The 139,837-nt window shown below is 31.0% G+C and overlaps 19 protein-coding genes across 37 annotated transcripts; 5 read left to right on the top strand and 14 right to left on the bottom strand.

Moving 5' to 3' along the window:
- The first annotated feature begins 3,101 nt into the window (after positions 1-3,101).
- On the top strand, positions 3,102-9,991 carry LOC113853927 (ATP-dependent 6-phosphofructokinase 3). Of its 2 annotated transcripts, XR_003502709.1 has the most exons (14): positions 3,177-3,374; positions 3,512-3,558; positions 3,647-3,686; positions 4,714-4,776; positions 4,861-4,998; positions 5,385-5,543; positions 5,637-5,690; positions 5,853-5,921; positions 6,028-6,157; positions 6,521-6,786; positions 7,346-7,391; positions 7,509-7,663; positions 7,863-8,095; positions 9,534-9,991. XR_003502709.1 is itself a non-coding variant. In XM_027484647.1 (13 exons), exons 1-13 carry the CDS (start codon positions 3,273-3,275, stop codon positions 8,001-8,003), a joined length of 1,410 nt encoding a protein of 469 aa, XP_027340448.1. In that variant the 5' UTR covers positions 3,102-3,272; the 3' UTR covers positions 8,004-8,246. The 2 variants fall into 2 exon arrangements, 1 of the variants encoding a protein (XP_027340448.1); XM_027484647.1 differs by lacking the exon at positions 9,534-9,991 and having other exon boundaries at positions 3,102-3,374; positions 7,863-8,246.
- On the bottom strand, positions 9,278-20,387 carry LOC113853926. 4 transcript variants are annotated; one of them, XM_027484643.1, is made up of 22 exons: positions 19,479-20,387; positions 18,718-18,833; positions 18,342-18,550; positions 17,371-17,490; positions 16,896-17,024; positions 16,684-16,809; positions 15,928-15,980; positions 15,737-15,836; positions 15,528-15,645; positions 15,202-15,411; positions 14,770-15,100; positions 14,079-14,172; positions 13,760-13,868; positions 13,074-13,345; positions 12,844-12,971; positions 12,470-12,704; positions 11,066-11,254; positions 10,693-10,982; positions 10,435-10,615; positions 10,122-10,364; positions 9,840-9,925; positions 9,278-9,711 (listed from the first exon to the last, which is right to left on the bottom strand). In XM_027484643.1, the coding sequence occupies exons 1-22, from the start codon at positions 20,318-20,320 to the stop codon at positions 9,564-9,566; spliced, it is 4,329 nt and encodes a 1,442-aa protein (XP_027340444.1). In that variant the 5' UTR covers positions 20,321-20,387; the 3' UTR covers positions 9,278-9,563. The 4 variants fall into 4 exon arrangements, with proteins under 4 accessions (XP_027340444.1, XP_027340445.1, XP_027340446.1 ...); XM_027484645.1 differs by having other exon boundaries at positions 9,352-9,711; positions 10,435-10,603; positions 10,699-10,982; XM_027484646.1 differs by having other exon boundaries at positions 9,352-9,711; positions 10,435-10,589; positions 10,730-10,982.
- A 2,865-nt stretch (positions 20,388-23,252) lies between these two features.
- Positions 23,253-25,675, bottom strand: LOC113855772 (inositol oxygenase 2-like). The gene is made up of 11 exons (XM_027487405.1): positions 25,645-25,675; positions 25,412-25,550; positions 24,996-25,077; positions 24,688-24,892; positions 24,412-24,471; positions 24,235-24,287; positions 24,027-24,149; positions 23,744-23,813; positions 23,556-23,634; positions 23,384-23,465; positions 23,253-23,279 (listed from the first exon to the last, which is right to left on the bottom strand). The coding sequence occupies exons 1-11, from the start codon at positions 25,673-25,675 to the stop codon at positions 23,253-23,255; spliced, it is 951 nt and encodes a 316-aa protein (XP_027343206.1).
- A 1,550-nt stretch (positions 25,676-27,225) lies between these two features.
- On the bottom strand, positions 27,226-29,701 carry LOC113854167 (inositol oxygenase 2-like). 2 transcript variants are annotated; one of them, XM_027485052.1, is made up of 11 exons: positions 29,580-29,701; positions 29,346-29,484; positions 29,150-29,231; positions 28,831-29,035; positions 28,507-28,566; positions 28,337-28,389; positions 28,130-28,252; positions 27,957-28,026; positions 27,770-27,848; positions 27,596-27,677; positions 27,226-27,492 (listed from the first exon to the last, which is right to left on the bottom strand). In XM_027485052.1, the coding sequence occupies exons 1-11, from the start codon at positions 29,608-29,610 to the stop codon at positions 27,466-27,468; spliced, it is 951 nt and encodes a 316-aa protein (XP_027340853.1). In that variant the 5' UTR covers positions 29,611-29,701; the 3' UTR covers positions 27,226-27,465. The 2 variants fall into 2 exon arrangements, with proteins under 2 accessions (XP_027340853.1, XP_027340852.1); XM_027485051.1 differs by having other exon boundaries at positions 27,268-27,492; positions 27,596-27,848; positions 29,580-29,665.
- A 16,657-nt stretch (positions 29,702-46,358) lies between these two features.
- On the top strand, positions 46,359-48,629 carry LOC113854488 (zinc finger CCCH domain-containing protein 20-like). The gene has a single exon (XM_027485497.1). It carries the CDS (start codon positions 46,400-46,402, stop codon positions 47,528-47,530), a length of 1,131 nt encoding a protein of 376 aa, XP_027341298.1. The 5' UTR covers positions 46,359-46,399; the 3' UTR covers positions 47,531-48,629.
- Positions 48,630-55,390: 6,761 nt separating this feature from the next.
- LOC113856105 (transcription factor RAX2-like) lies at positions 55,391-56,818 on the top strand. The gene is made up of 3 exons (XM_027487781.1): positions 55,391-55,526; positions 55,638-55,767; positions 56,025-56,818. Exons 1-3 carry the CDS (start codon positions 55,391-55,393, stop codon positions 56,521-56,523), a joined length of 765 nt encoding a protein of 254 aa, XP_027343582.1. The 3' UTR covers positions 56,524-56,818.
- A 5,359-nt stretch (positions 56,819-62,177) lies between these two features.
- On the bottom strand, positions 62,178-69,386 carry LOC113854770 (vacuolar protein sorting-associated protein 32 homolog 2). 3 transcript variants are annotated; one of them, XM_027485980.1, is made up of 8 exons: positions 69,260-69,378; positions 68,981-69,152; positions 68,234-68,333; positions 64,054-64,139; positions 63,356-63,447; positions 63,032-63,146; positions 62,691-62,886; positions 62,276-62,426 (listed from the first exon to the last, which is right to left on the bottom strand). In XM_027485980.1, exons 2-7 carry the CDS (start codon positions 69,050-69,052, stop codon positions 62,695-62,697), a joined length of 657 nt encoding a protein of 218 aa, XP_027341781.1. In that variant the 5' UTR covers positions 69,053-69,152; positions 69,260-69,378; the 3' UTR covers positions 62,276-62,426; positions 62,691-62,694. The 3 variants fall into 3 exon arrangements, with proteins under 3 accessions (XP_027341780.1, XP_027341781.1, XP_027341782.1); XM_027485981.1 differs by having other exon boundaries at positions 62,313-62,436; XM_027485979.1 differs by having other exon boundaries at positions 62,178-62,886; positions 69,260-69,386.
- Positions 69,387-75,715: 6,329 nt separating this feature from the next.
- LOC113854484 (asparagine--tRNA ligase, cytoplasmic 1) lies at positions 75,716-78,595 on the top strand. Of its 3 annotated transcripts, XM_027485493.1 has the most exons (7): positions 75,827-76,448; positions 76,551-76,706; positions 76,872-77,141; positions 77,382-77,638; positions 77,721-77,850; positions 77,973-78,031; positions 78,125-78,595. In XM_027485493.1, exons 1-7 carry the CDS (start codon positions 75,966-75,968, stop codon positions 78,306-78,308), a joined length of 1,539 nt encoding a protein of 512 aa, XP_027341294.1. In that variant the 5' UTR covers positions 75,827-75,965; the 3' UTR covers positions 78,309-78,595. The 3 variants fall into 3 exon arrangements, with proteins under 3 accessions (XP_027341293.1, XP_027341292.1, XP_027341294.1); XM_027485492.1 differs by having other exon boundaries at positions 75,716-76,448; positions 76,551-77,141; XM_027485491.1 differs by having other exon boundaries at positions 75,826-76,448; positions 76,551-77,141; positions 77,382-77,667; positions 77,711-77,850; positions 78,125-78,441.
- Positions 78,596-82,025: 3,430 nt separating this feature from the next.
- On the bottom strand, positions 82,026-84,518 carry LOC113856083. 2 transcript variants are annotated; one of them, XR_003502859.1, is made up of 8 exons: positions 84,333-84,518; positions 84,169-84,230; positions 83,955-84,038; positions 83,370-83,424; positions 82,991-83,126; positions 82,738-82,811; positions 82,576-82,626; positions 82,409-82,496 (listed from the first exon to the last, which is right to left on the bottom strand). XR_003502859.1 is itself a non-coding variant. In XM_027487726.1 (7 exons), the coding sequence occupies exons 1-7, from the start codon at positions 84,424-84,426 to the stop codon at positions 82,397-82,399; spliced, it is 582 nt and encodes a 193-aa protein (XP_027343527.1). In that variant the 5' UTR covers positions 84,427-84,518; the 3' UTR covers positions 82,026-82,396. The 2 variants fall into 2 exon arrangements, 1 of the variants encoding a protein (XP_027343527.1); XM_027487726.1 differs by lacking the exon at positions 82,738-82,811 and having other exon boundaries at positions 82,026-82,496.
- A 1,083-nt stretch (positions 84,519-85,601) lies between these two features.
- Positions 85,602-88,416, bottom strand: LOC113856102 (60S ribosomal protein L31). Of its 3 annotated transcripts, XM_027487778.1 has the most exons (4): positions 88,277-88,416; positions 88,096-88,191; positions 87,214-87,458; positions 86,261-86,706 (listed from the first exon to the last, which is right to left on the bottom strand). In XM_027487778.1, exons 2-4 carry the CDS (start codon positions 88,176-88,178, stop codon positions 86,699-86,701), a joined length of 336 nt encoding a protein of 111 aa, XP_027343579.1. In that variant the 5' UTR covers positions 88,179-88,191; positions 88,277-88,416; the 3' UTR covers positions 86,261-86,698. The 3 variants fall into 3 exon arrangements, with proteins under 3 accessions (XP_027343577.1, XP_027343578.1, XP_027343579.1); XM_027487776.1 differs by having other exon boundaries at positions 85,602-87,458; XM_027487777.1 differs by having other exon boundaries at positions 85,602-87,458; positions 88,308-88,349.
- Positions 88,417-90,019: 1,603 nt separating this feature from the next.
- LOC113856100 (zinc protease PQQL-like) lies at positions 90,020-100,195 on the bottom strand. Of its 5 annotated transcripts, none has more exons than XM_027487771.1 (21): positions 99,850-100,195; positions 99,523-99,769; positions 99,317-99,442; positions 99,037-99,174; positions 98,803-98,937; positions 98,437-98,694; positions 98,186-98,323; positions 98,007-98,076; positions 97,686-97,899; positions 96,732-96,837; positions 94,330-94,563; positions 92,902-93,066; positions 92,648-92,797; positions 92,479-92,570; positions 92,083-92,164; positions 91,857-91,940; positions 91,653-91,769; positions 91,460-91,570; positions 91,140-91,220; positions 90,565-90,759; positions 90,020-90,479 (listed from the first exon to the last, which is right to left on the bottom strand). In XM_027487771.1, exons 1-21 carry the CDS (start codon positions 100,056-100,058, stop codon positions 90,372-90,374), a joined length of 3,060 nt encoding a protein of 1,019 aa, XP_027343572.1. In that variant the 5' UTR covers positions 100,059-100,195; the 3' UTR covers positions 90,020-90,371. The 5 variants fall into 5 exon arrangements, with proteins under 5 accessions (XP_027343572.1, XP_027343571.1, XP_027343574.1 ...); XM_027487772.1 differs by having other exon boundaries at positions 90,100-90,479; positions 91,460-91,566; positions 91,649-91,769; positions 99,850-100,143; XM_027487774.1 differs by having other exon boundaries at positions 90,100-90,479; positions 91,460-91,566; positions 91,649-91,769; positions 99,523-99,764; positions 99,850-99,987.
- Positions 100,196-103,112: 2,917 nt separating this feature from the next.
- LOC113855141 (F-box/LRR-repeat protein At4g29420) lies at positions 103,113-105,294 on the bottom strand. Its single transcript, XM_027486642.1, has 2 exons — positions 104,735-105,294; positions 103,113-104,653 (listed from the first exon to the last, which is right to left on the bottom strand). The coding sequence occupies exons 1-2, from the start codon at positions 105,192-105,194 to the stop codon at positions 103,755-103,757; spliced, it is 1,359 nt and encodes a 452-aa protein (XP_027342443.1). The 5' UTR covers positions 105,195-105,294; the 3' UTR covers positions 103,113-103,754.
- A 95-nt stretch (positions 105,295-105,389) lies between these two features.
- LOC113855771 (40S ribosomal protein S15a-5-like) lies at positions 105,390-106,362 on the top strand. The gene is made up of 3 exons (XM_027487404.1): positions 105,390-105,519; positions 105,959-106,120; positions 106,262-106,362. The coding sequence occupies exons 1-3, from the start codon at positions 105,390-105,392 to the stop codon at positions 106,360-106,362; spliced, it is 393 nt and encodes a 130-aa protein (XP_027343205.1).
- A 2,155-nt stretch (positions 106,363-108,517) lies between these two features.
- On the bottom strand, positions 108,518-111,123 carry LOC113854893 (probable caffeoyl-CoA O-methyltransferase At4g26220). The gene is made up of 5 exons (XM_027486208.1): positions 110,970-111,123; positions 110,749-110,828; positions 109,819-109,963; positions 109,576-109,707; positions 108,518-109,106 (listed from the first exon to the last, which is right to left on the bottom strand). The coding sequence occupies exons 1-5, from the start codon at positions 111,012-111,014 to the stop codon at positions 108,816-108,818; spliced, it is 693 nt and encodes a 230-aa protein (XP_027342009.1). The 5' UTR covers positions 111,015-111,123; the 3' UTR covers positions 108,518-108,815.
- A 2,314-nt stretch (positions 111,124-113,437) lies between these two features.
- On the bottom strand, positions 113,438-116,174 carry LOC113855770. Its single transcript, XM_027487403.1, has 7 exons — positions 116,140-116,174; positions 115,548-115,680; positions 115,208-115,311; positions 114,795-114,966; positions 114,582-114,719; positions 114,164-114,335; positions 113,438-114,075 (listed from the first exon to the last, which is right to left on the bottom strand). The coding sequence occupies exons 1-7, from the start codon at positions 116,172-116,174 to the stop codon at positions 113,438-113,440; spliced, it is 1,392 nt and encodes a 463-aa protein (XP_027343204.1).
- Positions 116,175-117,101: 927 nt separating this feature from the next.
- Positions 117,102-119,362, bottom strand: LOC113854674 (probable caffeoyl-CoA O-methyltransferase At4g26220). Its single transcript, XM_027485821.1, has 5 exons — positions 119,294-119,362; positions 119,106-119,185; positions 118,567-118,711; positions 118,334-118,465; positions 117,102-117,392 (listed from the first exon to the last, which is right to left on the bottom strand). The coding sequence occupies exons 1-5, from the start codon at positions 119,360-119,362 to the stop codon at positions 117,102-117,104; spliced, it is 717 nt and encodes a 238-aa protein (XP_027341622.1).
- Positions 118,595-127,528, bottom strand: LOC113854675. 2 transcript variants are annotated; one of them, XM_027485822.1, is made up of 3 exons: positions 127,397-127,528; positions 126,423-126,633; positions 118,595-120,957 (listed from the first exon to the last, which is right to left on the bottom strand). In XM_027485822.1, the coding sequence occupies exons 2-3, from the start codon at positions 126,602-126,604 to the stop codon at positions 120,771-120,773; spliced, it is 369 nt and encodes a 122-aa protein (XP_027341623.1). In that variant the 5' UTR covers positions 126,605-126,633; positions 127,397-127,528; the 3' UTR covers positions 118,595-120,770. The 2 variants fall into 2 exon arrangements, with proteins under 2 accessions (XP_027341623.1, XP_027341624.1); XM_027485823.1 differs by having other exon boundaries at positions 127,410-127,519.
- A 1,794-nt stretch (positions 127,529-129,322) lies between these two features.
- On the bottom strand, positions 129,323-132,305 carry LOC113854676. Of its 2 annotated transcripts, none has more exons than XM_027485824.1 (3): positions 132,168-132,305; positions 131,247-131,457; positions 129,323-129,810 (listed from the first exon to the last, which is right to left on the bottom strand). In XM_027485824.1, the coding sequence occupies exons 2-3, from the start codon at positions 131,426-131,428 to the stop codon at positions 129,624-129,626; spliced, it is 369 nt and encodes a 122-aa protein (XP_027341625.1). In that variant the 5' UTR covers positions 131,429-131,457; positions 132,168-132,305; the 3' UTR covers positions 129,323-129,623. The 2 variants fall into 2 exon arrangements, with proteins under 2 accessions (XP_027341625.1, XP_027341626.1); XM_027485825.1 differs by having other exon boundaries at positions 129,353-129,810; positions 132,181-132,275.
- Positions 132,306-137,648: 5,343 nt separating this feature from the next.
- On the bottom strand, positions 137,649-139,246 carry LOC113855769 (1-aminocyclopropane-1-carboxylate synthase 7-like). Its single transcript, XM_027487401.1, has 3 exons — positions 139,076-139,246; positions 138,689-138,978; positions 137,649-138,504 (listed from the first exon to the last, which is right to left on the bottom strand). Exons 1-3 carry the CDS (start codon positions 139,244-139,246, stop codon positions 137,649-137,651), a joined length of 1,317 nt encoding a protein of 438 aa, XP_027343202.1.
- Between the last annotated feature and the right edge of the window lie 591 nt (positions 139,247-139,837).

Genomic DNA, 139,837 nt, shown 5'->3' with positions numbered 1-139,837 from the left:
AGTTAAAAAAATAAAGTATTTTAATAATTGATTAGTGCAATAATCGATCATACAAAATAAATTTTGATTTTAAAACAACATGAATTATAAAAAGGGTATGAAATTATATATAATAGTTAATTTTGTAGTTGAATTAATTAGTAGTTAAGGATAGAATAGAAATATTAACTTTAAAAAAATACCATTTAGTTATAAATTTCAAAGATTTATTTATATTATTACATAAGTTATTTTCTTTATAATTTTTTTAGAATTCAAATTAAAGTAAATAATTTTGAACTATTTTTCATATTATCACAAATGATAATTCAATCCAATACTAAGTAATGAATTTTTGGTAAATTTATTGAGCAATTTATAAGATAGAAGCAAGTAATACTGTCCTCGTGAATGGCAAATTTTGGTGGCACAAGGAATATATTTTTTAACATATTTTTTAATTAAAATTATTTAAAATGATAAAATTACATAAATTTCATTATTTTGTAATCTAAATTAATAAATTTTTATATTTTTAATAAAAATATATTTAAAAAATATGCTTAAAAATATAATGTTAACTTTTCTTAAAAACGTGTTGAAGAGATTATTTTACTCATTGCTCTTACATGCGTTCATAAATCAACTGTCTCGGTGTGATCCAAAGTTTGATTAGTTCAACTCCTTCCGCGAATGTGAACCTGCTTCTGAGCTTCTGGCGTTATGTGGTGTACCCTTGCAGTTGCAGGCTTTTTCTTCTTTACTCTCTCTCAAAGTCTCAACCATGAGATTACTGTTTTTTTTCTCGACTTTATGAGGTCGTCATCAAGTTCATGTGATCAGTGATTTTGTCCTGTCAAATCATGCCTTTTTAGTTTTTCTTTAATATAAATGTGTATAAACAAATAATTAATTAACTTTTTTGAATAATCTTTATCTTTTAAACACTTATAACATAAATTTAATTTTAAAATTTACTAAAATATGTTTATAAATGTCACATTATTTTCATTAGCTTTTCTTAAAAGTCTTTGACATCGATATTAAAGAAGCTCTTAAAGAATGATAAACATACTCATAACTGTAGGCAAGTAATATGAGTATTTGTCATGCAGACAATTATTTCTTTGGAAAAACATAATTAAGTGTGTTTCTAATATAATTTTTTATTTTACCATTTATTATAAATTATCATAGTATTGAAAGTTATTAACTTTTGCAATAATTATTATAAATATATCTGTTGTGTTTCATAAATTTTATTTATTTTAAATATTATATGTATCTGATAATTTTTGTATTGTTTTGATATGAAATAGAAATTCATTTTTATTACATCATAATGTTTTTTAATGAATGATTACACAATAATAAAAAAACATTTCACATATACGTATATATTATTCATGTAATAAATACTTAAGTAGATTGATTATTTTAAAGTATATAAATAAATTTGAATATTATTTATAATATTTTTAAATTTCATAAAAATTAAAATTAATAAATTATATCATATGACGTTAATATTTTTTTTTTATATTTTAATTTCTCAAATGCCTACAAGTATTTGTGAATATTCACCACTCGTATAAATACTGGATACATGAAACGCATTAATTACTCACACTTGTCTTGCCTCAATATTATCCGTACAGTTTATTTTACAGTAGAGACTATGTCTCTTTTTTTCAAAAGAACTTTAAGCCAAATATAATTTTTGAAAAGTTTAAAAACTTAAAATTATATTTCTTTAATGAAATAAAAGTTACAAAAAGTTTTGATAGATGTTAACATGAGAAGGTTCTAGCCTCCACAAATATTTTAAAATTTCTGAACAATTTGAATTATTCTCTTAAATTTCTTTGTTTAAACACTGGGGTGAAGAAAATTTTAAAAATCTGGGTAAGCTCAAATTGTACGGTTGCTATTTAAATATTTAAGAGTAAAAAACAGAATTACTAACAAAAATAAAGTTAAAATTAGTAAATATTTATAACAAAACAATTAAATATACCCGCGTATGTAATTATTTTCTATCTAACTAAATAATTACATACACAAAAATTAATATATTTAAATGTATAGCAAAATTTTAAATTGTTATAATTTCATTAAATTCTTATTGTTTTAGAATTATAAATTAACTATTTAAAGCTAATATCATTAAACTTTTATTAAATATTATTATTGTTTAATTTTAATGTATTATTCAAAGATCTTTATTGTTTGTTATTTGTTATATATATAGATACATTTTAATTAAATTCATATTATTCTATGAAAAATTTTAGATCTTATACAAATAGTTCATATAATATATCATTAATTTCAGTCTTTCTCTTCTCGTATTTTATTTATTTATTTTTGTTTGTTTTGCAAGTTAAAATAACATCCCTTTTCCTATTTAATTTTAAAATTGGTCCAAGAAACATGTATAAATGCACCCCTTTTCAGAATGATGTTCTCTAAGTCAAATTTTATGTAGCCTCTCTCCAATAAAATATTATCAATCAATTAATATTTAAATTATTTAAAATGAAAAAACAAGTAATCATCATCACAAGTGTACAATTAAGTAATTTACACGTATGACCAACCATCCAGCTGCAGGAGAGCATCTAAACTCTTGTTTACATAACATCCTGATATCGTTACGAAACATATATCGTATTTTTTTTTATGATTTAAAATACATTAAAAGTTAATTTTGAAAAATTACATAAAGTTCTAACAAAAAGATAGCTTTATCATTATGTTAGTTACTAAAAATACAAGATAAAATAATATTATCTAATGTAACGAAATAAAAAAATAAGGTTAAAAAAGATAAAGTCGATATGATTATCATTAAAGTTTCGTATCGTTTGGATGCTGGAAATAGTTTGTATATTTGTGAAAACACCTTCTCAGAAACGCCATTGTGGACTAATATATACTTTGTTATACTTCTACAGTGTGTCAAAGTCAAAGTCAAAGGGTTGAGCGTCAAATCAAAAACAGCAGTGCCACTTGTTTTGATTTTATTTATTATCTATTTTCAACCGCAAAAAGAAAACTTACTATTTATTCAAAAGAGAAGAAGGCCCGAGCGTCGCATTGGGTTCGGTAACACTCTCTGTTTCCTATCTATCTGTGATCATTAGTAACACTCTCTGTTTACTATAAATAAGACCCTTTTCTTGTCCGTTCATTACACCATTGAATGCGATACTTTTATGCATTCTCTTCTTCGTTCAAATCACAATCTCTTTCTCTCTTTCTCTATCTCAGTTCAACGTTAGAAGGTTGCGATGGGTTCCTCACCAAATTCAAAGCCTAAGATCGTAAGAGGCACCGCTGGTTATGTGTTGGAGGATGTTCCACACATGTCCGATTACATTCCTGACCTTCCAGTACGTCGTCGTTTTCCTCTGTTTTCCTTTCTCTTACGACCTGTTAAAACATGCTTCTTCTCCGCCAAGCTATAGCTATACTCTTCTCTATATTTCTCAGTTGTCGTTACTGATGTATCATTTTTTGTGTTTCGCAGACTTATTCTAATCCTTTGCAGGACAATCCTGCTTACTCTGTTGTCAAGTAAGTTTCATACATATATATACGTATCTCCTTTCTCTTCTTCTTCCAATTTATTATTCATAATTTAAATTTTCTTGCCACTTCTCAGGCAATATTTCGTGCACGTCGATGATAGTGTTCCGCTGAAGGTTAGATTTTGCTTTATTTTGCGTATGATTAGATGAACTTTCCTCGATTTTATACATTGTTTATCAAAGAGCGTTGAAAGTATTAACAATTAACTGAGATTAAACATGACACATGCTGCAGAAATCGAATTTATCCTGTCAGGTTAATCTTGTATTATTCTCATCCTAATACGTTATAGGTTAATATTTGAGGCTTATAATTGAAACTACTCTATGAATTTTATACTAAAAAAATATATTTTAATCTTTTATAAATATTGTATTATGTTTTGGTTTTTAGTAGGTAAGAAAAGGTTTACATGATAAGAATTTACGTGTAATAAAAAAATTATAAGGACTAAAATATAATTTTTATAATGATCATTCATGAATGAATGTTATTATAAAAATAACATTATATATTGTAATTTTGAATAAGTATAAATTAAATGTATTTTTTTTAATAAATCCACGTAAATAATTCTTAACGGTGTGAAAATATCATGTTACAATAGAGATAAAAGTGATAAATACTAATACAGCACTTCGTAATACGCTAATTATAGAGATTAACTATGTCTTATATTTAACCTAAGATTTATAACTTATGTCGTTAAGAGTAAACCTCAACATACATCACGAATTTTCTAAGTCTGTATGGACTACGATGGATCAAAATTAACGAAAAGGAACAACAAATAACCACTTGGGGAGGTTTAAATTGAAGGTTTTTGGTGGTGTACTCTTAAACTTGAAATAGCATTAAATACTCTCTCTTCTTAATTATCATTCTTTTAAAAATTAAATGGTATTTACACTTTTTTCAAATAAATCACTAGTTTCACCTCGGTCATGATTGTGATTACAAACTTGATCAAAAGCTCTTTAAACGTAATTTCCTGAAGTACGGTACAAGTTAAAACACTGGTCCAAGAGTTTCTAATGAAAAGGTTATTGTAAAAGTTGCTGAAATGTTGATTACAACTTAGACACAAATGCGTTAATTTATGTCATTGATTTCCTTTTTCTTTTTAAAATTTGCTAACAGATTATTGCTAATAAAGATAGTCCAAGAGGGGTACATTTTCGGCGTGCTGGACCTCGTCAAAAGGTTATTACGTTTCCATGTGTGTGGATTTATCTGTTTAGGTAACTTGTATTTATGAATTATGACCGTATAAAATTGGATATTCAGGTGTATTTCGAATCAGATGATGTTCAGGCTGCCATTGTGACATGTGGCGGTCTATGCCCTGGCCTCAACACCGTGATTAGAGAACTTGTATGTGCGTTATATCACATGTATGGCGTGAAGAAAGTTTTGGGAATCAATGTAAGGGGATGCCACGAAGTTCACTTACAATTTTAGTTGTTTTCAAATTAAGTGCATGTTTAGGTTCATTTTTTATGATTATATATCTATGTCTACCTCACCACTGTTAGTTTCAGTTTTACATTGAAGTGATTTTAAAGTATGTTCAAAAACAATTCCAAACATGCTATAACTCATTTTCTCTTGTAGTTTGGGTTTGGTGCAAGGGTGGAAAGAAAATGAATGTAAAACAATGCAAAACACTAATCAAGGAAAATAATATGAATATAAAACAATGAAATTGCAAATTAAAATGCAACCTTGTAATCTAGCAGAGCAAATATCTAGTATTGCTAAGCAGTTTATTTTTATTTAGTTTCATTAACTTTGAAAAATGTGATTTGAAGGGAGGATATAAGGGTTTCTATGCTCACAATACAATCGCTCTAACTCCTAAAAACGTGAATGATATACATAAGCGTGGGGGAACTATTCTTGGTTCATCACGAGGGGGCCACGACACCACTAAGATAGTTGACAGTATTCAAGATCGGGGCATTAATCAGGTCTGTATTTCTTTCTATTGATTAAAACAGATAGATATAAATATTATTTCACTTGTATGTAGGACATCAATCTAATAACTCAATCAATTTCAGGTTTATATAATTGGAGGAGATGGAACTCAGAGGGGTGCAGCTAAGATTTTTGAGGTATACATAATTTTGATAATGAGAATATTAATTTAGAACTTCGGGTTTAGGAATATAACTGAGCTTCCTAGACACATACTTCAATGTTGATATTTGACATGTGTGAACTTAATTTCATCAAATTAGCAATTTATTGACAATAGATCCTGATTATCTATGCAGGAAATTAGAAGGCGTGGCATCAAAGTTGCAGTTATAGGAATTCCCAAAACCATAGATAACGACATCCAGGTACGTTTTTTACCCTTTCATATTCCATGTCGTGCAACTCTTTTATTTATATCTTCAGCATCATTAACTTGTAAAATGGTTTTCTATGTTGTCTCTGGCTTCACAGGTTATTGATAAGTCCTTTGGCTTTGACACAGCTGTTGAGGAGGCTCAGCGTGCTATAAATGCAGCACATGTTGAAGCTGAAAGTGGTGAAAATGGCATTGGTGTTGTCAAGCTGATGGGCCGGTACAGTGGTAAGTTTCTTGAATGCCTGTAATGCCTCCACTCATCAGCTTAAAGCGTGTTTGGTTACAAGTTTGAATAAGCATGGATTCACATTTACTTCAACTCTACTAATTATAGTTTCTGCAATTAATCTGAGTTTAACAGTTTTTTCATGGTGTTTTCAAACACACACTTAATCATTATATTAGCATCTTACAAAACCTTTCTGGTTTTAGTAAAATGAGAATCATTCTGTCATTTAACAATTATCATTTGTAAATTGTTAAGAAATAAACCAATATGCAAATGTTACGTTAATAAATTATTTTCTTGTTGTAGTTATCAAGCCTAAATTTCCATTAAATATGCCTTATTTTGTATGCATGGTGCAGGGTTTATTGCAATGTATGCCACACTGGCCAGTAGGGATGTGGACTGTTGCTTAATTCCAGAGTCACCCTTTTACCTTGAAGGTCCAGGTGGGCTTTTTGAGTTTGCAGAGAAGAGACTAAAAGAAAATGGCCACATGGTTATTGTGATTGCTGAAGGGGCAGGACAAGAACTTGTTTCTGAGAGCATCCAATCTATGCAAATGCAGGATGCTTCCGGAAACAAACTTCTTCAAGATGTCGGGCTATGGATATCCCAAAAGATAAAGGTGTGGCTTGTTATTTATTCTGTTTTTGCTCGATATTTCAATGTGATTTTGTCCCCTATTATCCTCTGGATTTCTTTCTTGAATTTAGATTGAGATTTGACTTGCCTGCTACCTTGCAGCCATGTCCATCTAGGCTATGATTACTGGCTAATCTGTGTGGTCCATTACCTACAATCCCTACACACTAGTTTGCATATTTGAAAAAGAAAGTTCAGTGTCCGTTTGATGAATTTGAAAATGTTTTCCGTTGTTGTTGGTTTCCGATTGATTATTTCTATATGGAACCTTGCCAAAAGTTGTTCTAAACCATTCCCATTTGCACTTCTTTTATGAGAATCTCAGAATCGGTGGCAGTCTTGGAAGGATCATTTTATAAGTAGCTTGTGGTGGACACGTTTCCGTACTGAATGATATATTTTAGAAGTGCTCATAAACTGTAGTGTGACAAAATGTGCTTTATTTTCCATAGATAATTATTTCATAATTGAAGAAATTATGTATGAAGATATTTTCTACAGCTAATGTCCAGCATTTTGACTCTTGCCTTTGAATCTTGCAGGAATATTTCAAACAGAAGAAAATGACCATAAATCTCAAATATATAGGTTTGTAAAGATTAAAAACTATTTATTTGTACGTGTGTGCATGTGCGATTATATTTATGTATGTATACTGAAAGGATGAAGTATTAAGCATTGCCTTTTCTTTTTTCTCTTTGACAGATCCAACATATATGATCCGAGCTGTTCCAAGCAATGCTTCTGACAACGTGTACTGCACACTTCTTGCTCAAAGTGCTGTTCATGGAGCAATGGCAGGTTACACTGGCTTTACAAGTGGGCTTGTCAATGGAAGACAAACATACATACCCTTTTATGTAAGTTCGTTGATCATGTTTGATATTTGTTGGTTCTGCTTCTGCAGGATAGATAGGATATACTTATTAAAACTTTGTGAATTTAAACTTAAAATCAGTTTTCTAGTTATGATAAGATGAATTAATTTTTAATTTTAAGTTGGCCTACAAGGATTTGTAGTCTGTCATGCTTAACTCTCTCGGGTGTTGGGTTGTGCAGAAAATCACTGAGGGACAGAACAAAGTAATCATAACTGATAGAATGTGGGCTAGGCTTTTATCTTCAACAAATCAGCCCAGCTTTTCGATTGGTAAGAGTTGCATTGAAGAAAAGAAGGAAGAAGAAGCAACCGGGCAGTAGGAAGGGCCTTGTTTGGTTAAGAAAGTTGGGAGCATTTTTTCCTGTACTTTTGTACATGCTATTGCCATCATTCTACCTTAATATCTTGCCTTGTAAGTAGTATAACGATTGGGTTGCCTTTTTTCCCTTCCACGTCCATAAAATGGCCGTGGAGTACTGGGATGCTCAGTCTTACATGAGGAAAATATTTTATTATTCTTTTATTATGTTTTGAAATTATTTGAAAGAATTCTGATTTATCTGCCCACGAATTCTCGTTTCAAATTCTCATTCATGACTCGCCTGGTGGTGTGGTACGGTTCAACTTCAAGTTTACATATAACATGCTCTATTAAGATGGTTAGACAAATGAAGCATACCAATGTTGACAATGATGAAATATCCGAAGTTGAAAAACCATGCATTCTCTGGTCAAGAAGCGCGTTTCCCCAGTGGAAAATGTCGGAAAGTAATTAAATTATTGAGCCTCCCATCACCCCATGTTCAACATTCGACTGCTGAACATGATTTATCAACTGGTAAACTTGCTGAAAAGCGAAAAATAATTACAAGATGCACTGTATAAGTGCGATTTCTAGAAATGGGAAAACATATACCGTGACCAATTGTACTACCCTTCTTTTTCCTAGTGAAATTTATCAAACCAACTTCTAAAAGAATTCATTGCACGTTCATTATACCTCCTTCGTGATAATCTACAAAATCATAATTTAGTTTGATTCAATTTTTACTCAAAAACTTATCAACCTAAAAATAACATGTGAATTAACTCAGTTTAGTTTAAATATAAAAACTAAATCAAATCAATACTTTGCAATTAAAATTTTCAATTTTTATCTATTATTAAATTATTTTTTTCAAAAAATTATTTATTATTATATGGCTTTTAATCTAATTTTAAATTTAGATTGAGTAATAGTTTAAAAATCAAAATAAGATTGTAAAAATAGAATAATAGAGAAAAATATTAATTAAAAGAATAAAATTATGAAAAATGATAAATTATTTATAGAAAAAACATTCAGTTAAAAAATTGAAAATTAATAGAAATGATTCATCATATATTATTACAATAAACATATATATATACACACACATTATAAGTGTGGTTTAGTACAGTTTAGCTTTAACAATGAAAATAAAAAATTGAATCGAACTACAATATAAAGTATAATTGTTATAGTCTTCAGTTTAATTAATTTTTATTTTTTTCAGATTGGTTTGAACGGTTTGAAGAGAGTTTTGTTGTATATCATGTCATGAGATAATAAAGAGACCAAGAAATTTTACCAGTAGTATACTTGATATATTCACAGATCCGGCAGCCTTTACAAAAGGAATGAAGCCTAAAAAAATTTACATTATCAAGAGTACAACTATAGTGACTGATGAACATCAAGCAGAAATTATATAATCACCCACTCCACACGGCACATTTTAAAGAACCTTTCCTAATTCTACAATTTACACAATGCCACTCAATGTGACTGCTCTCACCCATTTAAGCTTTACACTTCAATGAATATACAGAAAGCAAAATATAGAGACTAGTTAAAATGTTCAAGAATTCCAGAAGACGTTAGTGTCACTGCTATACAATGAGGGATCTTGTATTTCCTGGTTAGCCACATGACAATCAACAAGACGCGCTTGAATAATTTTGCAGAGGGCCAGACCAGAAGGAAGCATCCACCATTCACTTTCATCCCTGCATTGGCCCAGCATAACATATCCGTATAGAGAAAGTAGTCAAACAGTGACAACACATAAATCTTTGGCATCAATTTTCATTATCTGCTACGATTATTACTATGGTAGATAGTAAAAGCTACTTACATACTAAAATTCCAGGATTGAAAGTTGGAAAGCTTGTTATGTGAATGAGCTGTATAATGTATAAATCCACAAAAGAAGGCAACTACCTGTTTCAAGAGGCATTTTTTACTGTTAAAGGTTAAAGCAAATACTTGAGAACTTATTTCACACCCCTTGAAAAAAAAATGAAATACAAAGAAAACAAGGTACTCCATACTAGAAGTACGCATTCAGTAATAGGACACTGGTAACTACTCATATTAAAAGCTAGTTAAAAGCAACTACAGCTTTAGCACAACTTACAACATTGACTAGGGACGTCAAATTCCACAAAGCATACAGACGAGCAAGCCCAGCTGATCTCCTAGGTCCTTGACTAAACAAAGCATTGATTCCAGATGGAAATGGAAATAGTACACCAAGAGGAAGGACAAATAAAACTAAGAAGAAGCTCAGCAGTGACAGGGAATACATCTGAAGCAAGGTAAGCAATACTAAGATAAAATCTCCCAGGAGTAGTATGGAGATAACCAGACCAACTAGATCCTGCAATAATAAGAGAGTAAGAAAAATGTTCAAGGATGACATGCAGTTGACATGTGAGATATTTTAATACCTGATGACCAACGGGCTTTGTATTATAAATAATAAAAGCAATGGGATAATATACAGTTTTCTTCTCTTTAAGTGTTCTTAGGCTCTTGGCATGCAATATCCCACCAGACATCCTTCTAGGCATCATCAGGTGTTCATTGCCAGTCGCATGATGCACTGGGTTTCTGAAACTTAAAAGTAAACTGCACATAACAATACATAGTAAGTTAATTTTAAATTCATAAAATTATCAACAAAACAGATAATAATTTAACTTTACCATGACTGCTTTTCAGCTATTCTTGAATCATCATAACCTTCCCTTGATGAAGACACACTTTCATTCTCAATAGCATGCACCACAAGTCCAAATTGGCAATATCCAGAAGCTGTGGGCTGAAACCATGCAAGATCAACACGTACACCATATGTAGCCAACTTAGGGTTTGCATACACATCAAGCCAGCTGATAACAGGACCAAAAGTTATTTTTAGATGTCCGCGGCGAACTAAGCGTAGCTGAGCATTAAGACCGGCCACCAATCGGTACCATATAGTTGGTGGAACAGACTGCAGAGCATGCAAACATAATAATCAGTTAACAAAATAAATGTGGGATTTCACAAAGAGGATAAATTTTGAGTTGAGCAAACCTGACTCATGATGCTAGTAAGAATATTATCACTATGAAGAGAGAAAGGACTCATGTAACTTCCGTCTCCCCCAAAAATTATAGACATGGGAAATCTTTGATGAAGACGAGGGGGCAGATCAGGTCTTTTCTCATCCCCACCAAGAAAGAAGTCCAAATATGCCAGCATCAGATCAGATGTCGCAGCTACCTGTATCATGATAGAGTGACTAGTCATTGAATGATTCTAGCAAATGATAATCCCTACATTTGCCAGGGTGAGAATAAAGCAAAAACAACAGAAGAATCAAAATGTTTCACGTTAAAACTAACCAGAATACAGGTTTAGAAGAGAAATTAAGTGTTAGATCACCCACTCCCACAAAGCATTGTATTAAGAAACTTGAAACTAACTCACTCCTAAAAATTAGCTTATAGGAGGAGGATTACCTTAACCCTTATAAAGAGTATTCTCGCTCAATTTCTAACTAATGTAGGATATCTTAACACATTGTTTGGATCCTTACAAGGTACGAAACTTGACTCACATATTGGAAATATGGGATTTTAGTGTGGAGTTTATAAGACTTTAGACCCTTCAACTACAACAACTAACTTTTGTATGGAGTTTATAAGACTTTGGACCCTTCAACTACAACAACTAACTTTTATAGTATGGTTCTTCCAAGGTTTTATCAATTAGTATTAGTGTCTTCCATCATGTTTCTCAGCTACAAACAAGTGGCACAAAGGTGTGTTGGCATTGGAGTGTTCACCCAAAACTAGTTAAAGGGCCAGTATACAACCAACTTGCGTGGGCGCTAGGATTGCCTAAAGTAATAGAATGTTAGAATCCAATTGCAAAACATGAGATTCTAACGGGTATAAAGCCCAGGACTCTTCAGCTAACTTTTGTGGTGTAGTTCCCCTAAAGTTCTTATCAAGAGGTATTAACAATAGTTAGAATCATTACTTGGTTAGAGAAAGGAAGCAGACCCCCAAGTTAGTTTGAACTGTATAAATAGCAGGAGGAAAATGATAGTGATGAGTCTTTATTTTAGAGTCAGATTTGAGAGGGAAAGCCTTGGTCTATTGAATGCCTGAAAGAGTGTTGTGCTAGCCTATCACATATCTGCATTCCCTCATCTCAGATATTTCATTGATACAAGTCTAGAGATGATGTTTTCTGTCTATGAACTCTGCACTTCTTTACTATATTCTGATCCAGTTCTATCACTAGGTCACTGAGGTATCAAGGAAACTATGTTTAGCTTATTACAGATATTTTAATTAGATAAAACATTGTAAATTAGGTTCAATCAGGACATTAATGAATGAGTTGAGGCATAAATTTAGTACACCACAACAGTCCTTATAGGAGTAAAGAGAAGTAGAGAACAAATTCATAAAATTAAAGCTGAAGTACCTTCAGCCCTTCGTAAAGAGCTCGTGAACGGCAAGAACGCAAGCATGCATGGTCATACTCTGATCGAACAAATTCTCGAAGTTTCTGTAATTTCTTTCTCCGACACCTTTGCAGCCATGACCAGGCAAGGGGATACGCAATGACACAAAGGATACTGTATATAGACCCTTCCCACCAGTGATAAGTAGCTAAACTATTAATCTCATCCACAAATCTATTGAAGGCATCTTCATATCTGCAAAATGAAATGATTTGCTTATTAGTTAAATTAAAAGGTCAATGTTAATGCATAACATGAACTAAAAGCATGTGCTAACCAAATATCTTCGACACTAAATGAGGATTAGATATCTTTCATAGAAAGAGAAGCATACACAATATCTTTTACTTGCTCTGGAGGACAATGAGGAAGATGCCACGGTTCACTGAATGTATTTGGGCCCTGGAAATACAACCTGTGCACATGACTCTGAGATTCCTCACTTCTATTGGTTTCCATAATCTGAAAGATTACAGAAATACACAGTTAAATTTGATTGAAAATGTCGAGTTCCAAAGGTGATGAGTAATCATGAAATTCATTGGCAATAAGTTGGTTTTGGACCTCATTCAGTGATTCCAGAAAAGGGAAAGAGTGGTTCAGTCGAGTGTCATTTCGAGCAGGCACAACAGCAGGTAATTCATCCCCAGCTACATATTTCATTCGTGCTACACTGAGAACTAGAGCAAGCAGGATAAGAAGACCTAAGAGAAGAAGACCAAAAAGCCATGGTCCACCAAAAGTGTATACCAACTCTTCAAAAGTTGTATGACAGTTTGGCATGTGATATCTATCAGATATGCACTTGTATGGACAAGGAGTCTCTGCCACACCACCTTTTGAAAAAGAAATTGGAAATATAATCAATTAAAACTTACACAATAAATATTATCATACTAAAATAACCTCACTGGCTAAAGGTTTGAAAGACTGAGATTATCAAGAGAACTTCCAAGCAAGGGGTGCATTTGAGTAAGTAACTTAATTAAGTGTTTATTCAATAAGCTCTTATTAGCACATGAGGCCTTATGACATAGATTTGATTGTGAAACTTATTGAAAAGAACTTATTTTAATAAACTATACTAAAAAACTTATTGACATAAGCTAAAAATAACTTATAGGAGCCATAAGCTACTTTCATTAACTGTACATAAACTATTTCAAATGGCCCTTAAATGCACAAACATAAATAACTTAGCCTTTATTCTTCCCTTCAAGTGTGAAGGAAATTTAAGATATTAAAAATACCTCGTACAAAAGTATATATGGCCCGATGTGGAAGCTCATAAGGAGGACAATCATGACAAAGATCTCTATCAGACCCGCTGACATTTTTGTAAGTACCAACAGGGCATTCCTGCAACGAAGTCAAAGAAGCTGAGAAGTTGATCTTCAAAATTTCATCTCGATTATAAAAACACGAAATAACATTATATTGGCAAAATAATGTGATAGAAAAATATCACAAAGAACTGAAGTTCATGATGTCAAGCCACCTAATCCTCTCAATCTCATTCTAACTACACTAATAATTACTGAAAATTGTTAAGGATGATTGTTCATCTACCTCACAAAAGATACCATAAAGTCCTCTGGGACAAGCAGTTCCACTAATAGATCCATTCTTTCCCGGAAGACCCTGACCTCCACCAAATCCTCCTCTGAAATCAGAAGCAAAAATCTCAACCAAAATGATCCAGGTAGATGACATTTTATGCACTCATGTTAAACTCTTTGTTTGGGATACAAAATCAACAATTGCTGCAAGTCAATTTAAGGAGCAATTGCACACAACAAGACAATTATATAATTAAAGATTTCCAATCCCAACCCACCTCACCAAAAAAAAATAAAAATAAACTTTAAAAAACAAGTAATTTGTTACACTATCAATCTGCTACTTGCAAATCCTGATGAAATAGGAGAGCATGAGTTCAGGGCTCTATTTTATTTCCAGGTTTCCCCTGTGTAACATATTCATGTATGCATCAATTTATCTAGAAAGAGTAACGTTAATACTGGTCTCCAGTTGTTGAGACCTGTTGACTTTATCCAAGAAGCCATAAGCCACAATCCAAAGCAACTCATATCTAATACCCATACCCATCAATGTCATCCCAACATTGATTCAGTAGTCATGAACATGCTTATAACTCAGAATCAAACAATCCATGAACTGGGACAATCAAACAATTCTTTATTGACAGATGCATAAACTAAAGGCAGTAGATCATTGTTATATTTTGCTATATACTAACCCAGTAATAATGCTTCCATTGACACTCGCTAAAGGGACATATTCATCTCCAACTGGAATATTAGACCAATGAAAGTGAACCCTTCCACCACCTCCACCCCCACCACCACTAGGACTTCCTTGTCCTCCAGCAGTTGATATTATAGAAGAGTCACCAAGTGCCAACGTCCGAACAAACAAAAGAACAGTTCCACCAGAGCCACCACCAGGACCGATGCTTGAAGAAATCCCACCATCCTTCCCTCTAGTGTCATCTCCAAAGCTTTCTCCATCAGCTCTAAGTGAGCCAGCCAAAGTCAAACTTGACAATGAGTGCTCCAATGAACCCATCACTGTCAAAGTAAAGATAATAATTATATAAAATAGCCTTTTGCACTTATCAGTGTTGAGTAATATTTATTCAGCCAGAACTAAATTTTAATTAAGATCTTACCAATGATGCCACCACCTGCAGTTGCACCAGCTAGGCTATTATTTCCGCTGCCACTACCAAGTTCACATGGCAAATCAGCATCCCCATATGAGCTACCACCTTCAACGAAATTTCCATTGTAATATCCATCCCCACCATATCCTCCATGTCCGCCTCCACCACCAATACCATTTTCAAAATACCTTCCTCTACCCAACCCACCAGTACAGCCTGCAAATGGTTCAAATAGCAATAACAATTTAATAAACCATAATTAAGACATTGCAAGCCTCAAGTGATTTGTGAAAGTCTGTAGGGAGCAGAGTATTTGGAGGAAATGATAATACCTAGCCCAGACACACTGATTACTCCAGAATAAGAGACATCTACATTTCCAATCCAGTGGAAGTGCACAACAGAGCCAATTATGGAGCCGTCAATAATAACAACTTCAACCCGACATATCTGCAGTAGCAGCCCAAGACAACTATCATTCACGATACAAAAGAGATCTGACCAACATAAGCATTTAACTTTGATTGGGCTAAAGAAAAACCTGCAGGGTGAAAGCCAATGAAGAATTCACATTACAATCTTCAGGCGGATGAAGCATTTCCACAGGGCAATGTTCAACTTCACAGTAGAGTTTTGGTGTCCTACCATTTTACATAATATAATGAAAAGGAAATATTAAACTATATAAAGAGATGCCCCAAAGTTTTCTTATTATGCATTACATGAACTTACATATCATCACCAGCAGCCTCTAAAGGACCTCTTAGAACAGATCCAGGCCCAACCTTTACATTTGGAAGATGATAGTTAATGAGTTAATACAGAAATAACAAAACAGGTAAACAGTTTAAAGCAATTTTAAGAATTTCAAAATTCCAAGTCACATAAATATACAAGGAACGAGACGACAATATGTAAGTTATCAATAATTTTTGCATGTGAGAAAGGCAGAAATTCAAATCTTTCTTTACTACATATATATTTCCATTATAAACCTCCAATCCATCAAGTTTATAAACCATTTCTGACACATGAAACCACAATCCATTGCTTAAAAATTCCTAATTTTTCAGCTGCCAACCTAAATTCATAATACCAAATTTCACAATAAATGGTACTTTTAATGTTACCAAAGGTTTCATACAAGAACTTCCATCAAAGTGAACCACATGACTATCCTTGCTTACATATCAAGTGTGCATAAATATCATATAACGTAGGGAAAGATGAAGATTCTTTGATAGTAATACCAAACTTCACAATAAATGGTACTTTTAATATTACCAAAGGCTTCCTACAAGAACTTCCATCAAAGTGAACCACGTGACTATCCTCGCTTACATATCAAGTGTACATAAATATCATATCAACATAGGGAAAGATGAAAGATGAACATTCTTTGATAGTCATTTAATTGGTTCTAGAGAAACAGTAAAGCATATAATATAATTATAAACAGCAATATAAAAATATGTGACTTTGACTTACACTGATACCATAAAATAATGACAAAATCAGATGTTGTGCTTCAATCAAATTTCCAGGTCCAGACAAGTTCAAATAACCTTGCCCATGAACTCCCAAATTTGCATTAGAATGAATAATAGATGAATCCTGATCACCGCCATATGGTTAAGCATGTCAGAGCAAGGAATACAAATTAAAGTTCAGGTGTAAAATGAGAAAAATACGATAACAACCTTGAGAACTACTAAGTTGCTAGCTTCAAGTAAGGATGTGGCAACAATTGAATCACCATTACCATCTATAAGCATCTTGGAATTCAACATCAGGTGGATCTTGACAGACATACGAAGAGCTCCATATATCTAATTTTAAAAACAAAAAGAAGGGTAAAAGATCATGAAAGGAAGACAATATTAGTCTCTTAAAATAAGCAACTCGTACAAATACTAAAGCATGGTTTTTTAGATTGTTTCAGTTTGTAGGATAAAGCTTTTCATAAAATTTGGAAAAGGGTGAGAAACACAAGGTAAACCAAATATCAACAGTTTTTAGTTTACATCAAGCTAGTAAAAAAATGGAAGAAAGCAGCGTGTGAAAGTAACCGAATCAACAACATTAGCCCTACCCCACTAGCTGAAGCCAGCTCCATGACGCTATTGAGTTTGATAAGAAAATAAAAAAAAAAAAAAGCCTTATAGTTCTACTTGCCTTGATTACAGAGTCACTCATCAGAAGCTCTTCTGCCATTAACTCAAACACTGATGAACCATAATGAGCAAGCCCAAAGCTTAGAGCGGCACCAAAAGTCAAACGAATTAGTCCACCAACCTGCAAGTTAATGAAATGGTATTTTGGCCATCCTTCAAATCCAATAGTAATGAAACAAAAGATAACATTACAAACCACAATAGATATTCCTCCAAATGAAGCAACCTAAAGTTCCTTTAAAAGCTCTAATAGTAACTAAATATATCAAATTTGCTTTGCCTATTGTCTATCAATTCCTGGTAATTTTTTGACAGAAAACTGGTAGTAAGATTGGAAGAAAGAATGATTTAATTGCAGTTGAACCCTAATTCCCAAATCTGACCCAATGTGGAACAAACCTAGGAATAGAGCAAGAATGGTTACAATAGGTTGCTGGATGCTTCAAGTGTTCTAGCTCACTCCCCAATTCATATAATTAAATACTGATACAAGGCACAATCCCTATCCTATATTTAGTCTTCTAGAAACTTCACCATCTGCTGCTACTCCTAATATACTAACTTTCTGTCTGTTAGTTAGATAGCTAGTTTTGAACTGAAAGTCTTTAAGTTTGTGATCCCCTATAACTGCTCTATGCCTCCTCTCATAGACCCTCCTAATAGGAGGTCTATTCCTATCATTATTTCAAAACATATTTCCCTGACAGAGAAGTTATAAAAACAACATGCCAAGCAAAAAGGGCAATATGTGTAGTCATCCAAATCAAGTAACTTAAAACTTTACTTTTAAGGTTCCAACAGTAACTATTATTCGCCAGATCTTCTGAATATGCATATAAAGTGTTTTCTCTTGTCTTATTTATATTACTCCTCACTTTTATCTTCTCTCAAAAAAAATCTTCTTTCTTTTTCCCAGTGTTAATACATTATTCCATTTCAAATAAGGGGCAAGAAAATATGTATTTAAATCACCTGAACACGGCTCCAATATAAAGGGAACAGTGCCTTGGCCTGATTCTGGACATAAACATTTGTCCAAAGAGGCACTTTAGGAAACTCCAACAGGAGTGTATCAGTTTGAGTAGACAAGTTATGATTGCAAATGGTAAGACTTCGAGGAACAGCATCATAATATGTCCCTGCAGCACCAGCATTGCCAGAACATCCAAGACTAATTCCTCCTGCAATCAACAGAACAAACTTTATGTAGGTTCCTGTATGTACTTATTTTCCTTAAATAATTTAACGTTATTATAAGAATTTTGTTCTTTAACATTTTAAAGTGAAGTGAAAGTAAAACGGAGATCAAGAATATTGCATCTTTAAAACAATAATCATCATATCACACCATGAATGAAGAATTTTGTATTGTCATGTCTGCTAAAGACCTCAATTGAAACTCTTCCTCCTCCACCCCCAGCAAACCCACCACCTCCAGTGGCACTGATTGTGCCAGTTCCAGTCCTACAAACAAAAGACATGATTAGTTGCTAACAAATTTATTAGACCAAGCAATCTGAAAATAGTGAGTGTAATAGTGAATAATTGAAGTTCATGAAAGGGACGCAATGTTTATCCAGTTTCTGCATATTGGAGACTACTCAATTGCACGGAAGTAATATGAAACAGAATGAACCAATCTTATTTACATGCACTTCAGCAAAAGCAAGTAGCATTTACAATAGCATATTAAAAGGTCATGAACTAACAGTGATACTGACCATTAACAACATCAGCACCTTTTTTCCATTAAGTGGGTTCAGCTTCATGGGTCAATGAACACCAAAATATTCTATCATAAATCATGCTTATAGACAAACCACTGACCTGTAGATCCTTCCTAACAGTATTGCCGAAGTTTTTCTAAGAATCCCTAGACATAGGTTACCCTGCATATGCTCTACTCCCCTAATTGGGAGATTTAACAAATCTGCTCCACACACACCCATTTTTCAACAACACATGCTGTCCCTAACTTTCTCTCTAATGCATTCATCTCTAATTCTACATTGATACTTACTACGAAGCACAATAATTGGGGGGCAAATCACCATAAAACTTAATTAACAAATGCAATATTAAGATTCAAAAGAAGACAAGATACATTACATTCTATGAGCTTTAATATAAATGCTGCCACCAGAACCCCCTCCACCCTTGATCCCACCATCACCTCCATTAGCCAAAAGATCCCCAGAGACCTCAATCGAATCAACAATATCAAACCTAATTCTACCACCTCCTTCCCCACCATATTTCTCATCTTTACTTGTGGTCCCTCCCTTACTCCCATAACTCCACGGCTTATCCAACGACGACCAAGAATACGCATCCCCACCCCAAACATCATCTGGAAGCTTAGTATTGTCAGAGACACACGTGGCACCTCTTCCACCGTGCCCTCCACCAGCACCCTGCGTACCCGACGGCGTCCCACTCGTCTGAGCCGGAGGCGCACCGGCCAACCCGGTCACATTTATCACCGACCCATCCAACAAACTCGCATTCTTAGACGCCACCAACACCGTTCCCGCAGTTAAGACCGCACCACTCTGCAAAGTGAATTCCCCACTCACGTTTATATAAATCACGCAACCCAACAAGGGGCAACTCAAATTGACACCAGCAAGTATGTGCAGGCTTCCGTTCCCTTCTATGGACACGTCGCTGCTGAAAACCAAGCTCGAATTGAGATCGCAGGAAGTGGCCAGAGAGCCAGTTCCGTTGAGTCCCTCTTCGCAGGAAAAGGACGGCGGGTGAGGCAACGGCGGCGGCGGCGGCGGCGACGGAGGTGTGTAATCTCCGTAGAGCGAATCAAAATTGGAATCGATGATGGAGAATCCATGGTGTGAGTTTGAAGCAACAGAGAAAGTAAAGTATAACAGTATGAAAAGTGTGGTTAGGTATGGGATGAATATTAATGAATAGGGTTTGTGAAGAGTGTGAGCCATTAAAAAGAAGCCAAACTCATCACAGATACAGAGAGGTATGTGTGAAGATTGGGAAGGGAATAGGGTTTTGGGTTGGGGAAATTGGTGAAATGGAACGAGGATTGGGAAAACTTAGAGCAGAAGAAAAATAAAAATTATCAGAAAAAATGACTTAAAAAAAAAGGTATATAAAGGAAAATTAGAAGAGGTAGTTAAGTTAGCGCAGAAAAGCAACAACACAGTGAGTCGCACAGAAAGAGACGAAGGAAAGAGAGGGTGAACAGGTGGCTTGGGTGCGGTGAGCGATACGCACGTGTGCAGGCACGTGCACTTCCATTCTTTCTTCACTTCTTCCGTTCACATTCCCCTTTTCAGTGTTGACTCCCATCTTCTTTCATACGTTGTCAGTTCTTGACATCTGTGAGAATAGTATTTGCCTATTAAAATCTTTTTTAATTCAAAATATGGTTTTTACGAGTCAATTTTTATTTCTCTTATTTTCTCTTCAGCTTTAATTTTATTTTATTTTTCTTTTGTATTATTTTCTTCCCAATTAAATATAGAGTTTTCTTTTTCAACTTAAGCGTAAAAAATATATGACTGGAACGTTGAATAGATTTCATCATTTAATAATAATACAGTTTTTTTAATGTAAATTATTATTAGGTGAAAATTAAATTATTTTAAGATTAATTCTTATTAAAATTATATTTTTTATAAAAGATATTGTTAACAAAATTAATCATTAAATTATATAATGTTAGTATATTAATCATAATATATCATTTTTTTAAGTATAAATGTATCTTAAAAAATATACTATACACTAAATTAAAATTATCTAACAAAGTGTTAATTAGTTTTAAAATTATATACTTTTTACAATTTTAATTTATTTATATATGACTTTTAATTCAATTTTTATATTAATAAAATTAAAATTTATATAAATTTATTAAATAAAATAATATTTACAAAAATTATTCTTAAAATACCTTAATTTTTATGTATTATTGTATTCATAATTCGATCCATGTATTGAACAAACTTTTATTTCGTTATTTTTTTCCACGTTACTTTTGATGGATCTATTATGTTTATAAAAATATTTGTTACAATTTTTAATATAATTTTTATTAACATTGTATTAATATTTATTTTATAATTTTAACTTATATATAAAAATTATTTTAATATTTGAGTATTTTATTTGTGGTCCCTTTAATTTTGTTACTTCATAATTTTTTATAATTTTTCATTTTATTTCAGTACCTTCTACTAATATAATCTATTTAGATATTATTATCTGCTAATATTTTATTAAACTAGGTCAACATCAGAAACTAAAATAATTTTTTTATAAAAATATAAAAAATCAAAAGAATTAAAGCTAAATACAACCGTTCAATATATGGGAATTAATTCCGTATTTAAATCTATAATTTTTTTCTCCAAATCTCATCCTCTTGAATTAATATTTAAGCTAAAAAATAATTATAGCCAGAAAATATAATAATATATGTTGTTAAGTTAAAATTATTAAATAAAAACTCAAATTTACTTCATTTAATAAATTCATTTAATAATAATAGATATATAAAAATTATGTTATGAATTGTATTGCTACACGTAATCGACTTTTTAATTAAATTCATTCATCCAACCACTCACAGGTGACAAACTGTCTAGTTGCAATAAATATATCCCTCGTTTCTTACTAGGTTTAGGGTTTACAATAAAAGATTTTTACTATTCTAAAAAAATTAACATGCATTTCAATATTTTAATAAAAATAATAATAAACAGTAATTTTATATTAAAATATCATAATATTCAGTATTATTAAAATATTAAACTTTATATTTTTTTCTAATTTTTAATAAAAAATTTAGTATATATAGTTTAAATGTTTTTCAATGCATATAAAAAAATTGTTTACAAGTAATTATTTTTATTTGATTTCTCGAACGTTGAGAATGAGAATCGATCATGAAACACTGATGATTCTGGATTCATTACACGTAACTCCATCTTCACTCTTCTCTTGCACGACTTTTCTTATTTTTATTTTTTTTCCTTATATCAATGCAACAAACCGACAAAAGCCTTTGCTGCAAAATCGTAGATTATTCAACGTCTTATTTTGTCTTCAAGTTCTATCACAAACTGCAAATGAGATTCCGCGTTGAACAATCTTATTTTTCAAATTTCTTTCACTTTATCTACATTGTTTGATTTCTCCATTACAAATTTGTCTACATTGGTGTTGCAAATGTTCTTTAAACTAAACAAATATTTAATGCCAAAATTTGTAAAATATGTTTTCTATATATATATTTTAGTTTGGATATCAGTGGCATAAATAACGCGTAAATTGTTCTTTTTAATTAACCATATTTGTTAATTAGATGTAACTTATAGGATAAGGGAAAATATAAGTAACTCTTCTTGTTATAAAATTATTAACTTTGGAAATTAATTATCCTCTAATTTGTATATTTTAATTTAATATATTTTCCTAAGTTTCAATTAGAGTAATTGTCCAGATTTTTTTACGTGGGATTTAAAAATATTATATACCAAAATATGAGATTTTAGGAAGGATTATAAAAATATGAGGATGCAAACAAAATTATCATTAATAATTTTTTATTCCTTATAACTTAAAACTATTTTTGAATTTCATAAAATTAACTAATTTTATACAAAACTAGTCAACGACTTTTTTAAAAATTAATTAGTTTTATATAAAAATGACCAATAACGATTTTTGAATTCTCAGAAATAAAAAATTGTCAATTGATTTTTCTTGCATTCTTATATTTCTATATTTTTTCTCTAAAATTCCATAGTTCGGTATATTACATTTTCAAATCTCATAAAATAAAATAACCTAATTTGGCCTTTAGTTTTTCATTTCTGGACTCAACCACATCTCCTCAGATCATGCGGTTCACCATTTAAGCTTCGCTGGGAAATACTGCAAATGGCCCAAGAAAAATAAGAACTTCACATAGAAAAACAATAGGAAAAAAAATAGAAAAATTGACGAATTCTTCGAAATCATCCGAATTTTACTCTCACCTTCTCAATGAGTGAAAGATAGTATGGCTTAACTTCTTCAACATCAATTAAAACTTTGCTCTTGCTGTAGAGATCATATTTGCTGTACAAAATCGAATATTAATGTTATGTAAGCAACAATAGAAGACGTGTACAAATAAACCAATCTACATAAGTTAAAATAGAAACATACTTGAATATTTTGAGCCACTTCAAATTCTCAATATCTTCTTCATTCATCAAGTGAGTATATGCACCTTCCTTGTGTAAAGCTGCAGATTAAATTATATGTTGCTGTCATTATATTTTATGGACATTGAAGGCCTACTTACAGCACAAGTTTATATATATGTAAGGATAACTGATCATAAAAATGCTTACGATAGAAAGAGTGGTATCTAATAATGAACAATCCTGGTGATGGCAAAGTAGTACCATTTTGCTTAGCAACCTGCACAGTCGAGTCAGCCATGTATTAGACCTTAAATTTAACAGAGTGCTAAAAACTAATATTATTTGTGACACTATATTATTGTTTCCATCTTCTACTTATTTTTTATCTTTTCTATGTACACGTGTCTCAGAAATATACCTACCCTGCGAAAGGATACCTAAAGATGTTCACTTCTAGTAGGAAATCAAACATTTTTCAATATAGACTCACCAAATACATGTAATCATCATGTCCCCATGACATCACTGCGTTGTCTAGTCCACATCCTTCAGTGTAGATCCCATTTTTAGTGTTATAAGCAAGACATTTGAAATCTGGGTTGTCCTTGAAATACTACAGCAGGAATGAAATTTTAGTTAGTTAATAATTTACGAATAAAAAAGTGTCATTACTAGGTACGTTAGAAATAATTAATTACCTTATGGTGAACATTTGATTCATCAAAAGCGCAGCCTAGAGGAAATGTATCTCCTGCAAATATCCCATAAACTATTCAGTTAAAATGTTGGAATCAAAGTGTTAAATACAAAAACAAATTGAAAGTACGTTGGAAAAAGAAATCTTATTTGGACAAGGATTAAGGAACAGTTCTCACCAACAACTGCCCATTGAGGAAGTTCACCAAAGCTAGGAAGGAGAAGAATCTTTCCAAGATCTAAAACAAGCCAAAAATTACACGTTGATGTACAACTGGTGCTATATTTTCATATGTAGTGTGACCCAAATCCAAGAAGGCAGGGGTTACCCTATACTGGGTCAAATGACAATAAGGATGATTATGCCTTTAAATTTTAAATTGACCCTTTGGCCAACCACTGTAGCATATATTGAAAGAATGTCCTAAAAATAAGCAAATTCAAAGCGTATGTACCATGGATAAGAGCGGTCAAATGTAGCCAATCTTCATTAGGATAGTCTTTTCTGATGGCCTCAGCTGATTGCAACAAATGTTGAATTTGAGGTTCATCCAAATCAGGATCGCTATCATCCACCACTTCATTAAGTAGCTCACAACATTCCCATATACCCATTTCTCCTTTGTCTAATTTCATATATTCCTCCCTCATTCTCTTGACCTACATTAGCGTTTAGCATATTGGATTTCGGTCAAAGTTACATTTCCTTCCTATGAAATCGCCAAGTAAGTAGACATATTTGGTGAAAATAAACTTTTCTTACAAAGTCATACGTCTGGTTGATGTGTTGCAGCCTATAAAATTCCTCCACACCCTTTTGCCTCTCGCTTTCTTCAGCATAATTTCTGCCAAATATTTTCCACTGCCCCACATTGGTTTCATTAATATATACATATGCGACACATTAAATAAACAGATTTTTTTCAATGTAAGAGTGAGATAAACAATCATTTATCATTAGATCTTATCATACATGGTAAAAATTAAACTTTTTTAATCTTGATCATTTATATACAATTGTATGATTTGAATTTACTTGTCTTACCCTTCCATTAAAAAAAAATCTTCTCACCAGTATATTTCCTGCATACGTATATATCATATAAACTATAACGGCTAAAAACCTGAGCAGTCTTGGATTCATAAAAATGAACAGAAAATATGAAATGGAATTGAAACCTGAAGGAGTGGCCAAATGCATTCATTTCTGGGGCCTTAAATTCATCCTCTGACATCAGCTTTGGCAGGGGAAATTCAACTTCCAACACAAGCTCATTGGTTTCTTCAGCATGCACGTTTTTTCCTTCAAAATGTGAGCCTGAAAGCATGTAAGGTGACCCTAGTTATAATGAGACTTGTGTGGTAGACTAGGAACCAAATTAAAATAAAGACAAAAAGAAAACAAATCACACCAAGATCAGGTTGTTCAATGACTGTGATCATTTTCTGTTACACTGAGATAATGTAACAAGAGGAGCAAAGAACAAAGGAGAAGCAGAACAAAAGTGAAAGGGAAAGAAATAACTAAGAAATGGACGTGGCATCCAACTTTGATGAGAGGGTATATAATAATGTCCCATGAAAAGTCATTGCCGGGGAATTTGGATTTTTGGAGTCCTAAGCTGGAAAAATCACTTGTGGTCTTCCAAGGATCTTCCAAACATAGGAAACGACTTTTTTACCTCTTTTTACCCAACAAAATTGTTACTTTGCTACACAACTTGGCTATATTATATGCTAGCACCGATCAATTCGCATTTTCTGTTGTTCTTATACGGTGTTGCTTTTAGGTTTAGTTATGACAAAAATTTAAAAAATATTAATTTAAAACTGATATATAACTATATAACAAGTAGTTATGAACCATTTGAATGTCATTCCATTAAAGGTCTTTCATTAAAATTATTATATGGTCTTTCATTTTTATGAAGTTTTAATTTTATTATTTTATTGAATTCATCTACATGTTTCTTAACATTTTGTATTCTCATTTTTTAAAATTTAATCCTTTTTTTTTACATTTTTAGTTATTTTTAATTTTAAAAAAATTTCAATAAAAATACCATAATTTTAATAAACTAATTTTAATTTTAATTTATATATATAGTTATTAAATATAAAAATATATAAATTAATATAATACCATTTTATTTTATTTTTGTTTAAAATTATTCTTGCACATTCCAAAAAGATAACATTAAAATAATTTTAATTCAATATTTTTATATTTCATTAAAATAATTTTTGTTTAATAAATAATATTAACAAAAAATAATTCCAAAAAATGCCCTCACACTACTTTACTTGTAACAATGCGATTATTAATAACAATATTTAAACAGCTAGGAAACAAATAATCCCTTTATAATAATTTAGAATATATATTTTTAATTAATTTCATCCCTTAAAAAATGAATTTGTTGGGTAATAATCAAACTCTTTAATAAAATACTCTTTTAGAATTATCAATAAGTCCCATCATTTTCAATTACGAAAAATAATCACACGTTAATATTTTTATGGAAGTATCCTAATAATATCGCTGTATTTAAAAATATTGTTTCCTACGCTTGTATGGTAATTAAATGTGCATCATTAAAATATTTTAGCGAGGAAATTTTCTTTAAGTTGTGTGGTTACAAAAATTAAATGATTATTTCATTTCTTATTTATTTGATCAATTGATACAGTGTAGAATTAATGATTGCCGAATCAGTAGTTTTAAGCACAAACGACAACAAAACACTCAACCTTTAATACAATGTAGAATTAAAAATAAAAAATAAAAACAAGAGTCAATAAGTAATTTAAATGCAAATTAAATTAAAGTTTCATGTATTATTATAACCATTAGGATTCCAAGATAAGTTGCAGAACTACCCATTACTGGATGTTTGTATTTGTTTGATCAGTGAATGTATTCATTACCTTTGTATTTATTTATTGTTCAACGATGAAGAATGTGATGCAAATAAGAGGCTCACTTGGACATGGGAAGAATGGCGAATCACATGAAATCATTTATTTATTTATTTATTTAATGGATATAAAATTAATTATTTGTGGAATTCAAATGAGTACATCAATGCGTTATGATATAATGAATTGTAATCTGAATTCGTGTATAAAAAAAAGAAGGAAAATGCTCTGATTTCAAATAATTCTGAATAAATAGAAACCAATCTCCCCGAGCTCTTGACCTCGATCCCAATCCCTTACATTACTCATATGATTCACCATCTAAGCTTTGCTGGGAAATACTGCAAACGGCCAAAAAGAAAGTAAGAAACCCACATAGAAAAACAATGAAAAATATAATAAAATGAACAAAAATACACAAAATCGTCCAAATTTGACTCTCACCTTCTCAATGAGTGAAAGATAGTATGGCTTAACTTCTTCGACATCAACTAGAACTTTGCTCTTGCTGTATAGATCATATTTGCTGCACAAATTGTATAATAGGTAATGTAAGCATCTATAAAAGATGTATACAAATAAAAAAAAAAATCTACAGAAGTTAAAATAAAAGCATACTTAAAAATTCTGAGCCACTTCAAATTCTCAATATCCTCTTCATTCATCAAGTGAGTATATGCACCTTCCTTGTGTAAAGCTGTAAAATAAATGTTGCAGTCATTATAATGCCTGGTCACATAATGCCTACTTATAGAACAAGTTCATATATAAGGAAAATTGGATAACTTAAAATGAAAATGCTTACGATAGAAAGAGTGATATCTGATAATGAATAATCCCGCTGATGGCAAAGTGGTGCCATTTTCCTTAGCAACCTGCAGTTTTGAGTGGACCATGTTTTAGATCTTAAATAAAGGCTATATAATAATATATAAAAAAAAATTCAAACGTGTGATGAACTATTATATGTAGACTCACCATACACATGTAATCATCATGTCCCCATGACATCACTACATTGTCTAGTCCACATTCTTCAGTGTAGATACCATTTTTAGTGTTATAAGCAGGATTTTTGTAATCTGGGTTGTCCTTGAAATACTGCAGCAGGGATGAAATTTAGGTCAGTTGATACTATAGGATTAAAAAATAGTGTCATTAAGTTTCTTAGAAGAAATTAATTACCTTATGATGAATATTTGATTCATCAAAAGCACAACCTACAGGAAATGTATCTCCTGAAAATTTCCCATAAACCATTCAGTTAAAATGTTGGATTCAAATTTAAATAAAAGAATAAATTGAAAGTTGGAAAAACAATCTTATAGACATAAGGTTTAAGGAACAATTCTCACCTACAACAGCCCATTGAGGAAGAGCACCAAAGCTGGGGAGGAGAAGAATCTTTCCAAGATCTGAAACAAACCCAATAATCATAGGTTATTATTGGTTGAAAATATCGCTGACTCTTTTAATATACAACTGGCACAACATTTTCATATATGATATATGATGGGACCCAAAAATCCGAGTGGGCAGGGGTAACCATACCAGGTCAAATGAGGATAAGAATGATTATGCTTTTAAGTTTTAAATTGGCATTTTGGTCAAGCAATTTAGCATATACAGAAAGAATATTCTAAAAATTAAATATATTCAAAAAGAATATTTCCATGTACCATGGATGAGAGCAGTCAAATGCAGCCAATCTTCATTAGGATAGTCTTTTCTAATGGCCTCAGCTGATTGCAACAAATGCTGAATCTGAGGTTCGTCCAAATCAGGATCGCTTTCATCCACCACTTCATTCAGCAGCTCACAACATTCCCACATGCCCATTTCTGCTTTGTCCAATTTCATGTATTCCTCCCTCATTCTCTTAACCTGCATTAGCATATAGCAAATTGAATTTTGGTCAGCATTATATTATTTTCCTATGAAATTGCCACACAAATAGACAATAGACACACATATTTGATGAAAATATACTTTTCTTACAAAATCATATGTCTGGTTGATGTGTTGCCGCCTATAAGTTTCCTCTACACCTTTTTGCCTTTCGCTTTCAGCATCATAATTTCTGCCAAATATTTGGCCCATGTCAGTTTCATTAGAAAAAAAAAAAAAGAACACTTCAATGTCAATAAGCTATTAAAAAAACTGAAGAGCATAGAATATGAAATGAAATTGCTACCTGAAGGATTGACCAAATGAATTAATTTCCGGGGCCTTAAATCCGTCCTCTGACATCTGCTTTGGTAGCGGAAATCCACCATCCAACAGAAGCTCATTGGTTTCTTCAGCATGCACATTTTTCCCATCAAATTGAGAGCCTGAAAAGCATGTAATGTGACCTTAATTATGATGAGACTTTTGTGCTAGACTAAAAGCAATATATAATTAAAACAAAAGGAAAAACCAATCATACATAGGTCAGGTTGCTCAATGACAATGGTCATTTTCTCTTGCACTGAAACAATAACAACAGAAGAGCAAAGAACCAATGGAGGAGCAGAACAAAAGAGAAAGCAAAAGAAATCACTTTGAAATGGATGTGGCAGCCAACTCTAAATTTGGGTTTATATAATCCCAACAAAAGTCCTTCCCGGAGAATTTGGAAGCTTGGAGTCCTCAACAGAAAAAAACTTATTGTGGTCTCAAAATATAAAAACTATGCTATCCGAGGAACTTTCCAAACATAGTAAACAATCGTTACTTCGATTTTGCCAATTAGGATTTTACTTTACGACAACTTGGCCTTATTATATCAACCGCCACCGTTTAGTTCGATTTTTCATTTGTTTTTATCTGTCGTGTTTTTTACGCATTAGTTACGACAAAATTTAAAGGGTAAGACTACTTCTACCAAAAGGTGAAACAATAATCTAAAATGGTAAAAGTTCTTATTGCCAATTGCCTGAAGCTGGTTGACAATGAATTACAATTTAATAATTAAGAATAAAATATATGCATGTACAAACGCATTTTTTCATTTATGCAAAAATAACTACAAATATATTAAAATATTAATTTATAACTATGATTCTATATTTGTTGTTTATTTTTTTCTAGTTGAACTTTAAATAATAAATTGTATTAATCTCTGTTTTTAGAATTGAAGATAAATAGTTAATAATTGTAAAATTTTATTAAAAAAATAAATATTTATTATATTTTTATAATTTTAATACAATAATTTTAAATTTTTTATAAAAAATTATTTATAAATACTTAAATTCAACTCTAAAGATCAAAATTAATAAAATATTTAAATAATTTTAATAATAAATGATGTTAACAGCATAAATTTAATATATTTTTTATTATTGCATAAATTCATATAATTTTTTGCTTAATTTCATTTATTATGGTATAACATAGTTAATTAGAAGAACATATTGCTAATATTTATATGCTACAAAATTGAAGTTGAGGCGCAGGGGTCGAAAACAAAATATGTAGGTGATTGAGGGGGGTATATGAAATAATAATAATTTAAAAAGAAATAGATAAGCGTGAGTCAGCATTACGTGTGAAAGATATCTTGTAGTTGTTTACAGTCGAACTCGGGATTTGGGGACGCTATCTTCTATCTGACGAGGCATCTACTCATAACCGAGTAATCTGACTTTCAATTTCATTTTACAAACTTTTATTTTCCCTTTCTTTAATAAAGCTTTCTTTCTTTGCCCCATTCATTTAATTATTAATTTTAAAAATTCCTATATTTATTTAAATCTAAATCTGTTTACGTCTTCTGTTGATTATTTCAAATAAAATATATAAAATTATAAAAACACATACATTTTTGTTTAAATTGTAAATATTCTCAATAAATTATAATTTTATTTTAAAAAAAAAATTAGTAGGTTAAATTTATTTTTCTTAACAATTTTTTTTCAAACGTAAAATTTAAAATTGAGATCTTACTTAAAGAGGATAATAAATAAGTATTCTTTAAACTAATCGCTGGTTTGACTAAAAATACATAACACAAAACTTTGATTCTTTAGAGTAAAAACTGTATACAAAAACAAAAAAAAGTTAAACCTGTAGAAAAATATCTCATTTTTCCCAATTAAGATGATTATAAAATTGAATGTTGATAAAGGATTAAAAAATTTAAAACTAAAATATCGATATGATATAGGAATTTTCTTCGTTTAGATCATTTTCATTCTTTTAATAATTTCGTTAATTGTTTGAAATATTAAGCATATTTAAATTTTTAAGTATGTTAAATATTTTTATTTTTTATTATTTTTTCATCGTGTGAGTATGTGCAATAGTGTGATCTATCTTGTAGTTTAAATTTAAGTCTTAATTTTAATAGCTTATTTTTATCACATCATGTCACATTTAATAAAAAATAATTTTTAAATGTTTTATTTATATTTAAAAAACTCTTGCAATGTACGTGCGATTAGTAAGAGTTACTAGTCATAAAACTATGTAAATTAATTAAAATATCCATGTCATCCACAAGTTTTTTATATTTAATTATTATTATTAATACTCTCTAAAATTTTAAGCTTCGTTACTATATTATTGTATACGTGAAAATAATAAAAGAATTACTAATACTTTTTTGTACGACTAATATTTATTTCGGTGAATATATTATTAATTTTATAAGTTATTTAAATAAAAATTTGTTTATTAAACAAATAAATATGCAATAATCAATTATATTTTTTAAAACAAAAGGTAATTCTAAATAAATTTTAACAGAAATCATATTTTGAAGTTTATAGATTTTGAGACAGAAAAAATAAAAAGAATAACAAATTTAATAAATAAAATGATAGGAAAAAGATAAAACTTAATAAGTATTCAGAGAAAAATTTTAAAAAAAGTAATAAAATAATAATAATTTTGAGAATCTAAAAAAATATTAATAATATAAATAAGAATTCCATCAACTATTTCCTAGTGACAAAATCAGAATTTACATGACAAAATTTTTAAACAACTATTTTTATATATAATATAAATTAATTTAAAAGTCACATTTATTGTACATTTTAATTAATTAATAATATAAAAATCGTTATGCAATACATCAAAATTAATGTCTTATAGTATAATAGTTCGTGTACATAAATTTTAAATTTTACAAACATTTTGTTTAATTTAGTATACCATTAATAAGGGTGTAAGGGGATACAATACTCTCTCCCTTATCACCCTTATCTCTGCCCTGTCAAACACCTCAAAGGGGAGTTGCCAAGCTTTTGCTCAATGAGTTTTAGAATATTAGCAGTTCAGCATAAAGAAGTAAGCAATATAAGTAAAGTGCTTTATGGATAGACTAACTTGTCGGCAGAGGTTGCTCATGCCTAGTGCCCACAGTAAAGAAGAAGAAGAAGATGATGAAGATTAGATATTTCAAGAGATGGATATTCCCTTTTATAGATGGTGTAACAAAAGTGGTTTGCACTTCACTGTTCTTTATTTAGGCTCCTAACTTAGATTGTTTATTAATTTTATTTACTTTGACTTTTATACTATCTCTTAACAATTTTATTTATTTAATTTATAGAACATGTCATAAACCATATTTTGTTAGAAGATACTAATATAAAAAAGGATGACTTAAAAGTTCCTTAAAGGACCGTGTTGCTTAATTGCTGCATTGAATGCTCATCAAACAAGGTAGTTGTGTTACTAACTTGGGACTCACTGCTCCAAGAGATATTTCCTCTTTGTCTGAATTTCTTATAATCAAAATCTCTGTTATTGATGCACTTTCAACTCATGTCTTTTTTCTCTAATCTTGGTATATTGGCTAAATAGCATGTCTGAAACCTTGAAAACAAATTTTACTATGTATGACTTCAGATTTACATCTGCCAACAACTAACATTATTTATCAGATAATTGAATGAAAGAAATTAGACAAGTTGGCAGACAAGTCAAGACTTTGGGGACGGTGTGGCAAGTGATGATAGAGTATGATATATTTATAAATTAGCTCACTGTCATCGCATAACTCTTGCTCATGGCTCTACGTGATATTCTTCATTTTTTAATTCTTGATTTCTTTTATCTCACCCTCTGCTCCTGAACATCTTTGTCACGGTTCTTGTTTCTAGCTTTGTAATATATATTTTTATGCAGTATTTGAAATAGTTTGAAAAAATAATTAAAAAGTGAGCCAAGTGGGAACATTTTTCTATATATGATTTTTTTTTTTCAAAATTCAAAAAATATGAAATTTTTTACAAAATTATAGAATATGATTTTTTTTTAAATCGTAGTTAACGAATGCCAAAAACTGTCACCCGCGACTTTTTATGTACATTTTAAATATTTAGTTATTTTTTAAGAATAGTCATTAGCAATTTTTATTTTTTTATTTTTTAATATTATTTTTAAAAATCGTCATTGACAACTTTTAAAATTTTATCAATTTTTTACTTTTTTATTTCTGAATTTTTGTTTGGCAATTTTTAAACTCTATATTTTTGTAATTTTACAAAAAAAATCTCATATTTTTTAAATTAAAAAAAACAATATAAAAAAAAAAGTAGCCAAAGTGCCCACCAAAAAAGTAGGTGACATGTTTCACGTTGCTATATGTAGTCTTACACATTTAATTTTTGGTTCCTTGTTTTCGTTGTCACAATTCAATATATGCTAAACATATGAAACATTTATTAAGGACACAGATTCACGTATGTCTTCCCTTCAATTGTTGGAAAACTCTTCACTTTTTTTTTAATATTAAAAATAATTAAAGGAAAACTCCCATTCATGTGTGATTAATTTATTCGATGAATGTTGTTTTATATACGTGAGCTTCTAAATTTATGTTAATTTTGTTTTAAAATGTTCACCAATACCAAATATTTAATTAATTTTCAATAGGATTGAAAATATACACGAGGGTGGACAAATACAACCTCTCATGTTGAAAAAATATATATAAATAAGAATGATTTTTTTTATAATTTTGAATCTACTAATTTTTTTTTAAACATAAATATTTTACTAAAAACATTTAGAGTATAAAAAATACTTTAATCTATTTCAACTCTAAAAAAAAATGATGAACCTATTAAATTTAAACTTAATTATATTTAAACTTGTTAGAATCATGTTCTTTATTTTTGTAATTTAAAATAAGTAAATTCATATTTACTTATATATTTAAACCAACTAAGATTAGGCCCAAACTTATCTTAAAAGCATATATATATCTTTTTCTTTTCATTTTTTTCGAAGTTTCTTAGCTCTTAGACATCTTACTCACTTTACTTCACATAATAACTTTAGCAAAAACAACGGAAGATATACTACTTGATAAATGAATATTCTACTTTTATTTTTCTAATTTTCCTTTTCCTTTACCTTTCCGCAAAACATATATAGCGTAAATTTTGAAACTTTATTTGAATTTAATATTTATATAGTTATCACCGTATCGTAAAATTGGTATTTATTATTATTTTTATGAAATTGTCCCATTGGTCTAGGGTTCTACATCTGCCCATGATAACAGAAGGTATTACTAATAGATGTGTAAACGTTTATTTTAAAATTTGGTAGAATTTACTTTAAAATAATTGGTTATAGAATAATTAATTTTTTATGAAAATAAAGATTTGGTAGAATTTACTTTAAAAGTGAGGGAGAAAAATTGATTTGATTTAGTTAATAGAGTAAAATTACTTTTATAATATAAATAAATAAAACATAATTTGTGAGTCTTATGCTTAGAATCAATTTAGTCCAATTAAAAAAATTGAAAAGGTGTCATTTTCAAAAACCTATTCTACTTTCCTCAAAATTGATCTTGGAAACTACATTTTTTTACCAAACACGGTAACAAAAGGCTAGAATAGACTTTATTCTAACTGCCTTCACTGATATTTCGGACGGTTGCCAAACACTAGATCAAGAGAAAAACTCTAAATGAAAGACTCTCAATATACATTGAATAAAAAGATTGTATATCATTTTGCTAAAGAAAAAAAAACTGTTATGAAAATTACAAAAAGAGTGTGCTATGTAACTGTCAATTTGAAATACCCAATCTTTAATCTATTTTGGATTCGGCAACTGTCTTAAATTATATGTATGTAGTTGAAGATGAAGACGAAATTAATCACAAATTGGTGCCAACCTTGCCAAAATAAGCATTTGGTTTCTCTTGTAAATTTTTGTACCAATTAATTGTGCTTGCTAAAATTTAGCAACGAGGCCCTATAACCAAAATTATGAATGTGGGCTTGAAAAGGTCAATAAAGCCACCCTATCCTTATAAGGCAAAACCTTCTTCTTGATGCTCATTGCTCTCTTCATCTCTCCCACTATGCTCTGTTTCCATTTTTTTTTATCTTTTTAGAGAATTTGGCAATTACGGGCCTCATGTTGCTCTGGCCCAGCCCATTACCCATTATGTTAATGGGACAACCGCATCACCGATTTGAAATTTAAAAAATAAAAAAGAACTCTCTGAAATTCAGTTTTCCCTTTTATTATCTAAATTGAATCATAATCAAATAGTGGTACTATATTTGCCCTGAGAAAAAAACCCACAACTTTAAAGGTAAGATATTACTTTTTTTCTAGACTGCAAAATTCACGTGCGAAATGAAATTTTATTTGAGGTAAATATATCAAGAACATGATAAATCAACTGGGTTAATAAAGTACTTTTTTCTTTACACAAACTCTTATTTTTACATTCGCAAATCTCATTTTGTTGTTGTGGCTGACGATACATGGATAGTGTATGGTGATATAGAGTTTGGGCAAACAGCCCCTAATGAATATAGTACATTGATTAGAACCGTTGGCGTGCTTTGTTAATAGGGCATAACACTGGATAAGAACGGGTCATGTGAGATGATGATAATATACACTGCTCTCTTGTCTTCCACTTTTTCTTTTCAACCTTAGGCCCACGTGAGACTCTACCTACTAATTTCTTAGAATAACTAAACATGTCTGCATTGTGGGGGTAATCACCCCTTTCCACATTTCACATTCATTCTTTTTACTTACTTTTTTTTCCTCTAACACTGTTCAAAAATATTCTTCTATAGTTTCTCTTTCAACACAGTAAATGCACAAATTAATTCTTATAAATAATAAAATATCTTTTTGTATTAAACTAAATTTTAGAGACTATGTCACTTTCATAGTTCAATTTGGATATTTATATAATTTTCACTCAATTATCAAATCAAATAATGACATCTAAATAATTTTTCTTATAACATCAATCCAAAGTAGTGCAATCGAATTCAAAAATACATAGGAGATTTGTGAATTGTTTCTTATAAAAAGAGAAAAAAAAGGGAGACCCGTAAGTTTGATATAAATATATTTAGCAGTGGCATTCTAAAGATTTTTATATTTTTTGAAATAATAATTATGTTTATTTTGATTGTTTATAAATAATAATTACCAGTACAGAATGATGTTTTTGTCTAAATAAAATTATATTTTTAATTAAATTATCTTGAAAACACAATATTAAACCCAAAATTTTCAGGCTCCCAACTCGAATAAGTTGAACACCAAAATCATCAAACCCGATATATAAAGATGAAATAGAGCCACCGATACAGTCTCAATTGCAATCATAAGTGTAGCACTGTAGATGCATTCACTTCTTGGTTGTCCTTCTTTTAGGAATGGCTAATTACTAATATTATCATTTTAATATATGAGTTTGGTTTTTAATATTTGGATAAGTTAACTAATATAATAGTTATTAACATTTTTTATTATCCAAATTAATTAATTAATTAATTATTATTTTTGTGGGATAAATTAGTCCCTTGTTACATGATTCATGTTTAACTTACAAATTACATATTTGAACCATTCATTATTTGGGATAGCATATTTAAATTTCATTATATAAAATAATTTCTAAAGAATCTTAATATTTTTTTAATAAACAAATTAGTTTTCTAAAAAAATTTACTGCTGATTCATTAATTTTTAAACATTGAAATATATTTTAGAAATTAAACTAAGAAATTTTAAAAAAATTATTTTATGTATATTATATTTTGATTGAGCATATAAATACTAAATTTTTATCGTCTAATGAAAATACTAAACATTATAATTTAAGCATAAGAGAGTCTCATAACTTGTGCATAATAGTTCAATACATTTCATAGAAACTTATTTAAATTTATAAAAAAAACACACATTATTAAGTTCTATAATTAAGTTTGTCATATATTTGTGTATAATAAATATATTGCACAAAAGAGCTTATCAACGCAAACTTAAATATTCAGAAAATAAAGTTAATAGCATGTATAATTTGTTTTGAAAAATAATATTATAATTCACTAGTGCATATATAGAAAAAAAATAGATATACGTTAACAATGCTTTTTCATGCTGAATTGAACTATTCATTGATTAATCGAAAAGGTCAAAATATAAATATTTATATATAATTTAAGTTAATAAATTAACTATTTATTTTGTATTGTACTTGACTCTGTTTTGGCTGAATGAGTTTGAGGTCCACGAGATCTTCCAAATCCCGCGAATGTTGACAGCCCCACAAGTGGTGACAAGTTCCTTTCATGTTAGTGCACCGTATTATCTCCCACCAAGGGGACCAAAGGAAATTAATTGGTTCATACACTGAAAATATCTTCTAAATATTAACCTAAATAATTCATTTTTTAATTATTTATTACACTTTTTTAATTTTAATATAATAAATATTTCTTAAATGTATATAAATATATAATTAAATTTATTATCATTAACTAAATTAATTAAATCTCTCAATCCTGTTATTAACAAATCTTATTTGTAGAAGAAAACAATTACCTTATTGATTACGTTTTTAAAAGTTAAGTTGTTAAAAAATCAAATTCATAAATTCATCGGTTATAATAATAATAATAACTCAAGTATAAAGATAGATAATATTTAATTTGTAAATAAATTCCTATTTTCTAATTATCATATTGTTTTACATTTATTGTAATAGTTTGATAAATCTAATTTTATTTTTAAACACGGTTTAAATATGCTGAAATAATAAGCTAAAAAATGGAAGAAGAGAGGATTAAATCTGTTTTCTGATTTTTTAAATAAATTTTAAATTTAGTGTAAAGTAAATATGAAGTATAGACACAGAAAAATGAAGCACAAATATTTATACCGGTTGATATCAGAGGGATAAATATAATTATATGGAACATTACATGATAAAATGTGTGAATTTAAAATTATGAAAATCAAAATAAATATTTAAAAAATCAAATTAACTCGTATTTATATTAACATATAGAACTATTAATTCAAACTATCACCTGGGGGTTAATCACACTTTGTTTTTTTTTTTGGATATAGGGTTGATTACATTTTTGAAGATAGGAGTGAAAAATATTTAATATTTTTAAAATCTAAACGAAAATCCACATATTAAAAGTATTATTTAGAAAAGTATAAAAAAAAAAGTTTATGAAGCATTGAATAATTAAATAAATATCAATATAGTTATTTTTTATTTTGAAATGTTTTAAATAGCAAGCACTGTATATGTGTATACTTATCTATTTCAAAAAATTTTAAAATATAGTTAAGTATTAAAATAAGAAATTTGAAGTATCACTTGACCAAATGAAGTTGAATATAACTATGTAGTTGTTTTAAATAAAAAATTAATAAGGGAACGTATATTTATCAGTTTAGAACACAAACACTCTAAAAATAATTAGATATTTCAATAATACTCTCACACTTCAAATATATAAACATATGAACATTTTTTTATATATGAATTTTTTTTTAAAATATGAATTTTTTTATAAAATTACAGAAATATAATTTTTTTAAAAATTGCAGGCAACTTTTGATATACTTTTTAAATATTTAATTATTTTTAAAAAATTACTTTTAATTTTTTAATATTTCTTTTAAAAAATGTCATTAGCAACTTTTAAAACTTTATTTTTTAAATTTTTTTATCTCTGAATATTTGTACTGTACAAAAAATTACCATTAGTGATTTTTAAATTTCATATTCTCATAATTTTACAAAAAAAATCTTATTTTTTATATTTTAAAAAATATAAATTATATAAAAAAAAAGTAGCCTATAAACACACAATTAAATTTATTTTTTCAATAAATTTGTGAATAGCATGTGTCCTTTAGAACTCCGAAGATCGCTCTTTCCTTGCATATTATTTATGTTTTGTCAATTATTCCTACTTTAATTGATAATACTTTTTATTAGGAAAAATAATATAATTTTTTTTACAAATCAACCTTTTATAAAAATTCTAAATATATTATAATTATTATTTTAAAATAAATAAAATTTTCACTTTTAAAACACATATTTTAATTTTAATTACTTTTATATATATATATATATATATATATATTTTAATATTTCATTCCTCGTACTCAAGAGGCCCCACAGGCTTGGTGTAGACAAATTTAGTTGTCACTTCACCGCGTAATGGAATCATTTCAAAGCTTCGCTTTCAGTCATTCCAAACTCTTCCAAGTTTGAGAAGTCCATTGTCCTTCGTTCCTTATGCGTTGAATTGATTATGCACTGTGCAGAGAAAAGAGGCCCTTTCTATCAGATTGAATTATGCTGAATGATTATTATCAAACTTAAAGCTGCCAAACCTAACAAATTCAAAGATCACTAACGTTTTTACAATCTAATTAAGATATCATTAATTAATTACAACATCGCACCAAACATTGTATTTAAGTATTTATTCCATACATTTTCGAAAACTCTTTTAAATGTCAAAATGTCATTCGACATAAAGCATATAGCAGTGGAGATATTTCTCCCAAACTTATATTTTAGTAGGTTAAAAGTTTTAATCTAAATCATGATTAGAAAAAGCACTGGCTACACATGTATATAAATCGACGTCACACAAATTAAAATGTTAAGAATTTTATTTTTTTGTTTTATCTCTCTAAATAATTTTTTATTGCTGTTTAGGTTTTAAAAGAAAAATATTATGATCTTTGTCGGATCAAATATAAGATAACATTCTTGCGCAATAATGCTTTTAAAACAATATTATTTAATCAATCGTATATTATAAGTCTGAGCTGTGATTTTGTTAATACGTGAATACCTTATTTTGTAATTTTTTCATTATAATGCATGATTTCACACTTGTTTAGCACTGATTTCGATATATACATTTTAAAATTTCTCAATTTATCAATCACTTAACTTTTTTTCAAGTTAATTTATATTTATTTATTCCTCAAATATCAACTTCAATCGTGTTATTAATTTTTATTAATATTTGTATTTTTTTCAAAAAAATTATTTTTCTCCTAATAAAACTACATATATCTTTCCTATTTGTCTAGTAATTTTAAAGAAATTAATTTAATTTTTTATTTAAAAGCAGTTTAATAAATAATATTTTAATCAATTTATATTTTTAAAAACAATTTTAATTTGATAGTAATTAAGTTACATAAAGCATGAACCAGTTGGTCCTATTCAATTTTTCATTTCTCTCCGTGCCTTGAAATGTGTGTGTAAAAAATTCACCTACCTAATTTGATACACCTAAACCTTGTCATGTCGCAAATTAAATGCACTGTGTTTATACCTTCCACAGTGGGTAAGCAAACAGTGCCCAAATTAATGCTACTACTTCGTAGCATTTGTTTTCGGTGAAGATAAGCATAAAATAAACAACTAAACTAACCAAGGGCATGTGAACCTACGCTTGAACCTAAAACACAATTAAATATTTTCTAGACTCATAATTCATATTTAATTCCACCTTCGCGTGACAATATTATAATGCTCAGAAGATAAGATCATTGTGCAATATGATTCCTGTAGTGTCTTTGAATTTATTAAGCGATGGAAAGAAAAATTAATATGATCGATTTAAGTAAATTCTTATTTTACTTTTTAAGATTAAAAATATTCACCACTTTAATTTTTTATTTATAAAATTATTATTTTATCAAGTATAATGCATTTTAATCTTTAATATCAATTAAGTAAATAATATTTTTCAAAAATTAAAACATTGACCGCAAATTAATTTGACAATAGCTAGCGGTTAATGTTTTGATTCATTTTTACTTCTAATTCTTTCATAAAAATATTGATCACTTTAATTTTTATTTATAAAATTATTATTTTATCAAGTATAATGCATTTTAATCTTTAATATCAATTAAGTAAATGATGTTTTCCAAAAATTAACTAAAATGAAAATTTTGTAATCATACAATGTAAAATATTTGACAACAATTTTAAGAAAGAGTGAGAACTGACTCGATTTGTTTATATTATATTATATTATACTGTATATATACTTAATTTGACGTATATAAAATAAACTACTTGTTTATTTTAAAAGATTAGAATAAAAATCTTAACGTGTTTGTTTATTATCTTTATTTCTTTTTAATTTGCATGAACTTAGTTCTATTTTTTAAAAAAACATCTTGAACATCTTGAACTTAGTTCTGTTGGAAAATAATCCCCCAGCTTTCTGGATTCATATATGGTTTGGTTCCATGCATGGGTGGCATTTTGTCACTCATATCAATATATTTTGTAGCATCACGTTTTCCTTTCTCTATTTGAATTTGATTATTACAGGATCTCTGATATGAAGGAGGGGAATTTTGAATAATGATTATCTGCAAGCTTCTTATTCACCTTCGAACATTATTATGGGCCATGATTTTCATTCCTGATATCATGTTGAGAAAAAAATTATCCATTAATTTCTGCGGAGCGAGATGTTTATTTTAAATAAATCATATTTTAATTTCTCATGGTTTCATATTTTGTCGAAGCATCTTTTTAGGAGGGTAACGGTGATTTTCTTAATTTTAGTAGCAATTTCAAACTTTTTTAACCGCAGTAATAACATAAATCTTTATATTATTATTTAATTATAAATTTATTTTCTTATAATTAATTTAAAAACTACATCTAATGTGTATTTTAATTAATTGATAATATAAACATAGTTATATTAGTGTATTAAACAAAAATATAATCGAAAAAATTGATAAAGTCTTGATTTTTTAAATGATAATTTTTTTGAAATAAAGAGAAAATGGTAGTTATTCGGTGGAGACGATGATGTGAAGCCAATAATATATTATCGCCTCATCGGATTATCTTGCTTACATTTATCAAAATCTCTACTCACTTAGGCGTTAAAATATTTAATGTACAAAAACATTTTCCATCGCATTTCAAAAGCATGTCAACTACGAAATTCGAGGTCAACCTACACAACATTAACGAATATAAGATATGTTATTGTAAATATACGTTGTTTTAATGAAAAGAATTAGAAAAAATGTTATTACAAGTTTTTAATTATAATGGTCACTGTAAATGATTTATTAATCAATTGCTGACACTATCTAAAGAAGTTTAGGAGCGACGTATTTTAGGGAATTAAATTTCTGACAAACTCTTGTGAACAAATAAAAAACCACAAGTGAATCTACGAGAGATTATTAAAGAGAACTCATCTAAGATATGTCCAACCTTATCAGTGAAGGCAAGTGTGAATAAAGAATTGTTATTATTATTATTTATTAGTGCAGTATGATAATTGATACTGGAACTATGCTTTTTATGTCGACGACGATAATATCAAGGCGGTCAAATGAGATTTTTTTTATATAAAAGAAAAAGCTATTAAAAAAAAAGAAAAAGAAAGGTTGATAGAGTTGGCAATAGAAACAGTAAATCATGCGAATCTCGAGAGCGATAAAGAAGAAGGTGACGCGTGGTAATAGTATGGAAAAATGGTGGGAGTGTGAGGAAAAGGACAGGGCACACGTGTTTGGTCAAAGGAGGACGCGTGGATAGGGGATGTATCCGTACATCTGTCGCTATCAAAATTTTAGTTCATCGTACGGAGACCATGTATTTTGTCGGAGAGTGGAGGGCCTCCATGTCCATGTCCTTCGCAAAGCCTATCTGTCCCTCCCTTCCCACCTCCTCACGTGACCCCCTTCCCTTCTACTTTCAGGATAACATCTCCAACCAACCGAGTCTTAAATTTTTATACGTATTCTGAGAGTATATAACAAATAAAACGAGGTAGCAGGAAGGGTGAAAACGTTGCCAGTGTTTAAAGTAATTGGGCAAAGCATTTGGTGCTTAGCCTCCCCTGCACTCTTCACTACTCATTCTTCCTTGGTCCCTTTTTCACATGCCTAAGGCTATTGCGATTGCACCAACCCAAACACACCATGCTTCTCTTCGATATGACATCAATCATTATTCGTAACCAAAAGAGAATGACAAAGGAATAAAGTTGCGTCTCCAGATGGAACAACCAACCAACAGTGCAGTGTGCAATGGATAAACCCCTAAAATGGAAACTTTTTCTTTTTATTTTTCTACTCTCCAACATTTCTGTACATAAAAGATATGATTTGGCTACTAGTTCATGATTTTGATATATTGCATCCAAGATCCCGACTACACACAATGGATTCTTTTAAGACACCAATCCACATTAATTGCAATTTTAGAATTATGAATAACTGTGATCATTTCCCCCCAATGCTGCTTGTGTTGTGTGAGATTGGGTTATCTTTGAAACACTCGTGGAACTAATTCATGATTTGTATGCTTAACGGAACAGAGATAAACAGGGTTGGATTATGAGCAGATAATCTGGACAAGAACTCGACCTTGGAATGTAGTTTTCTTAAACGACTTTCGGAGGCCTTGGTAAATTAAAATCAACAACTCCAAAAGATGATAAAAAAAAGTAACATAGAACTTATGCATTGGGATTAACAATGAATACATCATTAGCAGTCCTAATCAGGGGCGGACCTACCTGTGTGCACTTCTAAACAATATTTTTATTATTATCAGCTTTAATTATTTTTTTCCTATAATTTATTCTTATTTAAACATTTAAACCTTAAAAGTTTAATTTATATACATGTTTTTTGCTTTCGTTAATTTATAATTTCCATAATTTCCTTATTATTATTATTATTATTGATATTATTAAACCAAGTCCCCTCTCAATCAATTCTCAAACCGTCAAACAGATAAATGTAAATTTGCTGATTCTCACGAATTATATCAATTTACATTCTGTTGAATTAGTTTGTGCTGAACAAACCCAGCCTGATACATTACAATTTCACACTTGGTTCCAATAAATATCTGGTTATCATCTGAATCGTCTATTTTTTTTTTTCTTCTGAAAATCATCAACCGAAACATCTCTGTCATCACAGTTTGATGCTTTACCAAAATGGTGGCTTTACTGGTTTAAGTCTGAGCGCGACATCTTACAATCTAAACAACGATTTGTCATGAGGTACAAAGATATTAAGCTCCAATTAAAATACAAGTTCTTTCCTCGGATATATTTTTCCTAAATGAACTTCAATTTAGAAATTATGAAATTATTTTACTGCATCAAGTAATTACTGTCAGTTAAAATAAGTTAATAATTTAATATTTTTTAATATTATTTTCTGATTAACGTTGCTTTTTGTACTACAATAATCTCACGACTGATAATTAGATATTTATTTTCTTTGAGACATGCATACAAAATATCAAAATAAAAGTGTCACTCTTATAAAAATTGAGACATAGTTTTATTTTCTTATATTCAGTTTAGAGACTTTATTAATATTTCACCTTCCAAATGGATATAGCCAAACACACAAGAAAATTTACACACACACACAAGGGAAGAAATTTGTAGCCGTGCATTACACGTGCATCCTGGGATTTTGGATGAATGGTGAGTGGTGTGTTAACAAGGGTTTCAATTAATTTATCTTATAGAAACCGTCATTTGATAGGAAGGTTTCTTGCAGAATTTCCAATAAAATATATATAACAAGAAAGTTTTTGTGTAATAAATGATTTTGAGAACTATTTTAAATAAAATACTTACTAATTTTACATTTTTTTAAATATCTTGTATGTATGAGCACTTTTAATTTAAGAAAAAAGCAACATTTTAGAAAACATTAATTTTAAGATAAAAATGTTTAAAATGTAAATTATATATAAAATTTTGTAATTATCATTAAAATAAAAATGAAAGTAAATTTTTTTAATAGTTATCATTCTTCAATGTTTTTTTAAAAGAGGTAAAATAGTTTGCTACTTAGTGATGTTCTTTACTTCTTAAACGTTTGGAATTGTAATATGAATTGGTGATAAAATAATTGAGAAGTAATATAATAAATTGATTTTACCTACTACAGTTAAATATCAGACCTTGTTGATGGTCAATAGTGATGATGTTAAATGTCCGTGTAGTCGATTACAAGAAGAACCATCACGAGACAGAGACAAAAATAAATAAGTACTAATATCTATCCTAATGATAATAAAGACAAAATGGACGATGGTGCGGTAAATTGAAACGATAAGATCGATAAGGTAAGGGGCTAAAATGACCATTCACATGAAACTCGCCTATTGGATTGGACTTTATATCATATGCCCATCATGCAACAAGATACGGACGTTGAAATAATTCCCATTGTATTTCGAATGAAATATTTTATGAGATTTTGATAAATTAGAAAAACTCATAATTTCTCATTTATAATTTTCATGAATAGTTATTGATGGAGGTTTTGAAAGATGATTATAACAGAGAGGTAGTGTATGAAGAAAGCGGAAATGAGCGTAAATAAAAGAATTCCAAGTCTGATGATAGCATGCTTTACTTTCATTAATAAGATGGGTTTTGTTATTCAGAAAATGAACTACTGTGTTGGGATAAAAATAGTAGATAAAAACAAAACAATGCAGAGTTATTATTTTAATTTGTTTGAAGAAATAATCTGAGAGTATTGAAGGGAGATTATGTATTTATGTTTATGACTGCAATCTCTGTAGCGTATCATACGCTCCACCGCTTTCGGAAGACCAGGGGCGTTCAAAAATAAAAAGCGGTCATTATGAGCACGTGACAACCCAATCTATGGCTTCACCACGTACCAGGTGTTGACGTACGTGGCAAACCAGCACACAAACTGTGAGCCTGTCACCACAGCTCCAAAGACGAGCGCGGTGAGGGAAAAAACTCCCCCACTAACTTTAACCGCAATGGAGTTGGAGTTCATTCATTTAAAAGCCAACCATGGTAAGGGAAAACCAAACCATGGTTAAGGCCCTGTAGTGAGGCACTTTATAAAGGGACACTAACCATGCCCGAATAGGTGTAAACATCCAATGCAAATAAAACCAAAACACCCATCAACACCATGATGTTGGGGGAGACCCACCGCGCAAACCCAACCATACACGTGCCACCGTGGCCAATCCTCCATGATTCCACGCCGGAGATCTTTTCCCCTTACACAGCAAATGCTGATTACTCTCCCTACACTTTGCAAGAAGCACTCACTGCTCTCCAGCACTATGTTCCCGCCAGCGACACCGATGCTGAGTCTGACTCCGAGGTTCCTAACCTGGAACCGGACGTTCCGGTTGACGCCTATTCCTGTGACCATTTCCGCATGTTCGAGTTTAAGGTTCGAAGGTGCGCACGTGGCAGGTCGCATGACTGGACCGAGTGTCCCTACGCTCACCCCGGCGAAAAGGCTCGCCGCCGTGACCCGAGGAAGTACCACTACTCCGGCACGGCGTGTCCCGATTTTCGCAAGGGGAATTGCAAAAAGGGTGATGCGTGTGAGTTCGCGCATGGGGTTTTCGAGTGCTGGCTTCATCCCGCCCGTTACCGTACTCAGCCTTGCAAGGACGGCACCAGTTGCCGCCGCCGGGTTTGTTTCTTCGCTCACACGCCTGACCAACTCAGGGTTCTGCCTCAGCAGAGTCCACGGAGTGCCAATTCTGCTGATTCTTATGATGGGTCTCCTCTGAGACACGTGGTTGAGTCGTCTTGTTCGAAGACGCTTCCTTATGTGTCTTCTCCTGGTTCGATTTCCCCGCCGATGAGTCCGCCGGCGGAGTCGCCTCCGATGTCGCCGATGACTCGTCGGTCTTTGGGTTCGGGGTGTGTGAATGTGAATGAGATGGTGGCTTCTCTGCGGAATTTGCAGCTGGGTAAGGTGAAGTCGTTACCTTCTTCATGGAACGTGCCTATGGGGTCTCCTGGGTTCGGATCTCCAAGAGGACCCGTAATCCGACCCGGATTCTGTAGCCTGCCCACGACTCCAACGCAGGCACCGGGTCGTGGTGGGGTCAACTATTTTGACTTGTGGGATCAGAGTTGTGAGGAGGAGCCTGTGATGGAGAGGGTGGAGTCTGGGAGGGGCATAAGGGCGAGGATGTTTGAGAAGTTGAGCAAGGAGAACTCTTTGGATATGTCGGGTTCAGGTTCACTATCTGGAGCTCCGGATGTTGGGTGGGTTTCGGATCTTGTGAACCGTTAATTTCATTTTCTCATTATCTCTTGATGCCATTTTGTTTCACTTGCCTGGTTTCTGCTCCCTCAGTGTGTATAGAATGAGAAGGAAGCAGGGAGGAGAAGAATAGTACGAGATTTATTTTGGAAGAAGCGTCAACTTTTATTTCTGTAAATATATTCTCAAGCTATGGGTGAAGTTAAGTGAAAGACTATAATCTTTTTTTGGGGGTATTTTCTTGGAAAATCAAGACGGACCAAGAATTGATTTACATGATCTTAAGTTTAGGTAGTGGATGATGAACTATGTTATTCCCATGTGTTAACCGTGTTTGTTATCACTCAACTTACTAATCTCTTCTCATTCATGTACATATTTGAAATATCTGATATGCTATGTAGGATTCGTAAGTTCAAACCCTTTCCATTATGGTATCAGAAACTAAAACTCTGGTTTTAATTTTTAAATATTTTGGGGCAAACATGGTATCTACGGAGTACGTTATGCGAAGATAAAATTGTAATACAACAGCGTGGAATGGAGATGTAAATGGGTTATGGGAATGAGGGTGCAAGTAACGAGGCAAAATCCAGGTGTCGTGAATCCTAAATAAACAGCATGGTTTGGGTAGTTTGTGGAGTGGATTGGAGCCTGCACAATTTTATGGTTCCATCATCGAATCACCCAATATGAGGTGTACGTATATCCGCCAGAGTTGCTTGCAAAATCACGGTACAGAATATGTTGTTGTGTTAGTGAGTCTAGTAGGTGTGGAAAAGTGTTAGTCTGTAAGATTTGCAGTGTCCATATTTGAACAAGTCATACAATTCAGATTACACATATTGGAAGTTGAAGGCTGTAAGTGGCACATGTATTGTATCCGCGAGCTCGTGGTATTCTAACATGAAGACGCAGTTTGAAAGGGATATATACATATAATGGATAATTTAAAGTAGAGTTTTATATACTGAGTACCTTTTTCGATGCGTAAACTAGTACGTGGATGCTTAAACTAGGCTAAGAATAACAAAAACCCCTTAAAAGTATAATATATTTAAAAGTATTTATAATAAGAAATGGTTGTTCAACTGGTTATTTATATATCAAATAATATAATATAATTGTTTGTATGAATAAAAAATAATTTTATTTTTATAAGTTCAGCGTATATAAAAATCGAAGGAGTAATCCATAACAAAACAGTTAAATAATTCACTTCTTCCACTAATTTATTGATAAAAAATTAAAAATATTTTTAAATTGATGTTATGAAATAAACTTTGAAGAGTTTGGGTTGTTGATAGTGTAGGCGGTAGAGGGGACGAAGGAGAGAGGGGAACGGATAAATCACCATCTTGAGTTGATATCACAATTGACATTAACGGCTGATGCAAGGTGGAGTACACTGCCCTGATAAGCTAGCTATATCAGGATATGGTCCCCGTTTTTTGGTACATGATGTGTATGCCCCTTTTAAGCACCTCAACATTTTTCTTTGCAATTTTTTCAAGAGTATGTTAAGAAAGGCAAAATATTAACTACCAAGTAATCAACACTAGAAAAAGTTCTGACTCTATGCGTAGAGTATAAATTAGTTAATTAAGAAATATTTGTTTATTAATGAGCTGAACAAATATTTATAACATGTTTAGATTGCCTCAAAATTATTTAAATATAGATTTATTTTAACACTATAAGTTAAGTAACATATAATTTAAAATAATTTTAATTCATTTTCAAGTGCATGTTTAATTGATTTGAATTTTTTGATAAATTAGTACACAAAAAAGACATGTTTTTTATTTTGGTCCTGTGGGTAGGATAATTTCCCCCCGAAGTAAAGACTTCACCAAATCGACCTGTAATTTGCATATTTCGTACGTAGGACAGGCTAGGGCCAAAAATATCCCAACTCATTGAAGCCCGAATTAATTTGATATGGTTTGTTGAATCTACCAGTTTGAAGGAATGAATAGAGTTTAAGATGGTATCTGTGATCAACTAAAAACCAAGTCAATCTTAAACAATGGAAATGCTTTTTTAAATATAGGTTGTAACTTTTGACTTAACACGTTTAGCAAAATAAAATAAAATATTGGTAGTTTGTTTAAAAAATGTAAAAGTAGGTGTTTATCTGCCTTCAGATTTTCATTGATTGAAATAATATTGTATTATTAATAAAGGGTAAACATATTTTTTAAAATCATCTCAAATCGGGATTACTTAAAACAAGTTACGAGAAAGAATGAAGAAAATGCTAAACTTTGTGACTTCTTCAGTTTTAAATATTGAAACGTACTTCTTAAAACATAAAAGAATAACATAAAATGCAATGGGTGCATTTCATTTGTAAAAGAAGATTGGATATCACAAAGATAATTAATTTATATTTGATCGTATAAATCTCATATGATAGGACAAGGTATAAGATAATTTTTAGGAATTATTCTAGGGAAAATAAGATAGATTTCTACATTTGATAAGCTGTAAGTGCTCTTCAAATTTAGTAACACCTTCAATCTTAAAGTAGACGCCATCTTTTTACTTTTTAAAGTTTTGGTAACCCAAAAAAAAAAGAAAGAATACAAGATAGATAAAGTAAAGGCCAAAAATAAAATAATTTATTGCTGAATAGTTAGAAGGCAACAATTTATGTCCCACACAAGGCATAATTTCTCCAAAGTATCGATCAATTGGCGAAACTCTGTTAATCCCAATGAAAACATCCAACACGTTTAATCAAATTCTTTGTCAACGCAATACCATGCTCCACCTCTATAATTACTTGTGTAACACATTGTTTGGGAATATATCTTCAATAAGATCTAAATCCATTTCACAATAATGAATAATCTCAAGCGGTCCCACTTGATACAAGACCATCTCTTCACACTGTTTTTTTCCATCAAACATATTTATATATCATTATCAACATTTTCTGTATTCTCTGTTTTCTTTCTTTTCGTCCTAATAAAGCATTTGTATTGACATGATCCTACCATTCTTAGAACATCATATATGCAATCACTCCTTAGGAGTGTTAAAATCTCTTTTGGTTAGGCTCAAGCAAATTGAACGTGTACAATTGGTGCCGTACTGGGAATCCAAGAAAACTCATTCCCACTCCATCAATGTCAACTCGCACAAGTAAAACAGCACCTACATGTCCACTCAACCCTGTACCAGTAAAACAGCACCCTAGATGTCTACTCACACTTATTTTACAATACACAGTTACAAATCAAAATAATGTCGCAACAAATTTTTTTAATGAAATGTTTTTAAAATACAATTTTCGGACTTTTTTTATTTAAAAGACAAACAATTAACTATCGTTCTTTTAAATAAAAATAAATAATTCCAATTAATTTATATAATTTATTGTGTTATACTTGTTTTGAGTGAGTTAGACAATTCATTGTGTATTTAATCAGAGATCTATGATCTCACAGGGAAATAAAGTAATTGTTTTTCATCAAACAATAGATGCATTTTATCAAATTGTAAGACAGAAGACAAGCGATTCCCTTCTCATCCTCTCTACACCTCTGTTAAAGGAACCAACATGGATCAATCCATCATACCAGCTACATGATGTGTAACTTGATATTTAAAAACCAAACATGCTGGGATCCAGTGTCTAGTTATTGACAATTCTATTACATGATTATTAAAATCTATGTACAAAACTATCTTTTTTTTAAGAAAAGAGAAAATCAAATTATTTCAGAATTAGTCTTTATTAAAGTTAATCATCTCAATTACTTTTTATAAATATTAACTTTTATCGATCAATTAATAAATTAATTTTTTTTAAAAATATTAACTTTTAAAAAATTCCATATTTTTGTATATAGTATTTCAAAATAGCAGGTATAAAAAACCAATCCTTGCTAAAGTTGAATATATGTATATATATTTGGGGGAAGTAGATGTTGATTTATTTTGAGAATATTTGTAAAAAAAGAATGGTTAGTGTGTATTACAGTCTGAAAGTGATAATGGAAGCATGCAGTTAGTGTACGGAATGGGCATCGAAGTGAGTTAAACTGGAAGGAAAAGCTTCATAGCATCCCCCGGGTTGAGGGAAGACTGTTGGTTACGTGCCAACAGGTTTTTGCTTAGAGAAGAAAATAAAAGATTTTGTATGAAATGAATTATTAATACCACTTCAACAACAACAGACAAGATCATGGGGGTTGTTGCACTTTGGAGATAAGATGCTGATGGAATTGACTAATAAAATATGATACCTCACAAGTGTGTATTAAATTATTAATCAAACTCCATCACAGATTACCCTTTGAAACTTGAAAGAGAATATCAATATCTTTGACATTATCTTAAAGACAGAATCCCACCAACAAGATAAAACCACTTTCTTGTGTTTTGGATTGGATTGATACCTTCATATCGCTCTGTGCACCTTACTGTACAACCCATCATTTTTTGCCCCTCTTCTTTAAACTTGTAAAGGAATATATAATTGTTTGTTTAATCAAGTAATGCTATCTACCACGTACCAAGCCATATCCCCTTGGTTTTTTTTTTTTTTCCATTTAGGGATGCGAATCACTTCTTTGTGGAAATTGTTCCTCAGCCAGAATATCAACCAGCTAGCTATATGGCAACTTGTCAAATTTCCTAATCTATGTAAAATATTCATCTGACTTTTATTTGTAATCTATGTTGTTTTTCTTGTGGATTCTCTTTTCTGGTTTTCTTAGAATTTGTAATCCATGATTCTCGCTTAAGATAAGATGGGCGCAATAAAATAAGTAATAGTAATACTACCTCGTTCACATATACATTTTCATAATGCACCGCTAATTAGTCTTGTTAGCAAAGTGCCATTCAGTCTTTTTTTGCAGGAATCACCAGAGCCTATAACGAGTGAGAATTCCACAATCTCTTTGGGTGGTAGTAAGGCCTGAACTATGTGTCAACTATTAGGCCTTTTTTGTTGGGTCAACGCTATTACCTCTAAATTGAGAATAAAAATAGTTGTGGTATATTGGGCTGTAATTGTTGGCCCAGTAATGGCTTTGTGAAGAATGCTCCTTGGGTCGACATAGTGTTGACCGCTTTGCTCTGGGGCCTGCGAGTGACTATTCTGTGCCTTCCATGTTACAACTTACAGCAAGAAGAAATAGCAATTCGCTATTTCACTCATTACTATTTTTATAATAGCAAAATAAAAATAAAAATAAAAATATACTATTCCTCACATTTTAGGTTGATTTTAATGCACCTATTAATATGTAATAAGAAGTTAAAGCTCAAACTTATACAAAATTAATACTTAAACTCAATTTTTTTTAAAAAATTTTACACATTTTTTAACAAGTTATGTTTTAAATTTTCAAATAAGTTAAAATTTAAAATTAAAATGTGTCTTATTTATTAGAAAATATGAAAGATTATTTACTTTATTTTGATTTTTTTAAATATAATTTAATTGTTTTTTATTTATCAACCCAGAAAATTTGATATAAATAAGAAGGTAAAAAATATAATAAAATATAAACCTGTAATGATAGACTCTTTAGAAAAAATTATATCAAACATAACTCTATTTCTATATATAATGTTAACTTTTATTTATCCACAAGTTTTTCATGCAAAGCTTATAAAATTAAAATATAACTGCTTTTTTTTAAATAACTTATCTATATAAAGGAACACAAAGTTAACTATGAAGCACAAACACCTTTCTTTTAAGTGTTGCAACCTCAAACACAACTTTTGAAGTGTTGGATAACACGTGTTGGACACTTTTTATTAGGGTTTAATTAAAGAAAATAAATTAGCTCAGATATTTGACCAAACACTTTTACACATTTCAAACACTTGAGCTGATACTTTAATATAGACAAAAAAAAAAACATAAATATTTATTTAAAAAATATTTTTTTTACTTAAAAATAGCTTAAATTTCAATATAAAATATTAAAAAATACTTTCTTTAATTTTGTTGGAAGGCTCAGTACCATTAAAAAATATATAAAATTTATTATTTTATTTAAGAAGATGGATATAATATAACTTTATCTTATTTTGAGGTTTTTTTTTAATAAAAATTCAATTACTTACACTATAAAATAATATCTCTTAATATTATATATATATATATATATATATTAATATTCTATTGTTATTACTATTATTATTTACATAATTATTATTACTTTGTATCAACGTAAAAGACAACCGATAAGAAACAAAACTGACAATACTTCAAAGGTATTTGGAGTGTATAATTGATTTTCAAGTTTTAAATTAAAGGTCATGTATGTAATTAAAATGGTTATTTTAAAAAAATGTATCCTTAACGTAAAAAAAAATGTTATTATTTAATAAATTTAGAAAAGTAAAATATTACTAAATATAACAATATATTATAAGATAGAAATTTTTATATTAGTGTAACACAATCTAACGGTTAATAAATTTAAAAGGTTAAAATTAGATATAAGAAGATTTTTTAGACTTACGATTTTTTTCATATATTATTAAATAATTATGTAAAATTTTACACTTTATTGTTTGGAAAGGTGGAAGGGCAGGGACAAACTGGGGACCAACGTTGGTCGCGAACAGAGTGAGTACTTTGTTCTGTACACGGTTATCGTACACACTAAACAGCCAAATTTGCGTGTCTTCCCCGAAGTCCTTTGTCAGACCCAGATCAATACACTGCACAGAGCAACCAAAGATGAAGGAGAATTAACCCTTCCTTGTCGAGTGCCAAGTTCCACTCTTCATATCCCTCCTCGTTTAGCAGAATAGCTTAGTTAAAGCCTAATCTAACACAATCTTTTCGATAAACTGAGACGGGTAAGAATAAATGTAATAGAATTAATCAAGTTATGGAATTAAATGTTTATAATAGAATATAATGCAATGCAGCACAAAAACAATAGTTCCATTTTTTACTTTCTAAACTGAAAGAAGGGGAATAAAAGGATTTGAATGAAATAATAATTTTAAATTATTCAATTTTTACATTGTTTTTTCCTTCTTTATTTTACTTTATTTTCTTATCCTATTCTAGTGCGTACCATTTGCCTATTTTACTTTATTCCATTTACCTGTCCACACCATTCTTTAATTTAGTATTTCAGTCAATTAATTAGATTGTATTTTGTTCAGTTTGTATGCATTTCATTGATTAGGTTTGTGTGGTTTTGATTGTATGCACTTCATCAACGTTCTCGATTTAATCAGAAGTACGTCTCATCCAACACAACATTAGCATATTGATAAAAAATATATATTTCTTTAGATCTGAATTTAAGAAATTAGTAGAAGTTGAAGTGCTGATGTGATGCTTAGGCCGTAGGTTACATGCTAAATTCTATTACATAATTGACACGGTTCACGAGTTATAATATTTAGTTAGCTGGTGGCAATAGTTCAAGTGCTAACGGGGAATGATAAATGTGTGTGTACTATATAATTTAGTATTGATTTGAAAATGTTAATTTTTCACAAAGTTTTTTAACAAATCTTTTACAGTGGTTTGATAAAATGCACGGACGGTGAAAAGAAGGGAATATCATTGACTGGGTCTTTCTTCAGTCTTTGCCTTGTTTCTTAAGACACAGAGCTGAGTACAGTAGGTTAGAAATACTGAGCAAACTGGCCAAGATTTTGGACAGAACAGGTAAAACAAAGCCACACAAAGGAAAAAGGAAACAAATAAAACACCTCAATCAGTCTGACAGTCAGACAAAGTCAAACTTTTCAAACGTTCTAACTTCTCAATCCATTCCAGTCTTCTTCTTTTTTGAAAAAAAACAAAGACATAATATATATTTTGTGGAGACTTCATATTCTGTGTATACTTTGACATCTTCTCTGAGTTGAGTGCTGATTTTCTTGGCCATGGGAAGAGCTCCATGTTGTGACAAAGCCAACGTGAAAAGAGGGCCATGGTCTCCTGAAGAAGATGCAACCCTCAAAAACTACCTTAAGAAACATGGCACAGGTGGTAATTGGATAGCACTCCCAAAAAAAGCAGGTTTCTCTCTCTTTTGGTCCCTTGTTTTAGGTGTCTTTGTTTTGTTTTCCAATAAATAAACATGGATATTCTATCATGATCTTGTTTAACATATTGTGTTTTTACTTCTAGGCCTTAGGCGCTGTGGGAAGAGCTGTCGTTTGAGATGGCTCAACTATCTCAGGCCTCATATCAAGCATGGAGGTTTCACTGAGGAGGAAGACCAAGTTATCTGCACCCTCTATGCTACCATCGGAAGTAGGCAAGTTCATTCTTTTCTATGTAATATATCATATAACTCCTAGTAAGCCAAAATTATAATTATAACAATCATATGATATACGATCATTAATCTATATTTATAAATCTTATATCATATGATAATAATACTATTGAATAGAATATTATAAAGCTTGAATTTTTGTATGCTTTGCTAAGTTCGCTTTACTTGTTTGCTTATTCCTTATGCCATTATATATCATGATTACCAAGTGAATGTGCTGTGGTTTTTGCGATCAGGTGGTCAGTTATAGCAGCACAGTTACCTGGGAGAACGGACAATGATGTGAAAAATCACTGGAACACTAAGTTAAAGAAAAAGTTTTTGGCACCAAACACCAATGCCCCTGGCAACACTGGTTGTCCACAATTCTTAACTTCAAGTACTCCTCAGTCTCAAGTTGAACACTTTGTCTTCGATCATGAGAACTCAGTTAAGTCCCATGTTTTGGGTTTGGAGCAAACACCAATTACAGCTCCTTTACCATTGCCTTTGGAACCGGATGCTTCAGTTCTTGGCAGTGGTTGTAAAGTACCACTGGCTGAGGAAGTTTCACTTCTTTCAAATTCAGCTTCCTTTGCAAAGGTGAACAGTGGTACCCAATGGTTTGGATGTTATGACCATGAAGGTGAAGATGAGGCAATTTTGCTTGATTATGTGTATGAAGATCTCCTCCGTAATGGGTTTGTTTCTCAAGATAACAGCATGTGCAACCAAGTTGGCCCATCATCTGACTAACCAAGACTCTTTCTCTAGTCATCAAAAGCTTCCAAAAAACATTAGCAAAATTTCAGAAGAGAAAAGAAATATATTAGTCAAAATCCATGTCATGGATATTGATTTCCCTATTGACTATAGTATTAGTACCAGTAATTAAATACATTTCAAATGTGGACTATGATTTGAATTTTATTAAAGTAGTTAGGTTTGTGTGGAATTATGCAATCTTCGGCAGGTAAATTTCAAACATAATGATAGTAGGATCACTGAAACTACAATTTAGTTAAGGAGTGCTAGTGGCAATTTTTACTTTTTAGAGGAGATCTCATTGTTGGAATTCTCTATGTCATATAGTTTGTTTTATCACGATGTAGGGACCTTAACTTAAACTTACCGTCAAAAGGTTCATGAATGTGAATGTGATCGCACGTAGTTCTCAGTAGCCAGTGGTCACGAAAGTTGCGTTGGCTCTTGAACCATTTCCAAGCAGAGAAAAAAACAAAGGGGTCCCCATCTGACAATAACAACAACATATATACATGAATCATGATAGTGTGTCTCTTTCGCCATTATCACATATAATATGGTGAAAATGAAGTCTCTGATTTCTTTCACACTATAGCTTACGTTTACTGCAGAAGTTAGTTTCTCCTTTTTTCAGTCACATGAATCGTTCTTGGGCCTATGGTTAATTTCCTGAACATTGGTTCGTGTGCAGTTTTTTTATTGTATAAATAAATGCATCAATTATATATGTTATTTGTTCTAGAGTGTACTTTAATTGGAGGCAGTAAACCCTATTAACATGTGTTTTGTTAATTAATATATGTAATCTGATTCACGTATGCATAGAGGTAGAGCTAGGCGTATGCCCTTAAAGATCATTTTGGACCTTATTTTAACTATGTCGATACTGAACCATCAAATAAAACAGTTCAGTTTATTTTCTGATTCTCCAATGATTTTATAACTTAGAACGGATATTTTGAACAATGCAACATGTCAGATGACTATGTAAAGAATCAACAAAATGAAAATATCGCATGAGATTAAAAACCCTAAACGAAAGGAATAGTGAGGATATTACAATATGAAAGTAGTTTGTTAATATACTCCAATTAAAAAACAAGTTAGTATATATTGATTCGGAGTTATTCAACTTATTTCAAATGAATCCAAATCATGTTTATTTTAATTATGTTAGTTCTGATTAAACGCACTTTTATTAACCAATATAATTTTTTTTTACAAAGGAGTCAACATTGAATCATTACAAAAGAATGTCCGGGTTGTCTACGTCAAACTATGCTGATAACTGGTGAAAGTGAAGGACAAGTAAATCAAACGTTGTTGAAGCCTTGACTTAAGAGGCCTAATTATACAACACACTTTTAGACTGACCCCTCTTTTTGGTGATTTTTCAACTGCTTAAAGGATATAAGCACGTAATTGGGTGCCAAAACTATTGTTCATTGTGTTTCCTTTTATGTTAGACCTTACGACACTAGATTAGTATACTTGCTGCATTCAAATCTTAATCCCTGTCGCAACAAGATTATGTTTGACTTTATGCATCTGGTTTTTCCAATATCAAATTGTTTCCATTATTTAAGTAAAAAAATAGTGCTGCCTTTAGAAAGCACCAAATTATGTCCTTTGCAATATGTTACAAGATTACTAGAAGAATGTTGCTGATCAGATCATTTCCTTCCACGCGGACTAGTCTTAATTGGAGGGATTATTAATGAGAGAGTGCCAACTGTAAAAAATTAATGGGAAAACCAATTTACCATATTGATCCTTTATCGTTAGATTTGTGTTGTCAACCGTCTACCCCTTATTAACTCTTTAATCTGATGCACTTATATTAATGTTTTAAAAATAGAATAAAAAATTAATTGATAAAAGTTTTAGACGACGATTCAATTAGTTTAAATAATTAAATTTGTTATTATAGTGCACTTGATTGAAAAATGTTCGAACAAGAGTCAGAATAAGTTTATGGTTACTGATCAGTCCGTTTGTTAAAATATTGCTGATAATAAACATCATGTGAGAATTTATGGAGTGAAATTTCAAACAAATAATGAAAATGAACTTCTTTTTTAGTTTAAGTGGTGAGAAATTTAGTCTTCTTTAAGTAAAATATTAAATTTGAGTTTTTGTAAATATAGTTATAAATGTTAGTAAAACTTTATTCTCTTAGATATGTCCATAAGCTAAACCCAAATTAATCGGTACCCAGAAGTTTGTTTTCTTAAATCGGTCTACCAAGTGTGACTTCTAAAACTTAAGTATTTTTTGTATTCTTTTTTAGTTAAAATTTGAGTGTTATTTTGATAACTCACGGTAACAGTAAATATGAACCTTTTTTGAAAAGAGACTTCAATTTAATTAAAAAAATAATCAATATATCTAAATTTTTTATATAAAAAAATAAATATTAACACACAAAATAAGATTAATTAAATGAATGTAACTGCAAAGATATTCTACGTTGGCTAGAAATAAAAATAAAATATTTCTTGTAAGATTTGAGTAAATTTTATCTTATGAATTAGTTTCGAGAATGAATTAAATCTAAGTTTTTAATACGATTTTAAAGTTTATTTAATTTAAATATAATTTTAAAAGGTCTCAAGCTTACTCCCTTTATAGGTATCCGAAAACTATAAGTGGAAGTGAATTCTTTAAATGCTTCTAATTCTGTTAGTAATGGTTGTTCAAAGGGATATCATTGTTTTCAAATTGTGAAAGAGATTTAAAAACTTCTTAATTTAGATTAGTCGGTTTTATTACTCATATTTACAAGGAAGCTAATAGATGTGCAAATTTTTTAACTAGTTTGAATCATTCTTAGTCCTTAAATGATAATGTGTTAAAAAGTATTTCCCTGAATTCAAACCTTTAATTTATGAGAATATAATCGAGATGACATTCCTCCACTTGGTTCTGCGTGGTTAGTTTATTTTTGGACATTAGCACTTTATTCTATATATATACAAAAAAAAGGTCACACATAAATTTCTAACAAAGTGTCCATTCAAGAACCACTTGAAGCAATAAGAAGTCACAACAAAGTGAATTACGAATGAAAAATATAATGACGATCAAAGTTATTATTTTGAGCTTGAAAAGTTCGGTTGTTGCAATATATATATTAAAATTGTGAACAATGAATAAAATTAAAGATCTTGAGTGACTTGTACATCAATAGAAATTAAAAATAAATATTTATTTTTTTAAATTAAAAATATCAATGCATGATTAGCTAAAGTTTTAATTGAAATATTCGTTGATATACTTCTTTCGAATTTTTTTATAAAAAATAAAAGAATAAATTACAAGAACTAGAGAAAGCAATTAAGTCTCTTATATTTTTTATAAATATAAATTTTATTTTAAAAATACTTATGATATTAAATAATTTAGTTTGTAATTTATATATTTAATGATACTAATAAAAGAAAGGTATAAAATAAATTTAGCAATTAATATATCTTAATCTATCATTTATTTTTTATAATAAGAATTAAAAAAATATTTTATTTTATTTCTTATAAAAAGGACATGAAGGAGTAATATTTATATTATTGTTGTAAATCATAATTATACATTATTACGTATATCAATCAAACACAAGCATCTTTTCATTTGTCTTTACTAAACTTTTTATAAGATTATTTTTACTATTTTATTCTTTACATTTCATCCGCCATTTATAACTTTCCTTGCAAATTTCAACCTTTACATCACTTTTTTACAACTTTCTTTTATCGCTTTCATTTACATCACTTCATTTTATTGCTTTTTATTTAAATTTTTGTCTTTATTTACGGAACTTTTTGATGAATTTAGTAGAATTTCACATTGATTGCCTTTTGAAATAGTTTAGGGACCTACAAATGAGGAATAAAGTTCCTTCCATAACGCAATTATCAAATCAGAGGAAATTATTGTATTTGTAGTTGACTGATTCATTTAACATATTATATTAGTTAGTTGATTAACAACTTCAGCCAAAAACAACACAACCATGTTTTCTGATATGTCTACATGAGTCAATATTACAAACAAGAACCATCTAATAGCTTGTTGGACATCGCTAATCCATAGAGATAAATAATATAAACTCTGTACGTGCATGTAGAAGAAACCCCTCATTTTCAATCCTTGATCATTTTCATAATCAGGTTTTTTTCCTAGGTTATGACACACATCTTTTGAGTTTTGATGTCAAAATCAATTGTTTTCTTTTTAAATTAGTAATCAAGTCAAAGAGATCTTTTATTTTATTTAACTTTTTAATCAACACTTAAAATTCTTCAATCTATATTAGGCACAACGAGATATTCACTGGTAAACTAATATTCTATTAATCAAATGAATTTTTGCGAATTTTCAAATTTGAAAATTTAAAATGCATGTAGTTGTATATTTTATTTTATGTCATATAAAAAAAATTCTATCAACTGGATCAGTCTTTGGCAAATATTTTTTTAATCTACACTTTTAATATTTTATCAATAATTAAAGTGTTTACTAAATTTGTATTCGTGTATTTTGGTAAAATGACAAATAACTTAAATAGAAAATTAAAATTTATTATTTATATCCTCAAAACTACTTATTATTCACTCAAGCATTATTCGTAATATAAAAGAATAAATTGAGAGATTTTTTTATCTATTTATTATTCTCGACTTGTAATTTATGGTGTTTGAAATTTATAAGGAAGAGGGATGATAAGTGAAAAAAAAAAAACGCAAGGTAAGGAAAAGGAGTAAAATAAAAGGTGAATTCTCCTTACCTTTATTTGGATGTCACATTAAGAGATCGAGATAAATAGATAAATTAAGTGATTAATAACATGAATTTATGATTTTATCCTGCTTTATAAAAATTAGGGTAATTGATGTAATATTGTTTTTCTCCACAAACTACAGATTTGGAAGAACTCTGAAAAGCACATAAATTATGATTTATGAATATTCTTCATTGCTTTTTTTTCTTTTTTTTCTTTTTAAGAAGACGACTTCGGAATAAGGAGAATTACATATGGTAGACAATGATTCTTGATTGTCTTTTTCTTTATTCCCAACATATACTCTTTCTTCATCTTTTTTACTATCGTTTTGTGTTAACGTATATTTATTTATCGGTTCCCATAATCTCATTGGCTCAAATGACAAGTCAAGAAGAGGAAGACATGGCATTCAAATGGAGAACTACAAATTCCAGTCATTAGTTATTTACGGTCGCAGCAGTATGTTAATCGAACACAAACACAAATTAATACTTTTGTTCACGGGATCAGCCGATCTTAATGCCATTCCAAACACAAATATCAACAGAACCCCACTTTAATGATACGACCATTATTTACCCTCAACGCCAAGAAAACCCAAACCAATGCAGCTTCATGGTTCAAAGGCGGAAAGCTTAGGACTTAATTAAATTAAGAGTTTAATTAAACACTTCTTCACAAAAATCTTTCTCAAAGGCTTATATCATAAACTTAATTATAAAACTTATGGAGATAAAATGAAAACTTATTTTGATAAATTATACCAAAAACTTTATTGAAATAAGTTAAAAAGAACTTCCAAAGATCATAAATATTTTTATAAGCTTAATATTTATAATTCCACTAGGTTTAAAAAAAAGGGATAGCCAAATGCATCAATATTTAACAAGAACTACCGAAATACAAGGGTTTTCAAAACTCTGAAAAACGTGAAATCGAAAAGGGTGACAAACATCCCTGGCGAAAGAAGTTTTGAAAGGCTGTCAAATGTTGATCACCTTTATATACATTCTGGTCTGTTCAATCAATTTACATAGATATGCAAGCGTGAGGGGGAACAGAATTCACCGTGTCACTCTGGTTTTAGAAGAGGCCATTGTCATGCAATCAATGCCTGCAAAATTCTGGCCTAATAGCAGCAAAAAAATAAGAGCTGCATAAAATAAGATTGCCAAACTTTCTGCTGACATGAAACTTTAGCCAATTCATTTCAGACTATTATACAAGTGAACTCAACTGTGCAAAGGTTGATATTGAACATGAAATTGGTAAAAACACAAAACATTCCACTGCCACATTAATTGCCATACTAATCAATCTAAAACAGATTAATGAATAGATAGTATATATCAATATTGTCGCAGCTCAGAAACGGGACCTGCTCAAAGTGCCATCTCAGCCTGCAAAGCTGCCAATTCATCTTCCTCGGCAGTGGGCTTCGAAGTCACAGGGCGAGTGGGTTGCCGCCCAGATGGTACATAGACTGGGGCCGCTGGAGCTGTAGTTGCAGGCTGAAGAAGTTGTTCTTCCAACTCAGCACCCTCCAGCTCTTCAAGTTCTGCCTCCAATTCATCCTGAAATGGCAAACAATGTCAGAATGCTGCCCATATGTGTGATATAATACACACCCACCCCTACGCTCAATAACAAGTAAATCAAAAGATAGAAGTCTCTCATTTGTATAGAGAGAACAAATAAAATTAAATTTGACAAGATGACCTCGTCAAAATCAGCAGCTGCACCAATTGGAGCTGACAATGCTTCCTGAATCTGTTTCATGTTCTCTGTCTGCTCATTGATCTCATCCATGGTCTTGTCAACATCATCAATATTCCTGAAATATTAATATCACATCCCAACAAGGTCACAATCAGCAGGCCATTATAAGAAAGATGCATTAAACAATAGATTTGTTATACGCATGAAGGGAATTTCCACATCACAAAAAACACAGAAACTTGTCAGGCTTTTAAAAACAACCATAAAACAGAGATGTAAAATTTAGAAGAGTGGGTTAAGAATGAAATCACAATATATACATACGTTGCTTTTTGCATAGCCTTCATAGCAGCTGCTCCAGTTCTCAATGCATCTACTGTTTCTGTGGTTGCTTTGGCACCTTCCAACATTATCATCTGTAACACAAATTATCAGCATAAGAGATATAAATGGTACTCCAAACACAGAATCATTAGCATACACCCACAATTGTCAAAACCAGAGCAGAGGCTGGTTGGACTGGCAAAACTCAGAAACCAATCCTCAAAAAGTAGAATTCCAAAAAACAGGTAAAAATGAAAATACCAGTCTTGAACCAGCCAACCAGGGTGAACTAGTCACTGTTCACATGACTTAAGTCCCTTCTCTCTCTTTTCTTTTCAAAAATTTTAAAATCTTTCTTTACATCATAGATTATTTAGTTCCCAAAATTTATAACCAAAACTATTATTCTTAATTTGACCAATGTGAGACAAATAATAGCTTGTAATGCAATAAGAGTTTGGCTTACTATTTATTATGAGAAGCTTCACTTCTTCCTTCCCCTTTTCACTTATTAAATGTGAGACTAGTATATGTTAGAAAATATCGCTAATAAGATACTTCTAGTTTAATACCTATTAATATGATCATTTATATGTATTTATACTTGAACTTAAAATTTTCTTATTATTGATTCAAAAGATCAGTTGAAAACATTGGTAATAACTCATAACTACTGAAAATATTAAGTGCATTCACACCTGGTCATGAATACGCAGCTGAAAATTTCCAAGCTGCTCTATTTGCTGTTCATATAGTCTCTTCCTCTTCAAACATTGTATTGCCGCTGCACGAAGCAGAAATTCAAGAACAAAGTCACATTGAATTAATATATCATTAGTTTATGAACCAGCTCCCATATTAATTGATTCCAGAAGATGCATGTGTAAATTTTATTTTGATAAAATGCACACAGGTAAAGCTTACCCATATAAATTCAGTAAAAAGTGCACCATAAATGGCAAGAGTAAGGTGGTTCACACCATGCAGCAGTCAGGGAAGATTCACACTCGAGGTCTGAACCCCAATTCAGATTTTTTATTTTAATATGACAAGATGAACCAAATTATGAATGTGCAAAGTAATTTTTTTAATGATTTTTTTATAAAATTAATTTGGCATGTGCCTCTCATTTGCCACTAAGCTCAGCATTGTCAAAATCGTGCTCCAACATGTAGGATTGTTCAATCTAACATGTTACAACTTGATGAAGTCACAATGAAGTTATTATTTGATTTGAGTTTTTCCTTTTTAAAAGGTTATTTAACCTTAATTTATTTGCTCTCTTAGTCAAATATGTTAAATATTCAACATACATAACCCTAAGTTAAGTTTATGAATATTTGAAGTTATTTAAGCTAATTTATAGGAAAATTAAACAAATTTTTTTTTTTTTACTATGCATAAGATTAATTGACAAGGAATTAAAGCTTGAAGAAGTCAAGAGAAGCAAGAACCAAAAGCTGAAACCCAAGATCTATGCATAAAAACAGCCAGAATAGGCATTGCAATGCTCATAAGATAAAAAAATATGCTGTCATTGACTTGTCATCTGACTTCCAAGTGTAAAAATGCCAATGTTAACATTTTGACGCCCAACATAACTCCAAAATTTATAAATAGATGTCTTAAGGGCTAATTTTCAAATATAACACATAATTTTTAGTTAGTTTTAATTTAAGCATTTTCTCTTTTTCATTTTCTCTCACTTTTCACTTCTATTCTGGGAAGTTAGAGGACTTCTTCCAAATCCCTATGTAGTTTTCTCAGTTTTTTTCTCATTGTTTATGTATTTATCATTGTAAATATGTCTAGCTAACTTTTTCAGATTAGGATAGGATAAAATTTTGTTTAATTCTCCTACATTATTAATGTTATTATATTCTTTTTCACCTTCTTTTGTAATTGAGTGAGTTTATCTATTTTTAATGCATTCCTTGATTTGATTAACTAGAGCATAATATCAAACTTGAATTCACATTTGAAAAGTTGGTTGTTGAGTTAGATTTGAGTAATTCACTATAGTTGTTGTAATGTTAAAGAATCCACTCAATAATTGCGAAGTTTTTTTGAAGTTCTTGAACGTTAATGCATGTTCTAATCATATTCGCCTAAAGAATTAAGAAATTTAGTTGATAACATATTGAGTTTTCATCCAAAAAATCAGAGTTGACTCAAAATTACAGAACTTAACATTCATTACATGTTTAGAAATTAGATAAGATAATTTTAGGTATCGACATAGTTGTTAATCTCAGATAGCGACTAACTCCTAAAATACTATAGAGGAATAGTGTATAGCGGTATGACCGCTATTTAAAAACTTATAATATGCATATATAATATGTTATGTACACAAAATTTTAATATAAATGCTCAAGAAATTTTCAAAATTAATCACATAATCATCATTCTAAGTAAAAATGCAAAACATTATAGCATGAGACAGCAAAGCAGAGGATGAGCAAAACAGAGCTTGAACAGCAAACTAGAACTTGAAGCAAGAGTGACCAGTAAACAAAAAAACAGAGGAGATGCCAGAAAAGTTGATTTCTCTAGTGAACAAAAAAACAAAGGAGACGATGGAGAGGAGACATCGGAAAAGTTGATTCCTCCGATGTAATGGAGTAGGTGAGCCTGGGGACAAGCTGCTTTCTCCAGCAAAATAGAATGGATGAGCAAGTGAGAAGAAGAGAAACCACTATGTTGAGACTCAGACTTTTGGCATAGAGAGGAAGAGCGTGGGGAAGATGAAACCAACATATATGTTTTTAAAAGGATAAATGATCTTTCTACCCTCAAAATAATCAAAACGGTGCATTTTATAAGAAGTAGAATAGTGTTTCCTCCTTTCCCCCAAATCACACGTTCACAACGTGAATTTCTCCCTGTTCTGGGTGCAACAACTTCTGCGACATGCCAAATGCCACGCAACGTGGCGGCCAACAGCCACGCTGCACTATGCCGATCCCGCTATAACGCACTATTAACAACTATGGATATAGAAAAAACAAATAGAAAGGGATAAAATCCTAATCATTTTTATTTATTATATTTTCTATGTTGTTTGATTTTGTGTGTAAATAAACATAAACTCAAACAGTTTTCTTTATCTTTCTAAATTTCATTCTACACATCATATCACTTTACTTTTTTTAATGCTCAAATAGAAATTCAAAGAAGATATATTGTTAATTGGCCACAATAGGAACGATATTGAATATATCTTGAAAATGATTGGTGAACTTGCTAAGTTTGTTTACTCAAAAGAAGCTATACATCATGGCCTTCCAAGCAGTTCACTCTCCAACTAGAAAGCACTCCATGATCAACTTGAACTGGTTCTTTGCTCCACATTGCAGAATCATTCAATTGTCACCTCAAAAAATGGGATTGAACCAGCAAATCAGGTTGAGTCACATAACCCTTTTGGACAAAAAAAGGTATTATTTATGTTCAGTTTTCCCAAGGGCACACAATTAAGAAAACAAAAAATAGTAAGCTTTTTATTGAAAAATGTAGCATTCAATATTAGCAATACATTAAATCGTAATGTCTTTTGATTTTCAGTAAAACTTACTATTCGAATGTTCATATTGTGTGCCCCTTAATCACATGTTATTAAGACCGCCTTATGTTTGATGCCCCAAATTGTGTTATACAACCCTGGACTATCCTCTGCCATCATCCTTCAACCACCACCACTCCGTTTCTTCCCTAACCATTGACCCTTTCAGCTTCTTCCCACACTCTTCTACTTTGTCCCTATCTCTTAGGTTGGTTCAATTCTTCTTTGGTTCTCTTCTCAGGCTCTTTTGTTTGAAGCTGAAGGCTCTCATCTGGTTCTGCAGTTTTCTCTGTGATCTGTTTTCTGTTAGGGAAATGGATTTGTTTTGTTGTTTTGATGCTTTGGTGCACACTCTACCGAGTTGTAAAAGACCTTATGAATTTTCAATTGTAGTTTGTCTAGTGTGATTAAGAGGTAACTTTTCATATTTATGCAAGGTTTTGTGCACACATTCTTCTGGTTCTGAAGCTAGCCTCATGATCAGTTTTGTTGTTAAGGAAGGCTCTGTTTTGATGTTTTGGTGCATGCTCTAATGAGTTGTAAGACCTTAAAAAATATTCAATGTTAGTTTGTTCACTGTAATTTGGAGGTTATTTTTCATGTTCAAGTAACTTTTTATGTGCGCACACACCCATGCATACATACATAAAATGGCTTTGTTTTGTTGTTTTGGTGCATGCTATCATGAGTTGTATAAGAACTTATGCATTTTCAATTTTATTTTGTTTGGTGTGATTTTGAAGTTACTTTTCACATCTATGTAATTTGTGTGTGGGCACACACACACACACACATTGACAATCTTGACTAAGCTGAGTTGAAGTAACTGGAATAATGACACATTAGCATGTTTTGCACAGGCAAGACCAGAATTTATATTCCATTGCTAAATTTGGCACACCAACTTAGATAAAGGAATATAGCAAAAATTAATTGTTCAATGACAGTGGTGGGGGTGACAACATTCCCGAGCAGAGGCAGCAAAAATAGTGAAGGATCATTTTAAGAAAATAATCTGAGTAAAAGGTAATTGTAATCAATCTTGGTGGAATGGATGACCATTTCCTCTAAAGGAAGTTCCTGTTCAAATTTGAAGGGATCATCCACTCATTATGGAATGGCCTTTGACATTCTGAAGTACCTACAAGTTCATTCCAACTCCCACCAACTTGATTTCAACTGACCAAATAAGACCCCAAGTCTTGTTAAGAAGCTTGACACATTAATTTTAATGAAACTATCATAATACAAAATTTTGACCACAACATACATTCATAATCTCTAGAACAAGCATTTTTAGTTTTGTTACATACCCCTTTTATTCTTTGCCCTGGTGAATTCTTTGGCCTTTTCAACTTCTGCTGCCGCCTTTTTAAGGAGTACTTTCTCCTTTTTCTCTAGCATTTCAAGTGTCTACAGCATTCAGGGAATAAAACATTCAAAATGAGAAAAACGTTTCCGCTAACAGCAAATTAGTGCTGAAAATAAAAACAAAACAACAAACTTCACATACACAGATATTGATCATCCGATCAAACAATTTTTAGAAAAGCTACACAAAGTTCAGTAAATTAACATGGAAAAATCAGATAACAAAACCAGTACCTGGCTACTGAGCCCGTGTCTCAGATAATGATGCGGATATATGTAGTTTACTAGTTTAATAAGAGCAAGCAATTTCCATAATACTAACTAATAGCTGAAAACCTTCATAAGGTGAGCACGAGGAAGATAAAAATATACCCTCTACTCCACCAGATTGTAAAAAGTAAATGTCCACAATATTGCATAACAAAATACACGTAAGAAACTCTTAAAAGACAGAGCAATCGATATGCAACATCCACAATACACAGGAAGTTCGTTTCTTCGAAGTTACGAAGACGATAACGTCGCTTACGAATTAAGAAAAACAATAAAACTACACTGTGAATTACAATAAAAATATAACTAACGCTTAATTTGAAGAAAGAACGGTTCTACGAATCAAATATGCACACACAATTGAGAAAGCAATATAAAGAACAATTTCGCAGTTGGGACAGTGAATTCCCACTTACCTCATTTAACTTGTCCAAAGTCGTTAAAGCATTGGCTTCCTGCTTAGGTTTACCAAAAATCCGATTAAACATGATTGATTAAGAGATATTGAAACAGAGATACCCAAATGCGTCGCAGAGGAGAATTCAAAGGATAAGGTCAATTGAGACCCGAATTTGCCAACCGATCTCCCTGGAACAACAAAATACAAATCAAAATCGTACATTTGAAATTGTTTAAAAAGGAGAGGGGGGGGGGGGGGGAGGTTCCAGTGGGGAAAAAGGTGGAGATGAACGAACCCTTTTGAAAAATTAGGGTTTTTTGTGGTATGGAAAGAATAGAGATGAAATGGGGAGAGATCTGGCAAGAACGCGTATTGGAGAATTGAAGAAAAACACAGAGTAAAGAGAACTTGCTTCGGCCTTTCGTGGTCTGCAACTTATTGCTGTATATATTGTGGGTCCACTATCATTATTAGCAAGCAAAATTGTTATGTACCCAAATTATCCATATTAATTTACTATCCAATATCTCGTGGATTTTATCCAATTTTTAATATTTTAAAATTTAAATGAATTTATAAATTAAAATCAGATGGAGTAACTAAATTAAAAGGATAAACTCTTTAAAATTAAGATTAGCCCTCTTTTAATTTTTATTCATATACTGTGCCCAAATTTAAATTTAATAAGATTATAATAAAATTAAAATTCAATTTATCTAATAAATATATATATATTTAATTTGATAAAATGGACTAAAATTTAAATGTAAACAAATTATTTAAAAATAATAACAAACAACACAAAATAAATAAAAATTCATAAAATAATTATCAAGATATCACGTACCGTGATTTGGTAAAACAAAAACATTACTTTTATGTATATAATAAATATTTATGTTTTCTAATTTTTTTATTTATAACTTGCAATACAAAAATGTTTATAACAATGGAATGAGGATAAAAGTGAGGGAAAATTTGTGCGTAAAAGAAAAAAAAAAAAACTCGTGCACAATAATAGAGAGATAAATGCATTTTGAACTTCAATAATTGTGCGTGTGGGTAAAAGAAAAGTTGCAAGTAAAAGGAGAAATACTTATGAGATGTAATGAAAAAGGAAAAAGGATTTTACGATTTAATTGTTGTGTGTGGAAGTTTTATTGTTTTTTTTTTTATTATTTCGTATTTTTTGTATAAAGATAATTAGTGCTTTCATTATTTATTTATGATTAAACGTGCCTTTATTTGTAATTTTTATTTTTAAAAAATATACTGTTGTTACTCATTTAAATAAATAATACATCTTTAAATATTATATATGTTTATTTTGTTCTCATATTTGTCTTTTGTATCTAAACTATATAAACAATAGTTTAATTCTAACAACAATTATGTGGTGAATGAGTGTTGAAGTGTGTCATAGACTTCACTAATTAGAACATTAGTATGATACATCAAGGTTATTTTTCTTGCTTACAATTTCTAATTTGACTCTTTTGAAAAGCTAGAAGACAAGGATAACGAGTTTTTTCTTTCATCAACCTACCCATTTATTATTTTACTGTTTTTTTAGTAATTCTTACTCTCAATGGCCCTTTTAAAACAGATGTTTTATAAGTTTTGGTGTTAAATTGTCTCTTTACATGTCTCGCTTATTGCAGGGAAATTTTGTGTTTATTGGTGTCTCGTGAAAACATCTTGTGTCTCTTGTAATTTTGCTTGCAATGTGAGCTATATGCATTACATGTACGATGACACGTATCAAACATGCAATAAAAGTTATATATATATAAACTTAAAACAAGCAAAAAGTTTTTTTAGTAAATAGTTTTAAAAAATATCTCTTAAGTAAAGAAAACCTAAATTATTTATTCCTTTTCCTGATCGCTTTAACAAATAGCTTGCTTAAGAAAATTAATCGATAAGTCGATATTAAGGTTTTTTATTTAAATATTATATTTTAAAAAACAAATTTTCTATTTATTAATTTTTTAAATTTATTTATTTATTTAGAGTAAACTTCAGTACATGTCAATTTGGCTGATAAAATTTGTTATTTATTATTTTTTAAAATAAATTTTACCAAAATTATTCTACACAAAGACAAAGTTTCACCAATTGAACAGTAAAATTAGGTGAACAATTTCACTATAGAACATGTGGAATAATGAAAGCATAAAAGTGAAAAAAAAATCAACAATAAAAAATAGCAAAACTTGCTATTTAAAGTAGGTTTGTTTTTCTTTTTAAAAAGAGTTTTTTGTTTTTAAAAATAAAATACAATATTAATTTGTATTGTATTTTTATTTTAAAAACAAAAAAAAAATAAAAAAATAAAAAACAGATATACTCTTAGTATCATATATTTATATTTATCTTGTGAGGTAATTTTGATGCACCACCCAATCAACGAGCATTATTCATTTAATATCTATTTGGTGTATGGAATTAAGTATGAAGTTGTATGTTAAAATTAGAATTGGAATAGGATTTCAAAATGTCCAGTTAAAATTTAGATTATAATTCGATGTACCAATTCAATAGAATTCTATAACAACTAAATTTTGCTCACTTCAATTGTTAAAATTTGAATTCTTAATATCATAATTCACAAATACACTCTAACGTATCATGATTCTTGTGATTCTTTTTTTTTTCCTAAATACTTTCTTCTCCACTTTCTTTCTCTCCCTTCTTTTATTCTCTTTTTCATATCATGATTCCTCCTCGTCTTCGTGGCTCCTGTGGTTTTTTTTTTTTTTTTTTCTAGATAGTTTCTTCCCTCAAGTACTTTCTTTCTCTCTCTTCTTTTGTTCTCTTCTTGTCATGACCCATTTTTAATAAGAAATCAATAACATTATTTCTACATCACTTATTTAAAATAGATAAATAATAGAGAATATAAGTATAAAATTCACTTCTCATTCAAAATAAAATAAAGTTTTTTATAACAAATATCCAACAGAATAACATAATATTACATTTAGTTTATAATACTCAAAATATACAAAATTATACTACATAACTCCTTCTATATAAGGTCTCAAAATATAAAGAAAAGAACTTTAATGCAAAATTACTCGACTCCAGTCTTCTAACACTTCTCCACTGGTCCCTCAACCTATGAAGTAGATGCAACACCTACTACATCTACTCACGTACCACAGTATGATCATCGCAGTATACACAACAACAAAAACAAAAATACAAGGGTGATCTTATCAAAAAAATAAAATAAAATCATATATAGAGAGCAAAATATTACTCACAGCAATAGTCTCATACATTCCCAGCTCATTTAATGCACAACATACAAACGGTTTCCAACTAGTTTCACAGCCTAAATAATCCAGAAGAACCAAGTCGGTTCAGGAGCGACCCACTTCGTTATCTAGATCCAGACAACACAATACAGTACAGCTCAGCATGCTCTATCGTTACACGTCTACCTACCTAAACGTGTAACTCGGCTTTATAATAATGTAAGATATATATATATATATCTCAGTATGATACAGCACTGCTAAAATCATTTCAACAACTCAGCTAAGACAAGGTTATAATAAATCAGTCAAATCTTGGTGTTATTAAATCAGTTATCAGCAGTTACATCGTAAAAAAATAACTTTCAAGTATTAAATCCTTTATATCACAGCTTTTATCAAAAAGATCTAACAAAATCAACTCAAACTTTTCTTTAATAGCATATCAAACCATTCAAAATATAGTTCATATGCTGAAGTAAGCTCCATTACCTTAGAACAACTATTCACACTAGATCTATCAAATATTAATTATTTTAAAGCGAGATCTACCAAAGATTTAACTTTACTACGAAGTTTCTCTTAATATATCATCAGCTATCTATAAGAAAGAGAAGAAGAAGAGAAATGAACGGTAAATATAACTTCAAACTTATAGAAACTTACTTCAAATCCTTCAGAATATACGTAAAATCATTTTTCTCTATTCTTTTCATAGATTCTCTTATTTTTCTCTATTCTTTTCATATATTCTCTTATTTTTCTCTATTATCTAATTCCTCTTTTTACATTGATTATCAATAAAAGTAATTTTTCTCTATCCATCGTCCTTTTGTTCTTCTTATTTTTCTTTTACATCTTCTTTCTTTCTCCGTTTTTCTTTCTCTTTTTTACATTTGTTACATGTTTAATATATTTATTAGTGTTGCTATTCTGCACTTGCTATAAACTATATTGCATTGCTATTATACACTTTTTACACTAGCCACAAATTATATTATTTATGTTAATTGTATGATAAATTATTTAATATTTTTCTTGAATTGTTAGATGTCGGATAAAATATTAAAAATCAATTTAAAAACTATTGAGAGTACAAGAAAAATAAAAAAGAAAAAAATTAGCGTTATATGTAACACAGTGATAAGATACATTAAAAAGTATACTTTTGAGGTAATTAAATAATGAGAAATAATGAAAATTGCTATAATCAACTATATTTTACTAAATAATTTTTTTTTTAGTTTTGAAACTTTGCATGATATTTATTATGTAAGCTTAGAAAAATCTGTTGCAATGTTTCTATTTATTTAACTCATGATAGTTCTCGAAAGTACTTATATTTAAATTATATTTACAAAAATTGCTTTCATTTAATTTATGAGAATAATAGTACATAACATGATATTAAATTTTAATAATAAATTAAACATAAAAAAAATTTATTGTGTCTTAATTTTTGAAAAAAATATTAAATTATCATCTTTAACAATTTATTTAATAATTATTTTATATTTTTAATTAACATATTATTTTTAAAAAAATTATAAAATAAAATTTTAATACAAAATTGAATTATTTTTTAAAAATTCAAATGTTACATTATATAAAATTTAATTTTAACTTATAATTCTAATTTTATATCATAATTCTTTGAGTATGCCAAATGTAGAATTATAATTTTAAACTAATTTTAATTATAATAAAATTAAAATTACAATTTTAAATATTAATTATATTCCATATATAAAAAGAGCCCTTATTATATTTTATTAGAATTTGCCTAAACTTAAGGCTCATTGAACAAATTCAATTAAATATTATTTTTAGTTTCACAGTACTTAGTTTTCTTTTTTAATTCCACTGCATGATTAAAATTATGAATCTTAAATTCTTTTTTTACTATATTTTAACGTTAACGTTAACATTTAAAGTTAATTTTAAGTAATTAAAAATTATATTTTATTTAAAACATTTATATTTTTATTTACAATTGTAAGAATATATAAAAATAAAATTTATTTATAATTTAAAAAAAAATACTCAATATATATATTGAAATATAAAATTTGAATTTTTTTTAGATGTCACCTTTTTTTATTTTTAAATTTAAAAATAAAAAATTTCAGATATTGTATTGAAATAGTGTAAGTGTGTAACGGAGTTTGGATGAGTTTACGCGCCATGAAAGAGCGTTAATATGTAGTTATGAGCCTAACTTGAGAGCCAAGCTACAGAATAAAAGGTACTCCAAAAGTAATCAAGTTTTGCCAATTTTTATTTATTTATTAAGTTTAATGTGACATGTCATCACCTCTATCTTTTGCACAGCATGTAATTTGCTATTTAGATAATAAAACTTTATCTGCTCATAACCATTTTTACTGTTTCGTACTTTTGTTAACGAAATTTATTTAAAAAATTTAAAATTAATAAGTTTTATCCACAGTATTAACAAAATCTCTGACGTAACTAAATTTACTCTAGACAAAAAAAAATTGAAAAAATAATAAATAATAAAATTAATTTTTAAAATATAAAATTTAAAAAAATAAGTCGATATTTAGACGCCACATAGATCAATAATTTAACATTAAGGCTAATTAATTGCAATGGAAACGTTAAGGGTGTTACGAAAATTAAGTCATTAATCGGTTACTGTGCAGCAGAGTATTATCAGTAATATCTCGGAAAAAATAAATACGATCAAAATTCTACTCTAACCATTAGGATTAACAATTCAAGAGAAAAAATAAATAGTTCTTAATTTTGCTTTCCGGCCAAGCAATTACAGAGTAGACCCTCAAACAACATGTGCTATTGCCTACTCATTGACTTCGATGGAGTGGATTTGACGCAAGAAAATTTGAAGAATAAAATATATGTATATTTATGATTTTATTAATATAGAATTCATTTTAAATATATAAATATTCATTAAAATCATTATATTTTTATATTCTTTATATAATAAATATTTATAAATAAATTTTAATATTTTAATATTTATTAATAATATCATTAAAATCTCAATAATGATCAATTTATATGATTAAAAATGCACTTTGAAAATACACTCTTGCTTTTCCAATTACCAATTGTTGATAGAGCGGCCTAATACAGTGGAAACTAAATAAATATTTATTTTAATCTTTCACTAAGTATTAATTACTTTTTTTAACTTTACTTCCTAACTTTCTGAAACATTATATATTTTTAATATTTTGAATATAAGTAAAAAAATAGTTATTTTAAAAAATTTAAAGATAAATATATGTTTTTGGAAAATTAAAATTAAAATATTCGTTAATTGTAATTTTAAAAAATTAAAATCAATACTTTTTCTTACAAAAAATACTACGAATATTTTTAAAGTATTATAATTGATATTAAAAATTATTATTTTTAACTTTTTAAAATTAACAATATAAACATACTTTTATCTATAGTTAAATTTATTATAAGTTATGTGAAAAAAGTGTATTAATGTTGTTATCATTTTTCTTATTTTTAAGCAAAATCTTCAATTTTCATCGAACCTGTACCATTGTCCCTTTGCTTAGGCGTGTGAATGAATCTTTAATTGTTGAATTAATACTCGTCGTCCACTACCCAAATAAAATGATAATATACACAACACAAATTTGATTCTCCAATTTAGGGTTTTATTATTGTTTCTCTGTTTCGACTTTCACTGTGGCAGTGAAGTGATCGCCGCCGTCGCCGCCGCCGCTAACAATGACAGAATCATCTTCTCTGCCGACGGACCAATTGGCCGCCGCAACCCTCAACGACGACGTTCCGAAAGCCGAATTCTCTGACCGCGTTCCGATCCGATCCATAATATCACGAACGGACCGCGGGTCGGGTCTCGCCGGACGGAAGGCGAGGGTTGGCGGTTGGGTGAAGACGGGAAGAAAAGCTGATAAGGACGCGTTCGCATTCTTGGAACTCAATGACGGAAGCTGCGCCGGCAACCTCCAAGTCATCGTCGAAGCCTCGCTTGGCGACCTAGGGCAACTCGTCCCGACCGGAACTTGCGTCGTTGTCGACGGCCACCTGAAACTCCCTCCTTCCGGCGCCAAACAGAAGATCGAGCTTCGCGCCGATAAGGTTCTCCATGTCGGTCCCGTCGATCCTGCTAAGTATCCTCTTCCGAAAATGAGACTCACTCTCGAATTTTTGCGCGATTTCGTTCACCTTCGTTCTCGAACCAACACGGTACTTTTTGCTTCTCTACAGTTCCGTAAAATTAAGGCAGAAAATTCAAATTACATTGATTAATTATAATTCTATGAATATGTATGTGATTATTGATTGCAGATATCTGCGGTTGCTAGAATTCGTAATGCTCTTGCTTATGCTACGCACACGTTTTTCAATAAGCATGGGTTTCTGTATGTGCATACGCCGATTATTACCACGAGTGATTGTGAGGGTGCGGGTGAAATGTTTCAAGTGACGACTTTACTGAGTGAAGCGGAGAGATTGGAGAAGGAGTTGAAGCAGAATCCTCCTCCATCGGAGGCTGATGTGGAAGCTGCTAGGGTTGTTGTTCAGGAGAAAGGGGAAATTGTGTCACAGTTGAAATCTGCTAAGGCTAGTAAGCAGGAAATTGGTGCTGCTGTGGACGAGCTTAAGAAGTCGAAGGAAAATTTCTCTAAGGTTGAGGAGAGGTCTAACCTTAAGCCTGGTGTTCCTGAAAAGGATGGAAAGGTAGATTATGGGAAGGATTTCTTTGCCCGTCAAGCGTTTTTGACTGTTTCAGGTCAGCTTCAAGTTGAGTCTTATGCTTGTGCTCTTAGTAGTGTGTATACGTTTGGACCGACATTTCGTGCGGAAAATTCTCACACTTCCAGGCATTTGGCTGAGTTTTGGATGGTGGAGCCTGAAATTGCTTTTGCGGATTTGATGGTATGTGAAGCTTGAACTCGACCTCCAACTTGTCATGATTGTCTTTAGATGTGTCATTTGTTTTTGTTGTTGTTGGTGGGGGTAGGTATACTTACCAACTGAATGTTGATGCAAAAATTTGAACTTGTTAGTTTTCTAGTGCGATGTGGAGCTGCCCTTTTCACCCCTACTTGTGTGTTTGGCGTTTATGCTTTGCTGTGGTGGAAGTGTTAAAGTTCGTTGTTTTGCATTAATGTGTAGGATGATATGAACTGTGCCGAGGCATATGTAAAATTTTTGTGTCAGTGGTTACTTGATAACTGCCTTGAAGATATGGAGTTTATGGCTGACAAGTTTGATAAAGGTTGCATTGATCGTTTGAAAATGGTTGCTTCCACCCCCTTTGTTCGGGTTTCATATACAGAGGCAGTGGAAATACTAGAGGAGGCTGTGAAGAATGGTAAGAAATTTGAGAATGAAGTGAAATGGGGAATCGACTTGGCATCTGAGCATGAAAGGTACTTAAAATTTGTTTTTTTTCGTAGTTCCAGTTCTCATTGATTTTGTTGTGTGATATCCTGCTGGTATGGTGTTATGCAGATACCTAACAGAGGTGAAGTTTCAGAAGCCTGTCATTGTCTACAACTATCCAAAGGAAATCAAAGCATTCTACATGCGGCTCAATGATGACTTAAAGACAGTGGCTGCAATGGATGTACTCGTCCCAAAGGTAAGTATCCTGTATATTTTATTTTCAACATGCTATTGTGCATGGCTGCTGAAGATAATTTGTTCCGATACTCAGTGGCTTTTTTTAGCTGGCATAATAGAAGTATGTAATTGTAATTTCAGGTTGGAGAGTTAATTGGTGGAAGCCAAAGGGAAGAGCGTTATGATGTCATTCAGACAAGGTATATAATTTCTGTTTACTTTTTTCTTTTGCAGTACTCAGAAGTTTTTTAACCTCATTTTCGTTCCTTGTTTATATTGTTTTTGTCTTGCAGAATAAAGGAGATGGATCTTCCTCTTGAGCCATATGAGTGGTACCTTGACCTGAGGCGGTATGGAACGGTGAAACATTCTGGATTTGGACTTGGGTTTGAACGGATGATTCTTTTTGCCACCGGCTTGGAAAATATCAGAGATGTGATTCCCTTCCCACGATATCCTGGCAGAGCAGATCTCTGAGTTCTATTTACTGATTTTGCAAGAAAGTTCTCTTGCCGAAGTTGAGTTAAAAAGGAAGTGTAGTTTTTAAATATATAGCATTTAAATTATTCTTGTGGTGGTTAGAATCCAGAGTGAGTAGCTCCACTTTTTCCCTAACTATTTTCTTTTGAAAGGATCCTGGGTTTTATATGTTAAATTATTTTTTTTATCTCCACTCTTATGTTGATTTCGTTCATTTTTAGAGGATTGAAACATATACGCAATTCAGTTTGGATTTGTCATATGTTAAATTATTTTTTTATCTCCACTCTTATGTTGATTTCGTTCATTTTTAGAGGATTGAAACATACGCAATTCAGTTTGGATTTGTCAATGTGGATATTGCATCACACAAAACCTCCCTCATCGTATCCCCATTCGTTTTTAAAAATAGATTCATTACATTAATAGCAAATAATTTTCGTTTGTACATCGAAATACTTTTTCAAAAACACAAAACAAATTTGTACCACTTACAATAAGGCTTTCCATCTAGATTTTACGCGTAGTCTCAGTTTCCATATGAAGTTCGGAAGTGTTTCTACATATCAAGTTCGAATGTAAAATTACGACTTGCGTTGAAATCTGTTATGCAAAATAGTGAAATATTACAGGTGTCCGTTTTCTTGCTAGAAATCTTAAATTTATGAAGCGATAATAATGCCAGGGATTTTTCCAATACCAGGATCAAATTTCCACTAATTTCGATTGTCCAAGCTATTTTGCCTGTAACTTTTGTGGACACGGTTGCTACTTTAAGAACAAGGGTCTTAATATCATCTGGACCTTCATTATGGATTAAACTAGCTAATAATATACTGAAGCGTAAAGGATATAGCATTTTTCATAAGCTCAGTTTTTTAAATAAATGTGTTTCAGGTAATTATTATATCGGGTTTTCTGTTAATTTTAAAGTTGTATTTTTTTGGTTTTATAATAAAATTATTTTACTAAACTGGAAAGAAATTACCCAAAAATATTAGTGATAAAAGTATAGAGAACTTCTATTAAAATATTAAGGGTAATTAATAATGGAAAGAAATATAAATTAACAAACCCTTGCTATTTTAAGAAACATCTAAAAAAATGTTAAGTCAATAAAATAAACTCATTTATTTAATTTCTTTATTTTGATCACCTATAAACTAATCAAATAAATGACCAGTTAATTAAAATAATTGGTAAAATACATATTTTAATGCTTGAGAAATCCTAAAAATACGATGTTTCGAATTCATAGAATAATTTGAAAAATTGCCAACCTAAATAACGATAATAGCCTTATTTCTCTGAATGAAATATGCTAAGTCATACAAATACAATTTTAGAGATATTATTTATTATATAATTTTTTAAATAATTTTCTACAAATTTTTTTCTTAATCTCCCTATATATTTTTTCATGATGCTAAATAGTAAGAAAAATTTCTTTACACATCCAAATTACAAAACTGATTTTTTTTCCAACAAGTATCACACTAGTATTTCTTCAAATATAATTATTCAATATTTAATTTTGTTTTAGCTACACTTTCATTTTAATATTCTTATCTTTATTTCTTTGTCGCCTTTTTAAATTCAAAGATTCACCGTCATAAAGAATAACTCGTCATGTACGCTATCATCACTGGTCAAAAGCAAAAGATTTGAAGACGTGTGCGATTCTATCCTACTTCTAAGTGGCAGGAATACCAAGTGTTTTGGACGCTTATGCCAATTTTGAATTAAACGAAATATCAGTAGCCATCAAAGGTAATAATTTAAGCATAGACTCCAGATTAGTAATTCTTGCCTAGGTCATCATAAAAAAGACGAAAACTATTCCCCTGTTAGTGAATACAATATAAATGAATATCTTCTGAGAGGAGGAAGGAATGACTACCATCTTTTCAAAGTAGTGTGTTTTAACTAAACTCGTCACTTTCTTTTGCAAAAAGTGCTCTTATTTTGGATTCATGCACTTAATATGCATTTTGTCTGTATTCAAACAAATGACTATACATATATCATTCTAATATATAAAAAATAATTAAAATTACAAGTATTTCTCCTTAATAATACTTCATTTTTCTCTTGCTTATACTCTTCTTTCTTTCTCTATACTTTTAAGCTTATAAATCTTCTAATCATTTCTATTAAATTTCATCTCAAAACACAAATTATAGGAATATCCTCAAGTGGTGTGACATGTAGAAAGGAGTTGTTAAATGACTAAATATTTTGTAGATAATACTACCATATTAATAGTTAATTCAGTTTAATTATTAGTCATTAGATAACAGAAAATACCCTAGTTTGAGGTAAGATAGTACTACCCAAAAGATCAAAGAAACAAAGGTTTCACATGTATGTGTTAACATTGTGCATTTGTTGTAAGATTAAATATTTAGTCATCTGTGGCTTTAATTACAGACATGATGATATTTTTCCAATTTCCAATAAAGAGAAGAACAATAAAGTGGAAGTTTGGCCGGCCTATGATGCTTGGCTGCTTTACAGTTGAAAAATTGATTATTGTACATTTTAATATAAAACACACATTTTAATAAAAATGCTCAAATTAATTTAAACACTTAAAAAATATTTAACAGTTCAAAATCAACTTCATCAAACACAAATGGAAACTAAGATCTTTCTCTTTCATGCCTCATCCCAAATTCGACTTGGGAGGATTACTTAGGGCTGAGTAACCATTAGGAGAGTTCATGGATTAAATTGGATCAAATTTTAGGGAAAAAAAATAAAAATCCAATCCAATTATAAAATCATAGGCAATTCAGTTTGTATCGATTTGAAAAAAAACAAAAATCTAATTTGATCCAATCCACTCAAAAGTAGTTTGGATTGAATTGAATAATTCAAGTTTCATAATTTTTTGTAATTTTTTATATTATTTTAAAATAAAGTTAATTTTTAATGTAAAATATAACATTTATATATAGAAAATTATGATACAGAAGAATCATTTTAATTAACCTAAAAAAATACACTTACATAGTTATGAAAATAATAAAATATATCCCTAAAATAATATGGTATAAATTTAAAAAATAAAGTCATAGTTAAGTATTATAATTTTATTAATATATAGTCTTATAAATGAGGAATTAATTTTATAAATAAAATTATATATGTAAGTATAAATTCAGTTGTATTGATTTTTAAAATAGGATCCGAAATCCAATCCAATAAAAAAAATGATTTTTACAATTTTCAGATGATTCGGTTTTCAGCTTTTTGGTTGAGTTTGTACAGTTTGCATTGAATTGGATCAGTAGATGATGAACACCCCAAGTAACCCATATTGTAATTATTTCTTCCTTACTTGAAAATATCACTCCCATAAAAAAGGGCATAGGGAAGAGAGTGTCAACCAACAAGTGACAACATCTGTTTTAATTTGTTCCAGTCTATTTGGATAAAATTCGCCTAAAAAATACATTTTCAATGCAAATTTCCAAAAGGAAAAAAGTTTTCACTGCCAGTAAACTCCGTTTGTGAAGCTATACAAAGAGGCATTACACCCACATAAAACCATGTTCCCTGAATAAGCTTGTGAGTTTTCACTAAACTCTAGTTTTGTTGTGTGGGCATAATATAGGTTTGAGCACATGTCTAACTGGTAAGGCATAATAGCAAATTCACGGAATGCAGGAACAACCATCATGATGTATCGGTTACGATGCAAATCATAGAACTAAAAAATACGCCAAAATATTGACAGAGAAGTGATTTAAGCAGTTAACCATGCAAAACTACTCGCAAACACAGGATCTAAAATCATTACTAACTCATTCTTACAAAAACAATGCCCTTTCCTCTAAATGTCACCTTAAACTCCTATTTTCCGGTCTCTAATCCGGTGAACGTTCTCTTCATCAACTGCTTTTATCCAACCAAAGAAAATATGAAAGAGTAGCCGAATCCATTAAAGAAATCATCACCTTTCTGTGCTGTTGATGGGTCAATCCATATGAAAGATTGAAAATACTTCACAGTTTATCTGGTCATTCGGCTCCAACATGCTTCTCATGTCCATTCCTCCATCACCTATGCAGAACATCATTCTAGCTTGCTTTGTAGGTATACATGTATCCACGAAGCTTTCTTACCTCTTCTGATGACTCGGTTAGTAAATGATCTACATAGAGGCAGATTGCAGCTGCACTGCAGCACAGTAACCAAGCAAAGCACATTGTTAATACTTACAAAACAAAACAAAACAGATGGGAGAATCATGGCTTACCAAGGAGGGCCAAATGGCAGCCAGATAACATCCCAATGAAATTTTGGCAACCTGCCAAAAAAATGTTTTTGTTATTATACAGTAAAAGAAGAGAGGCATCTGAATAGAGGATGCAAATAGCAGAAAACATAACAGAAGAGAGTGCAGGAAGCATATGCAAACTTTATTAGAGTAGTAGAATGTGTACAAGCTTTCTGTATCCCTCTTCAACTTTATTTGGGACCAATAGTTGAGCTCTTCGCTCATGTAGATAGTAAAACCAAACTGACAATATATACTGAATACCAATACCCAGAGTTTCATAATATATTTCCTTTCACTTTTCTACATCATAACCGGTTTACCAATATACTGAATCCTATATGCAGTACGTAAAAATGCATCAAACAGTGCTTATCTTATCCAAGAACTTTACCTTAACAGGTAATATAACCAGAAAACTGCCAGAATAATGCCAATATACCACGAGTACTGGATCCATCTCCTACGAAGAATTGACTCATGAAACAGTCCTATAATGGCAAATGAGCACGCTAAAACAGCCACCCACTCTGTAAAAGTTATTCAATTAACAATTAAACCAATGGTCCTCATAATTTGACTAGCGGATAACATCATATCTCATTGCCAGTTGCAAAGTAGCATAAGCAGATAATGAAGGCAAAGGGTGCAAACAAAATGTAGAGGAACTAATATCCACAACTATATAATCAAAGGACAATACAATGAGAATCAGGGAAGGAGTTCATGATATAAAATAGGAAGCTGAAGTCCTAACAAAAGGAGAAGTGAACCTGCAGATATAATAATCCATGATTTGATCTCCTCCATGAAGTAAGCATGATACCGCTGTTTATCAAAGAACATAGAAAAGGCACAGCATATTCAGTAAAGGAAACAATCATGAAATACATAAAATAATAAAAAGCATAGCTAGAAATATTTAAACGTTATAAATTTGGAAAAGAGTAAATGCTGAGCCTTTGCACATAAACCAGATTGTTTCATAATCCACTTCTAAGTTCTAACTGAATGGTTAACAAAAAGTACAGCTTAACTACTTATCATCTTCAAAAATATATGCCGCACATAAATTATCATTACTTTGTCACAAGAAGAGGTTCAATTGTTACAACTTACAACAGAAACTAGAATACTTATTAAATCCCAGAAGACTCACATTCCGGTAATAAAATAAAAGAATTGCACTAACAACGCAACAATAACATTCTAAGTGTAACATCACATGCATCATTAGTTATAAGATAAACCTCCTTCCATATAAACTATCTATTTCTTATTTTCAATGATTCTTCTAGCTGACACTAATTCACAATTTGAAAAATTTTAGTGCATAACATAGCAAAAACTCAACATACCAGTTCCCATGGTGATGAAGCCTGGTGGAAGATCGAATACAAAAGAAACATGATATAACAGAAGAATAGAGTCGCAAATACCGTCTATAGAACAACAAATAAAAAGTGAGCGAGAGAGAGAAAAAATTAAGGCGAGCGTGAGCCAAATATATCATAGATTTCAATCAATTCATGTGTAAAAAAGAAAAAGGGTGCATTGAATTGGTATTAATACCCTCCACAAGCGACTCTGCTGAGCTTGACTCCTTTCTAAAGAGCGAACCAACTCTTCTTGCTCTGTGCATCAAAATCTAAATTTCAATAACTATATGACCCAATTCGAATTCAGGAAAAAAGATGAAATCTTTTCATTTTTTTTGTGTGTAATACAAATGGGACCTTGAGAGTCCAAGGGACGAGAGTCTTCGTCGTGAATCGGAAGAGAGAAGTTTTGGTCTTCTGAATTCCGTAATTTTCTCGCAAGCTTCTTCATTGTTCTAGTTTTCCAATTCCTTTTCCTCACTGACACAACACAATACTTTTTTCCCAGTCGAAAACGTTTGTGTGAAAATCTTGTTATTGAACGATTCTCCTGCTCCAACGTTTTGAAATGTTTTTTTTTTCCCATTCTTACTAGTGAATTTTTCCTTGATTCACTAACATATTTTTTAAGATAAATAATTAAAATATATTATATGATTATTTTAAATTAAATAAATTTTAAAAATAATATTATAATTATTAATAATAAATATTCTATTATATTATACAGAATTAAATAAAGACATAATTTTTTAAATTTAAAAAAGACATGAACAAATAAAAAAAATATTAATTAAAAAGAAATACATAATAAAAAAAATCACTTAACTAGATAAGAAAACAACTAACCCTTAAATGTACTCCATTTAAAAAAGTTCTTAAAAATGTATTTATTTAAAAATTAATACTCAAATATCAATAAAAAAATATTTTAATTAAAATTAACTAAAAAAACTGTAATAAACATTGCAATTAATTTAAAGAATTTAAAATTATAATTTGATTTGTTTTGGGCTTTGTTAAATTTTTAAATTTAATTATGATCAAATTAGAACTAATTAAAATTCTAATAACGTAGCAATTATCGGCTAGAGTCAAAAGAAAACTATAATTTCTTATGAATTGTATTCATACCTACAATCTAGAGAAGACTTAACATATTAAATTAATTATTTAATTCATATTCTTTGATCATTACTTATTAATTAGTCTCTGTATAAGAGATTTTAACTTTTTTTTATTGTTATGTGAAATGAATCAAATTTTTGTTTTTGTTGTCTTAGTTTTTTTATAATTATGTTAAATATATGCTAATCTGTAAATAAATAAATAAATAAATAAACTAGATTCTATGCAATTTGTATGAGAACTGAAGGGTTCTATCCATCACCCACTTAAACAAATCCTAATCTTACTTGAGTAAAAATGGACTAGAAAAAGGTTTGAACAGAATTGATTCACTTGAGCCAGAGACAGTTGGCTTTAAGCAAAAGGGGCGTAAGGAAGAAGGAGATTGAGACGATTTTGGAGCAACATTCTCCAAAACCCCATCACTGTACTCACATTGATTAATTCTTCTCCATGTTAAACTCCTCCCTCTCCACCTCAAACCCTCTTCAGAGTTGGAAAATCTCAAGTTTCTATCATCTTCCAACTACTAAAAAGACGTTCCTAGCCTCAAAAAACTCTACCAAACCATATTGTCCACAACCACCACAATGACTGCCAAAACAAAGATTGTGTCATGTTCATCCTCTTCCAAGAAATTGCTCAAACGCTTTCTAAATCTCTTTGCACCTTGTGTCTCTCTCACCTCCTCTTCCAGCCATGACTATGAAGATCACCTTCCCATTTTTGCGTCAAGTGATTTATCTCTTGTTTAAGCAAATAAGATCTATCCAAACCACTTTCTACTTCGAAACCCTGCTCTCGCGCAAACTAAAAGGGATCCAAATCCTAAAATATAAATTAAAAGTCTTACAAGCTAACATTATGATTTCAATACAAATTAATATTGCTTATTGATTTTTGAATGAAAATTATCATAGCATTTTAATTTATTAATAAAGTTAACATGTAACACCACATAATATTTACTATTAACTATGCGTAACATTATTATTAATTGACAAGGAAGTATGAAGTAAAGATCGAAACTTTTGCATAACACAATAAGCCTCCTTTACTATGTTAATGAATTATTGTTCATCATGTTTTGGCTATAAATATTATTAGTATTTAATTCTTATAAAAAGACGTTTAAACTATTAGCCACATGTTTTAATGAAGACCAATATTTCATTCATATTTAAGGAATTTTGAAAGAGGCCTCCTATTAGAAGTGGTCAAGTAAATACATTGAAAGTGAGAATGATGGCTTCAAGAATAAATAAAAATTAAACTAATTATCAGCATGAATTTTCACAGTGATTCAGAGACAATTTTTAGTGATTTATGTTATAAGATCCCTTCAAAAAGACTTCATTTGAAAGTTAATTTTTTTAAAAATAGTTAATAAATCTTGTTTAATTTTTTTTTAATTAACTCTTCTCCTTTCTTTACCATGTTATCTTTTATCCCTCGAACTCTTTCTAACAACCGAAACAAATCGAACATATCTTCAGAAAACGTATCAACCCAGAGGCAGCTCTCCAATTTGAGATAAAGGGAACTTGGGTTTGCATCCACAGGTGAGAACGAGATTGCTTCAGTCTTAGCAGCCATCAAAACACTGCCGGAATGCTAAATGTTACTCGAAGGGTTGCTGCATATGTTCTTGCAAGAAATGCTAATGAAACTGAACATAAAATCATGGTCATCAATAGTTTAACTCTGGCACTTAGATTTAACATGCTCCCAATCCACAAGTGTTAAAAGCAAAAATAATAAAACTCGTTAACTATCCACATCTTAGTCTTATAACAAGGGGCAAATGGTCCGTATCCTAATAAAATGCGGTTTTAAAGTTTTTGTTATATCCGGTTCTTCGCAAAAACTTTTCATTTTTGTCATTATCCCCAGGCAAACAAAACACAAAGGAAAGAGGATCTAAACTCAAATCCATTGACGCCGTTTAATTTTCTAAGGCAAACAACAGGGAAAGGTAATTGATATTATCAAACTACGTATCCCCAATGTCTCAACAAAATAAAAGATAAATGTAAAAACTGGGTTAATTATAACCAACAAATATATCCAACACATCAATCTTCATCATCAATAACCTTGGTGCCCAAACCTTTGAGCTCTTCCTTAGGGATTTCAACAACAGTAACAAGAGAGTATAGCTCTTCTTTTGCATCCTCATCATCATTCCTCTTGCGAGCAATGCGAACCCTAATCCTCCTTGGGACACTTCGGATCCCCTGGCTCCAGACATTCTTGTTCAACTTTACATCCACTCTCACGTCATTGGTCCCCATGGCTTTCTGGGCAAACTTCCTTATCTCCTTAATTGCTTTAGGAGCTTTCTTCTTAAATGTACTGTTTTGTATAAAAACATCAGAAACAAGAACTACTAATGTATCTCTCAATGTTATTACCGATAAACAACATGACTTTATCATCAGTTCATACACTTTCTTAAACAAGATGTCAGTGCATACTGGGTATAAAATGAAACAAAAGGTGAAAGCAAGAGTAAAGATGAAAATCATTCATCAATTTCAAGTGCTCTACAAAACGATAGTGTGCAATAGAAGATTTATATCCCGGACTCCCAGATGTTACAGGAGTGTGGATGCAACAATAACCATGTGCTTAATAATTGAAAGAAACGTCTCTTGTATTAAGAACACATTAAAGTGAAAAACATAAACCTAATGGTGAAAAGACATGTATCCTTACACAATTACAGATAATAATATCTTCAATTTAATCTGGTTTTTTTAAAAGAAAAAGGAGTGGGAATATAAACACTCCACATTTTTTTTTTGCATGTCTGATTGAAATCAAACATAGGATACCCCTGATTGAAAGAAAAACACTTAAATGAATTTCATAATACGCATTCTAAACAATATTATACCAAGTCAAAACGGCGTGTTAAAATGCACAAACAGGGTGTATGAATTAGGGTAGCAATAAAACGAAAGCAGAAAAAGAGGAAATAGGACAGTACCAGCCATGCAAGCGTTTGTGCAGGTTGATAGTGTACTCACGGGTAACGACCTCCTCCTTCCTACCCTTGCCCTTCTCAACCATTGTCACTTACCACCTATGCATCAATTACTCAGGAATCCATTTGATTTTAATATAACATACAAATACAAAGGCTTGACAAAACCAAACAGAGAACGAACCTTTAAATTAAAAACGCAGGGATGCACTTACACGACGAAGAGGCGGAAGCAGAAGGGCGATATGAAAAAGAGCAATCCGATATAATAAAACCATAAACCCTAATGGGCCGCTGGGTATTGGGTGCAAGCTACAAGTCTAAGACTCGAGCCCTTTTTTAGTTCTGACAAAAACACAAAGCCTTTTTGTAGTCATCTTTATTTTTTTAATTGCCATTTTTACATTGTCTGGATGACCCAAGAAAAAAAAAAAACCTAGTTTAAATGTTAGTGAGTGTTTGAAGTACGGGATTGAGTATAAATTAGGCTTTAAAATTTTAACAATGATGTTTAATTACTTAAAATAAAAAATAATGATTTTAAAAAAATTATAATTAAATTATTATTTTTGTTAATTATAACTATTATCACTATACTACTTACTACCACAATGGTATTATCATCACAAGAAGTTAATAATTGAAAAAATATTTAGTTAAATATAAATAATTAAAAATTTAATGTCACAAATTATTTTGTAAAAAATGTTACACTTTTTTTTTTTAAATCTCGAAGGAGGTAGTAATTTTATTTAAAGTATTTATAAATGATCAACTACTAAACATATATTGCCAATACATTTTTAAATTTTTCAATATGTTGATTTTTTAAATATTTATGATACAACTTTTAAGATTTAATTTATGAATTAGTTTAGGTAAGATGAATTACTTTTGATAATTAAAATTTGTATAAATAATCAAGATTAAAATATAAATATAACAATCTTATTGATATTCTTGCTTATGTGTGAATAATAATCATACAATTCTAAATTTCAAGATGGTATTTATACACTTTTTCTACTCTTAAATTATATCAGAAAATGAAAAAAAATTGTTGATTCACCATAATTTAATTAATAGATATCGTCAAAGTATGTAATAATAAGAGAATGTAATGATAATAAATAATAACTGTCAAAATATGAAAAAAAAGTACCAATAATAAAACTCTTACACGCCAACATTGCATATAAATCAAAGCAATTTCATGTTATAAAATTAATTCTAAATACTTTTTAATTTAGTCACAAGTATTATTTGTAAGACAAAATTTTGTTTAGTTGAATAAAATATCCTTTCAAATATTTAGTACACCTACCTTAACTCAAAACTCCAAGAAAAGAACTTACGATTGATCCACACACTAGATTATAAATTATTTTAAATACCACCAATTTCTCTTTGAAAAAAACACCTATATTAACACTATACATGAAATTCTATTTTTGTTTATTTATTTATCTAAACAAAAATCTGACAGCTTCTAAAGTTAATTTTAAAATATCATTCCTAAGCACAAATCAAAATTTCAAAATTAATTGTATGATAATCTAAACCAAATGAACACCACTAAAATTTAGCAAAAGTATATTTGTACTATTACCATATGTTTGAAAGGTAAAGGAAAAAGAAAAACTATAACTAAAGGCATAATAATATGTAGCACCATTGTGCTAAGCATAACTCTCTTTCCCTATTCAGCTTACTTGTCCAAGAACCGAGTCTACCAGACAATATTATTTGAAAGAGTAACTTTTACAGTGCCTTATAAATTATTAAAAAATATATTTTATATTTTCTCACATATAAAATAATTATAATTATTAATTTTATATTAAATATGTAAATAAATAATGAAAGTTAGTAATCTATTTAAAAATATATATAAATAAATATCTTTTAATTTTTAAGATATTAATAATATCATAATCATCAATTTAAAAAATATATATAATGTCCCCTCTGAAGTACAGAGTTATCATAACAACCGGCGTATGAAAGATCAGAAAATAACCTGGGTTATGCATACAATACTGCACCACCAGCCGGTTTCCCGTTCTTTTTGGAAAGAAGCAAATGAAGCTGCATGATAAAATTCTGTGCAGCACTAATCAATGTACATATGTTTCATGTCAATCCCTCATTGGGGCCACGTAAACACCTAATTTCTCTCCTAAGTCATAACTAACCGGTGTTTTACATAACCTACTTACAATGTTGGTATGTACGTTGTGTCTTTAGTGAAATAAAGAATCAAGCATATCGGAAAACTTCTAATTCGCGGCTCTGGTAAGCAAATGTCTACTATAATTTTGGGCACTCCGTGAATGTCTCCATAACCCAAGTGCGAAAACTGCCAGACCAGCAACTCCTACCAAAATCTGCCACAGAAAAACCGTAATATGAATATGGTGGTTTTTTTTAAGGCAAATATCTCCCAACAAAAGGCATGTATATATAACTGACCTTTGCTTCTCTCCCATATTTCGTTCGAGTACATTGGAATATTGATTTCAGTAGTTTAAAAGGAGAAGCCTTGGGCATTAGAATCACAACAGTATACTGGTTTTTGCAAGGAAAAGGCAATATTCTTTTTAGTGCCAACTGTGCACTGGATGGTGTAAGGGATGATCTAACTTTTGACCGCCCTTGGTCTTGAATCTGCAGCAAAGATAATAGCAAAATCAATAACTTATCATTTATATGAAAATGACTAAATATGACTCCATAACCTATGCAATCATCATTATTTGCAACATACGAACAGATCATAACTTGCAAGCAACATCTTAATGCCACATTCCATTGTTAGAATTAAAATTTATCAAAATGGATAGTTATTATACATATATTCATGCTAAACTTTATTTCAAACTAAATTCTGGCCATAAAGCAACAGTATTGGAACTATAAGTTATAGTAATTCCTTTCTCTAATAGTCGAGGAAAACCAAAATGCAAATAGTAATCCTCAAAATAGATGGCATCTCAATTTATTGAAGCAGAAAATACAAAATACAAACAATTGTAATAGTAACTAACCTCAAAAGAAGTGCCAACATCACCAGAATAGACTCTCGATTGATAGCTGTGCAAAATCCTGTCCAGCCAGTAATAGTTTTCCTGAACACATGCAAATAAGAAAAATCAAATTGGGAGGGGAATATTGCTTCTATCCCTTTCATCCACAAGTCCGCCTTTGTGGATATAAGAGATGCGAGATAAAGGAGCTCATAACTTTTATCATTCTTTACAGGAGGATATAAGAATTTATATGTCCGGGTGTATCTATTTTGCTCCATTGACTGTATGTGTAGTAAAGGCTATGACAATAACAAAACAAACTTCATGACCAAATTAACCTGCAGTCCATTCTCATGAGCTCGTTGCTCAATTTCAAGTATGGTAGAAACATCCTGTTCTGAAGGCCCTTCCTCTTGAAGACGCAACATTTCATCCAAAGCAATATCTACCTGTAAATGATTTACGAGAAATTACTTTTCACCGATTAACTGTATTGAAAGTTATCTTATTTTACAGATGCAGGAGACTTGCCAGCTTGGAAGATATCTCTGGATCACAGGAGAAATTAATGCTAATGTCTCCACGAACATCACCTATTCTTGAGGGTTTATTACCACCAAGGAATACTGAAACACCTACAGAGTATATCTGGTACACAGAGGTAAAGCCTGAGAAATAGTTTTTTTTAATATCATATATGACAACTGACAGAAAAAGCCGATAATACATATACACCTGGCCATGCTTGAAACGGAGAACCTGCATTATTTTTGTTTCAAGCAGCTTGCTCAGAAACCCAACAATGTGAATCTCTTCCACCTGCCAAATCATGCCACCAACCCCCCAAACAGGACCAAACACAGATCATACATGTTATTTGTAAGATTCAGAAATTACAGGCCTTTATATTTATATAACTGCGTAAATATGGCAACTAGGGAAAAGAAAAAAGAGCACACACCATGGTTCCATTCTTCAGCTCCACAGGAAAGCAAATCTGCACCAAACACTGTGCTTCTACCATGGGACTCCGAACCACTTCTCTACAAGCAGAGCATGGTTTATTTAGAAGATGCATTCACTCAATCCTTAAAAAATGTATCAGCATCCATGCACAATGGCTAAAGTAGAGAGATGCTAGTAACATCCAGATTTTCAAAGAGGCAATAAATAAGTGAGAACATGTATATACAGTCTTTTCCTAGAGATGATGTCTAAGCTCGCCTTTTTTTTGTTTTGAAAAATGTTTGAACAGTTCAAGAGCATAACAATGTGTTCACATCTTTTCCTGTAGGTACCAAACTACACAACAATTATTATAACACCTATTTTTTGTGAATGCAGTGTATTGTCATACCTATGGATTGTTGTCGGAAAAGTGAAAGGCAATCCTTTCAGTTCATCACGATTAAAATGCATAATCGGTTCAGGAGGGTTTGGTATTCCGCCCTGCATGGAAAGAAATAAATTGGTATAGAATAATTCAAGGTCTCCAAGCTTCTTTTGGTTAATGAATTATTGCTCACTAGGTACTGCAATATCAAGGGCAGCGCAATGGTAGGATCAATATTCCCAACTATCACAACTGTAAAAGTTGATGGATCTTTGAAACATTTGCTGAAGTATTCACAAGCTTTCAGTGGATCAACCTTTTGTAGATCACTTTTTTTAATGGGCTGCAAAACAAACAATATGCTGAAAGTCAAGAGTAGATCATTCAGTCAATTGACTTAATTATCATTCAGTAAATGATTTAATTGATGTCAGAAAATAGTCGTACCCGGAAAAAATAAGAGTTTCCATAGTTAAGTTCCTTTACACGGTTTGCAAAAGCAGTATAAGGATCCCTATCTTGAGCACAGACTGCTTCTTCAGCCATTTGCATCACTATTTTGACATCTTCTTCATCTGGTGTTAAATTTGTTGTAAACAACTGATAGACAAGCTGGAAAAGAAATAGATAAATGTCATCAGAATAGGGAGAAAAAAAGATAAGCACAAAATAGAACAGAGGAATTGATGTGTGTGTCAGGAATACAGAATAGAAAACAGAAAAGAAAATAAAGATATATTTCTTGATCGAAAATGAGCACAACAAGGAGAAAGAATTCTCCTCCCAAGGGTTTCCCCTTTCTTACAAATCTTCCAATTCTTTTAATGCAACTTCCATCCTTATTCTCCTATTTATCTAATTAATCCATCCTAACTAAATTGATCTAACAGTTCCTAATCAATTCTCCCTTCCCTTCTCTCCTAACAGTATGTGTGTATGATCCACAGCAATCTTTACAAAATTCCAGCAAGAGAACATACTTGTGGTGATCAATGTGATACTAAACATATCTAAATGCACCATATCTTACAATATATATCATGAGTTCATGACTGATATATAACAACCACAAGCTGCTAGTTCAATCTAGGTTTTGTTAAACAGAACAAATTACACACAATAAAAAAAAAAAACTGGGTTATGCACAAAAAATATGTTGCATTCAAAAATGAGGAAATTCAGCTATCTTTTTCTCAGAAAAGCTGAAGACCAAACACTTTCAAAAGATTGTACTTTGGAAAATGTTCATTGACTAAGTGACTGAAAAACACTTGCAGAGAAAAAATAAATACCATGCGTGATGTGCATGCTAACAAAAATAAAAATCTGTACTAGGTTAACATAATAAGGATGAAGGGAGAGAATATGGAAGATAGAAGTGGTTTGTCTGCTGAACTTGTAATAATTTCAACCTGAAGCCCTGAAAGCATCAGGAGTCTATAAGGCGTTCAGATAAGCATTGTATATAACTTAAAGTTTTGGGGAATTGTATGGCTACCAACCAAATCAAAAGCAGAAATGCCAAAAGTTAGTAAAAATGGTGGAATCACATACCAGTTGAGCATAGCATATAATCAAAATAACACAAAATTTCATAACGTAAAAATAGAAGGTATTGTTATATTGAAGTTAAATCCAGAAAATATATTTGATGTTCACACAATATTATCAGGCATTCAAAACAAGATTACTAATATGCATACTAACTTGAAAAGAAAAAAAAACTTGCTTCCAGCTTAAAACATAAACAAGTAGATGTATAATTTAATAATGGTTTGTAATGTGCTCACTTAATTGTGGCAACTAAATACTGCTTTATGTTATGGTCTAATCATGAAAAGAATGACATAATTTTTCTAATTATATCAAATATACCTGTAAAGCAGTTTCTAGGTCTGAAGGTGAACAATCACCATAAAAAGTTCTCATATATGCACCAATCTTGGTACCAACTTCAGCTCTCTTGCCAGCAAGCATATCCATTATGACAGATGGCCTATAACCAAACACACCAATTTCCCCAGCAATGGTTGGTCCCATTGAACAAGAGAAATACTCGTTCTCAGGGAGTTCAGACAAGCCCCCATACGAATACCCTGTGAAGATAACCTGTCAAGACACATCTGTAGATTAGAAATGATATACTTATTCACACAAAAATTCAAGCATCACCATTATTAATGAAACACCGTACCATGGGAGTACAAGTATCTACTGATGCCTAATAGTAAATGCATGTGTATGCTAATTTCAATTTCAAGATCATAAGGAAACTCCAACAAGTTAGCCAACTATCACCTAAAATGATTTTGTAATAACTATCTTATACAAATTTTTTGTGTAACCCTCTCATTTATCAATTGCTACAAATTCTTTACAATTTTAATATTCACTCATTCTTCTCCTTATCAGCTTTGACTTCATAATAGCACTCTTACACTGCTTTTATATTTGACTTCAGGACATGATCTCATGTTTTAGAAGCAATTTCAAATTTTCAAACAATGGAAGCATAAACAAGTGTTAGTTTATTCATATCCAACTTCAGTTATGGGTTCTGTTGATTATAAAATTTAAATTTACAATTTTTCATTCATTTAACAAGGAATTGTTGCATCATTTTACAGTTTGGCTTAAGGCCACAAAATGTGTTGAGCAGCCCCTGTCAATGGACATCTTTGGAATATTTGGTTTTGAAGTTCTTCAAATGTATATTTATTTAACACCTACAATTGTAAGAATAATGCCCATAGAATTATTCAAAAAATAATGGTGTAAATGGATAACAAATTTACAACATCAGCTCTTCCTTTTGTTTTCTTTCCTAATGTTTTTGATAAAACAGCATAGGTATTCCTTATCCCAATATTTCTGCAAAAGTCTGCATACTTCCAACACTACATAAATAAATTTCGAAACTACAAATTTTTAAACTTAACCTTGCCCCAAACCACCAGAGGATAATTATGAGTCCCCAAAACATAAACAAGAACATGCATTTTTTTTTTCTTCTTGCACTTTGTTCTATTTACAACCAAATCCTTTATCACATCCCTCATTTTTAACAGAAGATTTCCCTCATCCTCACATAGGTCACTTGTAATTGGCAACAGATATCCCTATTTTCCTAATTCTTGATGATATTGAGTCGCTACTTGTTGACCTAAACATTGGTTTAAGTTGGGATGTTTGCAGATTGGATTAAATTGATTTTGAAGTGAGAAGTCATCTTGATCCAATTGCATCGGTTTTGTTACTTTATCATCCAATCAATTTGGTTCTAAATTCAAAACAGATCCAATCCAAATTATCCAATCTAAAGCAGTTCTTATAAAATTGGTTTTTTTTTTTCCCAGTTTCTATGTTTAATAAATAAATCATGAAATACACAATAAATATAACAAAATCTAATGAACAGTATAGAAAATTTCATCTAATAAGTCATAACAAAGTTAGGTCAAATTAGGAATAAAAAACTAATCCAACCCCCAAAAAAAATACATTTTCTTTTTGGTTGCACACACACGTGAGCAGAAAACTAATTCAAGTTTCCAATTCAAACAACTAATTCAGTTTTTTTAGGTTTGAATTTTTTGCATGTACACCACTCACATACACAATTATGTATATAACTTCAGTTTGGCTTAGATAAGATAAATTTTCAAAATAGGAACTGAAAACTAATCTAACCCAATAAAAAATTCAGTTTTTAAATTTTTCCAGATTATATTTTTTCTGTAGGGGCCAAGGGAGACCCAAAATATCCTTAAACAAAGTTATTAAAAGAAACCTTTTAATTAACTAGATTTCTGAAAATTTGATTTTTGATCGAGTTCAAGAATATCATGTGATCCATGTAGCCGATGTCACCTAGTATGATAAGGTTGGTTATTTTTGTTGTATAGTTTTTCTGTAAGGATTTATTTTGCACACACACTTGTGCTATTATGAATATAAATTCAGTTTGGTTGGATTAGATTAAATTTCAAAATATGAACTGAAAACTAATCCAACCCAATCAAAAGTCTGTTTTTTCAGATTTTGGTTTTTTGGTTCAGACTTTTTAGTGATTCGTGTTGGATCAGATTGGTTTACAGAAAAACCCAAAATTTTTTAATTATATTTATTAGGGATCATGTCATATATTTTCATAAAATTTGAAGCAAGTAGTTAATCAATACAATAACCGAACTGATACAGAAGATGGTCAATGTCTATTTAAGAATTATGTATTAACCATGATAAAGTTGATAAGCAATGGCTATAAGGATTGGAACCTGGTCATCGAGAAAGTCCGTGCGCTTATAGCAGACTCGCATGCCGTTTGACAGAATTAGTTCAGTAGCTCCAATATTTGAATATTCCAATTCCTTTACAACATGCCTAATTTGAAGAGGGGGAGAAATGAGATTAGAATATGATTTCCTAAACATGAATTTAATTTGAAGAAAAAATCTAATTAAATCAGACAGATCATAATAATCATTGCACAGAAGAGGTCACATTCCAGAACCTCACAAAGATAAAAAATTTTTACCCATATACTAGTTTAACAACTGGCAGACTAAACCCTTCATTACAAATGAAGTACCAACACATGATACTGACATATTACTACTTAGAAAAATCAAGATTTTAATGAAACATAACCTAACGGCAAAGTAAATGAAAATACCTAAAAGCATAAACAAGTGAGTCTACAGGACAAACCACGCAAGGAAGCCTTTTCACTTTTCTCTAATCACTTTGGGATTCTTGATATTATAATCATATAGGCAGGGAGGATTAAAGTGAAGGAAAAGTATGTCCAAACAACTATAACAATAACCAAGGAGAAGGAACTTCCTTTATTTTTTCTAAATGAATCCAAGTAAGAGGAGTTGAAAAGGAATCATTCAAAATTAATGCTTTTCACATTAGAATGGTCTTTTGGTAACCACTAAAACTACAGGCATGAGCTCATAGGAAGAAATATGTCATTTGTAAACCACTCATTCATAATAGGATACTATTGCAAAGCCTGCCTAAAACAGCTACTTAATAATAGCAGAGAAGAGACTTGATTATATGAATTAACAACAATGGTGACAAGGATAGATGCACATGAAGTGGCCTGAAATCAGAGAGCAAAGAACTATATTGTTAAATGAAAATGAAATCAGAGAGCAAAGAACTATATTGTTAAATGAAAATACAACGTATAAGATAGAGATATTCCTGTTGGAACATACCCCATATTTGGCTTTGTAGTAACGATTTCTTCTGGAACATGTTCATCATCCCAATAAGAGATTCCACCCTCTTCCTCAAGAAGATTGACTTTCTTAACCACATTTTTCAGATCATCAAGCACAGAAAATGGTTGGGGCTCAATGGTCTTTATGACACAGCTACATGATGTCCTCAATTTCTCCGAACACTTAGATACCTCTAATGCCGATAGATCTAATGGGTATAAATAACCAATATAAGCTCAATTATAAGGCCTCTCAAACTCAATTTACCCAGGAATTTAATATCAAAAGAAAAAAGCAGATGATATATCAACTCACGAGGTAGAAGAGTCTTTTGGAGTTGAGCCTCATACTCAATCCCAACAACAGGTTCTTTATGTAGAAAATGCTGCATGAACAAGGAGAACATTATCTCCACAATCACCCATAGTTTGTTATGAATTTTAATGTGAGGAATATATATATATATATATATATATATATATATTGCAATATACTTGTAAATATTCATCTCTCAAGCTGGTAGATTGAACTTGATCTCGTTCCAAATAGGCAGATTCAATCTCTGACATCAGTAGTGCACGAACTATAGATATTTCACGCTCTGAAAAGCCATGAAGTCGTACTCTTGCAACCTAAAATATAGCTGTTATAAATCGTGAAAGGGAGAAAAGAAGGGTATTGGAAGAAAGAAGTGGAGAAAGAGAAAGACGAAGAAAGCAACTCCTTAGATCAAGATGAAAAACACCTCTATTAACATTGATTCCAAGGCTTCAATAGTTCCTTTTCCTTTACAAGATGCAGTCATTATATTGGCCTTTAATGGACGGACTAGAACATCAGCAGCAGCTGAACAGGAGAAATAGGGTGGATCCTTTCTACGTGATATTTTAAAGAATCTCTGATTTAATGCGTAGAGGAACATGGATTCTGCAAGTAAACTTCTGTAGTCTCTAACCGTTTTAAGCTCATCTACTGGCATCTTATAACTAATCATCACTGCAGACTGTTATTAGGAAAACCCAGAGTAACATGTTAATTTTCCAAGCAGGATAAAAGTACTAAAAAATCCAAGAAAATTGCACTAGAAGTTAATGATTCGTTACTTACTTACCCCAGCAGCTTCAGATTCAACAAAACATGAAAATCGTGGCTCATCATGTGATGGAACCTGGAATGTTGGTATAAGGGGAGGATCAGGATCTGGAATTTTCTGGCCAAAATGAGTCTTTATTAACTCAACTACACCCTGCAATTGTAAGAGGGAGAGCGATCAATAGAACACATGACCAAACAACGCAATCATATTTCCCATAAGAACATAAGAAGAGATTAATAACAAAAGAACCTCCGTATCAGAAAAATCTCCAACTGCTATCACAGCCATGTTGCATAAATGGTACCACTTCTTGTAAAAGTGCTTCACAGTCTCAGGAGAAACTGTCCGAATCACTCTCTCTAGTCCAATAGGCAACCTTTCAGCATACTGCAATCCATTAAACGCTTCATGAAATAACATGATAAAAAAAATCTCAAAAACCACACGTTATCACTTATCTGAGTTATCCCCAACCATTTTAACTATCATTGACTAATAATAGCAACTAGCAAGTGTTGGATACAGTCACCTTTGAACCTTCCATCATCAAAATCCAATGAGCATCCTGCAGCCTCCCCGTGGCATTCCTGCTCCCCCTGTACTCTTCCATGACAGCTCCTCTTTCTTTCTCCAAGTCATCTTTCGAGACTCGAATCTGCACAAAATAACCTAATTACAACGAATAACAAGCTAGAATCCCAAACAGAAAATCACAGAATTTGGCGTTGTTGATACCTCAGAACTGAATTCAGCTAAAACCGAAATAGCCTGAGACAACAACTCGGGCTTGTCCACGGGAACCAACAACTCATAAACGGTGTCGTCCGCAGAGGTCACGGCATTCTGACAAGCGCCAAATTCAGCTCCAATGCTCTCAAGAAACTTAATGATATCGTGATTGGTGTATCTCTTCGTAGCACTAAAAGCGAGGTGCTCAACAATGTGAGCAACTCCACGCTCATCCTCTTCTTCTAGAACTGATCTGCCATAACCGATTTCACAATCAGCAATTCGGTTGATAATAGAAGTAATAGGAATTAGGTTAGGTTAAAGGTTGGTTACCCAGCCATGACGGCAAGAGCGAGAGCAGCTCTCATGCGAGGCTTGGAATTGCAGCGAACGTAATAGCGAAGGCCATTTTCGAGTGTGCCGTAGTGGACGCCGACTGGTTGGTCGGAGAGGAGTTGGTCCATATCGGCGTTCACAAGCTTCAGCGATCGGAACCCTTGTTTCTTCGAGATCGGAGGGGCACCAGCGGGAAGTAATTCCATCTTTGTTCTTCTTCTTCTTCTTCCGTCCCTCCCCCGAGTCTCAAGTCTCAAAACACGCACTCTCAGATATTCTGCGCGACTTAACCACTAGTGCCAGTGACGTTACTACCACTCTGCGTGTTGCCCATCTCTTTTCTTTTCTTTAATTTTTATACTAAAACTTATATCAATCAAAGAGTTACTCATTATATTCATTTATTTAAACGTAAAAAAATCTACTATCTATTATCGTACATATTTTTATAATATAATACAAATTTATACTATATTTTTATTGATATTAAAAATTATTTATTTATTTTTTATACAATAGAATATTAATTTAAATTTATTAAAAACTAATTACAAAACTAAGTACAAGTTATATAATTTTTTTTTATCTTTTTGAATAAATTTTAACTATTTGAAACAATACATTGCTGGTTTTTTTGTGATGTAGGCATCATTTTATAAAACAAAGTAAAGGTTAAAAATTATAACTAATTAATTGAATCAAAGATGTATAGTTAATTAAAATATAATAAATAATTAAAAAGTGTTAAAATTATGTTATGTAATTACATATTATTTAGAAGAATAAAAACTTAAAAATATTATCAATCTCTGTATATAATTTGCAAGTTCAATGAGAACATTTTAAGAATAGATTGTGACTAATTAAAATATCTTGGGACTTAAAGTTAACAAATTTTTATTTTAATTATTGTTTTAAAAGAGTAGCACTCTTGGTCCTTTAATAATAATGTGACTAATTAAAAAATTGCATATATTTATTTATAAAATTATATTATCACTAGAGAGCAAAAGTAAACTTGAAAAAAAAAGAATTAAAATAAAAATAGAAAGACTATAATTATAATTTAAAAAAATACAAAAACAACATATTTAAGTTTTCCTCCAATTAATAATTCTTCAAAGTCTCTTAATAACGTAAGATCCTAAAATTTGTAATTTTATATTACATTATTAAGTCTTTAAATTTGTAAATAGCTTTTTAACTGGAACTTTAACTAATATTTTCAAGGTTTTATTAAGTATAAGTGAAAAATAAAAATTAACTAATTTTTAAAAATATTTTAAAGACTTGTGAAATAGTTAACTATGACTTGATTCCTATATTATTTTAGAAATTTAAGTAAATGTCTACTTTTAATGGAATTCTAATAAAAATATAGTTAAGAGATTCAGTGTTGGTATTTTAGGCCATCACTCATTATACATTTGGTAAAATTAATGAATCCGAAATTAGGAAAAAAATAAAAAATTGTGGTATGTAAATGGGATGAAGGATGGAGCCCCACATTGATGAAAGGGCTAGGCACTTCCCGTTTTTCCTAGCCATGAACCCGCTAAACCCCGCCCTGTTTTTTAGGTCAGTTGAAAAATATTAACCCACCCCATTTCGGAAGCAGTGATGGGTTGACTCATTTAACATTTTTAAAAATTTAAAATAATAAAAATTAAATACAAGATAATAAAATATTAAAAGAATATATTTAATTAAATTATAACTTATATAAATACTTAATTTTATTAAAATTAATATTTTAGCTTTCAAAATATAATAAATTTATATATGCAAAAAATAAAAATATTTGTTTTTATTTTTTAAATAAACAAATTTATTAATTTTATTAGAAATATATTTTTTGCCTCTCAAATAATAAAATAATCTATATGATGCAAATTTTAATAATAAAAGAAGAGTAAATTAAATGATTCCATCAAAATTGCTCTAAAACAGAAGTGTTTAGCAACATTCTTCAATATATATATAAATTTATATGAAAATGTTATTAAACTATCTAAGTTCATAAATTTTGTGAAATTCATATAATAATAATAATAATAATAATAATAATAAATTCACATATATAAATTTAACTATTATTTCATGTCTAACGAGCATAGTAGAAAAAATACCTAATTTGAGGCGAGAAAAATTTCGGTGTAGGCCCCCTGCAGTTGCTTTCCCATCTTTTGGTAAAACCACGTTATCCAAACTAGCCAGTTTCACCTTGCTTTCTCTACTGATTTCTTATGACTAGTTTCCAACGGACCCAAAACGTGCGTAAAAATCTTTCATTCAAACACACTGCTCCAACGTCAAATCATTTGAAAATTGCAAGAGCATTTTTGTACTCACTTCTTATCAACGTAAAGGAGTAAAAGATTAGTAGCATACAATCCAAGGTAACTTTTTCAAAAGAAAAAATTCCTTCCTTCTTCTAAAGGTCGTCTAAACTTTGACGTGCTATACAAATAGGGCATAAGTAGGTTCGACATCAACATTTAAATTATAACTTTATATATATACACCACGGCAGGGTAAATTGAGTTCAAAATATGCTAACAAATCCCAAAAGAATTGCAAGAAACTACAATCTAAACGTAATCGGATAATTCAATAAAAAATAATCAGATAACATGTCAACAATCTTATTTCGTCTTAAATAAAAAAGAACTAAAGGGACTCGGCTTTTATAAAGCGATGTTTATCAATGCACCAAATGATATGGTCATGGATAGAATGCAAGATGTGTAAATGGAGGGTTTTTTTTAAAAAAATCACAAAACCTTTAAGTTGTCTGCAAGTTCAATCTCCATTAGATTTTCACTCAGCATCTGAGAAATGACAAGGCTGAACCAACACATTTAAACAATCCGTGTATCCAATTTTTGTTGGTGTATACCAAGGATATCTTCTAACCCACAACTGGAGACTAATTCTTTTTCCAGTCAAGTGCTGGAGTCCTTCGACTTTATCCTTCCACTCATGAAAAATTTGGCCGATAACCTGCATAAATCTATCCATTCCAATATGTCGTTTCAAGTTAAAATACAACAGCAACGACCTTGGTATTAAGTCCATTTTGTAATAGGGTCAGCTCCATCATGCCATTTAGTAAACTCATTCTGTTCAATAAATCAGGCAAAAAGAATAACTGAAGTGATCAATTTTTTTTTTCAAATAAAAAAATGTATGCTTCTAGAATACAGATTTCTAGAATAAATCAGGCAAAAAGAGTAACCGAAGTGATCAATTTTTTTTTCAAATAAAAAAATGTATGCTTCTAGAATACAGATTTCTATTCTGATAGATCTCCAAATGTACATGTGAATACAATAAGGATGAAAAATCCAAGAATATACATGTATTCAAAAGAAATGAATAGGACAAAGATTTATACAAAGAAATACAACAACAAACAAGCCTAAAACATCTATACAAAGAAATGTGAGAGGGGTGGGGGGATCCTATCCATAAGCAAGCTTCTTCCAGGCAGTTAACCACTAATTTGCTGATCCACAGACCATACACAAATCCAAAGAAGAATGTCGCTACTGATCAGCATGATTCTGTTTTCATCCAACTACATCTATTTTGCCGAAGCAGTTTGGAAAAACTTTTCTTGATGCTTATGCCGTCACAGTTTCATACTCCCCTTTCTGATCCCATATCTAGTTTCTTCCAACTTCCTCTACTTTGCCAATACAGTTGGAAATTTTATTGATATTTAAGTTGCATAACATCTCATGCTTACTCTTACTTCTTGGAGTTCCTTCAACGAAAAATATTTAAAACTGCTAATGTCCTAATACCATTTGTCTATTGTCAAACAGCATAGACCTAAAATACAACAAATTACCGATGATTCTCCCTTTTTACAGACAACAAACAAAGCAATCCCCAAGCTATATGCCATTACAGACCCAGGTATCCTTGATTCCTTCTTTCCATATTCCCCATCTCCATCTAACTCTTGGGAATTTGCTTCTGCATGCAGAGATGAGGTTGCTAGCAACATAAGAATCGACATCACGGTGGACAAGCAGAGAAACATCCGACAATTTGGCGCATTTATCCAAAACAGAGAAAATAAATGCAAGAGTATACCCCATTTCATTCACCACTAGATGTGCAACAAGCTCTTTTAGCGATTTCATCCCAATTCTATCTTCCAAACCTCCCCAGCGAAAAGAATTCTCCATTACACGCCAAGCCCCATAACCCAAATTAAGATATATTATGCTTGGAAAATACTCCAACAAAGTATCAAACCCAAACTCTATCACATCACCCCGCTCTGTTTTTCCATCCAAATCCAACGTAAGCCTCTTCACCATGCTGCAATGGTGAGACATACTACGCAGGAAACCAATAGAGAGGCATTCCACATTAAGTTGAAGGCATTGCATATTAGCACAATTTTTAAACCTAAGCTCATCAGCATTCTCAAGAGAAAGATCAAAATTGGACAAGGAAGGGGCATCAAGCACAATCAATCTAGGTCTAATGCATTTGAGATTGAGATCAACAAGGCAAGGTGCACATATAATCAAAGAAAGTGGAGCATTTGAAACAGACCATTGACAAGTGGTGAGGTGCGAAAGATTAATCTTTGGATCCTTAAGTCCACCAACACCAATAAGATTAAGCTGTGTCAAATTAGGGAAACAAGAATTGATCCTACTTAGGTCTTCGTCATCCAACCTCACAAACTCAAGAGTCAAAATCGCTAGCGTTGGCATCGAACACAACCCATCCACGGATAACCACGCGTTCCTCACAACCAATTTCACCAGATTACGACCTGCAGAAGAAACATTCATCAGAGAAAAACATAAAATTTATAAATTGGGGAATTAGAAGGGGGAATTGCAGAGAATCTGACACGTGGAGGAGATCAAGGACAACGCTTCGGATCGGCGCCAACAAGATTGGACCCAGAAATCGGAAACGGAGAAGGATTTGAGAGCGTGGGAAACAGAGGGAAGCCAGTCTTTGATGAAGTTGAAATCGGTGAGGTAAAGATCATCGGATTCATCCTCGACGTCGTCGAAGGAGATGCCGCCGAGGGCGCGGTCAACGCCGAGAGACACGGATTCGAGGTTATTGGAGCTGCGTACGAGGTTCTTGAAGACGGTCTTAAAGGGGGTGACGAGGTGTTTGGTCTCCGGGGAGCGAGACTTGAGGTACCGTGACATGGAACACACTAGGCTTACGCATCGCACATCGTACGACACTGCGTTTAGGCTCTTTGACACCACCCTACACCGTACAAGATCCGTTGAGTCCGTTAAACGACTCAGAATTTCGACCAGCAGCGAAGGTGGTAGCTCCTCCATTCGCATTCATTCACAACCGACTCTGAAAATTGCATTCCACCAAGAGAAAACAGCGGATGTTTCTGTTTTGCGTGTGGCCCTGGAATTTTGACTATTTTACTAGTTTGGTTTACTTAACCCGAAATGTCGAATATGCCCTTGTGTCAAAATTTGAAAAACCTTGCTTCTGAGTTGATGGGTACAGTGAGGGTTTTTGGGAAGATGGGGAGAAGGATTCTGAATGATGCTTTGAGGAGTATGGTGAATGCAGAGAGGAGAGGGAAAGCTACGGTGGAGCTCAACCCCATCTCCGGTGTTATCTCTTCCTTTCTTAGCATCATGAAACACCGAGGTAAGGGGGTTAGTTTCAAGGATTCATTCACTCTTTTTTAAGTTTGTATTCTTTTTGATAAAATTCAGAACCCCTTTTAACTGCCTGAGATTTTTTAATCTTTTTTTCTTCTACATTTGAGGACAACAATGAAATGAATGGATCCCCTTTCGATTGTAATTATCTGTTAAATCAAAATGAATCTTTATTTTCTCTATTTCTAATATTTTGATTATGCACTGGAACATTTTATGATTGTAGTGACAAAATTTGGTTTTAATCTCCGAAATGATAACTTATGCGTTTGGAGACTTCTATTACTGATATGATAAATGCCATTTTTATTTTCCAGTAGCAGGAGTATGTTCTGAGTCTTACTTTCTGTGTGAAAAAATTATCTCATTTACTTAGTTGGATGAAAATGAAAGCCCCTGTACCTAACTAAAAATTCTTGTTATAGGATATATCAAGGATTTTCAAGTGTATGATCCGCATAGAGTGGGGAGAATAACAGTGGAATTACAAGGTAGGATTAATGATTGCAAGGCCCTTACGCATCGACAAGACATCAAGGCAAGGGATATTGAAACCTACAGATTGCATACTCTTCCAACACATCAGGGTGGTTGATGCTTAATGTTTTGTGGTCATATAGTTGGAATGCCGAATGCTGTTTGTATCAGGTGCTACTTGTTATAATTCGTGTTTAAACTTTCAACAACAAAAAGAAAAAAAAAATCAAAGGAAATGGATAATCATGCAGTTCTCCTTCTCTCTTTGCAGTGGGGTTATGTTGTGATTACAACTCCTGATGGTGTTTTGGATCATGAAGAGGCCATTAGAAGAAATGTAGAAGAAATATAGTACTCATCCATTTAAAAAAAAATACTTGTAACCAATCCTATACCTGTAACCAACTCTATACCCGTGTGAGGATGAACATTAATCCGTGTACCTGTATTCTCTCAGTACTCACATACCTATCTCGTGCCCATTATCCGTGTTTATTTGAGACAAAAAATATTTATAAAGAAAAATATATTTATTTAACTTCACATAAGGAGTTGCCAAACAAGTTATAAATATAGATAAAAAATAAATATTCAAATAATACAAGTGCTGAATATATCTTAATATAACAATTTTTTAAATTAAAATTCTTAGAAATAATAAGCGAAATTAAATATATAAGTTATTTGTCGATAATGACCCTGTTTTGTGTGAGATCCAATCGAACAGCAACAACAGAGTGACAACGAAATAGATATGTAAAATTAGTAACCCTTCATGTCAGATTATTTGGTGACTTCTTATGGCGATATTGACAACTAAATATGATGAATAACGTTTTATAATTGCTAGGTTTTAATGAGGTAGACATTGAGAATGAAAATAGAATTAGAATAGAAAAATTCAAGTACCAAATGAAAATAAAAAGTGGATATATAAAATATTTTTTTAACTTTTGAAACTAAAATTGTAACAAAAATAACTGATTTAATTAAAATAATATATATATATATATATATTAATACAAATATTTTTAACTCATGTACTATACAAAAATATTTTGTTAAAAATACAAATTTTTAAAAAATTATTTTAATGAATTAAATATTTATAATGTATATAAATTTTAAAAGAAAGAATTTAAATAAAAGATAAGTAGTTACAATAAAATTTTATAATAAAAAAATATACATTTATATAAAAAATATATACTTTTTTATCTAAAGAAAAAATTAACAAATAAGAATTAATAATATTTTTTTTATATTTTATATCTTTTTAAAAACTTTGGTAAATTAAATAGTAAGAATAATATTATTTAAATTCAATGCACATGTTGTATTAAAAAATATTATTTTAAATTAAAATATAAAAAATAAAATTTAAATATTATCAATAAGTTTATGCTAACAGTAGGTAATTGTAAAATTTATAAAATATTACAATATATTTATTATTTATCATTTACTTTATAATTTTATTAACAAAAATATTTATATAAAAATTATTTTATATGTGTGTCATATATAAATAATATTTTTTAAAAAAAGTTAATCTCATATCAATTATATAATAATTAAATTGTATTGACCTAATTAAATAATATAAAGTAGTAAATAAATTATTCTATTAAAAATATAAAATAAAATAAATTTTTTGGTTTAATTTATTATTAAATATATTTTTATATTAATCTTATATAACTTTACATAAATATTCCTTTCGGTCCTTTTTATAAGAAACAAAATAGAGCATTTTTTTTGTCCTTCTTACAAGAAATAAATGATATATTAAATATGCATTAATTGCTAAAAATTTTTTATACTATTCTTTTATTAGTATCATTAAATATACAAATTACTAATTACATCATTTAATATCATAGATATTTTTGAAATAAAATTTGTATTTATGAAAAATATAATAGAATTAATTATTTTCCTTGGTTCTAGTGATTTAGTCTTTTATTTTTTATAAAAAAGATTGAAGAGAATACTATAAAAATACAAAAATTTAATAGATAGTTATAGAATAAAATATACATATATGCGGGTATGAGGTGGGATAGATATTTAGATATTTATACTTGCACTCATCTCAATTAAAAGTTATGGGTATTTATTTATACTTATACTCATGTAATGAATAAATACTCTACCTGTTATAGATAAATTTTGTGTTTATCGAATCTTTTACCCATTATCATTTCTAGTATTAAGTTTAGCTATAACATTCAAAGAGTGTTTTATACTATGACAGAACGTTTTTTCCTGTTTTAGCAGTTCATGTATGATGAATGTGACGGATTGGATTTGATGCTTTGCGGACATTATTCTTATAAAGACAAAATTTAGGTGCAATAACATAGGTATTATTGGGATTGTTTTCCAATTAGTAATGTATATTCTATCAACCAACTTATCTTTCTCTTATTTCCAACCTACGTTGTACCTCCAAGAAAAAAAAAACATTGTAAAAAAACATTAATTTCTGCAAACCAAACATTTGGGGTAGCAGCGCAATAGTCCATTATAGACACATTACATTTTATTTTATTTATGAATTGTAAATAGCGATAGTCCCCACAGTTCCACATTAGAGTCACACCATAGGCTCTACAGAATTGGAGGCAAATCAAACTTTATCCGACACGTCAGTGGGAACGATGTGTATGTAACCATCGTTACCTTTATTCACTTGAACGCGTTCTGCCACAGATAACTTAGTACGTAAATTTAGCTCCAAAAACAAATAACGAAACTTAGCGGATGAAACTTCAATCACAATGCAATATTGTTATAAAAGGATCAATGAGCACGGCGGCAAATAGTGAGCCCATCGCCTATTGAAGCAAGAGAAATTTCAACACGAGAATCATCTGCAATTGCTTTGTTGAAAGCTAGTGCATCCTGCCTTATTCTTCGTTTGGGTTGTGGAACATCCTCTTCAGCCCAGGCAACGGTTCCACCCCAGAGGGTATTATCATAGATAATTAACCCACCAATTTTGACCAGTTCAAGAAGCCGCTCGTGGTAATTCCAATAGTTTCCTTTGTCAGCATCAACGAAGGCAAAGTCAAAAGTTCCCTTATTTGATGGCTATAACAATACAGTACATAATCACTAGCCAGTACTATATAAGCTTGCAATATCAAACAAAAATTACTATATGGATGGAGGAAAAGAATGGGGGAAGGAAAGGAAAGGAAGAAAGGTAAGGAAAAGTTGTGTATTGGAATGAAATGAACAGCATTCCAGGGCCATTAATATTTTTATAACTATTTTTAATATAATTAATGATTTCTTTTCACTCCTTTTTAACTCAATTTTTTTTTATCATTTCCTTTCTTCTTATTTCAACCCATTCAAACATTATGTTCTCCAGTCTCCACTTTATTTATTGTTTATGATCATATTTTTTTTTCAATCTATTTTTTTTTCTATTTCACTTTTCATATAAACATACCGTTAACGTAGAATAAATCTTAGGAAGGAATTTGAATCCACTTTTGTATTAACGTGAAATGATTATGTCAATCAAATGAAAGTAACAAAGAATGATGCTCACATCTTCTAAGAGTTTATCAAGAACCGGTAAAGCTGGAGACTCTACAAAGTCAATCTTGTGTTCTACACCGGCCTTTTTGATGAATGGTAGTCCTATCTCATAAGCTTCTCTGTCTGGATCCAAGGCTATAATCTACACCATGCAAACAATGTAACATTGTACATCATTATTTTATTTTATTTTTTCTGTAATGCACGTTTGGAACAGGGGTACGAAGAACATTTTCTATATATAAAATCAAACCTTTCCATCATCGGGAATGGCAAGTGCGGTGCAGAGAAGAGAGTATCCAGTAAAAACTCCCACTTCAATTGTCTTTTTAGCATTCAATAGCTTCAAGAGTAAGGCCATTAATTGACCCGCATCAGGTGCAGCACCCATGAAGCCCCTGGTGAATGAAAATTATATTATATCAACAAAGTTTCCCAATGTTTGATCTGACAATCAAATTTATAAGGCCCTTTAACGTTTACTTTGTGTTAGACTATCAACCACTTTGAACGGGCTTACCAATAAGCTTCTATAAGGAAAATAATAATAATAATAATTTTTCTAATAAGTTATCTCTTCAGAACTTTAAAAAAATATAAATTAATTTTAACTCATACAAAAAATTTGATTTATTTTACTGCTTAATTTTATTATTATTTTTTTGCTATTGGTAGGGACTAGAAGCCCAAAAAAGAAACAATTTGAGAACCAAGATAGTTAATTTCTAAATAGGGGCATAAGAAGGGAGATGTATCCTCAACTATGAAAAAAGGACTCAGTTCCTGTAACCCCTTTTTGACTAATCTATTAGCACACTGCTTCACTTCTCCATACCATAAATGTAGTCCAACTAAATAAATTTTACACATTTCAAAAGATTCTCAATCCCTTGAATTAAGGGGTACAAAGTGTGGATTAAAGATTGAACATTCCAAACTAAAGACAAGACTGAGTCACTTTCAATCCATTCTTCAAAGCCTTTAAGTAAAACTAATTTGACCCCATGTAGATGCCTCATAATTCAGCTTCAAGGAGGGAAAAAAGATCAAGCCTTCCATAATTAATAACAAACTATTCTTAAATGCTTAATTTTTAATTCATATAAATACTTATTCAGAAATTTATCAAAGCTAAACCTAGTTTATGTTAATGTTTTCTTAAGCTAGAACTAGGGCAGATTACCAAGGGTGGCTAGCAGTGGCATTCCTTAGCTCTTTGAGAACTTCTGCTTCTCGTGGGTAAACGCTGGTCTCCAGTATATACTGCCACAACATTATTATTGGGTTAGACAAATAGGATTGAACAATTTATCATGACAAAAAAAAAAAAACAATTTATGAAATTAAACGAAGGCAAGGAAAATGCAAAAAAAAAAAAAAAAAAAAAAAAAGGTTAAAACGAACCTTGGTCAAGTTCTGACTCTGGAGTATTACTGGATTAGAGGTCATTTTATGCTTTGTTGCAGCTTCAATGTTGTCTCACTTGTTTGTTTTAGCCTCTCTTGCTGAGGCCATTTTAAAACAAGTGTTTAGAGGGGGTTGCACGTTGCAACCGCCTATCCTTTGTCAACGAACCCATACACTCTTGTTGGGTCCATCCAAAGCATTCACTGATTAATGCATTCAATGCAAACACAATAACAATGGATGTAGGGCTCAGATTCCATGTAGTAATTGCAACTTGCAGATAAGTGATTTTTATATTTTTATTTAAGCGATAAATTTTTATTTTAAGAAAAATATAAAGAAATTTGGATACAAGAAGGGCAAGAGTGGGCTGTGGCCTACTCTTATCTATTAAAAATTAAATTTTTAATATGAATATCAGATTTATATTTAAAAATGTAACATATATTAAAACTATAGAAGAAGTTTTAATATATCATTGGTGTACCAAAATGTTTGAAAGATATATTATACTATTAGTATAGACGTACAATACGCTTGTATTAATAATTTAACTTCTGCTAGATATAAATTAAATTAATGAAACTAAATCTTGCATCTAACTTTTTTTCAGTACATGACGTTTTCTTTTTATAGTGTGCATACATATTTTTTAATTTTTTTTTCATTCTTCCTTCACTTGTTTTTTTAATCTGTCTTTGCATATTAATACCAAATGCATACAATGTATGCAAATTATTAGTTTGGATGAAGATAATGATTGTTTCGGCAGTCTAAATATGTATGCACACTCCAAAGGAATTAAAGAGAGATAAAAAAATGTGTTGAGAAAATAAAAAGACATAAAATGGGTGTAAAAAATTTAGAATATATAAAAAAACATAATTACACTCTTTGTTTTCATTCTTTACTCTACGTGTAATTTTGTTTTCAATTTTAATTATTTATCAAATTTTATAATTTTTAAATTACCTCTTGTATCTTAAAATTTTATCTAATAATTAAAAATATATATAACAAAAGTGTGATATATTATATATTTGATATAAATTTACAAAGGAAAACATATACATAGTAGTTAAATAAAATAGACTTTTAGCGCATTTTAAATATTTTATATATTTTTATATGTTAATTTTACAAAATAATTACGCACCACATTTTTATTACATTTCTATCACTTATTAAATAAATTTTTTATTTGAGAAACTTAATTTAAGCAATTAAAAAAAATTAAATAATAGCATATAAAACTTACAAAAATCAAAATTATAAATAAACTAAAGTCTAAGTACCAACCAATACTACCAACCAATAATGTAATTAAACTTGTCTATGCAATTCAAAATTTTTATTTTTTTTAAGGATTTGGCGACTATATCACATGATTTTCTTTATTTTACAATATTTTTACAACAAATTTCTTTTATTTTTCTCTATCACACCATCCATCTTATCATTTTTTTTTCTCTTTCTTCTTTTAAGTTGCAACGAAAATTTTGGATTCGAATTCTCTTTAGTTTTGGTAGGAACTAGATATCTAATTCTATTTTTGCTTAAGTAAAAATAGATTCGCTTAAATAAAAATGTAAAAAATGACAATTTTTTTTTCCATAAAACTAGCTTAAGCAAATTTTTGCAGATTCGCTTAAGCGAATTATTTTAACTTAAACGAATTTTATATCTTCTCTTTTAATCTTTTCTTCTCCTTCTCCTTCTCCTCATAACTAACACTTTCTTTTCAATTTTTATGTTTAAACCTTTTTAGCTTCCATATTTAACATTTTTCCTTTTCTCATACTCAACTCTTCTCTTCTTCTTCCAACTCATTCTTTCCTCCACCTCATGCTCAATTCCTATCTTCCTCTTCCCACTCTCACCCTATCTCATATCTATCTTTCTCTCTTTCTTCCATACTCAACTCTCCACCTTCCTCTCTCTCTCATCATTTTTATACCATTCGCTTTCCTTATTTCCATCCATCCTTAGTCCTCTCTTCTCCTTACACACAACTTCCATCTCCTCGAATGCACAAAATTTGCTTAAATCAAAAAATTTTGCTTAAGTTGCATAAATTTTTTTTGTCATTTTCTGGATTTTCATTTAAGGGAGAGCCCATTTTTGCTTAAGCACAAATGGAACTAAATGTCCAGTTTTACCAAAACTGGAGGAACTTGTATTCCTCCGGTATCCAAAAATTTTACAAATAGCATTCCTCTTTCCTTTTCTATTTTCTTTTTAAGATCCCAGTACTTCAAAGTCATTTTAAATCTTTACTAATAAACCAAATAAGTAAACAAAATGAAACAACTAAAAAACAAGAAAATTGCGTTCATATTATCAAGTGACTAGAATATATATCTATATTTATACATGTACACAGGCTGTAGAATAGAATAATGACAAACTACTGCGATTGAAAAAGAGTTATGTTGTTATAATTAAGCAAGCAAATGAAATGAATTTTATAGATGACCCTTCTTAAGAGACAGAAATTGGGCAGCGAAGGTATCATAATCAGGTAGCTTTGGATGAACATGACTGCATTGACTGGCCTTCTCCTTAGTGGGAACATCTTTATTAGAATTCAAAGATTTTGAAGCCTCTTCCTTATCTGTTATCGTTGTTTTAGGAAGGGAAATCGAAGTTTGCACCCTTGCAGATGATGTTACAACAGTTTCCTCACTCGAGAACCTTTTAGGTTCTGAACTTGGCTTAGATGCTGCATGTTCCGATGATCCATGCTCAGAACTTGCCCAATTATCCATTGATGTTGCCTTCTGATCTTTAATCTCATAAGAAACCCTTGAAGGCTTCCATCCAAGTCCTGCACCAGGAATCTTAGAAGCCTTGTTAACACCTTCTAACCCGCTTCCAGAAGAACTGTGCCATCCACTTGAATACTGTCTTGTTAACTTTTCTAGGTTAGAAAGTCCTGCAGCAGCTCTTGCTGCCATGCTTGCACGTTCTGCTGATTCTGCAGCTGCATGCGCTGCTGAAGCAGCATCCTTGAATTCCATACTCCAGCTCTGTCTACCCATTTGAAAAACACTCGTGTTTTTAAGATAAATGTCTTTAAAATTCATTTCTTGGATTTCAGTTCCTGTAACAAGTTAAAGAACTCCAAATATTCAGGTATGTGATTACAATCTTAAAACAAGATATTTATCATAAAGTGATTAAAAAGTTACCTGAAGAAGCTAAACTTGCATTTTGGTCATAAGAATTCATAGATATATCGTGCATTTCAGTAAGTTGATAAGAAGCACGTAAATTGGGAGGGTCTTTTTCAGCTCCAGCAGGTGGAACATAGAGTTGTGGAGGTTCCACATAAGTAGTCTTATCAAAAGTATTTGCTCCAGCCTTGACATATAAATAATGTCAAAATAATATGGTACAGCATATTAATCACAAACTTATTCTTCATAACAATTATGGTACTTGAACAATATATTATTATATATATATTTTTTATCTTTTTTACATACACGTATCTAAAAATATGCCCAAAAAAGAATAACTAAAAGTTGTCCTATAGAATTTTTAAAAAAATATTGTTGATAGTGATATAAAATCAACTAAAGATCATCCATAATGAACAAAGCCTACCAGCAAATCTTGAGATGACTTCATATCATTTTCTTCTAATGACGGTTGCCACATGACATTATGTTCCTCAGCAATTGCTGTCAGTATTTTGATCTTTGTTGGACCATCGGCTGCTTTGGTAGACAATTTCTCAACCAACTGAAAAGACAATACTGAATTAGAAAATTATAATAAATTATTTTTAACATGATCCTTCCAAACAGAGAAACTTGCCAAACGATTTACACCACAGTCAGGGCGTAATTCAACAGCTGCGGAGACAAATTGTCTTCCATACTTAGCCATAATATGCATCCTTACATCCACAAGCTCAGGTATCTCTAAACATCTTGGAGATGCAAATATTACACTTGAAATTGCTTCCTTCGAATCAATGGGGCAGTTTCTAGGAGGAAAAAAAAAAGAAAGAGAATGGATCAAAACATTAACAATGGACAATTTTATTGAACTAACTTCTAGATTGCAAATATCAATACTTTCTGTAAGGAAAATCCTCATGCAGCTAGCATTCCCTTAAATGCATGCGTGTTGTTACAAAGTAAATTGCAAGATATAAATATAATCTCACATGTAGAAAACATAAAAACATGTGCTAGAGTTATTTAAGGTAGGTGAGTTTTAAATACCTTTGTGATTGAATCATCGGCAAGCGTGCTGCTATAAGTTCACAGTATATCTCAATAAGATCATATGCTGCCATCATCTTCTCTTCCGTTACTAAATGTTCAACCTGAATAATGAATAATGCAGGAGAAAAGTCAATAAAAACACAAAAAAGAAAATGTTTAAATATTTTCTTTGTCCCTATATTTTTATAAGATTTTAATTCTTAATTACTTGATTTTTTTTTATTTCAATTTTAGTCTTTAATTTTGTTAATTTAACATTTTCAATTTTTCATAATAATGTGACTAATTAAGAAAATGGTATTAAGAACTAAGATTGAATATAGAAGATTATGATTACTTGGACTCTAGCTTTGAGGTTATGGCCAGAGGAAAGCAACTGGCCCAATTCCCTCCTAAGCTTCTTCACACGGCCTTCTCTCTGATTCCTCAAAAGCTTTATCCGTGAAACCGCAAGCTTCAATGCGGTTTTGCTGCGTCAACCAAATCAAACTCAAAACACCAAAACCTTCTTCGGTAATGAAACAGAAAACACAAATTTTAATTTATTCAAGCCCAATTAACCACAAATATAATAATATCCTTTTATTTTGAAATGAAAAAAAATTAATTCTCCCACTTTTAAATAAAAATACACCAAATATATTATTAATATTAATATAAATACATATTTCAATCATATTTAACAGTTCAAAATAAAGTTTATCAAACTCTTAATTAGATAGACACTTAAAGTTCTTGGCCAATATGGAATCCCTCAAGTGCAGTAGCCAAGTCCGCCACAGCCCAAATTAAACAATAGTATAAAGAGTTTCATTATTTAAAACTACATTTCAAATATAAATGAGACACCTTAAATGTACATTTCTAAACGTGCATAAAATGTTTTTCCAGTGTAAATTTCTCTCTATTCCCGGAATCAAGTTTCATACCACTTTGCGGGCTTGAAGCTTCTGTGATGCAGCATACCTCGTACAAGGAGAACACAAAATTCTTGACAAAAAAAATGAACACAAAATTGGAATCAAGGAGAGAGATTATGGTTGTTTGTGTGTCTGAAACGTAACGGCTTTTGGATTTACAAAGAAAGTTTTACGTCACTGTCTAATTGTTGGGCGGGCCTTTGCTGATATCAAATGGTAAGGAACTTCAAGTATAGAAGCAAGACAGACCCAAGAGCTACTCTAAAGACGTGGAATGCGGTGATAATAAGAGTATATAGTAGTAATTAAATTCAAAATCTTTTTATTAATGTCATTGGATCGTGATAACTTGTTAATCAGTATCATTCTTTTTCTCTTTTTTTCGTCTTTTTGCTTTACATCAATTCTACATGGAAAATAAGGTGAATGAGGAAAAAAAACGTAAATAAGTAAATTACTCTCTTCTTTAATATTAGATTAAGTCCATTATTCATGGACGGCCACCACCTATTAGTTGAGACCATTTTCATTGATCATCCAATTAGTAATTAGTAAGAAAATACAGTGGCAATAAATTATAACTTATTGAAGAGTAAGGTAATTCTAGTTAATTTATTTAATAAACTTACAGCCACCCATGGTGATTCGTGACGCATGCTTTGAGTACTGTAGAATTTTATTATTATTTTGTATATAAACATTGACAATTGTGAGCATTCGATGGAGAAAGTAACATAGCCTACAGCAAGCAATCCAGCAGGTATTGCTGTCACAAGAAGTTATTAAATAAGTGATTTTAGATGAAAACACCTTAAATTAGAATTATTGTATCTGTTGATATGTTGGTTCCTTGTATTGTATACATGATTATTGCTTACTTCTCACTTATATTGGATGATCCTAAATGTAGTTTTGTTAATTCATTACTATGACATGAAGAATAGATCATAACGTATATGTTGAGAGGAAAATCAACAAATACGCCTACAGATAATGATGCCGTCACCTATTGAAACAAAAGCAATTTGAACACGACAATCTTTGGAAATGGCTTGGTTGAAATGAAGTGCTAATCTCCTCCAATCTCTTTTGGGTTCTGAAACTGCCTTTTCAGGCAACGCAACAGTTCCTCCCCACAGTGTGTTATCATAGGCAATTATTCCACCAATCCTAACCAATTTCATAAGCTTCTCGTGATAATTCCAATAATTGTTTTTGTCAGCATCAATGAAGGCAAAGTCAAATGTCCCTTCGTTTGCAGGCTCCACCAAAACAAAAAATAAAATAAAATAGGATTAGGAGTGTAGACACAAGTTGAGTTAAGCTTTACAAGATCTGTGTTTCAATTTTTAAAATATAAACCTCTACACAATATGATGTTTTTCTAAGGTCTAATTTAGATTTTTTTAAAGTATAATTTAACTGAAAAATTAATTTAAAAGTTTACTTTTTAATAATTTTTTATAAAATGTTAATCAATTTTTTAATAGTACTAATTAAAAAATATAAGTAAGTTTTTTTTAATTAAAAGCATAACAATGCACTTATCTAATTATCTTTGCATCTTTCAATGCAACTTAACGTGATTTTTAATTTTAAAAAATTATTATTTGTTAATTACTTAACTATTGACCTATGGTTATAGATTAGCAAAATTTTATATTTTTACAATTTTATTAATCTTCACTCTTAAATATTTATTTCATTAAAAATAGAAGGTATAATAAATATTTTTAAAATAAATTTTACTAATATTAATTTCTTAAATTTAATCTTTTATTATTGAGATGAGAGATAAGGACACACAAGTGGATTTTTTCATCGGCTTCGAACCCATGTCCGTGAGCTTGGGGCTACTAAACTTATCATAATTTAGATTAATATGCCCAAACCTTTATATAATTTAACTGAGTCTAAGCCTTTGTTTATCAAGTATATAATTTTAAAATCATATAGTAAAAATTTAATATAACAATAACATATTTACTTAAATAAATTAATTTGTTATGTTTAGAAGGCCTGTATAACGACCAAAACCTTTCACTTTTCAACTAAATAGATATTAAAAAAATTAAATTATTTAATAAAAAGGTTAAGCCAAACCTAACGTATAATAGTTTAAAGACCTCCAATAGTCATTTTGACCTATTTTTCATCCATAATTTCCATCTTTAAGTAAGATGCACATTCAAGAATTGCTTACATCTTCTAATAGTTGATGAAGAACTGGTGAAGCTGGAGACTCTATAAAGTCAATCTTGTGTTCTACACCAGCCCTTTTAATGAATGGAAGTCCAATCTCATAAGCTTTTCTGTCTGGATCCATGGCTATAATCTACAACAGGAAGACAAACAAGGTTAATAATATAAAAGAGGCACATTGTAACCCCCAAAAAAACACATTAGAGATACGCAGAAAGCATATAATATACTAACCTTTCCATCATCAGGGATGGAGAGTGCGGTGAGGAGAAGAGAATACCCAGTAAAAACTCCCACTTCAATTGTCTTTTTAGCGTTTAGAAGCTTCAGGAGTAAGGCCATTAGTTGACCCGCATCAGGTGCAGCGCTCATGAAGCCCCTGAATAATGAAAATTAATAATATTGCATAGAAGAAAATTTTTCTAATGTCATTTTTAGAAGTCAAATTCAATAAAAAAGAATGAAGTAACAATGCCTTACTATTGTTTGTTTGGAAATTTGATCTTGTATACTTACGGTCCATACATGTACTACAATGTCACTCAAATATTTTGGAGTGATATATACTCTTGACTGGCATACAATACCTAAATATTATGCACTAGTGTGTACAAGATAATTTCTATGGGATAACAGTAAGTTGGAATTTATTAAAGATGACCCTTCAACATGTATACACGTAATATTTTGCGTTTGATGGACATCAAAATTTGTTGTGAAATGTTCATGATTTTTGGGTTTAGAAGTAGAAAGACAGTACAAAGAAAAATTACAGAGGATGTTTTGCAGTTTCATTCCTTAGATCTTTGAGGGTCTCTGCTTCTCGTGGGTAAACGCTGGTCTCCAGTATATACTGCCAAATATTTGTTGCCTCGTTGGGTTAAGTAGGATAAATAAATCTGAAGAATCTAAACATTATAGTACGTACTATATGAAAATACCACGAAATGTTTGATTATACCTTCAGTAACCCCTCACTTTGCAATATAACTGGATTGGGAAAAACTGCTGGCTTTGATATATTGTCCATTTCCTTAGCAGCATACACACCTTATAAATTCCCCAAATCATAAAAACACAAGAAGCAAATAGTCCTACATGTTATGATTACACTTGGTATTCAATACTAAAATTTCAAGCTGTGGGAATAAACATAGATATCAGTCCCTAGTAATAAAGTTACGCATGAAAAACATTATGGGAATAAGAAACTAGAATGCGGGCATAGTTGGTTTACTGGCTAGTGAATGCTGTGGTAGCATATACAAAAGAAGGTTGAAAAGGAAAGCATACCTGAATTTCAAGGATGTTAATGAGAAACTAAACTATGGAAACTAAACTCTCAATACTGAATAATTTTGGGCTATCCCGTTGTCCTTAAATAGTTTATATTAATATCCAAAGCATAACAAGGGATGTATACAAGTTTTTTATTGAATATGAATCTTTCAGGCCAAGAATGCTTCATCAATTCCATGGTAGTCTTTTTGTATGCCGACGTTAGTGCATTTTGATCTTGATACTTCTTTAAGGAAACCGATATTTGCTCGGGCATCACCATCTTTTCATGATCTTCAAAGACATTCACAAAGACACGTGATTTTAATGTTTTGGGTACAAATACAAAAGTCAAGAAGAGTTCATAATACAAACTACAAACGACCCAAGAAAACTAAATTGAACTTGACTGCTCGAGATTTTGAGTATTTTATAATGCGATTAGTTATCTTACCCTTCCCCGACAATTCTTTCAAACATCCATTTAGAAGTATCCAACCAGGCCCTTATTTTTTCTAGTTTCATAGCGGTGTAGTATCTGTACTTCTGAAATTAGACATTCTGTCATTTCTAGCCATAATGGTAGACACCCTTGGATAAACAATCTATTGGATTGGTTTGTAATATCCTGAACAGAGAAAATTAGAAACAGCGTTTTAACCACTCTAATGAAGTAGCTCAGCTTTAATCCTTTTGTATCTCATCACCAGATTATTATAGCACCGACCAAGTTCCTTAGAGAAAATCATGCAGAGCAAATACCACTTCCTGTCCAAAAAACGCCTTCAATTTTATTCTAATTTTAATATTTTATGCAAAGCTATAAACAGCAATATAATTAAAAAAAAAACATTTATGAAAAAAAATATTCAAAAATTGCAGGGTCCTGCATCATCATTGTCGAGTATCATCACTAGCTTTCCAACATGATAAGAGAACAACGCAAGGTCCACGCCCGCCTCAAATACAAGGGGTTATTGAAGCTTATCAAAGCTAACCGCTAGTTTCTCAACCTTTATCCCAAAATGGAAAAAAAAAAAATCAGACCACAAATTGCCTTGCAGAATGCCATAATCCACAAAATGTATAAATGACCAGAGAGCAGCTGGCTTTAGAAGTATATAGCCCTGCTAAAATCTACACGTTCAAGTGGTTTATAGTCAGACATAGTAACCAGTGAAAGTAAAACCCCTTCCAACAATTTCACCGGCGCAAAACCATGCAAAGCACTCCAGGCCAAACAAAGCACCAATACCTACATCTTCAACCTTTAATTCTTTCCTGTTCTTCCATAAATGCTTGGCATAATCAAGTTCCTTCCAGAAGGACTCACATCGACCTGGAATACTGCAAAAGATTGAAGAGTTAAACATAGTAGCAGAAGCAGCCAAAACAAAGTTTGCATAGAACATACTAGATTTCTTTTCTCCATCTCTACACATACATGAGCACACGAGCACGTGCAAAGCTAAATTCTAGAAATAGCATGCAGCAACATGTACCAAAATATTTAGACAAAGAAACCTTTTCTACTTAATTTAAACATGAGTAGTGATGAGGAAACAAATTTCTATCTCTTCACAAGTGCTTCTCAATGATTGTTCTCTACAAAAATAAAGTTCTCTCTCCTCTTATCTCCCTTCATCTCTGACTAACAACTTAGTCTCTCTCCTAAACAGTCATCACCAAGAAAAAGGGAAAAGAGAAAAGAGAAAAAGGTCGACAATTCATGTAATAAATTTTACAGACAATGACATGTTCATAATTATTTTGAATTGAAAAACATGAACATTTTATTTGGGCAGGCCAAAACAGACCCTTAAGCCTCCACCATAACTAACCCTCAAGTGTCTCACTCCTCTTTGCATCTTCCCAAAATCCAGATATAGTTGTTCACCCTTCTGAATAAATTTAACATTTTTCTACCTTGGTTGGGTACACTACCACATTGGTCACTAATTTTTTTTTGCTCCAATTCTTCAACTCATGTCAACTTCATTTCTTTTCTTTTTTTTTTTTGCACTAAAAATATTCACTTCTTATAAAAAAAAATTAAAGAGATCATGTTTGTTGTTTTTAAGTTTTAACATGATACAGGATTATATTTGGCAATGCAGGTTCACATTTAGTGACACTAAAAATCGTCAACAAGTGCAGCTATACAGTCTACCAGGCATTTTTATTCAGATAATTGGTCTTTTAAATTTTTCAGATAAAACTAGTTTTCTAAAATTAACCTACCAATACAATTGTGTAAATAAATTAGAAAAGCTTTTTAGTCTAAATAATTTCGAGCATGTTAGCAACATGCTCTTTCTACGTTTACCTTTACTCACTAGCAAACCCCATATATAACCGTCTACTGGTATGCGCCTTTGACAAATGAGCACACAAAACAGATTATTGAAATTCAGTTCACTTTATCATTGTTTAGATAATTCACTGAAGATTGTGGTGAAGACATATTCACATAATTTGAAATGCAATCATGATAAGAAAATCAAATTGGAATGACACACGAGCATTGGCATAACACAAAGAGATGCATAGTAAACGAGACAGCATAGGCTTCAGTGCATGAAATTTAAAATAACGCACAGAAATGGACTTCAGCATAAAAACTACAAGCAGCAAGCTCTGAATTTATGACCTTGATGTTATGGCAGAAAGTGATGAGCGCAGGTCACTTTGTTCTCAGCATAACTAACATGATTACATCAATCAACAAGAAGACACAGTTTGGATAAATTTTCCAACAAGTACTTATAGGGGGAGAAAATAAAATGAATTAAGGAGGTAAAATCATAGTAGTCAATCCCGGATAGCGGCACGGAACGGCCGACCTCAAAAACGCTATAGCGGCATAGCGGATAGCGGGATGGCCGCTATTTTACGTATTATAAATATACTCATAAACTCATAAATTAAATTACACACATATATATATATGCTTAGATGTCAATAACAAGTAACAACAAAATATAAAAATAAATTTAACTAACTAAATTTAAGTCTCTAATGCTTAGATGTTTAAAAATACTAAGTGTTCAATTCAAATACAAATATTTTAATAATTATCATCATCTTCATCTCCAAGATTTGCAATGTCCTCTTCATTTTCACTTTCATCACTACTTTTGTAAAGAACCTACTCCTCCTCCTCCTCCTCATCCTCTTCTTCAGAATCTTCGTCATCACATTCTTCTTCTTCTTCTTCTTCTTGTACAATTTCTTTCCCTTTTCCCTTAGATTTAGATGAAGAAGCAATTGTAGTTGTCTTGGATTTTGATTTAGCTTGTCGCCTAGTGTAGGTTATAGGCTCACTAGCCCCAATTGCATTAGCAACAGCTCCCCAAGTCAAGTTATCATCATCAAACACTAATTCATCTACAGCATCTTCATCATCTCCAGCTATTCCTTCTAGCAACCAATTATTACTATCATCAACATCCTTTAAGATAATAGGATCCACCACGTCAGAACACTCAAAACGTTCATTAAGAGCTTGGTTATATTTAATAAAAACCAAGTCTTGTAACCTTTGATGCTCAAGTCTGCTTCTCTTTTTAGAATGAATCTATTTTACCATAAAAAAAAAATATTAGATTTTCACTTTTCATAAAAAAACTTTAAATTGAGGATTCAGATATTTACTTACGTGCTCAAAAGTACTCCAATTTCGTTCACATCCAGATGAACTACAAGTCAAACTCAACACTCTAATAGCAATATTTTGTAAATGTGGTGTACGTACTCCATAATTCTTCCACCATTCAGCTGCAAGTTATGCATCAACTTATTAACCTTTTGTGTTATATCTACATAATTACATTACAATAAAAAAATTAAACAAATCTCTTACCAGGAGCCATTGTAACCCTTTGTCTTTTTGCTCCACTTAAACCAAAGAGACCTTCAGCTCTTCTATATGTTGACAATTGAACTGTAGCATTGTCTACATCATCTTCACTTGTACATAGCCTCTCAATACATTTATACAAGCCTTCCACAACTTCAGGATCATTCTCAATTTGTTTATTGCTATAAAAAAATTGAGGATTCAGATAATAACCTGCAGCATGTAATGGATGATGAAGTTGACACTCCCATCTTCTATCAATTATAGCAAAAATCTCCTTATATTTGTCTACATTTCCTTTGAATGCATTTTGAATGCTTTCTTTAGCTCTATCAATTGCCTCATATATATAACCCATTGCAGGCTTTCTTTCATTATCAACAAGTCTCAAAACTTGCACAAGTGGCCCCATAGCCTTAAGACAGAAAACCACATCATTCCAAAAAGAAGGCATAAGTACAGCGTCTGTTGCCCTTTTTCCTTTAGCTTCTTTGGCTGTTTTGGACTTTAACCACTCATCGGAAGTGAACATTTTTCTAAGGTTGTTTTTTTATTATGCAACCTTTGTAATGTGAGGAATGTTGTGGCAAACCTTGTCACTCCATATCTAACCAATTCAGCTTTATTGGTGAACTTCCTCATAATATTCAAAGTCAATGAATGACTTTGGATTGTTCTCTTGACTCTAGGTATTTTTCCAATGTCTTCTAATATCAAGTCAATACAGTGTGCAGCGCATAAAGTCCAAAACAAATGTGGTCTTTTAGCTTGCAACAACTTACCTAAAATTAAATTGCATAGTCTAAAATTAGAAACTAATAAAATAATTAGTAACTAAAATTAATATAGGGAGTTAAGAATAATTCTTACCGGCTAATACATAATTACTTCCATTATCAGTAACTACTTGCACAACATTTTTCTCTCCAATCTCTTCAACAAAGCTATCCAAGAGCTCAAACAACTTTTCTCCAGTTTTCATATAAGCAGATGCATCAATGCTCTTTACAAACATAGAACCAGTTAGACAATTTACTAAGAAATTGATCAATGTTCTATTTTTTTTATCCGTCCACGCATCTGACATAATTGAACATCCACATTTTTCTCTTTCTTCTTCACGACTTTTCAACATTTCCTTTGTATACTCTAACTCCTTTTTAAGAAGAGGAACTCTACACTCATGATAACTAGGAGGCTTTAGATGTGGACCATAGTTTCCAATAGCTTCAACCATTAATTTGAAACTTTTTGAGCGCACAACGTTGAAAGCAATTCCATTCCTACAAAAGAATCGCTCTATGTATTGAACTGTTCTTGCTCTTGCCTCTTTGACACAAGCATCATTTATACTTGTTTGTCTTTTTGATTTTGCTAATTTGATTCTTGTTTCTGGACTCTTTAACCATAATAAATCCAATGGGCCCTTGACATTTTTTCCTTTTTTGGTGGCATTACAACCACTAACATAGACTGATGCAACACTTGAGGTTGCAGGTCGTTTTCCACTACGAATATTTTGAATTTCTTGCACCTCTTCTTCATCATCATCATCTTCATCTTCATCATGCTGAAGTAAATATACCTCTTTTTCAATTCTCTTCTTCTCATGAGCTGCTATTAGTGTTTCTTTTATTTCTTTGGGAATCCTTGGACACTTATCAACATCTCCCTTCACTCCCATTTGGTGCCTCTTTGCTCGGGTAATACCGCCTGTAGTCGTTTTTCCACAAAAGTCACAAGTAACAGACTTTTTATTATTTATGTCTTTCAAACTATTCCATTGCCAACCTATATCCAAATTATTTCCTGAAGGCTTCACTAATGCACAGGATGAAATTGAAACAGAGCTGGTTCCTTGTGACAGATTGGGAGGAGTAGCCATTACTTCTTTAAGCTTTGAAATTTCGAACAGAAAATAATAGAAGAATCAAAACAGAGAAGAGAAAAAAAAAACAGAGAAAAATATAGGAAAAAAAAATGTTCAGTACCGGAAAGTTCGCCGGAAGTTTGCCGGAGTTGGAGAAGATGACCGGAAAGTTGTGCTGACCTTGAAGAAGATGAGAAGAGATGAAGAAAATGACTCAAAATAATTTGGGTCACCTTAGAAGCTTGCCGGAGACGAAGAAGATGACCGGAAAATCAAGTGGAAGTCTCGCCGGAAAAACAGAGCACAGCGAACAGAGGATGACCAGAAAACCGAGAACAGAGGAGAGAGAACCGAGAACAGAGGAGAGAGAACCGACGGGAGAAGAGAGGAGAGCAGACTGATGGAGGCTAGGGTTGAAGAAGATGATTCAGAAAAATAAGGGGGGTCGAAATTCCAAAATTGCCCCCCCTTAAAGGGCCCTAATGGTAAAAGATGAGGGGCAAAAAGGGGAAACGCGCGAGAATGAGATAGCGGCCGCTCCAGCCGCTATTTTCGGTGTTTTCCGCCGTGAATCGCGGCGCGACAGCCGCTACTGTGAAACGCGACAGCGTCGCCGTCGCGGGAAAGGGCCGCTCCGCCCCGCTCCGCCGCGATTGCGGCCGCTATTTCCGCTATTGACTACTATGGGTAAAATCAATCAAACTTCTTGCATAAATTAAAATTAACTTTTGCAAGTCAACTTTTGCTTCGTTGTATAATTTATCCATAAGATGAGGTGCATAAACTAATTTTAATATATGGGAGAAATAGTTTATTTTTGTCTCCTTTCCTATAACTGCATATAGAGAAATTTATGCAAATTGCCTCAGAGAACTGGAATAAAATAATAATGGTTATAATGCCTCACAAGCACATTATGAGCCGCTCAAACTCAAGGCCTAAAGTTGAAACATGCTATGATGGATTATGGTCGACAAGCATATAAAATTAGAGAGATTTATAAATTGAATCCAGCACCAGCCAGAGAAAATATCATTTAAGGAAAACAAACAAACAATCAAACAAGGTTGTTGAAAATGTAACCTAGCAAGACGAGTGTAAAACAATTGCTTTGCCAGTAAGTTGCATTTCTCTACTGTAGGAGGCTCCTGAATGTATTGCTTGTTCTGCTCCAACAACTGCTTGTAGTAAACACCTCCATGTTTGGATACAAATTGGGACGCTTGACATGCTTTGGACTGCAACTGCTGCAACTTTGACGCCATCAAGTCAGCAAGTTAAGTAGAACAAAACCCTGGACCAGTGGAAAAAAAAAAAACCAATGAATTAGACATAAGGTGAACAATGTACATCATTCCCAATCCATAATTGTATTTTAAACACCATAAATTCTTCTACCCACTGATCATAGTCAGGATAGAAGGAAAATTAATAGCGAAAGGCATAATCCTCAGGTAATCCATTGCTATTTCTAAATTAATTTGCATCGAAGGTGATGTTTTATCAGTAACCACAAAAGGGTTTAAGATGGAGCTATTCATTACAATTAAATAAAAAAACATAGGTGGAAAAGAATAGCCTCAGCGCAATAAACATAGTAGCTGTTCAAAAAATCCCAATACAACAACGTTATGTACACACAAACACGCACAAAAAAAAAAAAAAAAAAACTGCAATGTCAATTGAAGTATCATTATACTCCAGAATCAGCAACTGACTAAAGGAACAAATCGCGCAACGACAGTCCCAGTTTCTCAAAGACTTCGCTTCACTATTCAATATATCCCTTCAATGGAAAATGGTGTTCTGAGAGGCAAATCAAAACCCTAAATGTTCAACCATTTGACGCCACAAACAAAAATAATAAAAAAAATAAATCGGAAGATATACATATATGTGAAGTAAGTGAGTTTAAGAGATGAAATGAAAGGTCACATAGTATCAGATAAGAAGATCCCAAAAAGGAAAGAACGAGATCTGAAGAGAGAATGAAAAAGGCAATAAAATCTCAAGTGTATGTTGTGATCAAAAACTAAGAGAAGAGAAAGGAGCGTTACCTTGTCCTCTGACCAATGCAGTAATCGGAAATTGTTCAGATTGGTCTCCGTCACCGCCGCTACCTTGCGACGCACCGAACACTGAAGACGCTCTCTGTGAACCTTCTGTGCTTTGTGTTCTTTCTATTATCTTTTTTTCTTGGTTTCCTTTGTTACTCTGCTCTTTTCTCTTCATTCAACAATATGGGCCGAAAGTAACATTTCTCCACCTGTTTAAGCCTATCATCAATATTCAAGCCCAAAGACTTGGTATTGGTCCACGTTATATGTTTTTGGTGCTGTTACAAACAACCTGTACTTCATGACTATAAGATTCACATAAATGAGTAATCATGTTTTAAAATAATATTATGCTTATATTTGGTATTTTATACAGTTTAAAATTTTAATATCAAGAAAATTTGATGATAAGATAAAAAAAAACTATTCTTTTCTTTTTAGAAAACTTTAATCGATTTTATATAGATGAATTTTTTCTATCTTTTTATGGATATGAAATGATGAGAATTATGTTAAGAAGTTATGTATTGAAATAGCTTTTAATTAAAAGCCAACTTGAGAATATTTTATAACTGCTTCAAAACTTTCGGAAATAGAAAAGTATATCTTGAAATAAACACATCTTTATTCGCCATCTATCAATAATTTTCACATTTTAACAATCGAGTGTTTGTGTATGTTTAACTAACAACAGCAGTCAAAATAAAAGAAAGTATAACTGAAAACAAAAGTCGATTATATAACAACTTGATTTATAAATTACTTGTTGATGTAAGATGATTGGATACGAATGGATAAATTGAATAATAAAAATAATCTATTTTTGAAATTAAATATTCTTGGTGTTTTAACCTTTTCATATGTCAGAATATTATTTTTGAAATTAAATTTTTAGAAATTGTATTATACATTTCAAAGTTGTATTTTTTTAAAAAAAAATGAATAAAAAAAAGAATGGTGCGAATTATAAAAAAATGAGCACAAAAAATATTTTCCAAAAATATACAGAACATGAAGAGCAGATGTTAACACACTTCCACCCATTGTAACTCGTGAGTTTCCGCCTTCGTACTCTCTTTATGCAAGACTGATAATTAAGAACTTGAACAAACATCAATCAAAAATAAATAAAGTTTTAACGTTGTTTTTAATTTTAAAAATATTATTTATTAATTACTTAACTGTTGACCTATGGGTATAGGTGAGCAATATCTTATATTTTTACAATTTTAATAATCTTCACTCTTAAATATTTATTTCCTTAAAAATATAAGATATGATAAATATTTTTAAAATAAATTTTACTAATATAAATTAAATTTAATCTTTTACTATTGAGACGAGGGATATAAGACCACACAAGTGGATTTTTTCATGAGGACACGTGATTTTAATGCTTTGGGTACAAATACAAAGTCAAGAACAGAGTTAATAGTACTGACAACAAACGACCCAGGAAAAAAAAATTGCACTTCGGCTGCTCGAGATTTTGAGTATTTTATAATGAGATTAGTTAACTTACCCTTCCCCTACAATTCTTTCAAAACTCCACTATAGAAATATCCAACCAGGCACTTATTTGTTTCAGTTTCATGGCGGTGTAGTATCTGTATTTCTGAAATTAGACATTCTGTCATTTCTAGCCGTAATGGTATACACCCTTGGATAAACAATCTATTGGATTGGTTTGTAACGTCAGGGACAGAGTAAATTAGAAACACCGTTTTAACCACTCTAATGAAGTAGCTCAGCTTTAATACTTGTCTCTCATCACCAGATTATTATAGCACCGACCAAGTTCCTAAGAGAAAATCATGCAGAGCAAATACCACTTCCTGTCCAAAAAACGCCTTCAATTTTATTCTAATTTCAATATTTTATGCATCTATAAACAGCCATATAATTAAAAAAAAAAAAACATTTATGAAAAAAAATATTCAAAAATTGCAGGGTCCTGCATCATCATTGTCGAGTATCATCACTAGCTTTCCAACATGATAAGAGAACAACGCAAGGTCCACGCCCGCCTCAAATACAAGGGGTTATTGAAGCTTATCAAAGCTAACCGCTAGTTTCTCAACCTTTATCCCAAAATGGAAAAAAAAAATTCAGAACACAAATTGCCTTGCAGAATGCCATAATCCACAAAATGTATAAATGACCAGAGAGCAGCTGGCTTTAGAAGTATATAGCCCTGCTAAAATCTACACGTTCAAGTGGTTTATAGTCAGACATAGTAACCAGTGAAAGTAAAACCCCTTCCAACAATTTCACCGGCGCAAAACCATGCAAAGCACTCCAGGCCAAACAAAGCACCAATACCTACATCTTCAACCTTTAATTCTTTCCTGTTCTTCCATAAATGCTTGGCATAATCAAGTTCCTTCCAGAAGGACTCACATCGACCTGGAATACTGCAAAAGATTGAAGAGTTAAACATAGTAGCAGAAGCAGCCAAAACAAAGTTTGCATAGAACATACAAGATTTCTTTTCTCCATCTCTACACATACATGAGCACACAAGCACGTGTAAAGCTAAATTCTAAAAATAGCATGCAGCAACATGTACCAAAATATTTAGACAAAGAAACCTTTTCTATTTAATTTAAACATGAGTATTGATAAGGAAACAAATTTCTATCTCTTCACAAGTGCTTCTCTCAATGATTGTTCTCTACAAAAATAAAGTTCTCTCTCCTCTTATCTCCCTTGATCTCTGACTAACAACCTAGTGTCTCTCCTAAACACAGTCATTACCTAGAAAAAGAGAAAAGAGAAAATTGTCGACAATTCATGTAATAAATTTTATAGAGTCTACCAGGCATTTTTATTCAGATAATTGGTCTTTTAAATTTTTCAGATAAAACTAGTTTTCTAAAATTAACCTACCAATACAATTGTGTAAATAAATTAGAAAAGCTTTTTAGACTAAATATTTTCGAGCATGTTAGCAACATGCTCTTTCTAAGTTTACCTTTACTCACTAGCAAACCCCATATATAACCGTCTACAATTGGTAAGCACCTTTGACAAATGAGCACACAGAACAGATTATTGAAATTCAGTTCACTTTATCATTGTTTAGATAATTCACTAAAGATTCTGGTGAAGACATGTTCACATAATTTGAAATGCAATCATGATAAGAAAATGATATTGGAATGACACACAAGCATTGGCATAACACAAAGAGATGCATAGTTAACAAGACAGTATAGGCTTCAGTGAATGCAAATTTAAAATAACGCACAGAAATGCACTTCATCATAAAAACTACAAGCAGCAAGCTCTGACTTTGTGACCTTGATGTTATGGCAGAAAGTGATGAGCTCAGGTTATTTTGTTCTCAGCATAATTAACATTATTACATCAATCAACAACAAGACACAGTTTGGATAAATTTTCTAACAAGTACTTATAGGAGGAGAAAATAAAATGAATTAAGGAGGTAAAATCAATCAAACTTCTTGCATAAATTAAACTTTACTTTTGCAAGTCAAGTTTTGCTTCGTTGTATAATTTATCCATAAGATGAGGTGCATAAACTAATTTTAATTTATGGGAGAAATTGAGTTCATTTTTTACTCTTTTCCTATAAATAACTGCATATAGAGAAATTTATGCAAATTGCCTCAAAGAACTGGAATAAAATAATAATGGTTATAATGCCTCACAAGCACATTATGAGCCGCTCAAACTCAAGGCCTAAAGTTGAAACATGCTATGATGGATTATGGTCGACAAGCATATAAAATTAGAGAGATTTATAAATTGAATCCAGCACCAGCCAGAGAAAATATCATTTAAGGAAAACAAACAAACAATCAAACAAGGTTGTTGAAAATGTAACCTAGCAAGACGAGTGTAAAACAATTGCTTTGCCAGTAAGTTGCATTTCTCTACTGTAGGAGGCTCCTGAATGTATTGCTTGTTCTGCTCCAACAACTGCTTGTAGTAAACACCTCCATGTTTGGATACAAATTGGGACGCTTGACATGCTTTGGACTGCAACTGCTGCAACTTTGACGCCATCAAGTCAGCAAGTTAAGTAGAACAAAACCCTGGACCAGTGGAAAAAAAAAACCAATGAATTAGACATAAGGTGAACAATGTACAACATTCCCAATCCATAATTGTATTTTAAACACCATAAATTCTTCTACCCACTGATCATAGTCAGGATAGAAGGAAAATTAATAGCGAAAGGCATAATCCTCAGGTAATCCATTTATATTTCTAAATTAATTTGCATCGAAGGTGATGTTTTATCAGTAACCACAAAAGGGTTTAAGATGGAGCTATTCATTACAATTAAATAAAAAAACATAGGTTCAAAAGAATAGCCTCGCGCAATAGACATAGTAGCTGTTCAAAAAATCCCAATACAACAACGTTATGTACACACAAACACGCACAAAAAAAAAAAAAACTGCAATGTCAATTGAAGTATCATTATACTCCAGAATCAGCAACTGACTACGTTTCACTATTCAATATATCCCTTCAATGGAAAATGGTGTTCTGAGAGGCAAATCAAAACCCTAAATGTTCAACCATTTGACGTCACAACCAAAAATAATAATAAAAAAACTCGGAAGATATACATATATGTGAAGTAAGTGAGTTTAAGAGATGAAATGAAAGGTAACATAGTATCAGATAACAAGATCGCGAAAAAGAGAAAACGAGATCTAAAAAGAGAATGGAAAAGGCAATAAAATCTCAAGTGTATGTTGTGATCGAAAACTAAGAGAAGAGAAAGGTGTGTTACCTTGTCCTCTGACCAATGCAGTAATCGGAAATTGTTCAGATTGGTCTCCGTCACCGCCGCTACCTTGCGACGCACCTAACACTGAAGACGCTCTCTGTGAACCTTCTGTGTTTTGTTTTATTTCTATTATCTTTTTTTTTAGTTTCCTTTGTTACTCTGCTCTTTTCTCTTCATTCAACAATATGGGCCGAAAGTAACATTTCTCCACCTGTTTAAGCCCATCATCAATATTCAAGCCCAAAAGACTTGGTATTGGTCCACGTTATATGTTTTTGGTGCTTTAACAACAGCCTGGACTTCTTGTGTATAACATTCACATAAATGAGTAATCATGTTTTAAAAAGAATATTATCCTAATAGTAAAAAAAAAGAAAGAATATTATGCTTATATTTGGTATTTTATAGAGTTTAAAATTTTAATCTCGAGAAAATTTGATGATAAGATAAAAGTATTTTTTTAAAATTTTATTCTTTTCTATCGATTATATATAAATGAATTTTTTTTGTTATCTTTTTTTATAGGTTTGAGATAATGAGAATGATGTTAAGTAATGTATAGAAATAACTCCTAATCAAAAATCAACTTGAGAATATTTTATAACTGCTTCAAAATTTTCGGAAATGGAAAAGTATATCTTGAAACAAACACATCTTTACTCGCCAATTATCAATAATTTCCAAATCTTAATAATTGAGTGTTTATGTGTGTTTAACTAACAACAGTAGTCAAAACAAAAGATAGTATAACTAAAAACAAAAGTCGATTATATAACAAAACTTGATTTATAAATTACTTGTTGATGTAAGAAGATTGGACACGAATGGAGAAATTGAATAATAACAATAATCTGTTTTTGAAATTAAATGTTCTTGATGTTTAAACCTTTTCATATGTCATAATATTATTTTTGAAATTAATTTTTTAGAAATTGTGTAATACATTTCAAAGTTATATTTTTTTAAAATGAATAAAAAAAGAATGGTGTGAATTATAAAAAAAAAAAAAAAAGATTAGCACAAAAAATATTTTCCAAAAATACACAGAACATGAAGAGCATATGTTAACTCACTTCACCCATATTGTAACTTGTGAGTTTTGGCCTTCGTACTGTCTTTGTGCAAGACTGATAATTAAGAACTTGAACGAACATCAATGAAAACAAAATAAAGTTTTAATTAAACAAGAAATTGAAATTACTCTACATAACAGATTGTATTTATAACAAGAAAAAAAAGGAACAAAGAAACGATGCTCATGCAGTTTGTTCACTATGCCTCAGTCGATTTAAGTTCATCCAAAGCTTTTGACCAGATAAAAACAAAAATAATTAGTTTCAGATCACAAAAATGTTACCCTTTTTGGTGTACTGACCAGTGTAAACAAGTTTTGTCTTTTGGTAAACAAAACAAACGAATGTAAGCAAAGATTTAAATAATGCAATCTAATGTGAAAAGAGATTAGTTAAATTGGCATATAGCTTCATGGAATTTCCCATTTGGCGTCTTTCGTTGTGGAACAAACAAGCTTTTCTTGTGCACTGCATTTTCACATAATCTCGTTTGCACCGCATTTGTCCTCACCCATTCACCGACTTTTCTATTGATGTCAATCAGCGAAGAAAAGCAGGTACTATAGCATGCGTTCTTTGTATTTCTATGTAAATATGTATTTTAAATTCATTAAAGTTTTTCGGTGCATCTTTAACATTGTATTAAACAGTGCTGTTTATAAATAAATAAGTAGTCCAGCTCATGTTTTATATATACATGGACTCACCATTTTCATGCATTAATTTCTCGTTCACTTTATATTGACTATCTCAGTCAATCTAACGTATATAAATTCATATGCTTTGACCGACTATAAGAAAATGAATATACGTGTGTGTATGCATGTATATATACACATTACTTTGGATCTCAATGTCGGCATATTATAGTTGTGCCTTTTCGTTAACCAAACAAACAGACGACTAATAAAGAGCCTTTTGATAATGTAATTAATCTCACGTGTGAACGAGAGATTATTAGCATGGCAGCGGATAAAGTGGTTGGCTAGAGTGGCTCAAAATGTTAAACTTTACAAAATGGGTATGATTAGTAAGGCTATAAATATCATGTTAATGAAACTAATGTAATCTTAATTCAGATGATACAATTGTACTCAGTCACATTTTTTATTTAGTCCTTAATTAGATGTTAGATAATTTATTTAGGAAGAATACTCATTAAATTTGTAATCACGTGTACTATTCACATTGGGCAAGTTATAAATGTTTAGTAACCATTTGTAACTTCTATGCTCCCAAAAATACTATTCATGATCATTGGAAGAAAATTCCTAGGTATAAGGGTATGTTGCTTTGTGATAAACCATCGGTTTATCAATTTATCTATGGAAGTTAAATGAAATATTGCTTATTTGTTAATGTATGACTTTGATTTTTTTTCATTTTTTTTATTTTGTTTCTGAAGTGGTAATTTAAAATGACTATAGCAGAACCAAATCGTACACGCCCGTGTTAATTACTTGGCAGGGCTGAGATAGCATCAAAGCAAACTCCAAGGGTGCCTATGTGAGCACACCTGATCAGCTCTTTGAACTAGAACGAACGACCATGCTGTTTCACAAGCATGTCCATGCAAGGTATTGAGAAGGAAAAGAATAAGTAATTGGATTCTTGCATAAGAGAATGAAACTTTATTTCATAAATTGATCGAATTTTAGAGGAGAGTATAAGTTTATATAGAAGTCATGCATAATATTCAATTCTTACATCAATGCAAAATTAACAATAATAGAATTAATCATGATGGCTATTAATGAAATTCAATACAAGGGGATCTTAAATTGAGCAACTCGTACCAAATAATGCATACTCATGCAACCCCTTCGAAAGCTATATTACGGGGCGTCAACCTCATTAATGATTTTCAAGCTTGTTTTACTTTGTTTAAATATTCTCTCCATTATTTTTTTCCCCTTATCTCCTTGATTCTTATCTCATACCTTGGATTTTACTTATTATCTTATTAATCTTTGGTAATATAAACCTTGTCAAATAAAAATTAAATTGTTAGTAAAAAATTAAAGTTCTATACTAACAAATAATATTACTATTACAAACTCAAAGCTATTTTGTTTTTCAAAGAAAAATTCTATGCTAATATAATAAAGTAAATTACTTTTTTAGTGAACTATAAAAGAAATGTTTAAAGATTCGATCAAAATGCTAAATGTATTGTTTGTATATTTTGATTTTTTTTAATTTAAAAATAACTTTTTAACAAGAGTAACTTTTAAAATAAAATTTATTTTTAAAAATAATAACTCTTTTCAAATTTTAAAATTAAAAAATCAGAACATCGTTAAGCTATTTTGGTTCTCTTTACTTTTAATTTTCTATTACTTATGTTCTTTTGTGCTATCCCATCTTATATTGCAGTTTCTTTCTTTTTTACGATATCTCAACTTAGTGAACTTACTTAATTTCTTTGGCATTTTATTTTTTCTTTGTTTTCTAATTTAAAAGTGTTTATTATCACACTTGTATGTCTATTGTTATTTCAATTTAAAAAAGTTCTGTGAAAATATATATCTTTACTATTAGCATGATCATTATAAGAAAGAGAAAAATATATTTTAAATAAAAAATTATTTAAAAAATAATAATAAACATTTAAGAGGAACGATAAACCGAAACACAATCAAGCACATCCTATGACTTTTTCCTTTCATACTTATTTACTTAATTATTTTGTTAAAATAACTACTATTTGGCTTTAGGACTACAATTAATTGATTAAATCCAAGCCATGCTCTAGTTACGATGATGCATGTTGATTAATATGGTGCAGACCATTCGGGTTTCACATTAACTGAATCGAGTATTCATATGCAAAACATTCGACTAAACGAGGATTGGGTCGATAATTAAGTAGATAGTAGATCATTATCAAAACCAAATCATTCCCTTAAAGTAGTTAATAAAATAATTAAGGAAACCCATGTACCTTATTTATAAATAGTAATAATGAAAATTACGAATGTTGACCGTATTAAATACACTTTTTTATCAAAACATACGCGAGGTCCTAATTAATAACGTGTCCCATGCTTAAATTTGTTTTGTCAGCTCTTGCGTCTTAACTAATCTATCGTTTCTCCACTAGAAGTATAAAAGCTAAGGACAAGAATGTGTGTATATATATATATATATATATATATATATATATATATATATATATATATATATCATACCTCTATTAATTCATATACTTGGTAGTGTCATACATTTTATTTTATTTTATTTTCAAAATGATATTTGTACATCTATTTTAGATTTTTATTTATTATTATATATTTTATATACTTATCTTAAAAAACTTAAAAAATATTTTATTTATATTTATTAACCTACAGTTTATTTTCCTAAGTAGAAATAAAAAGGAAAACGAAAGAAGTGGTATAGAATAAGGAAAATCAGTGTTAGCTCAAAGTTTGGTGGTGAGATTATTAATATAATAAAGATATATACATATATATATATATATATATATATATATATATATATATATATGTATGTATGTATGAAGCAGTGGACCATTAATTAAATATAGTAGTAGTACTGTAGTATTTGTTTTGGAACATCACGCGCACAACAAGAAGCCTAAATATTAAATGCTTATCAAATTAAATGTTCTTAACCAAGTCAGGTTATCCACAGTTCCATGTACTAATTAATAAGCCTGACAATAACACACACTTTGAGTGAGAGCTCAATGAGAGGAGTTTCCATTTCTAAATGATTTCAACAATAACATCAAGCTAAAAGCTACTCTCTATTTTATTTTTTTATTATTGTGATTTAAAAATTTCAAGACCTGGTCAATTTCCTTACAATCATATTCGTGGATAATTAATTTAAAATTAGTTTAAGTAGTTAAACAAGAGTATTTTAGTTTACAACAGTATTATTTTTTATTCTATGTGCCTCACCTTTAAAAAAACCAATTTTGGTAGGGAGATAGTATATGGGATTGGTTTGCTAGCTGTTGCGCGCAAACACGCGCGCACACGTGGGTATAATAAACCTTTCACACGGCAGCTATCTAAATACTATAATAAGATTGATTCTGATAAACTACAATTAGAATGCAGATAAAACCTCTTCAAAATAAAATAACATCATCTAATCCATAAAAATCAGTAAATATAATTCAGGGACCACAACATTTTTCATTAATCGATAATTTCACTTTAAACATACACAAAAGGAGCTCCTAAGTAATTAACTTGCTTAAGTTAAGCAAGCAAACAAGGACTAAGACACTTGGGGTAGTGAATCTGATTTACAGTATGAATTTTGGGTTTTACTGTTACCCAATTAAAGAATTTATCAAAATGGCAAGAACCATTTAAAAAAAATAAAAAATAGCAACAAATAATAACAATAATAGCTAGAACTTATCAAAATACCATTACTCTTTCTTAATCCGCTCCATGAAGTTACGTATTCTCTCCAATGCTACTTCCAGTGTTTGCTCACTCATATTTGCAAAACACACCCTGAACCAACCCGGTTCAGAACAATGGCAAGAAGACCCAGGAGAGATATTCAGTTTCGCTTCATGCAAAATGGCATTCCAAAGCTCCAATTCTCCTTCCCTATTTGGTTTCTCCAGAAGTGGACTAAGATTCATCCAGCAAAACAACCCTGCATTCCCTTTCAAGCACTCTATGCCAACACTTTTCAACCCTTCAATGATCATTTGGTACCTTTTTCTCAGTCTCCCTCTATTGGTCTTAATGTAGTTCTCAGTGAAGTTCTTATCAGATAACATAGAAGCCAAAAGGTGCTGTGTCTGAGAGGATATTAAGGTGAAACTTGACATTCTTCTTGCTGTGGTCACAACCTTATCGTTGTATGAATAAATGGTGCCAACTCTGAAACCAGGAAGTCCAAGGTCCTTGGAGAGGCTATAAACTATGTGAACTCTCTCTGAGTTTTTGTATTGACGAGCTTCAAGGATTTCTGCTACACTCACAAACTCAGAAGAGGAGAACACTGAGCCTGAGTAGATTTCATCTGAGACTAGATGGATGTTCTTGCGAGTCACGAAGTCAAGAATCTCCTCCAGAACCCTGCGTTGAATTGTTGCACCTAGTGGGTTTGATGGGTTTGTGATCAACACTCCTCTCACTTTTGTGTTCTTGGCTTCTGCTTCTTTATATGCAGCCTCCAACGCTTGTGGAGTGATTTGGAAATTGTTTGAGCTGTCACAATGGATTGGAACTATGTTTACCCCAGTTCTCCACCTTAAATCTCTATCAAATCTGGAAAACAAGAAGAAAAAAAAATGTCAAAAATGATCATAGTTTAAGTACACAACAGCTTAAGTGAGAGAAAAAAGAAAGACTCGAAATTTATACATGAGTTTTATCATGTTAAAGTTTTACGTGAGACCATTTTTTTAAACATGTTTTGATGTGTGATTAATATATAGTGATTTGTTCTTACCCTGGGTAGTAAGGGGTTGGAACAAGTAATGCATCTCCTGGGTTTGCGATTATGAAAGTTAAGAGTTCATTGGCTGCAGTTGCGCCTGCAGTGAGGACCACTCTATCTGGGTCAAATTTTGCTCTCCCTCCTCTTATCTGTTCCATGAAGCTTGCCATTGCTGTTCTGAATGATTTAAGTCCATGATAGTCTTGGAACAAAGCGTTCTCTCTGAAACCAGGAGCTCCTTTCCCCCAGGTAGATGCTTCTGAGTGTTCTTCCAAGTACTTTTCCAGCAAATCAAATGAAACCTGAAAGGTACAGCATAAGAAGATCAATTATCAATTCATTAGTTACATGCACTAGAATTTTAATATTGTTTTGCTCTCGTTACACACACACACTTACTTGATTCTCTGCCAATCCCATTTGTATAACTCCGGAGGAGTTAATTAATTCATCATAAGGGTTCTCATCATAGGCCTTCCACCCAGCAAAATAGGGGGAGTCTTCCCCATGAGTTTCAGAAATTGCAACTTTGGAAAGTTGCACACAAGGTTGCTCAATCTCAATACCCATAGCTAGCTTACTTTTTTCAAGAAAAAGGGGTGAAAAATAATTATAATTAATTAAATTAAAAGCAAAAATTGCAGAGGTCGTTATAGGAAGCAAGAAGCTTCTGTTGGTACGAGAGAAACTCAAACTATGAGAGAAAAAAGGAAGAGAAAGAAGGATGCAATAGAAAAGCTAGAGAGAGCTGAAAGAGAGCCGTTGATTGAGTTTGTCTTAAAATCCCGCTCTATATATAGGCTTTGAGCCCATGAAGAAAACACACTAGGGAAAAATAATAATAAAAATATTAAATATTGATAGGAAATAGAAGCTTTACCTTGAAGTTTTTTACACATATTTATCTGATGTGACTTGTGACAACTGTACACCCTGCCAGATCAGAGGAAAATATATGGTTGTTGTTTGGGGGGTTGGATTTCTTGCCATTATTATAGTCCCCTCTTCTTTAAAGAGTTTCTTATGTGTCGGTTTAAATAGAGTAGAGTTCTTTTAATATAATTTGTTAGTGCAACTATTTGCATCTTCTTACGTTTTAATTGTTGTTCATTAAATTAATAGTTGAGTTCTCAAAAGAAATCCTCAGCTCTCAACCTATGA

This window comes from Abrus precatorius, unplaced genomic scaffold (genome assembly GCF_003935025.1).
Source record: "Abrus precatorius isolate BTA unplaced genomic scaffold, Abrus_2018 Scaffold11, whole genome shotgun sequence".
Classification (NCBI taxonomy): domain Eukaryota; kingdom Viridiplantae; phylum Streptophyta; class Magnoliopsida; order Fabales; family Fabaceae; genus Abrus; species Abrus precatorius.
Note: the sequence above shows the minus strand (reverse complement) of the source record. Positions and strands in the feature narration are given on the sequence as shown.

Excerpts from the sequence above, each read along its gene's own strand:
- LOC113853927 (XM_027484647.1), top strand. The coding sequence starts at position 3,273 with ATGGGTTCCTCACCAAATTCAAAGCCTAAGATCGTAAGAGGCACCGCT. Across the intron at positions 3,559-3,646 it reads CCTGCTTACTCTGTTGTCAA|GCAATATTTCGTGCACGTCG; the intron begins GTAAGTTTCATA and ends GCCACTTCTCAG. Across the intron at positions 7,392-7,508 it reads CATAAATCTCAAATATATAG|ATCCAACATATATGATCCGA; the intron begins GTTTGTAAAGAT and ends TCTCTTTGACAG.
- LOC113853926 (XM_027484643.1), bottom strand. The coding sequence starts at position 20,320 with ATGGCTCACACTCTTCACAAACCCTATTCATTAATATTCATCCCATAC. Across the intron at positions 13,869-14,078 it reads TTTATGGTATCTTTTGTGAG|GAATGCCCTGTTGGTACTTA; the intron begins GTAGATGAACAA and ends ACTTCGTTGCAG. Across the intron at positions 9,926-10,121 it reads TGACGTCCCTAGTCAATGTT|GTAGTTGCCTTCTTTTGTGG; the intron begins GTAAGTTGTGCT and ends CTCTTGAAACAG.
- LOC113855772 (XM_027487405.1), bottom strand. The coding sequence starts at position 25,675 with ATGATCACAGTCATTGAACAACCTGATCTTG. Across the intron at positions 24,893-24,995 it reads TCAACCAGACGTATGACTTT|GTCAAGAGAATGAGGGAGGA; the intron begins GTAAGAAAAGTT and ends ACGCTAATGTAG. Across the intron at positions 23,635-23,743 it reads TAGATACCACTCTTTCTATC|CTTTACACAAGGAAGGTGCA; the intron begins GTAAGCATTTTT and ends TTTAATCTGCAG.
- LOC113854167 (XM_027485051.1), bottom strand. The coding sequence starts at position 29,610 with ATGACCATTGTCATTGAGCAACCTGACCTAT. Across the intron at positions 29,036-29,149 it reads TCAACCAGACATATGATTTT|GTTAAGAGAATGAGGGAGGA; the intron begins GTAAGAAAAGTA and ends ATGCTAATGCAG. Across the intron at positions 28,027-28,129 it reads ATGATGATTACATGTGTATG|GTTGCTAAGGAAAATGGCAC; the intron begins GTGAGTCTACAT and ends TCAAAACTGCAG.
- LOC113854488 (XM_027485497.1), top strand. The coding sequence starts at position 46,400 with ATGATGTTGGGGGAGACCCACCGCGCAAACCCAACCATACACGTGCCA.
- LOC113856105 (XM_027487781.1), top strand. The coding sequence starts at position 55,391 with ATGGGAAGAGCTCCATGTTGTGACAAAGCCAACGTGAAAAGAGGGCCA. Across the intron at positions 55,527-55,637 it reads AGCACTCCCAAAAAAAGCAG|GCCTTAGGCGCTGTGGGAAG; the intron begins GTTTCTCTCTCT and ends TTTTACTTCTAG. Across the intron at positions 55,768-56,024 it reads TATGCTACCATCGGAAGTAG|GTGGTCAGTTATAGCAGCAC; the intron begins GCAAGTTCATTC and ends TTTTGCGATCAG.
- LOC113854770 (XM_027485979.1), bottom strand. The coding sequence starts at position 69,052 with ATGTTTAATCGGATTTTTGGTAAACCTAAGCAGGAAGCCAATGCTTTA. Across the intron at positions 63,448-64,053 it reads AGCTGCGTATTCATGACCAG|ATGATAATGTTGGAAGGTGC; the intron begins GTGTGAATGCAC and ends TTTGTGTTACAG. Across the intron at positions 63,147-63,355 it reads AAGGCTATGCAAAAAGCAAC|GAATATTGATGATGTTGACA; the intron begins GTATGTATATAT and ends TTAATATTTCAG.
- LOC113854484 (XM_027485491.1), top strand. The coding sequence starts at position 75,966 with ATGACAGAATCATCTTCTCTGCCGACGGACCAATTGGCCGCCGCAACC. Across the intron at positions 77,668-77,710 it reads ATTTGTTTTTTTTCGTAGTT|TGTTATGCAGATACCTAACA; the intron begins CCAGTTCTCATT and ends CTGCTGGTATGG. Across the intron at positions 77,851-77,972 it reads TGGATGTACTCGTCCCAAAG|GTTGGAGAGTTAATTGGTGG; the intron begins GTAAGTATCCTG and ends TTGTAATTTCAG.
- LOC113856083 (XM_027487726.1), bottom strand. The coding sequence starts at position 84,426 with ATGAAGAAGCTTGCGAGAAAATTACGGAATTCAGAAGACCAAAACTTC. Across the intron at positions 84,231-84,332 it reads TCGTCCCTTGGACTCTCAAG|AGCAAGAAGAGTTGGTTCGC; the intron begins GTCCCATTTGTA and ends TTTGATGCACAG. Across the intron at positions 82,497-82,575 it reads CTGCCATTTGGCCCTCCTTG|TGCAGCTGCAATCTGCCTCT; the intron begins GTAAGCCATGAT and ends ACTGTGCTGCAG.
- LOC113856102 (XM_027487776.1), bottom strand. The coding sequence starts at position 88,178 with ATGGTTGAGAAGGGCAAGGGTAGGAAGGAGGAGGTCGTTACCCGTGAG. Across the intron at positions 87,459-88,095 it reads CACAAACGCTTGCATGGCTG|TACATTTAAGAAGAAAGCTC; the intron begins GTACTGTCCTAT and ends TATACAAAACAG.
- LOC113856100 (XM_027487770.1), bottom strand. The coding sequence starts at position 100,058 with ATGGAATTACTTCCCGCTGGTGCCCCTCCGATCTCGAAGAAACAAGGG. Across the intron at positions 96,838-97,685 it reads ACTACAAAGCCAAATATGGG|GCATGTTGTAAAGGAATTGG; the intron begins GTATGTTCCAAC and ends TCTTCAAATTAG. Across the intron at positions 92,165-92,478 it reads TTTCCGACAACAATCCATAG|AGAAGTGGTTCGGAGTCCCA; the intron begins GTATGACAATAC and ends CTCTGCTTGTAG.
- LOC113855141 (XM_027486642.1), bottom strand. The coding sequence starts at position 105,194 with ATGCGAATGGAGGAGCTACCACCTTCGCTGCTGGTCGAAATTCTGAGT. Across the intron at positions 104,654-104,734 it reads GTCCTTGATCTCCTCCACGT|GTCGTAATCTGGTGAAATTG; the intron begins GTCAGATTCTCT and ends TTTCTTCTGCAG.
- LOC113855771 (XM_027487404.1), top strand. The coding sequence starts at position 105,390 with ATGGGGAGAAGGATTCTGAATGATGCTTTGAGGAGTATGGTGAATGCA. Across the intron at positions 105,520-105,958 it reads TAGCATCATGAAACACCGAG|GATATATCAAGGATTTTCAA; the intron begins GTAAGGGGGTTA and ends TTCTTGTTATAG. Across the intron at positions 106,121-106,261 it reads TACTCTTCCAACACATCAGG|TTCTCCTTCTCTCTTTGCAG; the intron begins GTGGTTGATGCT and ends ATAATCATGCAG.
- LOC113854893 (XM_027486208.1), bottom strand. The coding sequence starts at position 111,014 with ATGACCTCTAATCCAGTAATACTCCAGAGTCAGAACTTGACCAAG. Across the intron at positions 110,829-110,969 it reads AGAGTCAGAACTTGACCAAG|TATATACTGGAGACCAGCGT; the intron begins GTTCGTTTTAAC and ends ATGTTGTGGCAG. Across the intron at positions 109,107-109,575 it reads TTGATAAACTCTTAGAAGAT|CCATCAAATAAGGGAACTTT; the intron begins GTGAGCATCATT and ends GTATTGTTATAG.
- LOC113855770 (XM_027487403.1), bottom strand. The coding sequence starts at position 116,174 with ATGCTGCATCACAGAAGCTTCAAGCCCGCAAAGTG. Across the intron at positions 114,967-115,207 it reads CCGATGATTCAATCACAAAG|AAACTGCCCCATTGATTCGA; the intron begins GTATTTAAAACT and ends TTTTCCTCCTAG. Across the intron at positions 114,076-114,163 it reads TGCAAGTTTAGCTTCTTCAG|GAACTGAAATCCAAGAAATG; the intron begins GTAACTTTTTAA and ends AACTTGTTACAG.
- LOC113854674 (XM_027485821.1), bottom strand. The coding sequence starts at position 119,362 with ATGGACAATATATCAAAGCCAGCAGTTTTTCCCAATCCAGTTATATTG. Across the intron at positions 119,186-119,293 it reads AAAGTGAGGGGTTACTGAAG|TATATACTGGAGACCAGCGT; the intron begins GTATAATCAAAC and ends AATATTTGGCAG. Across the intron at positions 118,712-119,105 it reads GAAACTGCAAAACATCCTCT|GGGCTTCATGAGCGCTGCAC; the intron begins GTAATTTTTCTT and ends TTCATTATTCAG.
- LOC113854675 (XM_027485822.1), bottom strand. The coding sequence starts at position 126,604 with ATGGCGTCAAAGTTGCAGCAGTTGCAGTCCAAAGCATGTCAAGCGTCC. Across the intron at positions 120,958-126,422 it reads TTTTACACTCGTCTTGCTAG|TATTCCAGGTCGATGTGAGT; the intron begins GTTACATTTTCA and ends AATCTTTTGCAG.
- LOC113854676 (XM_027485824.1), bottom strand. The coding sequence starts at position 131,428 with ATGGCGTCAAAGTTGCAGCAGTTGCAGTCCAAAGCATGTCAAGCGTCC. Across the intron at positions 129,811-131,246 it reads TTTTACACTCGTCTTGCTAG|TATTCCAGGTCGATGTGAGT; the intron begins GTTACATTTTCA and ends AATCTTTTGCAG.
- LOC113855769 (XM_027487401.1), bottom strand. The coding sequence starts at position 139,246 with ATGGGTATTGAGATTGAGCAACCTTGTGTGCAACTTTCCAAAGTTGCA. Across the intron at positions 138,979-139,075 it reads TGGGATTGGCAGAGAATCAA|GTTTCATTTGATTTGCTGGA; the intron begins GTAAGTGTGTGT and ends TGTACCTTTCAG. Across the intron at positions 138,505-138,688 it reads CCAACCCCTTACTACCCAGG|ATTTGATAGAGATTTAAGGT; the intron begins GTAAGAACAAAT and ends CTTGTTTTCCAG.